The 144179-nt window shown below is 39.5% G+C and overlaps 3 protein-coding genes across 3 annotated transcripts; 2 read left to right on the top strand and 1 right to left on the bottom strand.

Annotated features, from left to right (window-relative positions):
- Positions 1-17590: 17590 nt before the first annotated feature.
- On the top strand, positions 17591-18236 carry LOC133051741 (nuclear transport factor 2-like). Its single transcript, XM_061136349.1, has one exon. The coding sequence runs from the start codon at positions 17647-17649 to the stop codon at positions 18028-18030; it is 384 nt and encodes a 127-aa protein (XP_060992332.1). The 5' UTR covers positions 17591-17646; the 3' UTR covers positions 18031-18236.
- A 24515-nt stretch (positions 18237-42751) lies between these two features.
- FRMD7 (FERM domain containing 7) lies at positions 42752-70224 on the top strand. The gene is made up of 12 exons (XM_061137537.1): positions 42752-42862; positions 43845-43949; positions 44756-44798; positions 47056-47134; positions 50169-50266; positions 59020-59134; positions 59693-59840; positions 63814-63909; positions 65253-65416; positions 66815-66883; positions 67002-67077; positions 68143-70224. The coding sequence occupies exons 1-12, from the start codon at positions 42752-42754 to the stop codon at positions 69235-69237; spliced, it is 2199 nt and encodes a 732-aa protein (XP_060993520.1). The 3' UTR covers positions 69238-70224.
- Positions 70225-71175: 951 nt separating this feature from the next.
- STK26 (serine/threonine kinase 26) lies at positions 71176-138046 on the bottom strand. The gene is made up of 12 exons (XM_061137772.1): positions 137911-138046; positions 137658-137808; positions 93391-93621; positions 83225-83281; positions 78433-78541; positions 78185-78342; positions 77145-77330; positions 75892-76040; positions 74713-74806; positions 74254-74316; positions 74035-74171; positions 71176-72963 (listed from the first exon to the last, which is right to left on the bottom strand). Exons 2-12 carry the CDS (start codon positions 137697-137699, stop codon positions 72939-72941), a joined length of 1251 nt encoding a protein of 416 aa, XP_060993755.1. The 5' UTR covers positions 137700-137808; positions 137911-138046; the 3' UTR covers positions 71176-72938.
- Positions 138047-144179: the final 6133 nt, after the last annotated feature.

The following is a 144179-nucleotide window of genomic DNA, read 5'->3' as shown; positions in this document are numbered from 1 at the left end:
AACAAATGAAAATAGAGACAAAAAAAAATAGAAAAGATCAACGAAACTAAGAGTTGTGCTTTTTAAAAGACAAGAAAAACTGACAAACCATAGCTAGACTTAATTTCAAAACAGAGAACTCAAAAAAAAACCCAAAACAGAAATGAAGAGGCGACATTACAACTGACATCATACAAATAAAGAAGATCATTAGAGATTACTATGTGCCCATCAACAGATGGTTATACAAATAATATATACAATGGGATATTGTATATTACAATGGGATATTGTGTGTGTGTGTGTGTATATATATATACAGGATATATATATAGGATGTATATATGGTATATATACAATGGGATATTACTGAGCCATAAAAAATAACGAAGTTCTGCCGTTTGCTGCAATGCTAATAATAGATGTTAAAAATATTACGCTTAGTGAAATAAATCAAAGACAAATACTGTATTATATCACTTATATGTGGAATCTAAAAAACAGAAACAGACTCAGAGGTATAGAGGACAAGTTTATGTTTACCAAAGGGGAGAGGAACAAATTAGGGGTAAGGGATTAACAAATACAAACTACTATGAATAAAATAGATACAAGGATATTTTGTAGAGCACAGGGAATTTTAGTCATTTGTCTTGTAACAACTTGTAATATAATCTGCAAAAACACTGAATTACTTTGCATGTAATTGTTCAATTTGAAGAAACTGAAGAGGACACAGAAGGAAATATATCTTCATGTATTAGAAGAATTAATATTGTCAAAATGTCCATACTACTGAAAGCCATCTATAGATTCAATGCAATTCCTATTCATATTCCAATGGCATTTTCCACTGAAATAGAGAAAAAAGTACTAAATTTGTATGGGACTACGAAAGACCCTGAATAACCCAAGAAATCCTGAGAAGAACAAAGTGGGAGGCATCAAACTTTTTTAATTCAAACTATGTTATTACAAAGCTATAGTAATCAAAATAGTATGGTACTGGCATAAAAATAGAGACAAAAAACAATGAAACAGAATCAAGAACCCAGAAACAACCCCTTGCCTATACAACCAATATTTGACAAGGGAGTCAAAAAAACTCAACAGGGAGAGGGTAGTCTCTCAATAACAGTATTGGGAAAATTGGATAATCACATTCAGAAGAATAAAATGGACCCTATCTCAAACCACTCACAAACGTTAACTTGAAATGGATTTAAAAAACTAAACTTAAGACCTAAAACTGTAAAACTTCTAGAAGAAAACATAGGGGGAAAGCCCCCTTGACAGTGGTCTTGACAATGATTTGGGGGGATATGACACCGAAATCACAAGCAACAAAAGCCAAAGTAAACTAGTGCATGGCAAAAGATACAATTAACAAAATGAAAAGGCAACTTATGGAATGGGAGAAAATATTTGCAAATCATATATCTGATAAGGAGTTAATATCCAAAGTTTATAAGGAACTCAGTAGCAAAAACAACACACAAAACATTTGATTAAAAAATGAGCAGAGGAACTGAGTAGACATATCTCCAAAAAAGATACAGAAATAGTCAACAGGTACATGAAAAGGTGCTCAGTATTGCTAGTCATCAGGGAAATACAAATCACAAGCACAATGAGATGTTACCTCATACCTGTTAGAATGGCTATTATAGAAAAGACAAGAGATAAATTTTTGCAAGGATATGGAGAAAGGGGAGCCCTGGTGCACTATTGGTGGAAATGTAAATTAGTGCAGCCACTATGGAAAACAGTGTGAAGGTTCCTCGAAAAATTAAAAATAGAGTTGCCATATGAGCCAGTAATCTCACTTCTGGGTACATATCCAAAAGAAATGAAATCAAGACTTCAAAGAGATACTGCACTCCTGTGTTAATTGCAGCATCATTCACAATAACCAAGATACAGTCAGCCTACTTACTGTCAGTCTACAGATGAATGGATAAAGAAGGTGAGGCGTGTATACACAAGGGAATATTACTGAGCCATGAGAAAGAAGGAAATCCTGCCATTTGCAACAACATGGATGGACCTTGAGGGCATTGTGCTACGTGAGATAAGTCAGAGAAAGACAAATACTGTATAATATCATTTATATGTAGCATCTATAAAAGCCAAACTCACAGAAACAAAGTAGAAAGGTGGTTGTAAGTGGCTGGGTGGGGAGGAGATGGAGGTGTTGGTCAAAGGTTGCAAACTTTCACTTATAAATAAGTCCTGGGGATCTACAGCATGGTGACTATAGTTAACAATACTGTATTATATGATTGAAAATTTCTAAGAGAGTAGATCTTAAATGCTTTCATCACAAAAAAGAAATGGTAATCATGTGAGGTAATGGAGGTGTTAACTAATCCTATTGAGGTAAACATTTCACAATGTATGTGTATCAAATCAAGTATACATTAGACTTACATAATGTTATATGTCAATTGTATCTCAATAAAGCTGGGAGAAAATAAGGAAATTTTGAAAAAGAACAGTCTTTAACCAACCCCAAAGAAATAAGATACTAATGCTAAAATGCCAGGAACTGGGGCCAGAATTTTGGTAAGAATTCTTAACTCTTATCCTTCAAGTTGTATCACAGATCACTCATAATCTTAGGAAGAAACAATGATGTGCTTTTTATTTTTGATTTAGGTCTCTTTTTAAATGGTGATGGTAAAAGCTACCTAGTATACTCTTTCCATCCTAGCTCACCAATCCTGGACTCCATCCCCCAATCTCTTTTTGCTCCTATTCTGGCTTCCCGCTCAGCTCTCCCTCTCCACCTCCCCATGAGTGGAGGGACTAAAGTGAAAACAGACTAGCCAGGATAATTTTTCCAAGGGTGAGCTCAACTTTGGATTTTTACTTTAAAGTAGAATATGAAAATTTCCTTTAGGACAGTTTCCTGTTTTGAATCGCAGTCAATTAGTAACATTCTGCCAGTAATAACTGAAGGAATAAAGTCTAGGTGGAAAAAGAGAGGAAAAGAGAAAGCTCATTCTTGATTTACCATTTTAAACTTCAACAAAAAGTGAATAATTTATATTTATGTCCTTAATATTAATTCAGCAAGCATTTATTCTGTGCCTACTATGTGGTAGGTGCTGAATTATATGATTTCACATATCTAGGTCTTTTCTTTCTCACAACAACTCTATGAATTAGAATTGTCACCTTACTTTATAAGTTAGGAAACTAAGGCACAGGGAGCTCAAGTGCCCTGGCTTAGGTCACATTGCTTGTAAGATTTTAAACAGATTCTTTGGCCACCAGTTCAGTTCAGTTCAATCACTCAGTCATTTCTGACTCTTTGCGACCCCGTGGACTGCAGCACGCCAGGCTTCCCTGTCCATCACCAACTCCTGGAGCTTGCTCAAACTCATGTCCATTGAGTCGGTGATGCCTTCCAACCATCTTATCCTCTGTTGACCCCTTCTCCTCCTGAGCTAGTGCTTTTCCCACCAGCTTCACAGCTGACTCTCCACTTGGACTTGTTGTGGAGACTGCTGTGAGCAATCAAAATATTATCAAAGCTATGCACTCTTGTCCATCAGATGACAGCATTTCATTGGTCTAATTTTACCAGCCTGTTTAGTGACATAGAATAAGTTGGTTCAGTATAGACAAAGGGTGGTGTTTGGGGATTTTTGCCCAATCAGGTTTAAACATACTTTAGAAAATATCTCCTTCAAAAGCCAGAGTTTTACTTAATGGGGAAACCCTGGCAGCATTCCCACTAATGTCAGGAGGAAAAAAAAGGATGCCCACTTTGGACACTATTATTTAATGTTTCATTGGATGTTTGGCCATCCAAGTAGACAAAAGAAAGAAATTAGTGTTATGTGAATTAAAAATGAAGAGAGAAGATGATTTCTAGTCACAAATAATATAATTGTCTTAAACCTGATAATCCAAGAATCAAATATACTACAAACATTTAAGAGAGTTCAGTATGTTAGCAAGATAAAAAGTTAATATATAAAAATACCTTCATATATACAAAAAGCATTAGAATATACAATGGAAGAGAAAATCTCCATTTTTAAAAATGCAACCAAGAAGTTTAAATACCTAAAAGTGAATATATAAGAAATACACAAAGCCTATATGAGAAATACTCACTTTGATGTTCATTACTTAAACCCATTAATCAATCTTAGTATCACTAGAAACAATCATCCTATGCCTCCTGATGTGATGTAATATAAGCATGCAGAACTGACTATGAAGAATTCTTAGCAAAAAAGTAGAATGTGGATCCTATCAAGCATTTATAGCTATGTTTCATTTATAAGAAATATGAGGAGTGCAATAACAAGCTAGGTGGCAGCCCGATGAAGCGAGCAGACAAATAGAGAACGTGGGACATTTCATAGGACAACTGACCAAGTTTCTTCAATGAATCTAAGGCATAAAAACAGAGGAAGGACATTGTTGTTGACTAAAAGAGAATTAATAGATATAACAACCAAATGCAATATGTGGAACTTGTTTGGATGCTGATTCAAACCAACTAACTATAAAAAAAACAAAAACTTTCTGAAACAATGGGGAAAATTGAGTATGGACTGGGTATTATGTGATAATAAGACTATGTTTGATAATTTTGTTAGTTGTGGTGATAGCCTTTGGGTTATATGAGAAATTTTCTATATTTTAAGTGATAAATACCAGACATTAAGGGAGTGGAATGATATGATATTTGCTTTAAAATAGTTTAAGAAAGAAAGAGGCAAGGGGGGAGAGAGAGAGAGTGCAAAATCTTAGTAGTATTTGTATCAATTTGCTGATAAATGTGTATCAATTTTGCCATAACAAAATACCATACTATGTGGTGTAAACAGAAATTTCTCACCATTCTGGAGGCTAAAAATCCAGGGTCAAGGCGTTGGCAGGTTTGGCTTCTTCTGAAGCCTCTGTCCTTGGCTTGCAGGTGGCTGCCCTCTCCCTATGTCCTCGCCTGATTTTTCCCGTGTGTGTATGTGTGTGTATCCCTGGTCTCTCTCCTGTGTATAAAAATTTTCTTTTCATATAAGACCAGTCAGATTGGATTAGAGCCCATCCTAAAGGCCTCATTTGAACTTTCTTCTTTAAAGGCCCTATCCCCAAATACAGCCTCATTCTGAGGTACTAAGGGTTAGGACTTCAATGTATGAGTTTGGGGGATGAAACAATTCTTCTCATAACAGTTATTAATCTGGATGATAAATGTATGGGAGTTTATTGTACTAAACTCTTTGGTTTTATGTATATTTTAAAATTTATATTAAATACAACATTCTAGAAAAGAAGGGCATAAAAGTAGACCTGAACAAATAGACATACACACCCCATGGATAAAAAGACTCACCATTAGAAAGATATAAGTTTTCCACAAATAAATAACTTTAACACATCTCTATAAATAAACCTGATTCTTTTCCTGAAACTGAACAAGCTTATATAGAAAAATAAGTAAGCAAGAATAGCAGGGAAAACTCTGTAAATATAGAGCAATAAGGTATAGAGCAGCCTTGTTGGATATTAAAACATAGTCTAGAACCTCAAAAATTAAAATGATGTGAAATTAGTACATGGAAATAAACAAAAATCCAGAAACAGACCCAAATGCATATAGCAAATTATTAATATATGATAAAGATATCTTCTCAAATCAAGGAGGGTAAAAATGAAATGTCTAATCAATAACATTAGGACAACTGAGTAGCTATTTGCAAAATGATTAAATATGATCCATACTTCATACATATATCAAGATAAAATCTAAATAGATCAAAGATTTAAGTTTAAAAAATGAAACTATTAAAATACTAACAGTAAACCTTGAGGTGAATCAGGCCTTTCTAATTATGACAAATCCAGAGGCCATTTAGAAACTGATTCACATATTTCACTTAACAAAAATTTTAAAAAATTTCTCATAGTAAACAATAGCACACGTGTACCCCATAGCAAAGATAAAGGATAAGTGGGGAAAATATTTGTAATTCATATCACAAAGGGCAAATTTGGATCCTAGAGATTGAGGAAAAGGGATGATAACCAATATTTTCTTCAAAAGGTGTGTGGAACTACGTGGAAAGTTAGTTTATATAAAATAAGAATACCAAATGACCCTGAAACCTCTGAAAAGTTGCTCAACTTTTCTCACAATACGAAAAATTCAAATTGAGAACTACAGTGAGATTCTTTTTCTCGCTTATCAACCTGGCATAAATAAAAAAGTCTGATACCACATTCTATTGGTGAGCCTGGGGAAGATAGAAACTCTCATATATTGTTGGTGGGACTACAAATTGATACAACCCTTGAATTAAGTTGGTAGTTCTGCCATAACAAAGGACCACTGGGTGGCTTATAAGAACAGAAATTTATTTGAATTAATTTTTCTCACAATTCTGGAGGCTACACATCTGAGATCAAAGTGCTAGAAGGGTTGGTTCCTTCTGAGACCTCTCTCCTAGTCTTGTAAGTGGCCATCTTCTCTTCCCTGTGTCTTCACGTGATCTTCCCTCTGTACGTATCTGTGTTCTTTTTTTTTTTCTTTTTTTTTCCCCTTTATTTATTTATTTATTTTTTCAGTGGGTTTTGTCATACATTGATATGAATCAGCCATAGATTTACACGTATTCCCCATCCCGATCCCCCCTCCCACCTCCCTCTCCACCCAATTCCTCTGGGTCTTCCCCGTATCTGTGTTCTAATGTCCTCTACTTACAAGGACACTAGTCATATTGGATTAGAGCCACTCTAATGCCCTCATTTCAACTTAATCACCTTTTTATAAACCCAATCTGCAAATACAGTCACATTCTGAGTAACTGGGGGTTAGGACTTAAACACTTGAATTTTGGGGGACACAAATCAAATCATAACAACCCTTATGGAAAGAAACAGAAGTAGCTATAAAGATTACCAATACATTACCTTTGTCCAGCAATTCCACTTCTGGAAATTTACCCTACAGATACAAATGACATAAAGTGGCATACATACGAGACTATTCATTCCAAACTTGTTTATTTATAATAGCAAAACGTTTGAAATGACCCATGTCATTAGGTGACTATTTGAGTAAACTATGTTTCACCTACTGTGCAAAATCATACAGCTGTAAAAAAAAAAATCAGGAAGCTCTCCAAGCACAGCTAAGGAGAAATCAACAATGATATATGAAGTAAGAAAAGGAAGGCACAAAACAATAGCATGCTACCTACGTATGAGAAATACATTTGTATTTACTTGTGCAGTATTTGCATAAAGAAACACTGAAGGCAAAATGAAAAGAAGAAAAACTAATAAAATTGGTCACTGATAGGAACATCATGGGTGCACAGAATAGAAGGGACAGAAGTGGAAGTGAGTTTTTCCATATATTCCTTTTCACATAGTTTCCATTTCTAAATCACATAAATTCAAAAGTTACAATTGTTACGTATAAAGTTTTCTAGTTCAGCCATGAAATTTCTAGTACAATGTGAGACAAACTCTAATTAATCTTTCCACTTTTAAGAATACCTACTTTCAGTTTATGGAAGCTACATCTAGAGTTTTCAAATCGTGCTCTTGTGAAATAAAGAAAATCTCCAGGGGTTGCAAAGGCTTTCTTTTTATTTTTCTTTGAAGAAAGGAAGCGAGTTTAAGAGGGCTAGAGAGAGTCCAGTTGGATTTGACGTTGAGCAAGGAGGAGATCGTCCAGATGCTATTGATCACCAGCACGCAGCAGCACACACGCCCTGTGGTGTGCATCACTTCAAGCAAACAGAAGTGTGCCCTGCTGAGAGTGGGGGTGCCTGGGTGGGGGTGGGGGGACCCGAGCGCACTGCCTCCAGCTGAGAGTGAAATTCCTTGAGAAAGCCCCCTTCCTGTCACAGCACCCACAGCACTCTGAGCCTGCTCGCAGCCCAACGGCCTCTCCGAGAATGCTACATTTAAAAGTGCAGTTTTTGGATGATTCCCAGAAGATTTTTGTGGTTGATGTAAGTGGAAATCACATTGCTATTATTCCTTTATTATTCATTCAATAATGGTCATTTGTGGACAGCCCATTAGCTGGCAATATTATGTCTTCTTTAGGACCGAAGGAAGGAGGACTGTGGTTTTTAGCTTAGGAAAAAAGAAATCTGTTTTTAATATCACAATGTAGCTCATGCTTTCCCATTAACCTTTCTTCTAGAACAGGTTCTCTTTTCTCAAGGGATAACAAAAGCAAGTCTTAAAGATATGTTAAATATTTGTAAAAAAATAAATAAATAAAGCAGTAATAACTTAGTTGTCCTACCCCAAAAGGTGTTATTGCTCATTGAAATAATTTGTCTGTGAGTCTCACCCCGTGAATATTTGTGGGGAGAAAGCTATGGTTCTGAGGGAAAGGAGAAGGGGAAAGCTATCCTCCTTTTCTGAAGAAAACCTGTGGGGTTTCAGGGGGTGGGGGGTGGTGGGTAGAATTATGCAGTTGTAATGAGAACTTCAGGAAGTAATGACAAGTATAAAAGAGAAAAATAGGATAAGAGACTATTTAGTTTGATTTAGTACTTATAGTTCAGGGTTCTTCATATAATTCCTAGCTACATGATGATTGCGTACAATTATACCTCATCTCTTCAAGAAAGAACAAATGTATTAAGCACATCATTTGGGGCTCATCTTCCAGTATCTTAAGAGATGTACATTTTGGTGTCAAAATTTATGTATGAGCATTTGGAAATGTTCTACAATTTTATTGGAATCAAAGCCGCTATTTGCTCTGATATTTACATTAGCTACTAACAAGGAACAAATAGTTCCCTTTCTTTGAAATTCCTACAAAATGTTGGCTGTTTTCTTTTATACATTACGTGACAATTGCTGTTGGGTGTGGGGGTAACCCATTTTTCAAATAAGTATTTCATTTTTATTTGAATCATGTGCTTTGTGGGTGATGGTTGCATGGTTTCAGCTGCTGTTTGGCTGTCTCTTCCTTTCACTTTTATTTGCAAAAGGCATTTCTAGGTCCATGGACCTGAATGATTTGTTTTTGTAGCAAATAGCTTCCATTAGAGGTATGAGGCATTTCCTATTCTTTCTTGGAACCATATTTAAGGGGTGGAAAATGTCTTTTGAGTAGTTTATCCATTTACAGGCTGGTGGTGTATGCTTGCAGTGCTCTGGTACCTGAATTAGGGAGCTGGGGATTCAAAAGACACTGCTTTAGGCTAAGTTTTTAATAGATACTTCAAGCAAGTCAAAGAGAAATCTTTGACAAAAAGTGACAGAAGGCCTTTCTGAATGTACAGTTCAAATACAGATCCAATTAAATGGGGGTGAGGGGTGGGAGGCACAGTACTATAGTGTCACAAAATTCACCTTCCGAGGAGCTGGTTCTAGCAACTTGAAGCCAGCATGATTTGGCTTGAAGTCAGACCGTCTCTTTCCAGCTGCAACACATTGTGTTCCTTGGGAAGATAATGGCAGAGATTTGATACCCGGCAATCCGGGTGTCACAACATCTGATCCCCTTCGCTCTGTGGCGGGCTCCTCTGTAAGGAGCAATCGCGGCGTTACCGAGAGTGGCAGGAGCACTAACGGCAGTCCCTCGGGCAGCTTTGTCTTGAGGGAAATGGAGCCTTCAGTCAGCTTCCAGCTATCCAACAGGATCTCTCTCCTTAAAAATAGTAGGCTGATAATGAAAATGATGGTGATGATGATGATGGTAGCAGCAGTAGTGGGTCCTCAATGGATACCACTTTAAAATGTAAAAAGCAATCTCACCTCCATTAGTTCATTTGATCCTCCATTCCACCCTGTGAGTGAAAGTAGGCAAAAGATGAATCTTTTCCAATTTTGCAAATTAAGAGAGAGGGCCTCAGGGAGCTTGAGTGTCTTGGGCAGGATTACATAGCACAGAAATGCAGAGCCGGGGCTCCAATCCAGGACTCTTCCTATGAGCCCATGTACAACTGGATCTGAAGACTCATCTGTCGGTAGCCCTCTGTGGTTGTTGTTTAGTCAGTCAGCCATGTCTGACTCTTTGCGACCCCCACGGACTGCATCCCACTAGGCTCCTCTGTCCATAGGATTTCCTGGGCAAGAATCCTGGAGCAGGTTGCCATTTCCTACTCCAGGGGATCTTTCTGACCCAGGGATCGAATCTGCATCTCCTGTGGGTTCTTTACCACTGAGCCACCTAGGAAGTCCCAGTTGTTCTCTAGTCCTGTAATATTGCCATTGCATGTTAGTTTCCATGGCCCTCAAAGGGCATAGAATTTGGCATACAATGAGCCTTTGATAATTGTTACCAACCAACTGGTAGATCCTTATTTCTTTGCCCATAGATGAGGAGCTACATGAGAAAACGATTCCTAGAGCTCAGGGAGACCATGGCATGAATCTTTTAATTGATTCAAAAGTTCACAAAGCAACCTAAACCTGTTATCTTTTATGAGTATCCTAGGATGAAAAAAATGCTTGGAACCATTAGCAGGTAAGGATAGCCACATGGAGGGGCTTTTGATACAAAAGTTGACTGAAGTCTCAAGAGGCATGGGTCAGTCCCAGGGACAATTGTTCTTCAAGATAAAATTTAAGAAAATAATTGGCTGAATGGTGGCGGGGGGGAGTGATGGCATCTTGGGCATTAGTGTTAATTTTACAGAAAGTACAGTAGTAGAAATATGAAAAGCACACATGATCAGATAGAATAAGGTCACCTGGATTAGACTAATTGACATCCAGAAGGCTATATTCCACTCTTAGTAGCATCATCTATATGAGTTTGCTGGTGTCTAGGATCTGGCCCTGAACTACAGCCTCAGGAGCCTGATTTGTCAGCACTCCACAAGATCTGAAGTCAGACAATGATATTTTAAAATCAGGAGGCCAGTGTTACCATTTACGGTAGGATTGGGAACACTAGGGTCCTCTCATCGATTACATAAGATGCTGAAGGACAGAAGAGTCAGATTTAAAGGAACTGGATTTATGATCTAGTTTGATGGCTTGATAATGAATCCATCTCCACAAAGGCCCTGTCATTGACACCTTTTAGTTACTTATTCATTTGTTTAGTCATTTCATTAACGAATTACTGTTGAGGTTCTAGTATGTTCCAGGCCCTGTTCTGGGCACAGTCGACTCTACAATACGAGCAAGGGAACACTCTCCTGGGCAGTGCTGGCTGGGAGCTGCCAACTTGAGCTTCACTGATTCCTCCTCCTTTCATTGCATGGTTGACAGACTCCTTTTGTGATTGACCTGTTTTTAATTTGCTAATGCCTTCAATTAGATTACTGGGAAGAGTGTCTGGTCCCTGAAATGTCCTGGTTTTTTGAAGTTTCTTTGCATATGTGTAATCTGAGATACTGGGTGTTGATATTTATAGATGAACACTGAGAGTATTAGTCAACCTTTTCCTTTCTGAATTTCCAAGAGTGTTTAGGGGATGCAGGATAGATATGGGATTCCAGAATTGCTGGAATTAAATTAAAGTTTAATCCAACGAAGAAAATGTATTTAGTAAAAACCTCATTTTACTTTTCTAGTCAATGTATTTGATAAAACTGATCATTGTTAAATAGCAACAGCATCTTTAGTCCAGAATGATGATGGGATTGGGTAAACAGGAGGATAAACAGAATAAGGTAGTGATTTTAGAAATAATTGAAGATTTTAGTATAAATTCAGTTTGCCTCTTCAACATGGGGACTATGACTTTTCTGGATAGAAAAAGGGAGGAGGAGACCAAAGCTAGGGCTTTTGAGCTCTCAGAAAGAATAGAAGGTCAGGTTTCTTGCTTGACTAGGAACCCTCCTAATACTCACACATACCAGTAGCAGTAATGAGTGTCCTCGGAGAGTGATCTCATTTTAAGCCTGAACTGTTTGCTTGTATGAGGTTTAGATAGAGAGTTTTCAAAACAATAATCCAGTCACCATAGTTGACACAGTTCTGTCTGATATGCCCCCTGCTTGCTGCAGTTCTCTCTTTGTAAAAGCATAGTGAAGGGGAAGAACAGCTGTTGTTTGTGAATTTCCAAAAGTACATTTTATTTTGATGGTTTCTGGAAGCTAAAGTCAAAATAAGACATTTGAAACATCTCAAGTCTTACATTTACCTGATTGCTGAGTGACTGTACTGGCCAGCACAGTGGGTACCTAGTGACTTCTCAGTGAGAGAATATAGTGAGTCAGTTTACTCCATTCCCCTGGGAGCCCATCATAAAGGCCACCAGGCCTTATTTTCTGAAAGACGCAGAGGGGAAGCGTTGCCAGGACTGAGCACTATGCAAGCTAAATAAGCAAGCCAAGAATCGCCTACTTATTGGTAGTGGTATTTATGCTTGGGATATTTGTCTAGGAGCTGTTTTTTCCAATTTGTAATGAGGAGGGATCTTTTGTAGTTTTGTCAATAACAAACTAGATACCCCTCCCCTTCATAAAGCAAAGCTCTTCTAACACGAATGGAATGGAATTGCTCTAGTGTAGTAAAATGTACCTGGGTTTGGGGTTACAGAAACTGCCCCACTTTAGGTGTGTGATCTTGGGACAGTCACTTAACCCCTTATCTCCCAGAGTTGTTGTGAGGAGTGATATAAATGATATGTATCTGGAGTCTGATATAGCAAGGCAAATTTTGACTCTGCTGCTTACAAGCTGTGTGAACTTGGGCAAGTCACTTAGCATCTCAGACTTAGTTCTGTCAACTCTAAAAACTTGGACTTGGGGTATCAGGAAAAACTTTCCAAAGAATATACCATTTAAGTTGCTGAGTAGGAACTAAGGAGGTGAAGAGTGGGAGCTAGGGTGAAGGGGGTTGTATGGTGGTTATACAAAAGAAAGATTGAAGACCAATGTGCAAGAGAGAACATGGTCCTTTCATAGAAAAAAAAAAGCTCACTGTGAGCAAAAAATGGAGTGTGGACAGAAAGATGGGGAGTAGCTTAAATTCAAGTTGAAGCAGAGGTAGTCAGCAGCTAGATCATTTGGGTCAAGTAATATATATATATATGAAGTTTGAGCTTTATCTTGAAGATGATAGAGAATCAATAAAGAGTTTAAGAAACTCAAAATGGGGCTATTAGCATCTGATAACTCACTAATTTGTGCATTCCCTTGCTCATCTAATATTTAATGAAATATGTTCTAAGTGTTGGAGATGCCAGGTAGAATTGTAGTAATAATTTCAAGTTCAGTGACTCCAATTTTAGATAGCAAACCTCTGTCCTAAAACATGTGCCCAAACATCAAAATTCCAGCCTGATAGGGAATCGTGGAGACAGGAAGGATGGATACAAAAGACATTAATGAAGTAGAATTACTAGAAGCATTTGATGTCAGCCTGGATACAGGAGATGAGGTGAGGAGTCTAGATGACATCCAAATTTCTGGCTCAGACAATGGTTTGAATGAGTGGCTCTCATTCACCAAGAAAGAGAACAGAATAAAAGGAGAAAGTTTAGGATGGGCAAGGAGTTTTGGATTTATTCATGGGAATATTCATGGGAATAGGGAAAGAGAAATATATCTGGAGTTGCACAGATCTGAGTTCTAGTCTTTGCTCTAACAATTGTAAAAAAAGATTTTATTGAAGTACAGCTGATTTATAATGTTGTATTAATTTCTGCTGTATAGCAAGTGATTCAGTTATATGGGTGTGTATATATATATATATGTATATATACACATATATATTCTTTTTCATTTCTTTTCCATTATGGCTTATTACAGAATATTGATTATAGCTCACTGTGCTATACAGTAGGACTTTGTTATTTATCCATCCTATATATAATAATTTGCATCTGCTATTCCCAAACTCTCAATCTATCCCTCCCCAACCTGCCCTCCCCCTAAGCAACCCCAAGTTTGTTTTCTAAGTCTGTCTGTTTCTATTTCATAGACAAGTTCATTTGTGTCATATTTTAGATTCCACATATAACTGACATCATATGCTATTTGTCTTTCTCAGTCTGACTTACTTTGCTTAGTATGACAATATCTAGGTCCATTCACATTGCTACAAATGGTATTATTTCATTCTTTTTTATGACTGAGTAGTATTCCATTGTGTATATATATCACATCTCCTTTATCCATTCATCTGTTGATGAACATTTAGGTTGTTTGCATGTCTTGCCAGCTCTAACAATTTTAAGATGTGGAACATCATGAGTCACTTCACCCCCCTAAGTCTGAGTACTTAGCACCAAAATTGTAATAATCATAGCATGTACTTCATAAATGCATTGTAAAAATGAATGAAATACCAGAAGTAAGGTTCCTGACACAATAATGTGCTCAGAGCATGTTAATTCCTCTCTCCCTTGCTTCCAGACCTCTTCATTTCTATACTTTGCAAACCAACAGAGAACAGTCTTTCATTCCCAACTTGAAGTTTCTTTTGCTAAAACTTGATGTTACAGCCAACCTCCAGGCAAAATAGAACTGTGTTTCCCGTGGTTTGCTCTTCCTCCATGGCTTCCTGAGGTTATTATCCTGCTTTTCTGAGCAGTTTTCCCTTTTCTTAGTCAGCATCCCCAGGAGATTTGTTCTTCCCCCTTGGAGTCATTAATCCTGCGAGGGTCCATGAAAACTGTCTAAAGTTACCTAAAATAATGGTGGGTTTCCTTTAAGGAAGCAGATGGAAACAGCTAAATCCTTTATCTTTAATGACATTTAAAAAACATTTTTTAATTTGATACTTTAAAAAAATTTTTTGAGGTCCATTTTTAAATTAAGGCATAGTTGAGTTACAGTATTAAAGTTTCACATGTACAGCAGTGATTCACAAATTTTATAGATTATACCCCATTTAGAGTTATTATTAAATATTGGCTATATTCCCTGTGCTTTACAATATATCCTTGTTGCTTATTTTATACACAGAAGTTTGTACCTCTTAATCCCCTACCCCATCTTGCCCCTCATCCTTTCCCTCTCCCCACTGGTAACCACTAGCTTGTTCTCTGTATCTGTGAGTCTGTATCTCTTGTGTTATATTCACTAGTTTGCTTTCATTTTTAGATTCCACATAAAAGTGATAGCATATAGTATTTGCTTTTCTCTGACTTCTTTCACTAAGAATAATACCTTCCAGGTCTATCCATGTTGCTGCAAATGGCAAAATTTCATTCTTTTTCTTATACCTGAGTGGTATTCTATTTGTGTGCGTGTGTGTACGTGTGTATGTGTATACACACCACATCTTCTTTATCCATTCATCTGTTGATGGACACTTAGGTTGCTTCCATTTCTTGGGTATTGTAAACAATGCTCCTATGAACACTGGAATGCACATGTCTTTTCAAATTAGTGTTATTGTTTTCTTTGGATGTATACCCAGGAATGGATTTGATGGATCATGTTCTATATTTAGTTATTTGAGAAACCTCAGTGTTTTTCATAGTGGTTTCACCAATTTACATTCCCACCAACAATGTTCAACTATTTCCTTTTCTCAGTATCCTTGCCAACATCTGCTATTTCTATTCTTTTTGATGACAGCCATTCTGACAGGTATGAGGTGATATATTCTTTGTTTTTCAGTTGCTAAGTCATGTCTGACTCTTTGCAACCCCATGAACTGCAGCATGTCAGGTGCCCCTGTCCTTCACTATCCCCTAGAGTTTGTTCAAATTCGTGTCCATTAAGTCAGTGATGCTATCTAACCATCTCATCCTCTGCTGCCCTCTTCTCCTTTTGCCTTCCATCTTTCCCAGGATCAAGGTCTTTTCCAATGAATTGGCTCTTCGCATTAGGTTGCCAAAGGATTGGAACTTCAGCTTCGGCATCAGTCCATCCAATGAACATTCAGGGTTGATTTCCTTTAGGATGGACTGGTTTGATCTCCTTGCAGTCCAGGGGACTCTCAAGAGTCTTCTCCAACACCATAGTTGGAAAGTACCAATTCTTTGGTGCTCAGCCTTCTTTCTGGTCCAACTCTCACATCCATACATGACTACTGGAAAAGCCATAGCCTTGACTAGATGGACCTTTGTTGGCAAAGTGATGTCTCTGCTTTTTAATACACTGTCTAGGTTTGTCATACTTTTCCTTCTAAGGAGCAAACATCTTTTAATTTCATGGCTGCAGTCACCATCTGTAGTGATTTTATTGGTTTTTTAAATGTTTTTTGATGAAGTTTAGTTAATTTACAGTGTTGTGTTACTTTCAGGTATATGACAAAGTGATTCAGTTATACACACACACACACACACACACACACACACACATATATATTCTTTTGGCTTCTTTTCCATTATAAATTATTATAAGATATTGAATATAGTTTTCTATAAGTAGGTCCTTGTAGTTTATCTATTTTGTATATTTTATATATATTAGTGTGTATATGTTAATCCCAAATTCCTAACTTTCTCTCAACCCCTGCTATTCACCGTTGGTAACCGTAAGTTTATTTTCTATGTCTGAGACTGCTTCTGTTTTGTAAATAAGTTCATTTGTATAATTTCTTTAGATTCCACATATAAGTGATATCATATGATATTTGTGTTTGTCAGTATATCTCATTGCTGTTTTTTTTAATTTTTATTTTTGCTTTTATTTCTTTTATCTTAGGAGACTGATCTAAGAAAATATTGAAATGATGTATGTCAGAGCATTTTTGCCTATATTTGCTTCCACAAGTTTTATAGTTTCATGTCTTATATTTCCAGTCATTGTGAGTTAATTTTTGTATGATCCAGCAATTCCACTCTTGGGCATATATCTAGAAAAAAAGAAAACTCTAATTTGAAAAGATGCATGCACCCCACCGTTCACAGCAGCACCATCCACAACAGACAATACATGGAAGCAACCCAAATGTCCATCAACAGATGAATGGAGAAAGATGTGGTATGTCTACACAGTGGAACATTACTCAGCCATAAAAAGACTGAAATAATGCCATTTGCAACAACATGGATGGACCTAGAGAATATCATACTAAGCCAAGTAAGTCAGCCAGAGAAAGACAAACATCATATAATACCACCCATATGTAGAAGCTTAAAAAGGATACAAACTAACTCATTTATAAAATAGAAACAGACTCACAGACATATAAAACATGATAACTTCCATGTTATCAAAGGAGAACAGGGGAAGGATAAATTAGGAGCTTGGGATTAACAGATACACACTGCTATATGCAAGATAGATAAACAACAAGGTCCTACTCTATAGCACAAGGAACTATATTCAATATTTTATAATAACCTAAATGGAAAAGAATGTGAAAAAATGTATATATACATATATATATATATATATATACACACGTATATTTATATACACACACATATCACTCTGGTGTACAGCAGAAATTAACACTGTAAATCAACTATGTGCATGCATGCTATGTCATTTCAGTCATGTCCAACTTTTTGCGACCCTCTGCACTGTAGTCCTCCAGGCTCCTCTGTCCATGGGACTCTCCAGGCAAGAATACTGGAGTGGGTTGTCATGTCTTCCTCCAGGGGATCTTCCCGACCCAGGGACTGAATACTTGGTTCTTAGGTCTCCCGCATTGGCAGGTGGATTCTTTACCACTAGTGCCACCTTAATGTGCACAGTTAATATATTCAGTAACACATGAGGGAGATTAGAAAACTTCAGTCCAGGCCGCCGCTGCCACCATCGTGCCAGCCCCTTGGGTCTCAACGAGGCCGGGTGACACTCCAGAATGGGAGACAAGCCAATTTGGGAGCAGATTGGATCCAGCTTCATTCAACATTACTACCAGTTATTTGATAATGACAGAACTCAACTAGGTGCAATTTATATTGATGTGTCATGCCTTACGTGGGAAGGACAGCAATTCCAGGGGAAAGCTGCCATTGTGGAGAAATTGTCTAGCCTTCCATTCCAGAAAATCCAGCACAGCATCACGGCGCAGGACCATCAGCCCACACCAGACAGCTGCATCATCAGCAAGGTTGTGGGCCAGCTCAAGGCCGATGAAGACCCCATCATCGGGTTCCACCAGATGTTCCTATTAAAGAACATCAACGATGCTTGGGTTTGCACCAATGACATGTTCAGGCTTGCCCTGCACAACTTTGGCTGACCTCCTCCCAGCCAGGCACTCATGCGGTTTCCTCCTCCCTCCTCTTCCCGATACTATTTACACTCCTCCAGATGCTCCAAACGTCATTCACAAACGAGCAGGAGCAGGGCCGCGGTGGGCGTGGGCGCAGTGCGCTGCTGCTACCGAGGTGTTGTGCATGATGTTTGGACGCTAGACTAGTTGCATCTGACAGGAGAAGTTTGTGTTGTACCGGCGCATGCGTTGGAAAGGTTTAAGTAATGCCAAAGGTTGTCTTTTTTTTTTTTTTTTTATCTACTGACAAGTTGCTCTGGTAACCCAAAGAAGTGAAGGAGAAAGCAGCTGCCTCACCGCCCAGATATTGATTTGTTCAGATGTTTCAATGCCTCATGATACAATAAAACCACAAAAATTTCTTTAAAAAAAAAAAAGAAAACTTCAGTACATTTGGAAAGGTACAAAATGAAAAATGCAAGTGTCTCCGCCAAAGGAGAGACTTTTTCTACATACTGTATTTAGGAATTCTTTTTACATCTACATTTAAATTTCCTTCATTGTGGAAAACAGTTGCACAGTATTAAGTGAACTTAACTAGAATTAGCTTTAACTGAACATATTTGTCCAGGCACAGATCTCAGTGTATATAAGTCAAGCTCAGACTTTCACAGATTCAGGATTACAAAACCCCTTCAAGCCCCTAAATTGTAACGCCCCATGCTCTCAGTTGTGATTTGAATTTCAATCCACTTTGCAAAGTGTCCTCATTGCTGTTTTGATTAGCATTTCCCTGATGATTAGCAATGTTGAGCATCTTTTACATGCCTGTTGGCCATCTTTACATCTTCTTTAGTAAAATGTCTATTCAGGTCTTCTGCCTATTTTAAAAATTGGGTTGTTTGATTGACTTATATTAAGCTGTATGAGTCATTTGTATTTTTTGAATATTAATCCCATATGGTCAAATCATTTACAAATATGATTTTGCATTTTCTTTCATTCAGTAGGCTGAATTTTCATTTTGTCCCTGGTTTCCTTTGCTGTGCAAAGAACTTTCAAATTTAACTGGTCCCACTTGCTTACTTATTGTTTTGTTTCCTTTTCCTGAGGAGACAGATCAAAAAAAATATTGCTACAATTTATGTCAATGAGTATTCTGTATGTTTTTGTCCAGCTAGGAATTTTATGGTTTCCTGTCTTACATTTAGATCTTTAATCCATTTTGAGATTATTTTTGTATATGGTCTTAGAGAATGTTCTAACTTTATCCTGTCATATAGCTGTCCAGTTTCCCCAGCACCCCTTATTGAAGAGACGATCTTTTCTCCCTGAAGTAGGAAATGGCAACCCACTCCAGCATTATTGCTTGGAAAATTTCCATGGACAGAGTAGCCTGACAAGCTACAGTCCATGGGGTCACAAAGAGTTGGACATGACTGAATGACTGAGCACACACACACCCATCTTTTCTCCAATGTATATTCTTGCCTCCTCTGTTATGGATTGATTGACCATAAGTGTGTGGGTTTATTTCTGGGCTCTCTATTCTGTTCCATTGATCTATGTGTCTGGTTTTTGTTTTTTGTTTGTTTGTTTGTTTGTTTTTTGCTAGTACCATATTGTTTTGATTATTGTGACTTTGTAGTATAGTCTGAAGCCAGGGGAGCATGATACCTCCAGCTCTGCTCTTCTGACTCAATCTCGTTTTGGCTATTTGGGGTCCTTTATGTTTCCATACAAATTTTTAAAATTATTCGTTCTAGTTCTGTAGAAAATGCCATTAGTATTTTGATAGAGGTTGCATTGCATCTGTATGTTGCCTTGGATAGTATGGTCATTTTAACAATATTATCTTTTCCAATCCAAGAACATGGTAAATCTTTCCATCCATTTTTGCAGTCAACAGTATTGTTCACCAGTGTCTTATAGTTTTCTAAGAATAGGTCTTTTACCTATAGGTAAGTTTGTTGTTTTGGTGCAGTCATAAATGGGATTGTTTCCTTACTTCTTCTTTCTAATATTTCGTTGTTAGTGTTAGAAATTCAACTTTATGGGTAAAGTTCACTGACAAGTTTTAATAGTTTTTTGGTGGCATCTTTAGGATTTTCTATGTATAGTACCCTGTCATCTGCACACAATGTGTCTTGATGTGTGCCTCTTTGAATTGATCATGTTCGGGGCTCTGTGTTTCCTTACGTCTGCTTCCTTTCCTATGTTAGGGAAGTTTTCAGCTATTATATCTTCAAATATGTTCTCTGCCTCTTTCTCTCTCTCTTTTCCTTCTGGAACCCTTATAATGTGAATGTTAGTATACTTGATGTTGTTTTAGAGGTCTCTGAAACTGTCCTCATTTCTTTTCATCTTTTTTCTTCTCAGCTTCAATGATTCTCACTACTCTTTCTTCCAGCTCACTGATCCATTCCTCTGCATCATTTAATCTACTATTATTTCCTCACAGTTTATTTTTTATTTCAGTTATTGTATTCTTCATCTCTATTTGGTTGTTCTTAATATTTTCTAACTCTGTTAAAAACTCCTAACTTCTTGATGTTCATCCATTTTTCTTCTGAGTTCTTTGATCATCTTTACAATTACCTTGAACTTTTTCTTGGGTAGATTGTCCATTACCACTCCAGTTAGTGCTTCTTCTGGAATTGTGTCTTGTTCCCTCATTTGAGACATGTTCCTCTGTTACCTCATTTTGCTAACTTGCTCTTTATTTCTATGTATCTGATAGGTTGGTTATGTTTCCTGATCTTGGAGAAGTGGCCTTTTATAGGAGACATCCTATTCATCCAAGCAGTGTGCTCCTCTCTAGTCACCAGAGCTATGTGCTCTAGGGGTGCCCCCATGTGGCTGCATGCATCCTGCTGTTGCGACGTTGACTATGATGGATGGTCTGGTAGGTGTGGCTAGGCCTCAGTCTGGTTCCTTGCCAGGCTTTGCCTTGTGTGGAGGCTACTGTTTGCTAGTTGGTGGGGCCAGATCATGAGATGGCTGGCTATGGAAGCCCTGGGGCCCCAAAGCTTGTGCTGGCTCACTGGAGTCAGGGTCCAGGAGATCCTAGGGCTGGTGCCTGCCCAGCCAGATCCTGGGGCTAGTGCTGGCCCACTGGTAGGCAGAGCTGAGTCCTGGGGTCTAGCTGCAGGGTCCAGGGCTCCCAGAGCTGGTGTTGGCCTACTGGTAATTGGGGCCTGGGCCCATTTGGTTGTAGCACTACTGCTGGTCTGTTGGTGGGTGAGCTGTGTTGACAGGCTGTGGGGCTACGGTTGTCTGTCTGCTCTTAGTGGGTGCTGCTGGTCCCAAGGCTAGAACTGGCTTGCTCAGGGCTGACGACCCTGAAGTTGGTGCCTGCCCACTGGTGGGTGTGGAGCTGGGTCCTGGGGTCTCTGGCTGCAGGGCTCAGACGGTCTCAGGCCTATGCACTGGTCTGTGAGGCTGAGTCCTGGGCTCTCTGGTTGATAGGGCCATATCCAGGGATGGCTGTGGTCTCAGCTTGCTTGTTGGTGAGTGGGGCTGTGTCCCCGCCCAGCTAGATGCTTGGCCTGAGGCATCCCAGTACTGGTGTCTACAGGTTGGTGGGAGTGGGCAGGGCTGGGTCCTGAGGTTAACAAGCCAGAGGGAGGATTTCTAAATGGCATTTGCCAGCACCAGTGTCATATAGTAGGAGGACTTCCCAAAACATGAGTGCTGGTAGTATCTATGTCCCCAGGGTGAGCTCCAGTTGCCTCCTCCCTCTCTGGGATGCTCTCCAAGATCAGCAGGTGGGTCTGACCCAGGCTCCTTTCACATTACTGCTTCTGCCCCAGGATTCAGAGCATGTGAGATTTTGTGTGCACCCTTTAAGAGTGGAGTCTATTTCCCACAGCCCTGTACTTAGTGAAGTGATGTTACTCAGTCGTGCCCGACTCTTTGTGACCCCACGGACTGCAGCCTACCAGGCTCCTCCGTCCATGGAATTTTCCAGGCAAGAGTACTGGAGTGGGTTGCCATTGCCTTCTCCAGGGGATCTTCCTGACCCAGGGATCAAACCCAGGTCTCCTGCATTACAGGCAGATGCTTTACCATCTGAGCCACCGGGGAAGACCTATGGCTCTCCTGAAAGTAAGTTCTGCTGGCCTTCAAAGCCAAATGTTCTGGGGGTTTGTATTTCCAGTCCAGAAGCCCAGGGCTGGAGACTCCAAAGTGGGACTCAGACCCTTGGCTTCTTGGGGAGAACCTCTTCAATTGTAATTATCCTTCTGTTGGCAGGTTGCCCATTTAAGGGTATTGGTCTTGACTATGTTGTGACTCTACCCCCTCCTATCTGTTTCACTATGGTTCCTTCTTTATATCTTTAGTTATAGAAGATCTTTTCTGGTAGGTTCCAGTCTTTTTCATCGATAGTTGTTCTATAAATAGTTGCAATTTTGGTGTGCTTATGAGAGGAGGTGAGCTCAAGGTCTTTCTACTCCACCATCTTGGCCTCTAGGCCAGTCTGTTTAACTACACTTTTAATTACTCTGTGGTAACTACTCATAACAACACTAACACAGTTAATAATAATGATAGCGATAATACTACTGACTAGTAATCATAGATAGTATTTATCAAGAGCATATGTTCTAGGTGAATTTTTCATGCACTATTTCATGTAATGTTCACACAAATCAACTGAGTGGGAAAAAAATCAAATGAGTATCACTATCTAGGGTAGTTCCATTATCTGTCTATGTCCTGGGCTTTCTCATCTATTAAATGGAAATAGTATTAGTATCCACTCTATAAGATTTTTAGAAAAGTTAAATGAATTAATATGTAAAACGCTTAGAACAGTGCTACTAAGCACTATAAAGATGTTTGCTATTCTGATGCTTTGTAGAATTTAGCTCCAAATTTAGGTGGTAAATACACGTTCCTGATGCTTATGTCCAAGCAGCAATATCCCAAGCTGATGAGGCTTAAAATATTGTTTTTATCTTTATTTTACAGGCATGTAAACCATGGTGCAGAGAGATTGAGTTATCCAAGGTTACATTACTGTTTCAATTAATGAGTGAGCTGGGGTTCAAGCCCTAGTCTGTCTAGTTTCAAAACCTAGCTGAACAGAAACAAATTCACAGACATAGAAAACAAGTTTATGGTTCAGTTCAGTCGCCCAGTTGCATCCAACTCTTTGCGACCCCATAGATTACAGCACACCAGACTTCCCTGTCCATCACCAACTCCAGGAGCTTGCTCAAACTCATATCCATTGAGTTGGTGATGCCATCCAACCATCTTATCCTCTGTCATCCCCTTCTCCTTCTGCCTTCAATCTTTCCCAGCATTAGGGTCTTTTCCAATGAGTCAGTTCTAATCAGGTGGCCAAAGTATTAGAGTTTCAGCTTCAGCATCAGTCCTTCCAATGAATATTCAGGACTGATTTCCTTTAGGATTGACTGGTTTGATCTCCTTGCATCAAAGGGGAAAGGAGAGGGGAGGGATAAATTAGGAGTTTGGGATTAACATATACACACTACTATATATAAAATAGATAACCAATGAGGACTTACTGTAAAGCACAGGGAGCTATATTCATATCTTGTAATAACCTATAATGAAAAAGAATCTGAAAAAGAATAAAACTGAATCACTTTGCTGTATACCTGAAACTAACATAACATTGTAAGTCAATGATACTTTGATTTGTTAAAAAATAAAAAAAGAATTGTTTGAAATTATGCTTTTAAAACTTTAGGTTTGTATTGTTAATTATAATATACATATAAAAACACACATTTATGGAATAAATTCACACTTTGCAAAAAAATTAAAAACCCTGACTGGTCACTGGTTTGGTAGTACGCTTGTGACTTGAGGGATTGCTATAATGTGTTGTGAAGCTTCCTAGTTTTCTAGGACATGATAACATATCCTCCAATTCCATGCTGTCTGCCCCACACTAGGTTGCTCAATCACTGTGGGATGACAGACTGACCAACAGACTGACCATACCAACTCATCCCCACCCCTCTGCCTGTACAAAGTACTCCAAGCAAAGGAGCTTCTGAACCACATCAGAAAAGAAACATCCTGGAATCATAATGTCCAAGGCTAGCCAATGTTGGCCATTTCTTTGCCAGGGATTTATTTGTCATTGCAGGGGGCCCCCCTGTCTGATGAATGCCTTTGTTTAAATTCCTGAGTCTGCTTTGCCCCTCACAGCCTAAGGTTTGTTGATTCAGAGAATAAATTGAACTGAGAAAGAAAGAAAGTGCTTGTTCTTTGTCTGGCCAGTGGCCAGATGGAGCAGTGGGCCAAATGTGGTTTAGGTGTCGCCTGTCATACCTTCTAGGGGCCTTATATCTTCATGGTCATCTGGCTGCCAGGCTGCCCTCCTGATGCTTGAGATCAGAGAAGAGGCCTGGACTCAAGCCTTCCTTCACTCCACCCCTTTCATTCCCTTTCTCTTCCCAGCCCCACAGCTGACAGGAAGAAGGGGTCTGAAGCCAAGAACATTCGAGGTGCTGGGGGAGGGGACTGGGAGACTGTCTTTGGAGCTGGGTGGGAGGCAGTTGGGTCTTAGTTCAAGTCTGCACTTGCGGGAATCTCTGTGAAGAGTTTCAGGTAGCTGGGGCCTTGCCACCCCTTCAGCTGAGGCTCCCTACCCTGGAGCTCGAGCTCTCTGCAGAGCTTCTCTTGGAGTGAAACTTGCTTGAGGGCAAGATTTTTCTGGATTGTATAGGAGTTTCTCTCTCTCTCTTTTTTTTTTAAATTTAAATTTTTTATTTGTATTGGGGTAGTTTCAGGTAAACAGTAAAAGGACTCAGCCACACATATACATGTATCCATTCTCCCTCAAACCCCCCTCCCATCCAGTCTGCCACATAACATGAGGCAGAGTTCCCTGTGCTAGACAGTAGGTTCTTGTTGGTTATCCATTTTAAATATAGCAGTGTGGATATGTCCATCCCCAAACGAGTTTCTCTCTTTTTATTAAATGTCATTTACTCTGTATTTGCATCCTTATTTGACCTGTCACAAATACAATATATTACAGTAATAAGAGATTGTGGTTTAAGACAGTGAAGTCCGATTGCAACTTAGAGACTAAGAAATTCTTTCAACTGGCTGAGCTAAGTCCAGTGTCTTGGGGTCAAAAGGGCTTGACTTGAGGGGCAGAACCACCCAGGAGGTGGCCGGACTGACCCAGCAATTTCCTAAAAGGACCCGGAGCATGTTATCCCAGCAGCAGAGAGCAAGGCTGGCCTTTGTGATTCTGGGTGCCACTAAGCAATTGTGTTCCAAACTGTCAGAAGTGGAAATACGTTTGGTTAGACCAGTTCTACTGCGGAGAGATCCACCCTGAACAGATCACTGGCACCACAGGAGGTAGGGAGGAATTGGCCAATGAGGTGCCAGGACAAGGCACCACAGGAAAGATCTGCTGACGGTTGCAGAGCTCAGGAAGGATGGAAAGTGACAGGCGTCCAAGGCAGTGCTCATCTGGGGGCTGTTGAACTCTGTTGTATAGCTTGTCTGTTCTAAACACAGCTGCTGTGCAAAAGCTACAATTATTACCCCCACATAATCTTGTTGCAGCCTTCTTTTCTTTATTCCCTGTCTTTCTCCTTACCCAATTCCTTCTTGACTTCTGGGTCCAAGGTGTGGGGCCAGAGAGGGGAGGTCTGTCTGGGCGAGCTGACCCCAGGCCCTGGAAGCACTTAGGCATGGCGCCTTACCACTAATCGCTGGGCTTAGCTGTCTTAAACAAGAGGTCCTTTGTCCTCTGAGATTCCTTCTATGATGACGAAATTCACCTTTCAACAGACTTAAGCAAAGACAAAAGTTCTCCAGAAATTCACACTCAGAATATTTTAAATGATTTCACAAGATGGGTCACAAAGTTACTGTCAATTTCCTTTATCACTATGAGATACCATTTTCTGACCTCCACTCCAGAATTTCCAGTTACATTATTTCATACAATCATTAGTTAATAAGTGTGTTAAATAGGTTTGACTACCCTGCTTCATTCATTCGTCACTCATTTAACAAGTTCCTATGAGCCCTCACTGCTTCCATACACTAGGTTGGCTAATGAGGATGCAAAGAAAAATAAGAAATAGTACCTGACCTCAAAGACCTCATAGTCTAGTGGAAGAATCAGAACATAAAATCATGTACACTATAGCGCAATGTAAACAAATAACAGAGGCAAAGAGTGTTTTAATGGCATAACAGGAGAGGGGCACCTAACCCAGACTGAAGTGTGTTGAGGGAATAGTTAGACAGCTTTTTTTGAGGGAGATGATGTCTAACCTGAGCCCTAGTGACAGGTACTAATTATTCAGATGTGTTAGGGGAATGGAAGGGAGCAAAGTTGAAGGTTGGTCCAGACAAAGTTAGAGTTATAGGGAAAGGTCTGTGGAGATGCTCGGTCTGATCAGATCTTAAAACTGAGGACAGAGAGTGCTATGAGTTGAGAGACTGAGCCATGAGATGGGAGAGATAAGCATGCGCCAAGACATAAAAGGAATTTTTCCTTATGAAGAAATTAAGGTTCAGCAAAGTTAATTATGAGTCCATGGTCATACAACTGCAAGCAAGTACTTGAGTCAGGAGAGCTCCAGCTCTTTCCCTTACAGCCTGCTGCCTCCAGGCTTCTGATATCCAGTAGGAAAAACCTTTCACTGCTTTCCCAAGCAAGGCCCATCATTGTCATGAATCTTTTCCACGATATTTGTCTGTATTTCAGTATTTAATTCTGATTTTACACAGAAATAAAACATCTTAGTATTTAATTAAAAGTCTCAAACAACTGGCAGTACAACCTAAATAAGCTAAGGGGTTCAATTTTGGGAAAAACTTATCCTAAGGAAATGATTAAGGTTGTGTACAAAAGATGGATGTACATCTTTGTGTACTAAGCTGTTTATCTTAGTGTTGTTTGCAGTAGCTCAAAGGAGAAAACAATTTGCATGTCCCATAAGGTAGTTTCCCATACACTAACAAATGATAATGTAAATAATATAATACTAAGTTTTTTTTAAATTGGTCACCCAAAATGTGGCTGTGCATTGAGAATTATCTCAATAATTCTTTACATCAATAAAGCTTTACCCTAAGGTTCTAATACTGTCTGTCTCTTGATGGATGGGATTATAAGCACTTTAGTTCTTCTTCTTGCTTTTCTGTCTCTTTTTTACCCTGATTTTTCAAAGAGCATACTTAACTTTCTGAATGAGGGTTAAAGCTCAGAAACAAAACAATGAAGGAAATTTCACTTAAAAATGGCTGCCATATAAGCAGTCAAAACAGAGGCTCCTCTCAAAATGGTGCCTGTTCTCAAATATCAACTCCATTGCCCACTATCCCACAATTACTACTCAATTCCATTCCAACCTAAACAGCAACGATAATAGCTAACATATATCAAAAGAATGTTTATCATTTACTAGGCACTAATATGGGGCTTCGCCCATGGCTCAGCAGTAAAGAATCTGTCTGCAGTTCAGGAGATGCTGGAGATGTGAGTTTGATCCTTGGGTTGGGAAAATCCCCTGGAGGAGTGCATGTCAACTCACTCCAGTATTCTTGCCTGGGAAATTCAATGGACAGAGGAGCCTGGTGGGTTATAGTCCATGGGGTCGCAAAGAGCTGGACATGACTGAGTGACTGAGCACACAGGTATTAATATAAATTTCACATGTACTAATTCACTGAAACCCTCAATGAAGTAGGTGCCATCACTATCCCCATTTGACAGGTTAGCAAACCGGGCAGAGAAATGAAGTAACTTGCCCAAAGTCACAGAGTAGTAAGTGGTAGAAACAGGATTTGAATGGGGCACTATGAGTTAAGAGCCCATGCGCTCGACCACTATAAGCTCTTTAAGGCTTGTTTTTCAAAAGCCACTGTTTTGGAGTCATCTCGGCATTTTACATTTTATCAGTTAGCTCTTGTGTGTGTTGGGAGTGGTAATGCAGACAACAGGATTGGCTGTTTCAGGGAAAAACTGACTGGGTGAAGAGGACTTGTGAGAGCTGTTGGGGAGCTTTCAGAGGACAAATGAACAATGGAAACAGTTCAGAGACATGGACGGGGTTAGAAAGATAAGGTATAGAGCATCTGCGAATTGCATGAGGCCAAAAAAGATAGGTCACTCTTTGGGGCTCAATGTGGAGTGGGAGATATACACCCAAAAGGACACAATAGGTTCTTCTAATTCAGTGATATCAGTGACAGTCTATGTGGTCTGTAGTATAGTTAACCTAATACATACTAGATGCTCAATAACTATCTGTTGAAGCAATGAAGAATGAATTCTCTTATTTACAGCACCAGGCAGCTAATCCTTGCTCCAATGAGTTAGCTACTAAAATATCAGTTAGCCAAAAAGACATTCTAGGAAGTAAAGTCTTAAGTCAAGGGGGATGTGGCACAAACAATGCATGTATTACTGTAACAAAGTTTCCCTGGACCAGCGCTGCACCCAAGTAAAACTGTGTGGTCACAGTAAGCCCTCACTGACTGAAATGGGGTTGCCAGAGATGAGAAATGTCCTGATCATGCTCTCCCAAGGTTCAACAAAGGAGAGGTTTACTCCACCCCTAATAGCCTACAAAGGCTCCCCAAGTCGGTCTGTGGGTGCCACCATAAACATGCTTGTTCATTTTTGTATTGGGAGGAATGTGGATTAGAGCCTCGTAACCTGGGACAAGCAAATATCAAATTCAACATTCAGAAAAGAGGAATATCTTTGGTTTTGATTTATAAATAGCAGTGAGTCAGTTTAACCAGATCCTTCTGCACAAATAAGTCCACCTAAGCAATTAAAGGAGAAAGGTATTGGAAAACTTGCCCTGGGAATGTGCAATTAATTTTAAGACACAAAGGTTAGTATCTCTTGGAACCAATTTCCCACTGAAGATGGCTAGTAAGTCACTATTCTGCCACTCCGCCCTTCTCCAGTGCCCACAATTCTCCAGGCCTTCTGTGTCTTTTTTCTACATTAGAATTTTTGATATGCAGTATTTAGTAAAACATATGAATTAAAATTTCTCTGGGCTTGGTTATCCTTGTCCCTCAGTACAGCTAAAGAATCGCAGACAACTGTTTTGAGTTACACACCCTAACCATAGATCAGCCATATTAAAGTAGCCTTGTGGAGGGCGGGAGGATGTCAGAGTTCTATAAACCTGGGATTGATCAGCCCCAGACTAAGCCAGGGTGAGAGATGTATGTGACTCTTAGGCTTTGGGTTATAGAGCCCAGGTTACCCTGGTGGTTACCCCGGTGGTTACCCACCGGAGTGAGTTAGCACTCAGGACTTGCATGACTGTATGCCAGGGTAGCTGGGAAGAAAGGGGTAAAAGGCTCCATGGACACCCAGGAAATAAGTTATATTGCTAAACCACAGTTCATGAAGCACCTATGGTGTGTACAACAGAGGTAGTGACCAGTTAAGGGGAGAACAGAGCTTAGTGCAGTCTAGCCTGTGGCCATTGTCGCTCCAAGTCAGCACCAAATAGTGGGAACCCAAGTAGAGACTCCGTGAACAAGGGTCAAGAACTCAGGCAGATGTCTGGGTAGGGAAAGAGGAATGAAATCACAGGTCCTAAGTGACTTCTGCGAGTGGAGCTTGGCAAGAAGCCAAATTGAGTGTCAGCCTCTTATAGACTTCTTGCTGTGGGGCAGAGCTGGTCCCCTAACCTAGTCCACAGGTGTTGACAAGCATGCACACCTGGCTAACCGTGGGGGTGTTGAAAGGGTGGGGGAATGAGACACTTCAGACAGGCAGATTAGCCTGAGTGATGGCTCACATGACCACTCATTTTGCTACTCAAAAGTCCTTTAGAGGTGCATTTTCCCCCCCAAAATTTGATGCTTCGGTTCTTTTTTAAAATTGAAGTGTAGTTGATTGACAATGTTGTAGTAATTACCACTGTACAGCAAGCAAAGTGATTCAGTTACACATATACTCTTTTTTAATATTCTTTTCCATTATGGTTTGTCATAAGATACTGATTACAGTTCCCTGTGCTATACAGTAGGACCTTGTTGTTTATCCGTTCTATATATAAAAGCTTACATCTGCTAACCCCAACCTCCCACTCCATGCCTCCCCCAACCCCCTTCCCCTTGGCAACCACGAGTCTGTTCTTGACATCCTAGAGTCTGTTTCTGTTGCATAGATAGGTTCATTTGTGTCATAGTTTAGATTCCGCAATAAGTGATATCATATGGTATTTGTCTTTCTCAAGTTTTTTTTTCCAATTTTCAAATCCAGCTTCCATTATATGATAGAACATAAATTCACTAGAATATTCTGGTAAGCAAAAAGAAGAAAATAAAATGCAAGGGTAATCTCATCATCCAGACTTTTAACATTTTGGTGTATATTTTCTACATTGAAGTCTTTCTTTCTTATGGCATCCTAAGCTCCACATATGTCTCTCAGTCCAATTTAACTTGGGATAGTTTCTGAAATATTTTTCTCAAAGATTTTCTGTCCAGTCAACACAATCACTACAGTAACCCTGATACACTGGGTTTCATGGCCTCCTATTAAGTAGCCCTTTTAAAAGGCATTATTCTTCTTTTTTTTTTATTAGTTGGAGGCTAATTACTTCACAACATTTCAGTGGGTTTTGTCATACATTGATATGAATCAGCCATAGATTTACACGTATTCCCCATCCCGATCCCCCCTCCCACCTCCCTCTCCACCCGATTCCTCTGGGTCTTCCCAGTGCACCAGGCCCGAGCACTTGTCTCATGCATCCCACCTGGGCTGGCGATCTGTTTCACCATAGATAGTATACATGCTGTTCTTTTGAAATATCCCACCCTCACATTCTCCCACAGAGTTCAAAAGTCTCTTCTGTATTTCTGTGTCTCTTTTTCTGTTTTGCATATAGGGTTATCGTTGCCATCTTTCTAAATTCCATATATATGTGTTAGTATGCTGTAATGTTCTTTATCTTTCTGGCTTACTTCACTCTGTATAAGGGGCTCCAGTTTCATCCATCTCATTAGGACTGATTCAAATGAATTCTTTTTAATGGCTGAGTAATATTCCATGGTGTATATGTACCACAGCTTCCTTATCCATTCGTCTGCTGATGGGCATCTAGGTTGCTTCCATGTCCTGGCTATTATAAACAGTGCCGCGATGAACATTGGGGTGCACGTGTCTCTTTCAGATCTGGTTTCCTCAGTGTGTATGCCCAGAAGTGGGATTGCTGGGTCATATGGCAGTTCTATTTCCAGTTTTTTAAGAAATCTCCACACTGTTTTCCATAGCGGTTGTACTAGTTTGCATTCCCACCAACCGTGTAAGAGGGTTCCTTAAAAGGCATTATTATTCTTTAATGGGTTCTTTATAGAGTTTCTGTGAAATTCACAACCTGTCCGAACAGAATGGCCTCCAATGTGCTCACAGTCTTGCTGGGCAACATAGTGAACACTTTATAAATGAAGCAAAACTGATTCTAGAAAGAAGAGGCAGGAATGTAGAACTCAAGGAAAGGGAAACTAAAGAGGGAAAAACATTGGAGTAATAAGCAGAAGGAGAGAGAAGTGAATTAGTGCTATAGTTAGAAGGTGAGAAAAGATGATAAAGAAAAAAACAGTAAACATGAAAGGAAAGAGGGACTCAAAGGAACAAGGTTAGGTGTTCATCTCTTTCTTGTCCTTCAGACACCTAGACATTAGTTTTCCCTTTATATTTAAGTAAAGATGTCTGCTGTAATGAAATGAGCCCGTTACTGGCGGCCAGAAGACCTGGGTTCCAATCCCAGATCTGCTATTAACCTGCTGGAAGACCTTCGGACAAGTCTCTTCCCTTGTCCGGATCTCAGTCTCCCCACTTGTTAAAAGGAAGAGCCTGGATTATGTGACATCAAATGATCTCTGTTGTGTCCCGAATGTCTCAGATTGTTAGATATGCACAGAATGTTTTATCAACCTGAAGTTTAAAAGAAAATTCAAACTACCATTTGGAATCCAGTGGTGCCTCAGGCACAGCACGTGGATTTAGTACTAAAGCATTACGTGGAAACAAACAATTATAATTGTTTTAATTATCCGAGTAGCTAGTAATTTCGACAGGACTTGGAAGCACTGTCTTGAGAATGCTATTATTACACTGTCACTTTTGAACAGCCTTTCCAATATAGGCACAGTAATTTCAATGTCCCAGGAGTTGGTGTAAGATTGCTATTAGGGAGGTAATCTTGGTTTCCCCCCCCCCTTTCCTTTGCATGAAGAGTAATCCTGAGCAATGAGAGTCTCTTAGACACCATCCAGCAAAGAGTATGAATCAGATGCAACATGTCCAGGTCACTGCCAGGCCAACCTAAGGCCTCATCATTCCCTTAGAGCTTGAAAAGGGTGTCTGCTAGGTAGTATCATCTATCAGGGCCTAGATGAGCTCTCTGAGTCCAGAGTTCCCCTCTGAACATAGGTTAGTCAGTAGCAACACGGCTGCAGATAAAGAGGGTGGTATACAGGTATAACTGAGTCACTTCACAGAACTGCAGAAATTAACACAACATTGTAAATCGGCTACACTTCAATAGAAAAAAAAAGAGAGTAGTGGTCAGGCAGCTGCTCAGGTTGATTCTTCTAGGACCCCCCTAGGATAGCCACGTGGGCCGGAAATCTTTCTGAGCAGTTAATCTCAAGCAACTTTAAACCTTCCATCGATCACACAGGCAGTACTTTGAACTACTTTATGTTTTCAGAAATAAAATAAAAACCAGTTGTAATTTGGTGTGAATTTCACACGTGCACACACAACTACAAGGCTTGTTCTCTCTGCTTACCACCATCAGGAAACCTTAAGTACCCATTTAAACTGTGCTTCCCTCCAGGGTTTATTGCTGAGTCCTCTGGGCTCTGGGGAAAGGGCCTCCGATGACTTCCTACTTATTCTTTGTTCTTTGATGTGTCTGACTGCACCTTGCTCTCCACCAGATGCTGAAAAACTAGACCGCCTGCAGAGAGGGCTCCATTTTAGAATGAACTGCAGCTACCTGGTAATTAGCCTCTCACCACTCTCAGCAGTTCTCTTTTTACCAGGAGTTCAACCCTCCAGGAAGGTTATAGCTTGGCCAATAATTTCTTCTGCCCTGCCCCGAAGGAGCTCTGTTTCCTAGTTTCCCCGGGTGGTTTACACAGTGTAAGTTTGGAAAATCTGTTCAACTTAATTTTTAGAAACTGGTTGCGTCTGACTGTATTGGTAGATGTATATGATATGGGTTTCATTTTTCTGTTGCTTGTTGCATTTTAAATGAAAAGTGAAACAGCCCTTTGAAAGGAGCAGTCCCAGAGTTTAACCCCTAAAGGCTTCTGAGGTTCCTGGATGTAGCCTGCAGATAATAGGGAAGGAGAAAGACCTACCTTCCTTGGGAAGGGTCCAAACTCTGTAAAGGAGGTGCGCGCCTATTGTTGCTTACAGAGAGCTGGATGGAGGTGAGGGAATGTAGACCAAGATGCAGAACACGATTTCTTTATATTGCTGAAATTAAATCAGGATCACTGAAAACAGATTTGCCTGGGAATTCACTAAATAGTCCCAAAATGCAGAAACATTGCCAGATTTACTATTCTGCTCAGCACAAGTCAGATCTTCTCACTGGACCACTCCACTTGATTCTGAGCTCCAAAATGCCATTCAGGATTCAGAGTGTGAAGAGCAAAAGGAGAGATGGAAATTAGCCATCAGGGTGGCTGGAAGGGACTAGTTCACTATTGTCTCCATAAAGATGCTGAGTGGCAATGTGCTTAGGCTTCTGGATGAACTGACTCTGGGCCAGCGCCAGGTGGGGGGGTGGGGTTGGTGATTGGGGTAAGTTGCCGATGGGATAATGCATGGCAAAGCTCTCAGCTGCACCATAAAAGACTGAAAGTAATTTCCAGGTAGGTGACTCTAAAAGGAATCCAGGAACACATCAGAGATGGGGTGTCAAAAAGATAATTCATATGTTTATGTCAGCAGAAAGCTCTTGATCTGACAAGCTGTGGTTTTCTTTCCAAAGGGTAGGAAGTGTCAAAGGAGAGGCTCAAGCTTGTCGTCATGGGTGAGGAATGTTCCCAGCATCCCCCCTCTCAAAGAGGTGGGTAAGGGAAGAATGCAGTAACAAGGGACGGTGGAAAGGGAGTGAGTGAAGCCCAGCTTATCATGTCACGTTGTAAAGTTATCATTTTGTAAGGATGCTTCTCACTGCCAGCGGAGCCTTCTCATGCTGTCCTTGTTGTACATGTGGTTGGTGAGCCAATTAGTAAACAAACAAATATGTGAACGCTGACTCCGCCTAAAGGCAAAAGAGGGGCCAGCAAAGAGAGCACCTGGATATGCAGGCCTCTTCCTCTATGTGACCTTTCAACTTCAACTGCTCTTATTACCCTGGACACATGTCTCCCATCTCGCCTCTTTCTCATCTCACAATCACTGCCCTGGTCCATGCGACCATCTTCTCCACCTGAACGGCTGCAGTAGTCCTGGTTTTGCCCCCTCCTCCATTCACTCCTTCCACTTTTGTTCCTCCAAGGATAGTCCTTAGACCTGCAGCACTGGTCTCCCCTGGGAGCTTGTGAGAAACATAGTTTCTCAGGCCCCACCCCACACTTACTGAATCTGAATCTGCGTTTTTAACAAGAGCTCCAGGTGATTCATATGCGCTTTCAGGTTTGGGATGCTCTGCCCTAACTACTGCCAGGATGGTGTTTCCAAAACAGAACTCTGACCCTATCAATCCCCTGCTGAAATTCATTCAGCTACTCCACCCCGAGCCCTGCCTTCAGGCATACAACTTCACTGGACCCAAGGAGCCCTTCTTGGTGAGGTTCCTGCTCACTTCCCCAGTCCTGTTCTCCCTTGCTCCTTTAGGAACGCCACACTGCTAACAGCCTCATTGTTCACAGCAGGTTTTCTAATTTCTTCTGCCTCTGACAGCCTTCTCTCACCCTCCTCCTCACCTGGCTAACTCCAACTCTTGCTTCCTGTTTTGGATGAAGTGTCCCCTCTGTGAAGAATCCATTGTGCTACCCCCTCACCCGCCGCTCTGGGTTAGCTACCTTCTAGGTGTGATGTCACATTGCCCCCTGCGTACCTCCTTGATGAGCCCCAATCACAGGGATCACCTGCCGATGTGCCTGCCTTGCCTGCCAGCCTATGTATTCCTCGGTGGTAATACCTGGGTCTTGTTCACCTCAGTTTCCCTGGAGTCCAGGAAAGTCCCTGGCACAGAAGAGGCACTCAATAAGGTGTGTTGAACTGAAAGAGTAGTAGGGAAGGGTCACGAAAGAGTAAAGGCATGTGGAGCAGGAAAAGGGCGAATGCATCAAAAGTAAGCCTGGAGTCTCGGCTGGGGGAAATTACAACAGGAAAACGAAAGGAGCAAAAACAGACAGTAAAGAATGGAGAAAAACAAGCTCAAGGGGAGGTGAGGGACTGACTTTTAAAGTGTTTAGCAGTGAAAAGGTTAAGACTGGAGAGGCAGTTCTCTCTGTCCCTGGCTTTTTGTGTGGTTGTTATGGTTGAGCTGTACCTATTAAAATGTGGAATCAGGGTAAAAATGACTGAAAGGCAACTCACTCACTTGCTACTGGAGGAATGATCATCAGACATGGGTGTCTTTGTGGGTAAACTAATAGTCATCTCTGTGATTCTTAATATTCCTGATTTTGAATATTCAAATAAATGCTGCCCTCGTCAAAACAGACCCAAAGCTGTCCAAATGCAAATAGCTAGGTGACCATCCCTCAGAATTTGCCCAGGACAGTGTTTGTCCAGTCCTGGTTTACAACTTTTGTGACAATATAATAATTACTAGCGCCCATCAACCCTCAAAAGTGTCCCAATTTGGATGATAAATTACATAGTCAACCTGTAAACAGTCAACATTTCTTGAGCTCTTCCTTTGGACCAGATATTGTATAAGGTATTTGAATGAATAGTTTCATCATTAATAGATGCTTGTTGTGATCCTTCTTTAACATAAAGATGCAATGCACAGGCCAGAAAATTTACCCTGTAAAATTCAGTGGTTTTTAATATATTCACTCTGTTGTACAACATCACAGCTATCTAATTCCAGGATATTATCATCCTTCCCAAAAGAAAACCCCAAACTAATTAGTAGTCACTCCCCGTTCCACTCTCCCATCTTTGGCAACCACCGATCTGTCTCTATGGATTTGCCTGTTCTAGACATTTCATATAAATAGAATCATATAATATGTGGCCCTTTTGTGTTTGATTTCTGGCAGTGCTGTTTTGCAACTGAGGAAGTGAAGGCTCAGAGAGATTAAATAGTCTGCCTAAGGTCACCCCTCTAACAGGAAGAGCATCAGACCTAGATCCAGGTGTGACTGGCTTCAGGGTCCACATTCTTGTGCTGTCCACCATGGCGTGCTGCCTCCTCCTATATGCAGGTATTCAGGACATTTTTAGAACTCCTTTTTGGCTTTCTTTCCAAAATGACTCACAGATCTTCATAAGTTGAGAGTGGATTTAATGTTTGGAAAAAGTACAAAGTCATAGAGAGCAAGTATGGTAATGAAAGTGGGTTATTAAGTTGGCTCATTGTTATGGACTGAAATATGTCCCCCCCACCAGATTCATATCAGTTCAGTTCAGTTCAGTTCAGTTCAGGGCGTCCCTGGTAGCTCAGATGGTAAAGAATCTGCCTGCAGTGTGGGAGACCCAGGTTTGATCCCTGGGTTGGGAAGATCTCCTGGAGAAGAAAATGTCAGCCTACTCTAGTATTCTTGCCTGGAGAATTTCATGGACTGACCATGGGATTGCAAAGAGTCAGACACGACTGAGCAACTAACACTTTTGCTTTCAGTTCAGTTCAGTCACTCAGTCGTGTCCAACTCTTTGCAACCCCATGGACTGCAGCATGCCAGGCTCTTGCTCAAACACATGTCCATCAAGTTGGTGATGCCATCCAACCATCTCATCCTCTGTTGTCCCCTTCACCTCCTGCCTTCCATTTTTCCCAGCATCGGGGTCTTTTCTAGTGAGTCAGTTCTTCACATCAGGTGGCCAAAGTATTGACACTTAAGCTTCAGCATCAGTTCTTCCAATGAACATTCAGGATTGATTTCCTTTAAGATTGACTGGTTTGATCTGCTTGCAGTCCAAGGAGTCTTCTAAACTCAAGAGTCTTCTCCAACACCACAGTTCAAAAGTATCAGTTCTTTGGTGCTCAGCTTTCTTTATGGTCCAACTCTCTCATCCATACATGACTACTGGAAAAACCATAGCTTGGACTAGATGGATCTTTGTCGGCAATGTCTCTGCTTTTTAGTATGCTGTCTAGGTTGGTCATAGCTTTTCTTCCAAGAAGCAAGCATCTTTTAATTTCATGCCTGCAGTCACCATCTGCAGTGATTTTAGAGCCCAAGAAAATAAAGTCTGGCACTGTTTCCATTGTTTCCCCATCTATTTACCATGAAGTGATAGGACCGGGTGCCATGATCTTTGTTTTTTGAATGTTGAATTTTAAGCCAGCTTTTTCATTCTCTGTTTTCACTTTCATCAAGAGGCTGTTTAGTTCCTCTTCACTTTCTGCAATAAGGGTGGTGTCATCTGCATATCTGAGGTTATTGATATTTCTCCTGGTAATCTTGATTCATATGTTGAACGGTTAACCCTGATCCCCACGTGACTAAGGTAACTGTATTTTGAGATGGGGCTTTTAGGAAGTAATTAAGGTTAAATGAAGTCATAAGGGTGGGGCCCTAATATAGGATTGATGGCTTTATAGAAAGAGGAAGAGACAGGTCTCTGTCTCTGTCTCTGTCAAGTGAGGATACAGAGAGAAGGCAACCATCTGCAAATCAGAAAAAGTGGTCTCACCACAACCTGACCATGCTGGCACCCTGATCTCAGACTTTCAGCCTCTAGAACTGTGAGAAATAAATCCCTGTTGTCTAAGCCCCCCAGACTGTGCTGTTTTGTTTTAGCTGCTTGAACTAGTATGGTCGTATTTTGGGATTAAAAAATGAGGCATAACCATAAAGTCAGAAGAGTGAGTGATTATTCTCTGTGACTTCAAGAACAATTTCCTGAGGGGAGCATGAGAAGTATTTTGAATGTGGGAATCAGCACTGGAAACAGGAGAAGCATCTATAAAACTCTTTGTATGGCATTGTGTATAATGTGTATTGTATTTCTCTGGAAAGTGTAACAAGTATAAGGAAAAATTAAAATGACCTATTATGCTACTGTTAATAATATGCTCTATTTTGTTCCAGTTTATCCTTCTCTGAAGCCTTAACTGTATAGCCTATATTCTTTTGAAGTAAACAATCAATATGTGGGTACATTAGATAGAATCTGTTATCTAATGTAGTCAAAGGTGGTTGTTGGTCAGTTAACTGATAAAATATGCCAAAGCAGGAATCACAATAAGTATGTATATTTGCATACAAACACCTTAAACTTTTTAGTTTGACATAAAACATATATATTTATATTCATATGCCAAGTTTTTGATGCAGGGTCAAGGGTTTTTGAGGAAGGGCTTCTGATTGGTGTTTCTATTTTTCTTCTCTGACACCCACTCATAATGTATCATCTATGATTGCCAATATTTGTTCATTTAACATAGAAAAATTTGAGTACAGAATCCTTCCAGATTTTTATCCCCCAATATTTTACTTCTGTCATACCCCAAACTAATTAGACAGCATATTGGGGGGTATTCCCCCCTTACTGATTTTTTAAAGTGATCAACTTAGTTTTCATAGAAACCCCTTTTGTCATTGTGATCCTAATTCTTGTGATATACATACAATTTAATTAAATTGTGTAATTACAATATAAGTAGAATTGTCAAAAATATATTCTACAAAATAATTATTAGTAAGCCTGAGACTCAGTCAATGGATATAGAAGTGCAAAGTCATATCAGAGTAGCCTACTAGCCATGATCTTTCATCATGACATAAGCATTTGTCAATGTTTTAAAGGGGGAATAGAAAGCATCTTCTGTGCATTGTTGAGTTAAAGTTGATTAAGATAGTTTCTTCAATTCTAAAGCATGACAGTGCCAAAGAATGTTCAAACTACCCAACATTTGTGCTCATTTCATGTGCTATTAAGGTTATGGTCAAAATCCTTCAAGCTAGGCTTCAATAGTATGTGAACTGAGAACTTCCAAATGTACAAGCTGGGTTTAGAAAAGGCAGAGGAACCAGAGATCAAATTGCCAACATTTGTTGGATCATAGAGAAAGGAAGGGAATTCCAGAAAAACAACCGCTTCATTAACTATGCTAAAGCCTTTGACTGTTTGGATCACAACAAGCTGTGGAAAATTCTTAAAGAGATGGAAATACCAGACCTCCTTACCTGTCTCCTGAGAAATCTGCATGCAGGTCAAGAACCAACAGCTAGAACCTCACATGGAACAAAGAACTGGTACAAAATTGGGAAAGGAGTACGGCAAGGCTGTATATTGTCACCCTGCTTATTTAACTTATATGCAGACTACATCATGCGAAATGCCAGACTGGATGAATCACCAGCTGGAATCAAGATTGCCGGGAAAAATATCAACAACCTCAGATATGCAGAGGTTGATACCACTCTAATAGCAGAAAATGAAGAGAAACTAAAGAGCCTCTTGAAGAAGGTGAGAGAGAGTGAAAAAGCTGGCTTAAAACTCAGCATTCAAAAAACTAAGATCATGGCATCCAGTGCCATCACTTCATGGCAAATAAAAGGGGAAAAAGTGGAAGCAGTGACAGATTTTATTTTTTTGGACTCCAAAATCACTGTGGACAGTGACTGCAGCCATGAAATTAAAAGACGTTTGCTCCTTACAAGGAAAGCTATGACCAACCTAGACAGCATATTGAAAAGAAAAGACATCACTTTGCTGACAAAAGTCCATATAGTCAAAGCTATGGTTTTCCCATTAGTCATATACGGATGTGAGAGTTGGACCATAAAGAAGGCTGAGCACCGAAGAATTAAGGCTTTCCAATTGTGGTACTGGAGAAGACTATTGAGAGTCCCTTGAACAGCAAGGAGATCAAACCTAAAGGAAATCAATCCTGAATATTCATTGGAAGGACTGATGCTGAAGCTGAAATTCCAATACTTTGGCCACCTGATGCAAAGAGCCAACTCATTGGAAAAGAACTTGATCCTGGGAAAGATGGAGGGCCGGAAGAGAAGGGACAACAGAAGTATTAAGATGGTTGGATGGCATCACTGACTCAATGGACATGAGTCTGAGCAAACTCCAGGAGATAGTGAAGGACAGGGAAGCCTGGTGTGCTACAGTCCAGGGGGTTGCAGAGTTGGACACGACTTAAAGACTGAGCAACAACAAGAGAGTTTCTACTGTCCCTACTTACTTAAGAAAACTCTAAATATGTACAAACTAAAAATTAAGTTCCCTTTAATCTAATCCCCTCTCCAGAAATAATGCTATTAACAGTTTGGTATGTATTCTTCCAGACTCTTCTATCTATCTATCTATCTATCTATCTATCTATCTATCTATCTATCTATGTACATTACTTACTGCTTGCTATGTGCCAGGCACTATACTAAGCCCTTGATGTGAATTATCTTGATTAATCCACACAACAATTCTGTAAAATAATACTATTATCTCCATTTTACAGATGAGTAAACCGAGGCTCAGGAAGGTTCAGTAATTTGCCCTAGGTCACATAGTGACTAATTTGTTCTTCCTCTTGGGAGGACTGTTGTGCTAATGCACACGTATCAGGTTAAATGTTTGGATCTATTCATCTATTTATTCAGGAAGCATTTATTTAATGTCCTCTCTTTGCCAGTCACTGTATAGAATGCCAGCTACTCAGACGCATGCCTTCTGTCTTCAGTTACCTGAATAAAGGAGATCAATCTGTGAGCTAAAAGATTTGCCCCAATTCAAAAACTTAGTCAATAGGTAGAGCAGGATTACAGTCCAGGCTTGTTTAACCACCTGTTCTTTGCCCTATGTGCAAAGAAGCTTTGGTAGACTGTTTTTTTGGAGAGAGACAACACTGCTTGAATAAGTATCATTTGCATGAGAAAATGAGTTTGGATCCCCAAGAAATCAGTGTTCAATGCTTAAGACCAAGTTTCTAGACTGGAGATTATAAATACACTTTCTGAAAAGTTTTAAATTATATTATATGTGTGTGTGTGTATGATTTTTCTTAAGGCAAATACTGCTCTGCTGTAATCCAAGGGAGATGAAAGTAAGGCAGCGTTCAAAATTGGAGTTTGTATTTCTTGAGTGGGAGGGCTGGTGATAAAGTATTTAGATCCTAAGGAGCTTGATTAGAATGTTGAAAAGTGTCAGCTTAAACAAGAGCAAGCAATGGAAAAGAGAATCAGAAGTCCAGAAAAAATAGGAAAGTTGTAAACAGATATTATGAGAAAATAACAACATAAAGATTGAAGAATTGGTTGAAAACAAGTAAAGGCTGCATGTTAAGACAGAACCAAGACCTTACCTATTGTGCAACACATTCCACTAGGCTGGCCAATTTCAATGTACACTATGGAGGGTTGAAGGGAAATGCCTCTCCCAGAGATGGGGGTGGAGAACTTGAGCCACGTGAGCCGCTGACCTCTGAGTGCACAAATGCCAAAGGATTTTAGAGCCAGTTGGCAAGATATACAGGGGTGGACAAATCAGGGGCTTATTCTTATAAACATGCTACAGAAGGGAGCAAAAAGGCAGCCTGGATTGGAAACCTTACAGGAACGGCTATATATTCTTTGTGACTGCAGAAATATTTAAATATACAAACACATGGAATGTGGCAGCATTGATGTGGAGGATTAAGCACCCCAATGGAAAAAGAAAAAAGAAAAAAAAAATGAGAAGGAAAAAGGAAAATCTTGAGTTTCTTAAATTGTTTGCAAAGAAACTGGAGTCTATGACGGAATTTAGTCCCCATGACTGAAATGTTTCTTTGGTGTTGGAAAAAGTCTTTCTGTCTCTCTCTCTTTAGAATTTTTTTTATTCATAATAAAAATCCTGTGGCAGCTCCTTGTCTGGAGGACTTTAAAAATAGGAGCGATTTCATCTGTCTGGAATGGTCTGTGTCAGCACTTGCCCTAGGCAAGGTTGCCACATAGGCAAAAACACCCCCTCCCTCCTCCCTCCCAGACACCCCTCCCCCACTGCCCCCCAATGCCTTTCAAGCCCCCAAACCACCTCTCCTCTGTGGGCTGGCCCCCTTTTCCCAGACCACAGCCCCAATGAGACCTCCCACATAAAATCAAACCCCCTTGTCTTCAGCTCTCTCTCCAGGTGCTAAGGAGGCAGAAACTTTCACCCTTTGCGGCCTACTTGCATTTAAAACCAGGACCCTGGTTAACCCTCATGAATCTCAAGTTGGTGGAGATTTGGACAATGTAACCAAGCGGAGAGAGGTCCAAGCAACAGGGGAGTGTTTTGAGTCCTTGGGGGAAGGGGGTGGGGGATGTTGCCTTCCTGGAAGCTATTAAATCCCAGATGTGAGTTCTGTTCAGTGTGAGACTGCCTTGAGGGAGAGTGTTGTGGGGGGGGAGGGTGTCTGGACTCTCTGACCTCTCAAGGTTGGCATTAATTCTATGGGTCGGTGATTTCCAACTATATTCCCTGAGCCCGGCTTCCTTTGCAGCACTAGAGGCACCTCGTGACTTGGCTTTAACTAGGGGTTTTCAACAGCGTGTCTTTGTGCCTATCAGCCAGGGCCCAATTTTCCCATCACTGTCCTCCCCACCACTGCAACCCTCAGCTTCAGCGATGGTGGCTGAAGATCAGCCCCAGCCCCGCTCCGCTCAGATTTTCAGCTCTACACAGCTCCCGTTCTCAGAGAACCCTGAGAAAGGGATTGTTTCGTGCTCACAGTGTGAGGTGACTCTATGAAGAAAGAAATAATACGTGTGGCCTTGTGTGAAACGGGTGTGCTAGACGCAGATTTGGTGGAAAAAGCTGCAAAATGAAATCTCCCGGCGGAGCTCAGAGGAGGAGGTTGGTCAGTTTCATGTTGGAATAACCCACATTCAAGAACCTCTAGTATGTGCCAGGCTCTGAGTTAGATCTGGTGACTAAGAAAATTAAAGCATGGCCCCTGGTATGGAGGAATTCAGTCTAACAAGGAAGATAGACATCCCATGTGAGAAATGTCATGTTTGCGGTAAGCAAGAGTGTCTGGGGAGATGGCATCTGAGCTGAGTGGGAGGAAGCCAAAGCCAAGAAAGGTGGGAAGGGCGTTCTGTGTAGAAGGAATGACAGGAGCAGGGGCATGGAGGCATGAAAATACTTGACACGTGTGGGGAGCCAGGAGCAGGCTGCGATTAGTAGGAAGTGGCGGGCAGGGGGAAGGGCAAGAGATGAAGCTGGACGGGCAGGCGGGGCCACCAGAGGGAGAGGAGGGCCCAGCCGCCCTGCTTGGGAGTACAGACTTTATCCTGAAGGGAGTCACAGAAGGATTTTACACAGGTCAGAATTGCATCTTGATTAAACTATCTGTCAATTGGGGGAAAATCCTTCAAATTACCTGTGGAATGAACTGATGAAAGAATTCCATTGAAAGGGTAGATTTGTAGATCCAGCCCAAGTAATTAAGGGTGAGGCTGTCTTTTCCAAGAGGGTTTCTCATTCATCTGAGGCTTTTTCAAAGGTACCTCTAAAACAATCTACAGATAGATGCCTGTATATGGATGTAAAATTCAACCTCATTTGGGAGGGTACCAGAAAACTGTGCTTAAAGGAAACTGTTTGAATGAGGTCTAGGTGCTTCTCCCCTTCCCCACCCAACCTGCCCCACCCCCGCACTGCAGTAACAGTATCAGCCTAGAATGGAAAACTGCTATGATCTCTTTGTTTTGTTTAGCAAAAGTCATCCGGGAAGGCGCTGTTTAACTTGAGCTGCAGCCATCTAAATCTTGCTGAAAAGGAGTATTTTGGATTAGAATTCTGTAGCCATTCTGGAAATAATGTAAGTTGCTTTCATTACAGGGTTCTTTGTGTCTAGAATTGCTTCTAAATGCAGCTTGCAGCTAGGTATGTAGGGCTCAAACCCCTGATTGCAAAATGAAAAACCATGTAAACCCTTGCAAAATGACAGGATTTAATCACTATTTCCCCTCCTTGGCTATTAAAAGTCACTTCAGTTTGCCAAACACAAACTCTTCCACCCGCTGCTCCTCTTTTGTGTCTTCACTGTGTGAAGAGCTGTCTGTGCTTGATTCTGATTTTCCAGGGGCTGGAACTCAGCCTCCAGAATGAAGACTCTTAACCTCACCAAGGAGTGTTCAGGGCACTCTCCCTGGCCCTCACTCATGTCCTACCACTCCCAATGTTCCCCCTGCTGTGTCCTGCCTTGGCGGATCTCGTATCTGGCCCCTTCCCAGAAAGGCTCATTATGACTACTAAGCTGGCATTTGGAGGCTGTGGGATTCAAGTATGGAGCCAAACGCCTTCATTAGTCTTTGCGGCCACTAATAAGCCTGGCATATGACACCTCCCTCACCCCTCTGTGGCAGGGGAGCAGTGATTCAAATGTCAACAGCCAAGAGTTTATAGATCAACAATCTGCACCGTCGTTGGGAAAATACAAGGGCGCAGACTGAGGTTGGGGCAGGCACGGCATCTCTTTGACGTTGCTGTTCCTTACTATCTTTAGAAGTCTCAAGAGTCTTGATATTTGTTTGCTTCATGTTGACTTTAATATGTTATAAAAAAAAAAAAAAGGGGTGCACTCAATGCCCTGTTCTACCAATTCTTTCATTAATGTTATTACAGGTCTGGTTGGAACTGCTGAAGCCCATTACAAAGCAGGTAAAAAGTAAGTATGGAAAATCACTTAAGGAATAGAATTCCTAGTTATAACTTGAAAATATTTCAACAATACCGCACTATTCCACACCTTAATATAAGCCGAGAAAAGGGCTTTGATGTGTTATTTTAATCCTTCCTCATCCAGTAAATTTACCAATTTTGAAAAATCATTTTAACTTTGCCTTAGATGAAGAAAATCAAGCTGCTAGGTTTTTGAGTAAATTTAGAGAACTCTGTGAATTGGCCCTAGGAATAATACATCTCTGACTATAGCCCTGTAAATCTTTGAGCATCCTTGATGTCAATCAGCCATGCCATTCATGGTGTTCCAGAAGGTGTTTCAGTTTCATTCTGTCACAGACATTGTCCATTCATTTCAGTTCACATTTGAGTGCCTACTATGTATGAAATAATCCCCCTACCCCATATGTTACAATCTAGTGTGGTGGTTCTCCAATTTCAGCATGTATTAGGGTCACTGTGAGGTGGTGCAGGCAGGGTCTTGTTAAAATGTAGATTCCTGGGCCTCACACCCACGTTGGGGGCCAGGAATCTGCATTTTTAACAACCTCCATAGGTGTTTCTTCTTGCAGGTTGATTTCAGTCCACACTTTGAGGAAAGCTGTCTTCGTGCATCTTCCCCCGCCTGCTCTCTGCATGTTGGTGCTCCCCACTGTATGATGTGGGTCTTCCCAGGTGGTGCTAGTAGTAAAGAACACACCTGCCAATGCGGGGGATGTAAGAGACGTGGGTTCGATCCCTGAGTCAGGAAGACCCCCTGGAGAAGGGAGTGGCAACCCACTCCATTATTTTTGCTTTGAGAATTCCATGAAGAGAGGAGCATGGTGGGCTATATAGTCCATGGGGCCACAAAGAATCAGACATGACTGAAGTGACTTAGCACGCACTATATGATGATAATCTGTCACATGATTCCAACAGCTTCCCAACTGACCCCCCCCACCTCACCCCCACAATCCATCTTGTGCACTACTCCCAAAGGAACTATTGCAAATAGAAACCTTACCACATCACTCTCCTGCTTAAAATGTTTCCACGACTCCCTGTGGCCCTTAGAATAAAGTCCAAACCCTTTTGCACGATCCACAAAGCACTGAATTCTGACTGGCTTTTTAGCCTTTACCTCTGCCTCTGACCACTTCGTACTCCTATCTCTCCTGACTTTAACAAAACTAGCCTCAGATGTAGGCTTCTCGGATAAAATAGAAGATGCCCAGCTAAATTAGAATTTCAGATCAATGAAGACTAATTTTCTTAGTGTAAGTATGTCCCATGCAATCATTTTTATCTGAAATTCAAATTTAACTGAGAATCCTGTTTTTTTATCTGCTAAATCTGGTGGCCCTACTGAGGTGTCAGCTCCTCCAGGAAGCCTTCCTTGACTTCCTCCAAACTCTTTTCTCCCTCTTGGGCTTATAACACTTTGTGGTGCTGTATTTGTCAGTCTAGAAGTCTGCCTCTTCTACCAGCCTTTGAATGCTTAATTGTATTTTTATTTCCAGGACCTGCTAGTACAATGCTTAGCATACAACAGACACTCAACAAATATTTACTGAATGAATGGTGTTAGTGCTGCATGTGTACACTTGCTTTTGATGCAAAAAGTTTCTTATTTTCAAATGTAAGTAGGAGTGAAGGCAAGTAGATACAGATTTTTAAAGTAATTAGTTTTGCAGTAGGTCCTTGGTGCTTATCTCTTTTACATATAGCAGCGTGTACATGTCAATCCCAATCTCCCAAGATGTTTTCTTAATGTAGATTTGATGACACACAGAGGTCTCAGTCCCTACTACTAGTTCCCTTTATGAATCTTTGAGCCGGCTGAAATTCACCTGCCTCTATAGTAGGGCCCTTCTCTCAGCCAGGAATGCAGAATCCCAAGTCGCAAGTGGTATATTTTTCTAAATGCAACACTTCTTAAGGGAGGTCACAGTAGGCCCCAAATGGGGCACATCTTTACAAAAAGAAACTCAGAGAGAGAGAGAGAGAGAGAGAGAGAGAGGGTAGGAAGAGGGTCACGAGGACTTTCCCGATTGCTGTCCACAGAGAAGCACAGTCCAGAATAGCAGCATCTCACAAATGTGGAAAATTGAAATTTCAATGAAAAGTCCATGGGAAGGAGTGATGGGGGGGGAGGGGAGAGGGGAGTGTGTGTATGTGCGTGTGGGTGTACATATGTGTGTGTGTGTTTCTGAAGACCTGTAACTGTTGAAATAAAACTTATGGAGATATTGTGTTTTAAGATCCTAAGGAAGTTGTTTTCAAATTTATGGTGAAATTTTTCCCAGTGGACCCTGGACATCTGCGAGAAGAGCTGACAAGGTATAGTACTTGTATGATGCATGATGTTATTTAATCATTATCCTTTTATCAGGGAACAGGCTTCTAGCCTTCTTTGGAAGGCTTGGATCACAGTGTCTTTCTGGGAGATGGTGAGGAGTTGGTGAGCAGGAAGGCCTGGCTGGTCCCTAAAGTGTTAATCTTTCGAAGGATAGGGACTTGGAGGAGAAGGAGGGGTGGTGTTCTAAAAGCGGTAACCAGCCTGGGTGCCCACTTGAGGGATATGCCATTAACTGCTAAACAGTAAGAGCGTTTGCCTTCATTGCGTCTGTGTTCCAATCAGAGGGCAGCTTGACAGCACAAGTGTGATGCCAGCTAAGTTCCCTGCATATTGAAAATGGTTGTGTGTGTGTGTGTGTGTGTGTATCCCATAGGTAGGAAGTGATAATGACTCATAAAACCTTTCTATAGTAGAAAAGTAAAAAATAGAAAAATAAATTGTAATAAATTATTTATTTTGCACAATTATAAATGATTGACATTTAAGTACAATATTAATAATTGCAATTATTAATTTTATATAAGTAAAATATTTGTATGCTTATACAAATTTAAAAGATATAAAGTATGAAATGTTAAAGAATTTTTATATTTGTAAAAATGCCCTTTAAAATGACAATGTAAACTTACTTCTTCGAAAACACCTTGTCAACATAGAAAAAAAATGAAAGTGTCACTTGCTAGGTTGTGTCCAGCTTTTTGCGACCGCATGGACTGTGGCCCTCCAGGCTCCTCTGTCCGTGGAATTCTCCAGGAAAAAAATACTGGAATGGGTTGCCCTGTCCTTCTCCAAAGGACCTTCCTGACCCAGGGATTGAACCTGGGTCTCCTGCATTGCAGGCAGATTCTTTACCATCTGAGCCACCAGGGAAACACTCTCCTAAACCTTACTCTGCTTTCTAGACTTTAGACTCTAGACTTTTACACATAAAAGGGATATAAGGAAACAGGTCCTGGGAACTAGAGTGACTTGACCAAGGTCATGGGATATTAGAGGGTATTTCACCTGAAATATTCCCCAACATGATTCATGGCCAGTTTTTCTTTACAATTTTTCTTGTAAGGGGCCTTCTTTTCTGAGAGGTCTTTGTAGAAGTCAGTCTTTTCACATAGCAGTCTCTCTCTCCAAATCCTCTCCAAATCTGTGAGTTTTAGGCCCCTTTGCCAGATAACTTGGTATCTCTATCAGTTTGCCTTTGCTTACTCATTTCAGTCGAGTCTCAAATTGTAACCAATTCTGATGGAGATAAACTTTTTCTCGGAAAAAGAAAAAGAATGAGAGAATCAATGTGATGATAAATGATTCATCAGCTGTTCGGAGAAAGGATTTGGTATTTGCAGCAGGCAGCGGCCTCCTAAACAGCAAGGAATGTGTCAAATGAGAAGTTTACTTTCTTTCTTGTTAGGAGTAAAATGAAATTCACCTCCCCTTTAGCGACTGAGGCTGATTATTCTCATTTACATCTATATTTGAAAGCAGGCAATGGCAAAATTTAGATTTCCTTTATTTTTTCCCCATTGGTCCATTTGAGAATACTTAACTGTAGTTGACTTTACAAGGAAGTGTCGTTTGAGGCCAATACGTGAGCTTCTCAGAGTGGCATTCAAATATAACTTTCTAATTAAATCATTTCTAATCCATTAGGGGAGCATCACTTTTCACTTTCATAATGAACCCTTTTGTAAAGTGAATAATCATCTACTAATTTGTCTGTTTTCTCCCAATCTGTATTTTCATCTATCACCTGCAGTTAATTTTGATTCACCACATTGCCTTCAAGTCTTAACTGGTTTTAAAAAATCTAGATAGAACGTTATTTAGAAAATTATCAATTACATCTTATATAGGGAAATGCTTACAGTAGATACTCAATAAATGTTTTAATGTCTAAAATAAAATATCAGAAACAGTTTTGGACCAAGAAGGGACACAGTCAGCAGTAGAATCTTAATTATACACATCTTTTTGAAAGTTGATTGCCTTTGATAAGGGCTTAAAAGTATGGAACAAATGCTCTCTTCAGCAAAGCTCTGGATGCCAACATGCACTTTATGGGTCCCTGATTATCGGTGGGGGGCTTCTCAGGTGGTACTAGTGGTAAAGAGTGCCAGTGCATGAGATGCAAGAGACACAGGTTCAATCCCCGGGTCAGGAAGATCCCCTGGAGGAGGGCATGGTAACCCACTCCAGTATTCTTGCCGGGAAATCCCATGGACAGAGGAGCTTGGTGGGCTACAGTCCATGGGGTCGCAAAGACTCAAACACAGCTGAAGAGACTTAGCACGAATGATTACAGCTGGGGAAAAGGGCAGTCTGACTTCATTCCATTCGGGACACAGTAATTTCATACCTGTTCTGTGCAAAGCACTGGGCTGGGCCCTGGTGATACAGAGATGGGGGTCCACGTGAAGGGGCAGAAGCATGTCCTCAAGTTCTTGATTTCTGAAACACTGTCTTTTGGGTAGAAGCCAGCCCAAACTGGATGGCAGACCTGAGATGTGGCCACAGTTTTACTCTGTCGGGGTGATAGGATTTTGCCAAGATCACCTAACCTCTGTCTTTCCATAACTGGAACATGGGGGGATGGTGCCAACTTTCTAAGTTGTTGCCATAGTGAGGACTTGAGAGCATTTCGTGAACAGAGCAGCCCTGGCCTCCTGCACAGGCTTATTCCTGCTGAATCTCCCTTTCTCCCTGGCGGGGTATGTGGCTTTGCTACGTGGCAGAAACCAACCGAGGATGGTTGGCCAACTCCCTTGAGTTGGCGGGAGGATTTGGCCAGGGTGATTCCTAACGGCTGTGGGGCCTGCCAAAGCGCTGGCTCAGCCGAGTCGTGGTCTAGCTGCTGGTTAGGGGCTGAAGCGAAGCCTATGCATTACTCACCACCCCCAACAGGCATCTCCCTGACTGGGGGCACCGTGTCTTTCTTGAAACATCTTGGGTCTGGGCGAAGGGAAATGCTTCTGTCTTGTTCCTGGTTTCTTTCTCAAGAGATTTCCCCCCACTTCTTTGCAGGTACCTTTTTACTCTTCAAATAAAGAAGGATTTGGCTCTGGGAAGACTGCCATGCAGTGACAATTGTACGGCGTTGATGGTATCCCACATCTTACAATGTAAGTAGCAAATGTCGGCTTTGGGGCCTAGCAATTAGCTAGAGGACCGAGCAAAGGAGCTGAGCACCCTCAACGTCCCCACCGTTGTGCTGGGACCTTTCTGTGGAGGAGAGACAGCAGGGATGAGATAGATGGAAATGACATGGTCTAGTAGAAAGGGGCTGGTCACTGGAATCATGGAGATTTGGATGCAAATCCTATCTCTGCATTCGAACTGTTGTAGCCTGGGGTGAAGTGCCCTCGTCTGTGTCTGCCTGAGTTCCCTCGTCTTTAAAATAGTGACAAGAATGCCTTCTCACAGAGCGCTTATGTAGATTAAAAGTAAATGCCGATTTCCTTCCATCTGCGTTTAACCTTGCCCTCCCACTGCCCCCAGCGTGCTCACCAGGAGCTGGGCTGGACTAACCCAGGCACGGACTTTGCTAGGCAGGCCACTGCTCCTTCTGCTCGCCCCAGGAAATATTTGTGGTACGTGCTTTCTGCCACACATTGTCACGTTTAATGTGATTTCCGTGTTGCTCTTTATCATGATTCCAGAGAACAAAGCACAGACTCCAGCAGGTGGAGAGAGGCTAAAACGGAAAAAGGCCCCAGGCGTCTATTAGAGTTCCCCAGATCCTAGCAGCCAAGCCGGTGGGTGAGGCTGAGCAAGGAAGGCAGGGAAAAGGAGACCCAGGGAACAGTGGGGCCTTGCCTGGGAGGGGGTGAAGCTGGGCAGGTCAGCCTGCTCCTCATCCCCAAGGGTAGGGTTGAGGCAGCTGGAAATAATCATTATGATTGTTTTAATTTCATGTGTATAATCTATAATATTTGTTCAAAGGAGAATAGGCTGTTCTTTACTATTCCTGCAGGATCATAACTTCATTGTTTTTGTTTCATCTTTTGACCTCTATCCATTGCCTCCCTGACAGTCCAGAAATGGTCGATTTCTGATTTCAGTGGGAACTCCAGGATGAAGGGCTTGGATAGAGACAGTATCTGAGTCATTGTTTACCAAGTGACTTGTAGCTGAGATGGAGTGACAGCCCAGGATCTCAGGAAGGCAGTGAGCAGTGAGAGCAATAGTTATCAGAGAAGGCGTATGGAGGAGGTGGCTTTTGTGCTGCGCTTTAAAGGGATACATAGGAATTGGATATGTAATGATAAGCAGAGAAAAAAGCAAAAAAAAAAAAAAAAGGTGGGGGGTGATGGTACAAGACGGAAGTATATACAGAGGATACAGCTTAAGTACAGCTCGATCATAGAGTCTGTTTAGGGGAGGTGGCCAAAAACTAAGCATCATTTTGAAGGGCCTTGAATGCCAAGGACACTAACTACATGTCCAGTATTGTGCTTGGGGTGGGGTCGGGAGATGGGGTATGGCAAATGGAGAAAACAGTATTGGAAGACTTATCCTTCTCTACTTTATCTGCCTGCTAAATCAGCAGTCAGAGGATTGGGGCTCCCCAGACAGCTTTTGATGGGGGAGCCCAATTCATTCTTAGTGGTTCAGCATTATGGATTTGAGCATTCCCTAGTGGCCATTTCAGGCATAGCACAGAACACTTCAGCTTTTCTAGAGGGTATTTTGTTTGCCAATAGAAGCTCTTTCCACAGAAAAAAGCTGACACAATCCATGCAGGTCAGATTATTTCACTGGATGCTAAGATGGTGTGCAGAACCCAACCAGGCTGCTGATTCATTTGCTCATTTATTTATTCATTTAATATTTATGTTCCAGGCATTCAAGGGCCTCCACATTCTGACCTTGTCATCTGCTTAAATCTCTCTTACACACCCCTCTGGCTCTAGCCAGACTTCCTCCCAAATACAATTTGTATATTCCAAACAAGCCTTCCATTTATGAATATCCTTAGTAACCCTTCTTTGTCATTCATTCAGCAAAAATTTATTGAGTACCTACCACATGCCAGGTACTACTATAGGCACTGGGAACATAGCGGTGAAATAAACGACAAAAATCCTTGCTCTCATGTAGCTCACATTTTGGCAGTGGAAGACAATCAGACCAAAATAAGGAAATATATAATGTATTAATATGTTTGTAGGTGATAAGTGCACCGGAGGCCATGAAGTATGGAAGGGAGAGAAGGAAATTCAGGGGGCAGGTACTGAATTTTTTAAAAAGGTGATCAGGGTAGGCTTCACTGTGAAGGTAACAGCTGAACAAAGACTTGGAGGAAGTAAAAGACCAAGCCATGCAGAAATTGGGTGGAAGAGAGTTTCAGTCAGAGAACATCCAGTGCAAAGGGCCTGAGATGGGAACATGCTGGGAATATACAAGAAATTTTAAGTAGGCTTTATGGCTGGCCGGAACTGAGGAAAACAGGGAGACAGTAATCATGGAGAGTCTTAAAAATGTATGAAAATCGACTTCCCTGGCAGTCCAGTGGCTAAGACACTGTGCTCCCAATGCAGGGGGCCCCGGTTCGATCCCTGGTTGGGAAACTAGATCCCACATGCTGCAACTAAAGATCCCACATGCTGCAACTGAGACCCAGTGTAGGCAAATAAATATATAAAAATAAAATATTTTAAAAAGCATATTCGAGACATAGGATATTACTCTAAATGTGATGGGAAGCCATTATAGCATTTGAAGCAGAGGAGTGAAATGACCTGAATTAGGTTTTAACTACATCATGCTGGCTGCAGTGGTGAAAACAGAAACTTGTAGCAAGTCATAAATAAGCCATAGTGATCTAATGTAAAGTATAATGAATATAGACTGTAATATTGTATTATAATTATGTAATGTGATGAATATCGCTACAACAGCAATCATATTGCCACCTATAAGTGTATCAAAGTAACACAATGTTATAGTCAAATTTATTCAATTGAAAAAAGAGAGGAAATAGACCTTATGAGGGATGGTGGAAGTGGGGAGACCAGGTAACAGGCGGTGGCAAGAGAGAGACAGGGTGGGAGTTTGGACCAGCATGCTCACAGTGAAGGTGCTGGTGCTCTTGTGCTGCCTTCTATCATTAATGATATTTACCTATTTGTACATCGTAGGTCTCTTCCTAGATTGTCAAGAGAAAAAAAAGCATGGTCTTATATGTTCCTATGTTTTCCTTAGAGTCAGCATAGGGCTTGTGCTTAATATACAGAAAGATTGGTGTGTGATGTGTGTATGTGTCTAATTTATTTTTTTAAAACAGCTCAATTGTGGTATAATTTGCATACTATAAAATTCACTCATTTTTAAGCCTGTAACTCAATGGTATTTTGTAAATTTACAGAGTTGTGCAACCTTTACCACAACCCAGTTTTCAAACATTTCCATCATGCCAAAAGAGATGTCTCATGACCATTTGCCCATGCTCAGCCCAGAAACCACTAATTTATTTTCTGTTTCTGTGGATTTGCCTTTTCTGGACATTTCATGGAACCACAATGACAAAATATGTGATCTTTGACATTGAGCTTTTTTTACCAAGCATAATGTTTTTGAAATTCATGCATGTTCTAACATGAATCACAGCAGTCTGTTCCTTTCTCCTGCTGAGTAGTATTCCATTTTATGGGTGTACCACATTTTGTTTATTTACCCGATCAGGGATGTCTGGACTGGTTCCAGTTTAGCTATTATGAATAATATTATGAATATTCATATACAAGTCTTTGTGTGGACATGTGTGTTCATTTCTCTTGGGCAGATTCCTAAGCATGTAATTGTCTCATCTTAAGGTAAATTTAGGGCTTCCCAGGTGGTGTTGCTGCTGCTGCTGCTGCTAAGTCACTTCAGTCGTGTCCGACTCTGTGCGACCCCATAGACGGCAGCCCACCAGGCTCCGCCGTCCCTGGGATTCTCCAGGCAAGAACACTGGAGTGGGTTGCCATTTCCTTCTCCAATGCATGAAAGGGAAAAGGGAAAGTGAAGTCGCTCAGTCGTGTCCGGCTCCTAGCGACCCCATGGACTGCAGCCCACCAGGCTCCTCTGTCCATGGGATTTTCCAGGCAAGAGTACTGGAGTGGGGTGCCATTGCCTTCTCCGCCAGGTGGCGCTAGTGGGAAAGAATCCACCTGCCAATGCAGGAGACATAAGAGACGTGAGTTTGATCCCTGGATAGGGAATCTCCTCCAGAGGAAGGCATGGCAACCCACTCCAGTACTCTTGCCTGAGAATCCCATGCATGGTCAGAGGAGCCTGGTGCGCTGCAGTCCCTGGAGTCGCAAAGAGGCAGACCTGACTTAGGATCTGAACATGCGTGCACAATGACTGTGAATATTGAGTGCCTTCTCATCTGTTTTGTTAACCATGCCTATGTTTTCTTTGGTAAAATACCTATTCAAATCTTTTGCCAATTTTAAAATATGTTGTCTTATTGGACTTTAAGAGGTTTTTATATATTCTTATAAAAATCCTTTATGAGCTATGTAATTTGTGAAATTTTCTTCCAATCTGTGGCTTGACTCTTCATTTTCTTTGTGTATGCCTGTGTGCGTTCTCTCTCTCTTTTTTTAAAATAATGAATGTGTTTTTATTTCTCTTACAATTTAAAAAATGTGAACATTTTGTGATTCAGTCACAGCCTTTACTTCCAGGTGACTTCTTCATTGGATTTCAATGTCTTTTTATATAACAGACTCCTGTTCTGGAAGGCAGGTTAGCTTTTCATCATTATTTTTGTCTAGATAACATCCAAAGGCAAATTCCATAGGGACAAGTATATGTACCCAGTGGTCGTGCACAACCTGAAGTAAATTTATTATCAATGCTGCAGCCTTGGAGCCAACAAAAACCCCATGACCAAGGGCAGCAGTGAGCCCAGCCACTGGCGCCAGCTTGTTCTCTTTTCTTAAATTGAAGTAGAGTTGATTTATAATGTTGTGTTACTTTCAGGTGCATAGCAAAGTGATTCAGATATACATTGTTGTTGTTGAGTTGCAAAGTCGTATCCAACTCTTTGCCACCCCATGGACTGCAGCATGCCAGGCCTCCCTGTCCCTTACTATCTCCTAGAGTTTGCCCAAATTCATGTCCATTGAGTTGGTGATGCCATCCAACCATCTCATCCTCTGCTGGCTTCTCCTTTTGCCTTCAACCTTTCCCAGCATCAGGGTCTTTTCCAATGAGTCAGCTGTTCACATATATACATGTATATGTACTATATACATATATACACATATAGATATACACTCATATATATACTTTTTCAGATTCTTTTCTAAGTTACTACAAGATATTGAATATAGTTCCCTGTGCTTTAAGTAGCTCCTTGTTGTTTATCTATTATATATATATATATATATATATATATATATATATATAAATGGTAGTATATACTTGTTAATCTCATACTTCCAAGCTATCCATCTCTCCTCCCAACTCCTAATTTCTTTAATTCTGTCTTTTGGAGTGTGAGAGTTTTTAATTTTGATGGGCTTTCACTTTCTTAAGATGTTTTAGGCCATCATGTTTTTTGGTGTTGTGTCTAAGAACTTTTTGCCTAACCTAAAATCAAAAGAACTTTTCTCTCAGTTTTCTTCTAGAACTGTTTTAGGGTTTATCCCTTGGGTTTAGGCCTATGATCCATTTTGAATTTTTTTGTATGTTTGCATGGCATATGATTGTGAGGTAGGAATTCAACTTCATTTTTTTCTTTTCTTTTTTTTTTTTTTTGCGTGAGGATGTCCATTTCTCTCATTTGTTGAAAACACAATTATTTCCCCATTGAATTGTCTTGTCATCTTTGTCAAAAAACCAACTGACCATAAATGTAAGGGCTTATTTCTAGACTGTCAACTATATTCCATTGACATGTGTGTGCTTATGCCATTACCACACTGTATCATTTACTGTAGCTTTGTATTCAGCTTTGAAATAGAGAAGTATATATTCTCCAGCTTTGTTCTTTTTCCAAATTGTTTCGGTTATTTTGCATCCTGTGCATTTCCATGTTCATTTTAAGATCACTTGTCAGTTTCTACCCCCAAATTTGGTGGGACTTACACTGAATTTATAGATCAGTTTTGACAGAATTACCATCTGATAAATATTGAGTCTTCTAATCCTTGAATCTGAAATGTTTCTCCATTTATATAGACCTTTGAAAAATTTCAGCAATATTTTATAATTTTCAGCCCACAAGTTTTACACATCTTTTGTTAAATTTATTGGTCTTTTCTTCTTTATGTGTTATTGTAAATGGAATTGTTTTTCTAGTTTTCTTTCTTCATTGTGCTTTGCCAGAACATGCAAATCCAAAAACTTTGTATATTGAGCTTCTATCTTGCTACCTTGCTGAACTCATCTATTACTTCTAGTAGCTTTTTGTAGATACCTTAGGATTTTTTACGCATAGGACCGTGTTGTTTACAAGGAAAGACAGTTTTATCTCTTCTTTTTCAGTGAAAATTCTTTATATTCTTCCTGTCTGATTGCACTGATGAGAATCACTGGTAGAATGTTGGACAGAAGTGGCAAGAGCAGATATTTTTGTCTTTTTCCTGGTTTTAGAGGGAAGCACTCAGTCTCTCACCATTTAGTATTAGCTGTAGGCTTTCCATAAATAACTTTGTCAGGTTGAAGCTGTTTTGTTCAGTTTTCTGTTTGTTGAATGTTTTTATCATGAATTGGTGTTGGATTTTGCCCAATGTTTTTGCTGTATCTATTGAGATGATAATGAGTTTTTTGGTCCTTTATTCTGTTAACATAACATATTACATTAATTAACCTTCACACGTTGAACTGATCTCTCACTCCTAGAATAAATCCCACTTACTCATGATGTATAATTCTTTTTATATGTTGCTGGATTCAGTTGACTAGTATCTTGTTGAAGATTTTTTCCCTCTGTATTCATGAGAGATATTAATCTGCAGTTTTCTTGTGATGTCTGTGTCTGATGTTGGTATCAGAGTAATACTGGCCCATGAATGAGTTGGTAAGTGTTCCTCACTCTATTTTCTGGAAGAATCTGTGAAAAATTGGTATTTGTATCTTATTTGAATATGTGATAGAATTAACTAGTGAAACCATATGGGTGGGCCTGATTAAATTTGAACGAGATTCGTACATTTTTCAATGTGGGCAAAACAGAAATAGGTAAAAGAGCCATTGATTTGGTCTTTTTAAAAAAGCTTGTTATATAGAGATTTTCATTCTAATGTGGTTTTTCAAATATACAAGCGTGCCTCATCTGTCTAAAAATGAGCATGCCATCTGTCTAAAACACAATAGAAAACCAAGACAAAAGAAAAATAATTTTCTAGTACTCAAAATTGATGCCCCATGTCCATGAATTTTACTCAACAGGAAAGCACCACATTATTCCATGGAGAGTCTATTTACTCTTATAGTTCATAAAATCCTAACAAGTTTGTATATCTGGATTAGCTTTTTTCCTTTTCATTTAAAATGTGAATTTTAATTGTAAAAACTGTTTTGGGTTCCCATTTTATGGTAGATTAGAAGTAATTATTTGGAACCAAGTAGAGACTTCTTCAGGGGAAGTCAATGACAAGAAAGTGATTCTTATGACTCTGACACAGAGTGAAAAGGCCTAAAAATTGTAAAGAACATGTAAGAATTAAAAAACCAAAACAGGAGACTTCTCTGGAGGTCCTGTGGTTAAGACTCTGGGCTTCCAATGCAGGGGGCATGGGTTCAATCCCTGATCAGGGAACTAAGATCCCACATGCTGCATGGTGCGGCCAATAAATAAATAAATAACAACGTCAAGCCATTTACTGTAGGGGCAGTAAATATCTACCTCAATTGCATTTGTAGGCACAGTGTTATAATAGACATTTATAACAATAAATTGGATACATTTAGAATAGAATGTTATGAGTAGGAATAAACTTCCAGTGATTTGGAAAAACAAGAATGATTTCCAGAATGATTCGCCTACTGGGGATTCCATATAGCGGGGTTTTACTAGATTCCCAATGTACAGAGTGATGAATGGCTGTGACTGGCTTACATTGTAGTTGGCATTTATAGTCTCCTTAATAATGTCGGAGCAATGCAGAGTGAGGTTAGGGGGCTGTTTTAGTTTGTCAGGGTTACCATAACAAACAATAACAGACTAGGCGACTTAAATGACAGAAATTTATTTTCTCACAGTTCTGGAGGCTAGACATCAAAGACTGAAGAGTCAGCAGTTTTAGTTTCTTCAGAGGCCTCCCACCTTGGCTTGCAGATGGCTGCCTTCCTGACGCATCCTTACGCAGTCTTTCCTCTTGTACCTGCATTCTTGGTGTCTGGCTGTGTGTCCAAATTTCCTCTTCTTAGGAGGACACCAGTCAAATTGGATTAGGGCCCACTCTGCTGTCCCATTTTAACATAATAATTCCTTTATATGCCCTGTCTTTCAACACAGTCATATTCTGAGGTAATGGGAGTTTAGGAATTCAACATATGAATTTGAGAGGGAGGACACAATTCAACTCACAACAGGGACTGATCAGGAATAGAAGAGATCATAAACAGAATGTGGGAGAAGAAAATAACATTCATCTATGATCCTGGAGCCTCTAAGACCTACACCGTGTCTGTGACTTCCTATGTTGAGACTTCATAAAAGCCCACTGCTTCTGATTTGAAGAAGAACCAGTTAGTTCTTCCCCCACTACTCATATCCTAAAACAAAACAAACATACATCTAGTGTGTGGTGGGAGGTGTAGGGCTGCACTGGCCGCCAAGAAAGGGCTGTTTGGGGGAGGTCAGAGGGTCTGTTGGGTGCTCCATTGCTTAACTCATCAATGGTAATGTGAAAAATGTCACTTTTCTGTCATGCAGCAGAATTGGGAGACTTTCATGAAGAAACAGATAGGAAACATTTGGCACAAACCCGGTACTTACCAAACCAAGATGATTTAGAGAGCAAGATCGTGCACTTCCATCAGAAGCACACGTAAGTTCTTTCACTGGCACCTGTTTCCACCTGTTCCCCTGGCAGGAAAGACTGAAGCCAGGGACAGACTCTTAAAAGCAAGCTTTTAAGTCAGGGAAGCTTGGTTTAGTTCAGTTCAGCTGCTCAGTCGTGCCCAATTCTGCCACCCCAAGGACTGCAGCACGCCAGGCCTCCCTGTCCATCACCAACTTCCAGAGCTTGCTCAAACTCATGTCCATTGAGTCAGTGATGCCATCCAACCACCTCATCCTCTGTCGTCCGCTTTTCCTCCTGCCTTCAATTTTTCCCAGCATCGGGGTCTTTTCCAATGAGTCAGTTCTTTGCATCAGGTGGCCAGAGTATTGGAGCTTCAGCTTCAGCATCAGTCCTTCCAGTGAATATTGAGGACTGATTTCCTTTAGGATGGACTGGTTGGATCTCCTTGCAGTCAAAGGGACTCTCAAGAGTCTTCTCTAACACCACAGGCTCAAGAAAACATTGAGTTCCTCTTGGAACTCTCGGGGTGGAGGTGTCATTCTTGCTGCATTTATTAGGCTCATAAATTCTTTCCCCTTGCAGTGGCAGGAGCCCAGCTGAATCTGACATTCTGCTACTGGACATAGCGAGGAAACTGGACATGTATGGCATCAGGCCACACCCCGCCAGCGATGGTGAAGGGATGCAGATCCAGCTGGCTGTTGCTCACATGGGTGTACTGGTGTTACGGGTAACAGCTCCTTTCCTTTCAAGTCCTCAGCTTTTGGGGTTATCTTGGCTCAAACTTGAGTGTCCATTCTCAAGGTGACCCCTCCCCTGAATTTTCCCACCAGCCAGAAAGGGAGACAGTGCTTGGAAGAGTTTGAGGTAAGCTCCCTCCCCTTGATGCACTCTGTTTTCCTTTTGCAACCTAGACCTGACTGTTTTCTCAGAAGCTCACATGTTAGATCAAGCCAGCATGGTGGAGAGATGAAGTCAAGAAGCTCTTCAGAACTTTTAGACCCTAACGAAGAATACAGATTTTGGCATCCTAAAAGCCCAGCTTGTGACATAAACTGCATTCAGCCTGTCCAAATCCGCCAGAAACAGCCCAAAGAGTTTCCCACTCAGTTACTAGTTAAGTTGGAGGTGCCCGGTGCTAACAAGTAGGGCATTGGCGCCCAACCCTGCAAGAAATCTTTAATGTTAACAGACTCATCCTTTCCCCCGGATTCTGTTTGTCAGGTTAGAAACCAACTCAGAGCTCTCTGGTCCTCCATCATCATTAATCCTCATGTCTAGGAATGGGGCCAGAGGCTATTTTCAACAGTTTTTCATTCTGTTTAGACTTCTATATCTGTGAATATTCAGTGAATTCAGATCCAAGTTAAAGTTTAAGAACCTTCAGAATGATAGGCACATGCCTGGACAGGTTTGGGAGTGAACCCCTTGTGAGAAAGCAAGGGATGGCTTCGGACCCACTGTCCTCCAGGACCGAATTATAGCACTGAAATAAGTTACAAAGCAGGTCAGGTACAGGCTTGGCTATGAAAATCTTCACTTTTTAATTTATTTGGTTGTAAACTTTACAGCATGACACTCACATTGATGGCCAGAAGACCCAATGGATCACAGGCATACCTGTTCACCCAGGAGGGAAGTTTTACCCAGTCCACTCTAACTCTGATTCATTTTTTTAAAAGATAAGCAACAAGGATATATTATACAGCTCAGGGAAATATAACCACTATCCTGTAATAACTATTTCAGCTTTTTATTTAATACTGAAGTGTAGTTGATCAATGGTGTTGTGTTAGTTTTAGGTATACAGCAAAGGGATTCAGTTTTACATATACATGGATCATTCTTGCTGATCCTGATTCTTGCTATTTCCTGTTGCATGCGAGAAGTGGGTGAGGGGAGGGGAGCAAGGTCATCATGTTGGTTGTAATCTCTTTCAGTGTGACTACTTCTGTGGACAGTTGGGAACAACACAGATGGTCTATTTTGTCCTACATGAAATCTAGTCAAAGAATAGTCATGTATTAAGTGCCTTCTATATGTATTATTGTATTATTTTCTTTAAAAACAGTTTCATTGAGCTGTAATTTGCATACCATGAAATTCATCTGTTTCAATGGTACAATTCAATAAGTTTGAGTATATTTATAGTTGGGAAGCAATCCATTCATCTTTCTATCACTATATTTATTGTACATTCACTCTGTGCCAGGCACTAGAGCTACAGAGGTAAATAGGAATGATCCTGACTTCATGGAACTTAAATTCTGGTAGGAGGAAGATAGTTAAGCAAGTAATTATAAAAAATGTGATATGCTTTGTGCTAGAAGAAACACAGGATGATATGGTAACACATATGAAAGGGACTTAACATTTAAGCAAGATCAAAGAGATAGGTTGGCAGATGAAGGAGGGTGTTCCAGGGAAAGGGCACATGGGCAAAGGCCCTGAAAAGGATAAAGCAAAGTCGCTCAGTCGTGTCTGACTCTTTGTGACCCCGTGGACTGTAGCCCACCAGGCTCCTCAATCCACGGAATTTTCCAGGCAAGAATATTGGAGTGGGTTGCCATTCCCTTCTCCAGGGGGTCTTTCCAACCCAGGGATCGAACCCGGGTCTCCTGCATTGCAGGCAGATGCTTTACCACCTGAGCCACCTGAACTGTGGTGGAAAGGATAAAGGATGACATAATTAAGAAGCTAACATTAAGTGTGACACATGGTTCCTGTCATTAAGATAGTCACAATTGATTTTTGAAAGACCAGAGAAATAATGGTCAATATCAGACAATAAATAATCAAAAGCTAGTCTATCCTATTTACTTTAGTTGCACAAGTAATATACACAACAGAATAATGTGGTTGCCTGTAGAGAGTGATTAGATGGGGACAGAGATAGGAGTGACACTGGTGGGAGTGAGACTTCTCAATGTATTTATTGTTGTGCCTCCTTTGATTTTGGACCATGTGAATAAAAACCACAAGAGTTAATCTGTTCGGGTAGTCCAGGAGAGCTAAAGGAATTCAGAGGAGTTGGAAATGTGTGTGGGTTGTGACAGTGATACAGAATATCCTAGATGAGGTGCTACCAGAGCTGGCAAGAAGGCTTGCCATGGGGAATGAGGAGACCTATGGGGGCAGTGGGAAAGGTACAGAGTTGGATGGAAAGGTGCTTTCTGGGAGTAATGGGATCAAAGTTATAGTCAATATAAGGGCAAGAAAATCCAGCCAAAAGAGTTTCGAGTTGATGCAGGCCATGAGTGAGGAGCTATTGAAGGTCTTAGAGTAAATGAGGTGGCAGGATAAATGGGATTTTTTAAAGCAGTTCAATCTGGAAATACAGGAAGGAGTGAGATTAGAGAAGCTATTTGGTTCAGTTCAGTCCACTCAGTCGTGTCCGATTCTTTGTGACCACATGGACTATAGCACGCCAGGCTTCCCTGTCCATCACCAACTCCTGGAGCTTGCTCAAACTCATGTCCATCGGGTCGGTGATGCCATCCAGCTATTTCATCCTCTGTCGTCCCCTTCTCCTCCTGCCTTCAATCTTTCCCAGCATCAGGGTCTTTTCCAATGAGAAGCTATTGAAATGCAGGTTTCCCCTGCTTCGAAAGTAGAGCATTCCTATGAAACCTTTCCTAGCTGACATGGTGTAAAGTGAAGAAGCATTAACCTGAGGACACACCTTCCTAATGGATGCACAAGATAAATCGAGATAAAGTACTGACTGGATGCTGAGCTGCTGAGTGGAGTGTAGTTCCTGGGGAAGGAGCATAGAGATGCCACTCTTACTTCTTGGAATGTGCACTACTTTATAACACCCTGATGCAAAACAAATGCTGATTTTTATTTTTGCCTTTTTTTTTTTTCTTTTGGTAAGAGCAAAATTCCTCTTTGGATTTCTTTCAGTCAGTGAAAAGAGGTAATAATGTGGGTTTTTCGTGTAATAAAAGCAAACCTTTTAAAAGTAGGGAACCCCTCAGTTCAGTTCAGTCCCTCCATCATGTCTGACTCTTTGTGACCTCATGGACTGCAGCACACCAGGCTTCCCTGTCCATCACCAACTCCCGGAGTTTACTCAAACTCATGTCCATTGAGTCGGTGATGCCATCCAACCATCTCATCCTCTGTCATCCCCTTCTCCTCCTGCCTTCAATTTTTCACAGCATCAGGGTCTTTTCCAATGAGTTAGCTCTTCGCATCAGGTGGCTGAAGTATTGGAGCTTCAGCTTCAGCATCAGTCCTTCCAATGAACACCCAGTACTGATCTCCTTTAGGATGGACTGGTTGGATCTCCTTGCAGTCCAAGGGACTCTCAAGAGACTTCTCCAACACCACAGTTCAAAAGCATCAATTCTTCAGCGCTCAGTTTCTTTATAGTCCAACTCTTACATCCATACATGACCACTGGAAAAACCATAGCTTTGACCAGACAGACCTTAGTTGCCAAAGTAGTTTTTTCTGTGACCTCCCTATTCTGGTTAGAAACCTTTCCCTTTTTACTTGCATTTCAGAGCAGGTTTGTGTCCCACCTAGAATGCCTTCTCTGGCCATAGCTTCTACCTAATACAACTGGATCAGTCTATACATGAGATAGATCAAGGATAGCCCTGTTCATGTGATATATTTTCCAACAGGTTCACACTGTCTTACAAACCAGCCTGTGCTGATATTCATCCTGAAATCTGCCATGTGTTTTGTTATAGGGAAATACAAAGATCAATACTTTCAACTGGGCTAAAATCCGAAAATTGAGTTTTAAGAGAAAGCATTTTCTCATCAAACTTCATGCCAACATCTTGGTAAGTAGCTTTTGAATAAATTCTTTTACTTTCTACTCACTTGAGATTTCTTGGTTGTTTCTGCAAATGGTTGGATTGTGAGTGGTGAAAGCTGGCTGGCCCCAACCGGTGATGTGCTTCCTCTTTGCCTCTATATAAATAAACCAGAGCTTTGGTCAGATTTTCACTAAAGGCAAAACACTAAGAAATCCTATTGGCAGTTCAGAATGAGTAAAGCGATAGGAAAATGGGGTTACTGGAATGAAAGACAAGTCTCCTTGACATCATTTTTCAGGGATTTGATAAGTCAAATGAGGGTGCCCAGATCTAAGACTGTGCCCATATTCATTCAAAGTTATTTGCTTGATTTTATAAAGTATTTTCATCTTTCCTAAAGCAAAAAAAAAAAAAAAAAAAAAAAGAACACCTACAATGTGCCAAATAACTGAACACCTACTCTTTCCCAAAGCAGGATGTGGGGATTGGGTATATATTAAGCCAAAGAAGCAATTATTGGGCAAGGCTGCATTGTACAGGGTGAGACAAAGGGGCTAGAAAGAATTTTTGTGACTCTAAAGGAAATGGAAGATGTGTATCAGCTACTTTTTTGACCTAAAGATAAGTCATGCTCCGGATCTTAGCCTTGGATAAAAATATTCATGTGAGCAGTTCAGAAGACTGAATCTAGCGTGAAGCTTGTGGAGAATCCCAGGGCTGTATCCAGAGACCTGGAGAGGAATGGGAGAAGGGGAGGAGCAAAGTGTATTGGGGATATATAGTAAGTCAGGGGATGGGGCAAACTTGTACTTTGGGTCTATAAGACCAAGCTCCTCTGCAGCAGATTAGGAGATGCTAAATGAGCATCACAGAGCATCATAGAACAAGGCAGCATAAAGAGGGAGAAATGTTTCTAGCTGGTATGTTACAAAGACTCGTGTATATGCAGTCATCCTATAAAGCCTACCATTTGTAAGAAAAATCTCCTCCCTCCCCCTTTCCTGTTGGTCATTTATAACTTCTTGTCACCTTGAAAGGGTGCCCTTTGATGTTCATTTTAACCTAATTTACAACTTCATAAAATGTTCCTGGCAGAGAAGAGGGGGTAAAAGGGGGTGTGAGGTGAGGAGGGTGTGCAGGGTAAGGCTTGCTTCATAGAGAAGGCTCTGTTTTTGAGCAGTGGCCCTGTCTGTTCCTCGGAAGGTTGCCAATCATTTGATTTCAGTAGGTGTGAAGCCTAAAGGGAGCCAAGTGGAAAATCAGAAGCTGGATGTGGACCCTGGACCAATAGTTCGGCAGGCGTTGGGATTTGAAAGTCTTTGATATTCTTGAAGGATGTTTTGCTTGATGGAAATTGGTTTATACAGGTGTTGTGCAAAGATACTTTGGAGTTCACCATGGCCAGCCGAGATGCCTGCAAGGCTTTCTGGAAAACCTGTGTGGAGTACCACGCTTTCTTCAGACTTTCTGAAGAGCCCAAATCAAAGCCAAAAACCCTGCTCTGCAGCAAAGGTTCCAGTTTCCGCTACAGGTAATTAAATATTGCACATAAGCAAACTAAACACACAACTTCTTTTCAATAACAGGGAAGGCAATAGGAACAGCTTGAATTCTAGAAGCAATAAAGAATCCATTTCAATCACATAAAGGATGATATCCTTAACTGATCATTCTCTGGGTAACTCATTAAGTCAATATTTTCTAACAGAGAGGCAGGGGGAGGACTGCACCCCATTTAAGGGGTTAGATTAGAATTTCTGCAAGGATAGAGGGGCATATACTGTGGAGAAAATGTAGTCAATGAACCGACTGTTTTCCTTATGTGCAACTTACATGCTAGCCATGGGAGGGCTAGTTCAACAACATCCTTTTGGTTATGGTTAGGCAAAAGCTAGGGTGAGAAAGCCCTGTAGGGCCTAAGGGATTAGAGAGGTTGAACAATATAGTAGTAGAGGCTCCATGCTACACGTTAACACCTTGGAGAAAAGGAAGCGAGATCGAAATAAGAACTTGTTTTTTCTTGAACCCAGCAGCCTAGGAATTCTTTGAAAGACACTTTCAAACTCTTAGCTAAGATAAGAATTCTAATTCAATGCTTCCCGTAAAGGATTTTTCAAGTAGTAGAAGCCTGCCTCAGTAAAAAGTGGGATTTTTACAATGTATATATTTTTATGGAATCATTCCAAAATGTATTCTACAAATCGCTGTCTTCTTAAACAGATGATACGAAGCATGTTTCGCCCTTTTCTTAATGACCTGAGTTATTATCAACAGTGCTTATTATCCTCTGCCAGCAGCTGCGGTACAGCAGCGACCTCAGGGCCGGGGTAGCATGTCGGAGCCTGCACCAGAGTGATAAATGGCCCTGACTTTCGGGGTTTTATTATGCTCATGATTTCTTTTTTGGTTCTTGTGTTTCTCCCAGCAGTCAGCTGGTTTTCTTTGCTAGTGTATGTCTGACTGGAGCAACTTTCTTCTACTGTTTAGTTAGGTGTTTTTCTCCTGTCATGGGTAGGGAAACCAGACACATAGCCTCAATAGAAACTACGTGTAAATTTGGAGGAAGGAGAAAGGCCTTTAAAGGAAAGTATATTAGTTTTCAAGGCCAGAGTTTGTACCTATTAAATAGGCCTGTTCAGACGCTTTAAAAAATTTTCTGGCTTCTGAGTAGTTGAGGTTGCTCTGCCCGATTCTTGGATAAATGAGTATTAATAACATGCTGGTCTGGCGTGCTACAGTCCATGGGGTCGCAAAGAGTCACACATGACTGGGCTGCTAGGCACAGCACAGCAACGTGGTCAGAGATTCATGACATATGTCACTCATCCAGACTCTTTTGGTTTCAACAATAAATGATGCTTTTGAATTTTCGTAGCCTACTGGCTTATGAAGAGCATTCATAAACTAGTTTATCTCATTTTTCTCACAGTGGAAGAACCCAAAGGCAACTTTTGGAATATGGAAAAAAAGGGAGGTTGAAGAGCTTGCCATTTGAAAGGTAACCTGGTTTTGTTTCTCTCTGTGATGGTAATTTTTTAAGTTGAATTTAGAGTGTTAGAGGGGTCCTGTATTCATGTGAAGACTATTTCAGTTCCTTCTCTGTTTGGGGATTTCAGGAAACATTACCCATCCCAGTACCATGAACGACAGTGCAGGTCCTCCCCAGACCTCCTCTCTGATGTGTCAAAACAAGTAAGGTTTTTGAAAATTTCTTCTTTACGTAAGTGTAATGCATCCACATTTCAAATGCTTCCAAGAATTGACTGTGTCAGAATCTCCCAGTATGTAAAAAGGTTACTGTGATCAAATAGGCTAACTTCCTGGGGTCTGTGAGCTAAATAATCTCCAGCCAATAGAAGACTGTTGGGTACTGTGTGTACTGTATGGACTGACAAGATCTGGTACAACTTCAAATTGCAACCTGTATTGCTAACATTTTGCAAAATGCAGATCCAAATGAATTTCTATGGCTTTGTATTTTTGAAACTAAAAGCTTTGCCTTTTTACCTATGAAAATCTTAAGGCTTAGAGGAAGCTATGAGATCTTGGGTTAAGATTTTAAAGTACTTTTGCTATGTAATTTTGTTAATTTAAGAACAAAGTGCTATTCTCTTGGAACTGTGAGATGATGGCTTCATCTGAGTTTTATAGTATGAACTATGTTCATTTTTCTTTTGCTCTCCCTAAAAAAAATCTAATTAGAGGTCTCATAAACTCTGTCTTCATTCAAGTCAGAGGCAGTTTTTATCTGAAAGGCATCACAGAGTTATAATGCTGGAAAGTACCATCAAATGTTTAACCGTCTCCTGCCATTCACAGCCCTCCTCCCCACTGTTTTACAGAAGGGAGGGAGGAGGCTGGAACAGGGAGGTTAGGAGACTTACTTGAGGTCACACAGCAAGTAAAGACAGAGCCAAGCCAAGACCAAAGGGCAGAACTCCTGGCTCGAGAATATAGCTACTCAGCCACACTGCTTGAAGTACAATGCTGGGGCTCAAGTAGATAGAGAATGTGGAGGCTGGGAGTGTGATGGTGTTGAGAAAGAGTAATGTTGCATCTATTTTTCAGCACATATATTGGGATGCGGTCCAAGTTAGAAGCTTTTATGTATGTATTTATCAACCCTGGCAGAGAACATGGGTTGAAATGACTTTGTGAAAAACTACCTTTGCGAAGTCAAAGGCTGATTTAGACCCCTGTCCCCGCCCCAACCAAATGGCTCTTTCCTTCTTTCACCCGCCTGTCCTTTCTCTCAAGGTGGAAGATCTGAGACTAGGCTACGGCAGTGGGTACTGCAGAGCTGTGAATGGAGTGCACGCCTCTGAGCCTGTGCTGGATAGCAGGAGGAGAAACTCCGCAGTGGAGGTGACGTTTGCAGCTGAGCTGGAGCATTCCAAACCAGAGGCAGATCCCATATCATTACATCAGTCCCAAAGCAGTTCCTCGTTCCCTTTTATTTATGCAGACCCAGTCTTTACCACTGACCCCGATCCTGACACTGATCCCAGAGACTACTTTGAGGAAAGGAGTCCTCTAAGCTCCTTCCAAACAAGCTCTAAGGTTGCTGACAATCCCATGAGCACATCTTCTGGCCTTACAAGCAAAGTGAGTCCAGCAAGGCAGCTTACTTACACAGATGTGCCCTATATTCCTTGTACTGGTCAGCAGGTTGATATTATGCCTCCCCAAGTCTTCTTTTATGTGGACAGACCACCCCAGGTGCCCAGGCGGTCTCCAATCATGGCAGAGGAAAGGGAAGGACCAGACAGCTGTCTACAGTCTACTGCAGTGAAGTCAGCCAAAAGAAGCCCAAGGAACATCAGAATGAAGAGCTTTCAGCAAGACTTTCAAGAACTCCAAGAAGCTATGGCCAGGACTACTGGTAGGAGCAATGTGAATGTAGATCTAGAAGAGCAAGATCCAACGACAGGAGATGCATTTGCATATAATATTCAAGAGCTAACCCCTAAACGTTCCCAGAGCCAATCAGACATGAAAACGATCCGATTTCCTTTTGGGTCAGAATTTAGACCCTTAGGGCCTTGTCCTGCTCTCAGTCGTAAAGCTGACCTGTTTACGTATATGTTTGCAGAGCAGGAGTTTCCAACAGTTTTAATGGATCAGGGAGCTACAGAAAGGTATGTGCCTAGTGAATCCAGTGATTCTGAGTCAGAGATTCTTAAACCAGACTACTACTCTTTATATGACAAAGGGATAAGGTCACCCATGGCCAGAATCCGCTTGTCTTCTGGTAGTCTACAGCTAGATGAAGAGGATGAAGATGTTTCTTTTGATACGTCAACTACTGAAGAGAGGACTTTGCAAAAACCATGTAATTACTTTTTAGCCTAAAATATGAACCCTATGAACATGTCCAGACCAGTTCCATGTTACTCACTTAGGTGAAACATAAGGCACTTTCTGCAAAAACCATTTTCTTTGTTACTATTCACTACTATTAAGGGAATCTTCTAAGCTTGGGCACCTAGCTTATGAAAGATCCAGCTACTGCCTCATTCCTCAAGCCTCTCTTCTATTCCCTCTGAATCATTCTGGTACATGCCCTTTTCTCACCAGCCCTGAGGCAGAGTGAGGTGGGTATTTGTCATCTCTATTATACATTTCCCCATAGAGACATTATAAATGAAGGTCAGGCTCCTCAACACCGAAGAACAATAAGAACAGTAACAATATGGACTGGCATACAAAATTGGCTTCTGATATCATTTAGTGATAACAGACTGACTGTGTTGATCATTCTGTTCTTAAACAACACTGCAACTAAAGGTTTCAGTCCTCATTATTTGTGTGGGGCCCAGTAAAAATGGTTCTGTTTTATGTTAAAAGATGTCAATTTTTATAACATATATTAGGGGGAGCATGGCCCTCTTGTACTTCAGGAACAGAAGGAACATAGATCCTTTCAACAGAATACAAATTTATAGTTAATCTAGGACTTGGCAGAATTCTAAACCTTGGAAATTCATGAACTGATCAGTTTCTAAAACCAGACATCTGTTGATGAGGACAATATGATGTTTGACTTATTCTCTATTCTTAACTAGCTATAATATGTAGTGAAAGATAAAAGTTAACATGTTGGTCTGTTAATCTAATTTCTTCTGCAAGAATTTATTTTTTTCCCATATCTTGTTGCATGCATGTAGGCAAGAAAATGAGATGAATAGCATTTTAATAAAGAGTGATGGAAACCCATTTACTTAAAAAACAAGTTGTAAGTATGAACTTCCTTTGTTTTAATCAATTTCAGAAGTGATTGGCTCTAGCCTATAATTAAGGGAAGGCACAGTTAGAGAACAAGGAAAAGGAGGGAAGCAGGTGAAAATGTATAGTCAGGGATGGAGAAGTGGCAGAAATGGGGTTTAAAAGAAAAAGGATAATACTCCACACTGAGTTAATGAATCAAAATTCTATTCTTGACCCATTCGGGATTTCTCTATTATTCCCCCTTGGAAGGTATAGCATTCTATTTGAGAACTTTATCTTCTTTTTTTTGTTTTAATGGTAAGTGCAACATATTTACAAGATAATGTTAGGTAATGACATCAAAGAAATTATGCAATTATATAAGCAAGTTATTTTTATATATGACTGAATGGATAAAAGGTAGATGGAATAGTTTTCTTACTCTCCTAGTCCTTACACCAGAAAAATCCCTTTTAATAAACCTCACTCTACTGTTTTTCAACATTCCAGCACTTTCCTTCCTGCTCCTGGAACCAAACCCAATAACTCACAAGTCTACAATAGCTATTTCATAATAAGAATATATGAAGCCCAATCACTTATGTATTAATCATATAGATACTCAAAGCTACATTAAGTTCATCTCTGACCTTTTCTATAGGAAAAACCCAAACTCCTTTACGATTATATGCTATTTCTCATCTCAATTTCCAGAAATCTTTGCACAATTTGTTTCCCCCAGAGAAATACAGGGTTCAAATCTGTATAAGATTTCCTAATAAAACTATATTAGGGTGACCATATAATTTACTGTCTAACCTAATAAGGACATAGAGGACTCTATTAATAATTTTGTCAGGACAGGAGGCAGAAATCATGACAGATATTCAAGCAGGACAGAAATCAGATATTCTGATTATAGTCCATTGGAGCTATAATCAATGCATAATAAAATTGTGAAGAATATCTTCTAGTTTCCAATGGAAACGCTGATGTTAAAGTTCCAACAATAAATGAAAGGAGAAAGAAGAAATAATTTGAAACAATTAAAATACTATACCCCTCAAAAAAACAAACATTAAGGACCATGAAATTTAAATATTTATTTTTAAATCCCTCTAAAACACTGAAGTATGCTTACCCACAAACAGTTTACAGGACTAATAACTAAAATGAATAAGCAATACGATTTTCTATTCATAATGCAGCTGTGCTGAAAGTTTCAAATAATCAATTTAAAAATTTGTTGATTTTACTTTTATAAAAATATTCATTTAATACATGATATGAGTTGCAAAATTATTACCAGGCCTCTACAAATTATAAACTGTGATTGAGTTTCAGTTAGTTAGCAGGTGAAAATTTTCACTGAACTATTACTTCAAAATACAATGTGTTAAAAGTAATTATTACAGTATAGGCACCAATGAAAACATTTTCTTGGCATATGACACAACAACAACTTATTCAAGTGTCTGTATTATTACAAAAGAGAAGGAGGTAATGGCCACTTTGACTAAAAACTTATTCTTCACCTGAAGAACATCTTCTAATATTTGGCAGTTATTGAGCTTTATTAAAATGACTTTTGTGCAAAACCCAAATTGTGCAGACTCAAACAATAAAACATAAACTATCAAAACTAATTAATATCAATAATTCTACAACTACTGAAATACAGCCCCACTTCAGAACTTAGGCAGGCATAATATATATACTGGGCTTATAAGAAAAGGGTATTACCCACGTAACAGTACCATAAATATAACTGAAAATTAACTGTACAATCTAAATTACCTTTGTACGGACAGAAATCATCCGGTACTATGATTATTTTCATATGAATTAGAAAATGCTTATTTAAATACCCTATCAAAAATGAACAAATGATGCATATGTATTGGATAGTTATGAAGAACAAAAATGTATAAATAGTTTATAGGACATTTTAAGACCATGACAAAAATATGCTGGTGTAAATTATATTCATACCTATTGACCAGGTATTTATAATCACATGATAATCAGCTTCTTTTAAGCTCCCCAAATTCACTCATATAATATGCGATTTGAGTTGATTTTTTAAATGAATCCTTATTCTTCCAGTATTACCAAAAATCCATCCTTGGCTAATTGGTATTGCTTTAACTTCCCAACCATGTTAAATAAGGATCAACCATTTCTTCTATAAGAGAAAGTAAATACTGCACACAAGAGGTACCTCTGTTGCTACATGTTGCCTCTAAACACTACAGACGCAGGGCTCTCAAATGTAATCATTATTGAGCTGCCTGGAATATCATACCCACTTCGTAGAAACATCAATACTTTTCCAGGTTTCATTTCTAAGAGCTTATCAAAAACTTCTGTTTTAAGAATGTGTGACTTGTTTCTGCTTCCCCACCAATAGTCATTTTTAGAATATGCTGTGTTTAAAAAAAAAAAAAGCTTCTTGAAGCTTGATGATTATAAAAGTTGAATATTTACGATGACTTTGAACAACCTGTATGTTTCATGAGTGTACAGTTAACTAAAGATCAAAACATGAAAAGTATTCATCCTAGTAACTTAATTAATAATGATACCTAAAAGCAAAACTGTCTCAACATTTACTAGAATACAGGTGAAACTATAGTATTAAAAGTTACTCCTTACAAAATAATCTCTTTAAAATAGAAAATGATAAACACCATCACAAAATAGTTGAATAGCTTCTTCCAAATCTTCAATGTTGCAAAGATCCAAAAGGCACATGGAGCTCATGAGTTAAGCACTGTTAAGCTTGAAGTAGCTTTGGTGGGTTTCTCTGGGTCCATATGAAATAGAAGCCAATAACGAGAAGTTTCTTAGGGGGATTCATCTGTTGAACACCTATAAAATTAGGAAAAACTTAAATGACGTATAAGTATGAATGTGTCTATCTTATATCTGTATGAACTCTCCAGTGAAGGAAGTGATTCAGCAGACAAAACTGTATTGGGTCTCATCATACAGATGCTAAAATATAAGGAAGTTAAAAAAAATCCCTTCTGTGTCTGATTTTACAACTTCCAATTGATTTGTTTGCAAATTGGAAAAGAGAAGGGAGGTTTTCATTAAAAATTAAGGGATTTTAATTAGCCTCCAATTAAAATAAATAAATTAATTTAAGAAAAACTAAGGGATTTTAAGAGGGGTTTTAGTTGATGAATATAAATACACTTTATCAGCTAAAAGGATCTAGGAGAGTATGTTTTATAGCTGTATAGTTTGTTCCAACTTGATCCCAGCAGCATCACAAATACAAAGTAAAGATACACTGAGAAGCCATATAATGGGATTAAGGCTAAGATTAGTATTGCTTTATAACTTGCTTGAGCTAAGAAGTTGTGTTTGTATATGCATTTTAAAAGGGAATTTAACAATTAAATGTAAGAACTTTACTGAGTGTGAACAAAGTTAAAGCAACAGTTCAAGAGACAGTATAGAAACTGAAATCAACCATAAGAACTTTTCAGAATCTTCATTTGACTTTCTCTACCTAAAATCCTTTCCTTAACTTTTCCTATGGGGGTTAAACTTAATGAACTATAGCACTGAAACTGTGAATAGCACTGTGATAAGAGCGGCAAGAATGAAAGCATTCCTAAATGGTATTTACAAGGGTCCAAATAAGAATATGCCCCCTCACCTTTTGTCTATACTCCTACTGAAAAAAAAAAAGGAGAAAAACAACCAGGACATTTCATTCAGTGGAAAACTACCTTGTAATGTGTGCAGATAATTTCAAAACCTAATATTTCAGATGGGCAGCAAACAAAACAGTTTTCAATTATATGACTATTAAGAATTGACTTTGTTAGGAATAACCAAAATAAGTAGGTAATCATATTATCACATCATAAATGAACATCCAACAGAAAATGTCAAAATAGTTTTTTAAAAATGACATTTCAAGCTTACTTTTGAAATTTTTCAATTAATTTCTTCACCATTTTATCTGTAATGCCAGGACAGGCAGCTTCGGCCACGGCAATACTTTTCTCCAGTTCTTCGATTGCCTGATTCCTGCTTGCATTATTCTCATCCTGCTGTTTAAGCTGAGAAAAATCAATAGCTATAACATTTAAAATTACTAAACTTCTTAAAATAGATAGCCAAAGCTGATGAATCTGTACTTACTTCAGCAAATGCAGGTGTGATTATCATAGACAAACAGCTCAGGGTTTGTACAAGATCTTGCTCCTTTGAACAAATATTATAGATTATATACATGAAATTAAAATAATCACTCATGAGCATTCATTGGAGTCCTCCCCAAAAAAGACCCAATACAAGGCAAGTCTCCATACTTTCTTCTCATCACTCATTCCCATCCATTGTCCAGAGGCCTCTAACTTCTAGGTTTACAATTGATATGCACAATTCTATTTTAAAACATACCAATGGTCACTTAAATGACTTCTATGACCTTTTCTTAATTAGTTTGAAACGAATGGCAAATGAAACATACTGTGGACCACAGTGAGGTAGGCAAGCATTTAGGGGTATTAAATTCTAACAATTTCTGGCCATCACACTGTCTCATTTTAAAGTTCAAAAAAGTCTACCAAAAGGAAGTGATCATCTCTGTATACATACGGCCCCATTCTGCAGTTTCTTAGGATCAGGCTTCTTTCGAACAGTGGTAAAGCTCCATTCAGGATGAGTATTATTTTCCCTGCTGGTGGACTCCCTAAAGAGATTGCCAAAGATATTTCTATAAGTTCCAAAATGATACAGCTTGGGAAAAATACCAAATCAGTGCAGACAGGTTCTGAATGGATAATTGTCCCAATGTATAAAAAAATCATTTGATCTCAGTTTCAAATACACACTGCTTTCTGCCAAAGAGTAGCAATGGTACCCAGCTCTAAGTGTATATCAGAATCACATGTGAAGGTCTCTTACTATATATAAAGCCCTGGCCCAATCCCTTCCCACTGACTAGATCAAAATCTCCTGTAGTGTGGCTTGTGTTTTTTTTTTCTTTTCCATCTTATTTTATATTGGAGTATAGTTAATTTACATTTTTAAAGGCTCCATGAGTGACTAATGGGCAGCAAAGGCCAACAACCATTAGAACAGAGCAAAGACAACTACCCTGGTACTTTCTAGACCTTTCAAAAGTTGGACAATTTCTCATAAATGCAGATATTATCTGAAGAGATTTGGTGTTGCCTTTGTGTCAATTCAACTAGCAGAGTAAATTCTGGTGTAGCCTACAGACTCTGTAGTCTAAATTAAGTTAAGGAGTTAGAAGCGCAAATGTTAGTATAAATGCTGCAGTTAAAAAATAATGCAACTTTTTAGGGGGTACAAATCAGATATAAATGAATATTTCAATGTACCAGTCTGATCACAGTTTGGTACATGGCCAGGAGGTGAGAAATGTTAGTTCTCCAGAGGGGTTTTGCAGGTTCCCAGGAAAGTATGAGAAGACATTGCTCCTTATCACTTTGGGCAAGCTAATAAAACACCTTAAATGCAATCTTGTTCCAAAATTTTGTAATATACTCAAGTATCCACTAGGGGTTAGACTGAGACCATTTAAAACTAAAGAAATTCACTTCTAAGGAGGAAAAGAAAAAACAAACAAAACATGTTTCCAAATTCATTGTACTTCACAGACCACGATTTTAAAAGATTTTCACAATTTCTAAAGTCACATTTTAGAATAAGGTTTATATTTTATGCGAGAGAAAGCATATCAGCTCACAGTAAAAGATATGAAATATTGAAATGGGCTATCTACATAAAAAGTAAACCATTGGTACTTACGAATCAGATCCGTCAGAATCAGATTCATCATCGCTGTGTCCTTCTGCCTTCCATCTCTTAAATCGATCTATCAGTTCAGTCAGATAAGAAGTCTTCTTTGAATTTTTTACAATGAATTTATGTTTCAGAAGTTCTTTAGCTGTAGGACGCTAAGGAACAAAAAAGGAAGGATGCACCAATATTTCTAGGCTTTTTATGATTGCAAAGAGTGATATGAAATCATTATCAATTATTAAACTGAAAGGTATAAAAGTTTGTCTATAGATATGAAGATAACTAAAATGCCATAGGACAATAGCTAATTCTATTTCCGAAGTGGCTCAAGGCAACCAAATTAAATTCACTACTTTGGTATCAATTTGCTAAAATCCAGTGGGCAAAAGGTGGCTTAGGTACCAGCAAACAGGCAGGCAGGGCTTTCTTCAAAGCAGAGAAACACATGTCAGGACTTGGATAATTAAGTAAAAATTTTAAAACAAAATCATGCTTTAAAATACTTTTATTATATTTACTGCAAATTGGAAAAAAAAAAGGATGAAAACTAGCAAGGCTATAACTTTCTTATTATCTGCACGCATCATATGACCCCCACATTAATTCCTTCTCCATCACACATTAATTCATATTGCATCTAAATAAAAATACCGTGTGTTGTGGGGGATATTTCCTCCCTAATAATTAATTAATATTCATTAGCAACCTACGATAGTTACATCCAATTGAGATAGTTCTTGTATATTTCTAGTTTCTCACAGTTATCAGGCAGCTTTATTTTAAAAACAAAAAAACAACTGTAATCAAATTTGCCAACTCAATGAACGGAGCTCACTAGACTTCAGGGAAAGTATACAACTTCATGTTGGAATTTCTGAACATTACATAAAAAATCGTGAAACACCAACAACTTTTCATGAAAAATGAAAACAGTTGAATAAAAATCATTGTACATAGTTATACTTTCTTAATGACATCCTAGAAAATGAACTTTATTTCCCCTTGAAATAGGAAACGATCAACAGAATGAGGAAGATGCTAGGGAACATAGCAAAAAGAGAAGATGCAGAGGAAGGAGAGAAGGAACTACGGATCTTGTCAACAACTGAAAAAAATTAACGACACCGACGGGACAGTCAGGTTCCTGGATGGTCTGTAGACAGTTTCCACAGGCATTGTATTCCTTACTGTTGAACAAACCACATTGGCTCTATGTATATCTGATCACAGAAAACAACGGTCATAGCACATATACTCACAAATGATGGATCTTTGTTCAGGCAAGCATCAATAAACTCCTTAAAGGATTTCGTAAAGTCTCCGACAAGAGTTGGAGGATTGTTTTTTGGAATAAGAAATAGAACTCTCATTGGGTGCATGTCGGAGTTAGGTGGCTCTCCCTTGGCTAGCTCAATAGCAGTAATTCCCAGTGACCAAATGTCAGCCTAAGGTAAGGAGGAAAGAACAATTACCTTGAAATTTCATTCTAACATTCTGCCACAAAATAACTTGTGGAGTCTAATGGTCATACAATGTTAAAATGTCTCAAGAAATGTGGTGTTAATAAATTTTTTACAGAATTCATTTTTTTAGAAAATTATCAAATTCCCTACTTTGTGCCAGGCACTGCGTTCCAAGCACTGAGAATTCGGATGGTGACTAAACCAGACAAAAATTCCTGCTCTCAAGAGGCTTATGTTCTAGTAGAAGAGAAAGATAAATGAATAAACAATAGGATGTCAGATGGTATTAAGTTCTGTGAAGAAAATACAAAATCAGGATAATGGAAAAATGAATGATAAGGTAAAAGGGCTGCAAATTTACATGGGATGGCGAGGGAAGACTATTCTGTGTCCCTAATGTTTAAGCAGAGACCTCATTGACAGGAAAGTTATTCCAGTTAGAGGGAGAGGCAAGTGCAAAGGTCCTGAGGCCAGAGGGGATTTGCTGTTTTTAATGGACCAGTAAAGAGGCCACTGTGGCTGAAATGGGTAGAAAATGGAGGAGAGTGGTCGGAGATGAGGCAGAGGTAGACAAGGGCCAGACAGTAGAGAGCCATGTATGTGATAGTAAGGACTCTGGATTGTATTCCAAGTAGGATGGAAGGTCATTGAAGGGAAGAAGATCCAAATATTCAGTATTACCAGCATCTAGGGAACTTATGATTTAGCAGCAAAATTTGACTTGACTCTAGTTTTAGAAATACTCTTAAGAGGAAGAAGAATTACAGCAATTAAATAGGATAGGATGCTATGTAAAACAATATTAAAAACAAAATAGTTTATAGGTAACACTTCACTTTTGAGTCATAAGCTGACTGCTGGATAACTTCAGGAGCCATCCAAAATGGTGTTCCCACAAAGGTATTTCTTTTTATTTGTGTATCCGTCAGCTGGCCAGCCACTCCAAAGTCAGCAAGTTTCACATCTCCTTGCTCTGAGAGCAAGACGTTGGCAGCTAGGAGGGAAAAGGAAACAAACAAAAAAACCCCTCAGCTTCCTCAGAATGCATCTATTTTTCTCAGGTTCATATTAGACTTCTGTATACCTTTTATGTCTCGGTGAATTTTCTTTTCAGAATGCAGGTAGTCCAGACCTTTCAAAATTTCCTTTAGCATGGTAGCGATCTGGAACTCATCAAATGGACCAGCTCGCAGCTTAGGGGGAAAACACACACACACATACACATGTAAAAGTTTGGAACAATGAAGTTCAAACTTAACATTATCTTTGAAATACAGATAACATTATCTTTGAAATATATATTGCTTATATATAATGAAGCAGTTCTATTTATTAAGCCAGTATTTAAACAATGAGAAAATTCTTAAGGGTCAAGAGAGTTAAGTCAAAGGGCTAAAAGGGTTTTCAATGATTAGATTTTAATGATTAGATTTAATTTTGAAAGATAATATAACTATATATTAGCCTCAAATCTTGAGGTTCTTAAATATTTACATTAAAGATCCTAAGGAACATGCTTAAGTAATGACAGATAGGAAAAATATATCAACTACTTAAATTTTGGCATTTGCTGTTTAAAACATTAAATATTTACTCTGAACTGATTTTTAGATCAGATGGTCCATAAGATTTCTGCAGCAACCCAATTTGATCATATGAGTCAGTTGTAGCACAGTTCTTAACATTTACATATTTCAAAAACACTGTAAAGCATAGAGCCTTTTTGGAGACTCAGATTTAAGTTTTAGCTAGGAATATAATAATTAAACTATTCAAACTTTCATTGTAAAAAGAAATTCAAATCATGGAGGGATACAGTTTTTCAAATAAACGGAACACATTTCCCTTTCTTCCCCCATCCCTGTACTAAAGCCAGTGGTTTCAACTGCAATACAAGGAAAGCAATGATTAAGTTTCAGGAGAATTTGTAATGGAATATCTGAAAATCTCTCTTTAAAATAAATGGTTATTTTAAAATTCTGGTACCTCATAAAGCACAAACAGTGGACTGTATAATATTATTACAGGAAAGGGTGGGAATCTAAAGTCAGAGCTGAGGTAGAGTTCTGTTTGCTGGAAGGAGGGAAGAGGTGGTGAAAATCAAATATTGCCCACTCTGCCTCACACTGGGAGGGATTCACAGCTCTTTGGCACCTTCTGTATTTCATCTTTCATGAATGCCATATTTATTCTGAATAAAGGGCACTTTCATGTTGAAATTTAACAGCTTAAAATAGAACCCATACTTCGGTCTCACTATTTAATATTAACTATGCTCTGGATATATAGTATACTTCAGGGATGTTTATAGTTCAGTAGGTGCCTTTCCTAGGTAACATTATCTATTTACTTTCAAATGTATCAACTTCCACCCCAAAGTATCTATTTAAACACCAGTGATTAAAGTCATCTAAAAGGTGAAAATGGCATATTATTTTATTGATTGCTGGTAATGAAATTCTGAGGTACTACCAAACAACTTAAAGATAAATGTCAAGTAATACTACCTAAGACTAGTACTTTAGTATCATTGATTATAATGTTGACAGGGCCAGAGGAGGTATATTCTCAGTCATTTAGAAAATTGGGCAAGGTCCATATAAAAGGTACTAGCTATCATTCTGAAGGATTTCTAAAAGTGGTCTGAATAATATAGAATTTTTAAAATATACTTAAGTAAAAACAAATGGGAAAGTGGTCCTACAGACACATTAGCTTATCTGGTATACTTAGGTCCAGTTTAAAATTAAATGCATTCTCACTTATCTGGGTACTGGAGGAGGATGGGAAGGGCATTTCCGTGGCAGGGAAATGGGAGTAGGGTGGTGGCAGAGTTGGGTTTTTCTTGTTCATGTCAGGCAGAAAACTATCCCAAACCTTGTGGTTATAATGTTTCCTTAGCCATGATGATAATGATCAGAAAAGGAGAAAAAAGGGAGCTGGAAAGAGAAGGAAAGTAACTAGATGGAATAGAGGTTGCTTTTTAAAAATTTTCAATGCAGCCTTGGGAGAGATGATGCCAAGATCTTGGTCCACTGTCCTTGGAGTGCACAATGGAGCTTCTCTCCAAAGACTGAAGACATTACCATGTCTCTAATAGCTAACATGTCTACCCCAGGGCGGGGTGCTGGCGTTGTATGATTTGCTTTGTTGTCAACTGAGGATATTCAAGAGAGGGACATTTGCAGGCTTGGGGGTGTTCTCCCACACTCCTTTGACTTCCAGCCAGTCCCTAATGCAGCATGTTTTGCTATGCTTTCTCTTACGGTTAGCATATTGTTTCCAACTTTTTCCCCTGGTGCTCATGTTTTATTCTCTTAACCTTATTATATATGTTTTTGTTGTAAGCCACTTGAATTTTTATTGGAAACAAGTGAGGTATAATCAATTCAATAAAATAACGTACAGTATGCTCAAAGTCTGTTCACACACAACTAGTTTTTTTTAAGAATGGGAGGGAATCTTGAGGTATATATTGTTGTTTTCAGTTGCTAAGGCGTGTCTTATTCTTTGCAACCCCATGGACTGCAGCCTGCCAGACTCCTCTGTCCATGGGATTCTCCAGGCAAGAATACTGGAGTAGGTTGCTGTTTCCTTCACCAGGGGATCTTCCTGACTCAGGGATTGAACCCGCATCTCTTGTATCTTCTATATTGGCAGGCTGGTTCTTTACCAGCTAAGCCTTTGGGGAAAGTCCATATACTATATAGTGTTGAACTTAATTACTGGTCATAATCATATTACACTAGTCAGGCACCAGTTTAATGGGATGAACACTTTTTGCCCAGTATTCCTTTTAATTTCTCTTGTCCCTGGTAGCAGTGCCCTCCTCTAATCCTGATCCTTTCTTATATTCCTCCAAACAATAGCACTCTCCTAAATGAAGAATAGTACATTCTCATCATTTGCTCTCCCTACAAAGTCGAGCCAATGAGGTTTATAATTAAATCACAATAGTATTAAGTGTTAAGGCTAGAAAAAGGAAACTAGAGAGATTACTCATCTAATTTCTTATTTGAACATTTGAGGCACAGGTTAAATAGTCTGCCCAATATTAGCCAGCTAGTCAATGGCAGAACTGGGAATAGGATCTAAGTCTCTTGATTTTTAGCCACTACATAGCTAAGAAAATCTTAAGTTCATTGAATTTATGCTAATTGTTATTTTTTGACTTAGGCAGAGCTTAGAATGAGATTAAGATCTCACAATCATTTCATTCAGAGGTTTCATAAAACTGCCCCAACTACTCTTGGGGGATACAGATTGTATTAGTTAGGGCTGGGCCACTGTCCAATGCTTCCCGTTGCTATCAGAGATCCTGATAAAAGCAGTGCACTTGTCTTGCCAGTGCCTACAAAACAGGGAAGTGACATGGTAAACATTTTGGGGGGCCAGTTAAGGTAACTGTGATAAATTTGGAAATGACTCTTAATATTTAAAAAGTAGGGGGAGGCTCCTAGAGCAATTGTGAGGCTTCTTGTGGAACTAATGAATAAACTATTGTTTAATCAAACTACATGACAAGACAAATAGAGCTGAGATCATTTAATAGCGAGAATGAGACCTGACTCCAGCCAAAGAAACACCAGTTATGTTCTCTCACTAGACAGGAGCGAGAAAGGAAAAAAAAATGAAATGGAGCTTTAGGATGTAAGAATTAGATTAGACACAAAGAAGGATGGCCTAACTCAGCAACTGATTAAGCTGAGATGAATTCCTAGAAGATAAGGCTCTCCATCAAGTTTAATTACCATTTCTTTTGAATGGTTTAAATATGGGTCTGTCTAAAGGAAAGAAAAATCGCTTATGGTCATAGGATTATTTGAAACTTTGGAGGTACTGGCAGTCAATATTAAAGTCTTTAAAAAATATTTGATCACTTTCAGTCAGAAAAATTCATCTCTACTTTAAAAAAAATAAGAATTAAAACATTACTCGGTGATCTTAATCATCAAAACACTTTATTTTTAGAAACAGCAGACTCCAATTTTAAAGGCAGAGCATATTATATAAAAGTCATATAATATTAAAGATGGAAGAAAACTTAGTGCAACTTCTTTGTTTTATAGGACGTCAAAGCCCAAGGAATTTATGTGTCTGGCTTACAGTCACAGACTTAGTTATAAACAGAGGCAGCCCTAGAAACTCAAACTCCCATAGGCCAGCCCAGCAGTCATTCTATTACACAAAGTTGTCTCTAGTCATTCACATTGCATTTTAAATACAATGTCATATTAATAAAAAATTTAAAGGGGGAGGGACAACACTGATAGAATCAAACCACATGGGGGAAAACAACCAGTGTTTCTCAATAACATTTTGTGCACAAACACATCTTCATTGATTAGAACTTCTCCCTCACACTGCAGGATTTTAGCAGCCTGGTCTGCTAAAATGGCTGTGGCATTTCCAAGTCATTGTGACAAAAATGCCATCACATTTCCAAGTCACCTAGAGAGAGGCAGAGAGAACTCTGCAGAGAGCTGGGTCTGTAGGGCTTCTTGGTCAAAACCCAAGAACCACATTTAGAAACAGTTATCTGGATGATATCTCTTCAAAAATCTAAGAACATTCAGTTTTCTCAGGGATAAGCATGTAAAGTAAAACATGAAACTGATGGCAGCTCTCACACACTCATTCCTCATTCGGGGGGAATTTTCTTAAGCTGTTTGCATTTCTTGTATACTTTAAGAATGCCAGCAATGCGCAGAACCTGCAATACAGCTGAATCAATGTTAAGAGTAGCAGTCCTGAAGATAGAGTGAACATATTAATGAAAACCACCACCTAGCTTGCCCAAAAGCCAATGCTCACTCCAATTAAAAGAAAAAAGTGAAAGTATGGATGTGTGTGTGTAATTGTTTAAAAATACTTACAAGATCCAGCGCTGAACCGCCACCCAGGTATTCCATTATTATCCATAATTTTGAACCCTGTGAAAACCATGAAATAGTTTTAATAATTATAAACTTGAGACAAATAACATACTAGCATAAATGTTCAATCTGACATACTAATGTACTAGTTCTAAAATATAGGTTTAAAATTAGTTGTTTGGAACTCAATATATTTTTCCATAGAATATTACAAATGATAGTCAAGTCCTAAGTCTTGACTCTCCCTGAAACCTATTGAATGTATGATAGCTAAATACTATAAATGACACATTATTGCTGCTTATTGTTGAACTATTAGCATCTTCAATAAAAGTTAGGGAAAAATCATAGCTTTAAATTATTATTTGAATGATGATACTGAAAGGAAATGAATGAGGAGGTAAATGGAGACTTGTAGAAATTTTGAATGGGGCTTCTGAGTGCTTCCCATGTGATTTGAGAGTTTGAGGACACTGGATACTGTACCTTATTTTGTTTTTTGTTTTAATCTACTTTACAACTTTTATCAGCCATGATTAATGGGCATTTTTTGTACAAATGTAGAAACTAGTAAGAACACTGTAGCCCCCTCTCCCCCGAGGTAAATGGGTAAGATAAAGGGAATGTGTAGCTTGAAAAGCATGATGATTAATCCAGGTAGAATTAACTTCACTGTAAGTAGTACAAAAAGAAATGGAGCTCATAGAGGGAACACACATATTTGAATTACAAAACAGGTGTGTAGACACACACTATTCAGCTGTATCAGACAAAATTTGGAAAACATTAAATTTTCTTTCAGCTACAGTTTGAAATACTGGAGACATCTGTCTCTCTCCATACATTTCATGAGTGGTATTCTCTGAATTTTTTTAGGACCACAGAATTGACTGGAAGCATAATGGTTGGTTTTATTATACTGGCAAATAGCCAAGCTGTGAATGGATTGTATTCTAAAAGTCCATTTTTTTAAGAAACATGTTTGGGATTTGGAAAGCAAGCATTTTGCCATAAAAATAATGCCTAGGTTCCTGGAGCTGCCGCTGCTGCTGCTAACTCACTTCAGTTGTGTCCGACTCTGTGTGACCCCACAGATGGCAGTCCACCAGACTCCCCCGTCCCTGGGATTCTCCAGTCAAGAACACTGGAGTGGGTTGCCATCTCCTTCTCCAATGCATGAAAGTGAAAAGGGAAATTGAAGTCACTCAGTCATGTCCGACTTGTAGTGACCCCATGGCCTTTAGCCCACCAGGCTCCTCCGTCCATGGGATTTTCTAGGCAAGAGTACTGGAGTGGCTTGCCATTGCCTTCTCCTGTTTCCTGCAGCAGTCCCCTCCAAAAGACAATTTAACACAAAGGTATCCAGAGTATACCTGAAAGAACACCAGAGAAACTACTGTTTATACCATAACAATGTTTCTAGGGGAAAAATGGATTCAGTGTCATGCTTCATGTTGGGATTCCGGGAACACATTTCTCACCTTTACAGTCCCAGCTGCAGGATAAAGATTCTCAAGCTATTGCTGGTAGTCCTGAAACTCTCAAATCCTTGGGAAGGAGGAGTTCCATTCAAAATTTCCAAGTGTCTCTGTGAGGCTGGGGCTTTATGATGGCAGAGAATGGACTCCAGTAAAATGATGATGGGTGTTTAGGGGACACTGTCGTGGGGGGAATAGGCTGTGGCCAAGAGTTAGGGACTGGGGAGGGAAGGTTCCATTAAATTAAGATGCTGACACTATGTAGGATGTCCGAGAGAGAGGAACAATGCCCTCTGCCCATCTTGACACCTGCTCCCTCCTGTCACAACAAGCTAGCTTGAGCTTAGGAGAGAGAGTGGCATCTATAGTAGGAACGAGAGAAAATAAATCCCCATAACAGTGAGAGGGCAGAAGAGTTCCAGTATAGAAATTAGACACTCAGAACATGAGAACTGTGAACTGTTCCTCACAATGCCATACAGCCTGAGAAGCTTGTCTTTTGCCACAGTTTGTTTCTAATAAGTACTATATTCTACCTCATGAATTCAGAATGCTTTCCATGCATGTGACATTTCAAAGAAAAGTTAAAAGATCTTACAAAACATGTTTATCTGTTTTGCAGTTCTGCATGAATGAGAACACCTGTTTTCCAAGTTAAAACCAATGTGTGGCTTTTTTTTTTTGGGGGGGGGTACCAAGTGAAAACAGAAACTTAGCAACTGACTGCTCGTCACTAAAAAGTATTCATAGAAAGCTTAAAAATGTCATTAACGTTATGACTAAGCAACTTCCAGGTCTGAAATGCTTCCTCTTTGCAAGTGAGCTATTTGGTGGAACTAGGAGTCTTCCGAAACAGGCAGGGAACCAGAGCTGTCTGATAGGTTTTCTGGGTGCTTCCTTCTGACCGTCACTTCTCCAGACAAGTGTCGCTGGAGGACGGTTATATGTCTGGACATTCAGACGACTGTGAGGCAGGCAGAGGAACTGAAGCAAAGTGTGAGGGGGCACAGGCAGGAATGGCACGCTGGTGGGGCTCCTGCCTACTCACAGATGCTTAATCCACACAGGCTCTTACTCGTTCCTTGTCCACAGTGGGTCTTAATGAAAACACCAATCACAAACCAAACCCGACCAAAAATCCCAGATCCTGTGTTTGTATTCTTTTGGGGAACTATAACTATTACCTTTGATTTCTGGTAAAAAACGTTTGCGTTTGAGAATGCAAATATTTGGTCTATTCTTAAATAATTTAAAAGCCTAAGATGATATCTACATAGTGGTTTACAAATCCAAAAGAGCCAAGTGGCTCTAAACCATAACCATATATCTGGTACATTTAAGCATAGGAAGACCCTGCAGGGAAAATGCCACTTTTCTAATTATAAAACGGCCCACACGTTTTAGCAATGGGTTGGAAGGAGTAATGTAAAGTCCTGCATCAACATGGGTGGTAAGTTAGGGGTCAGGAAATGGCTCTCTGTTTCAAAATGCAGAAAACCTAAAGAGTAAGTACTTCAGAGTTATACTGTTTACCAGGGAGAAGTTGGAGTCTACTTTTAACAAATCACTGGTATCTGGAGTATCAACTCCATCACCCCATGTGACCTTTGACCCCACTGTGTGCCACTAAAGCAGACATTTGGCGAAGGGGGCAGAAATGCTACTGTGGACCTTGGGATTCATTTGTTCACAGAAAAACAAAAATTTAAAAGAAAAGAACATGCAAAATACCCATGTTATGTATTTTCAAGATAACTGATCATAGATCAAGTTCATATACATGAACATAGATCAAGTATATTTTGAATTAAGCAGGTTGGTCTATGAAGCAAATAGCCAAATATAACACTGACCATATAAACCAGCATATGCAAGTAAGATAAACAAGTCACCACTGGGCAAATGTTGTATGAGCCCACTGATCTGAGGAGTCTAGGGTAGGGAAACCAAAGACAGAAATTAGAATGGTGGTTACAAAGGACTATGGTGAGGAGAGAATGGGGAGTTACAGATTAATGGGTACAGAGTTTCGGTTGAGGAAGGTGAAAGCATTCTGGAGATGAATGGTAGAGATGGCTGCACAGTCACTTGAGTTTATGAAATGCCACAGAACTGTACATTTAAAAGGGTTAAAATGATAGCTTTTGTGATGCATATTCTACTATAGTAAAAAAAGAGACAGAATGTAAAATTTTATAGAACTGCAAGGAATAGTAGAGATCACCGTGCCAGAACTTTACCACCTGAGAATAATTTTTTTCCAGTCAAGAATGCCTTGTCTATACCCTAGTCTCATATCAGTTCAGTTCAGTTCAGTTGCTCAGCCATGTCCGACTCTTTGCAACCCCATGGACTGCAGCACGCCAGGCTTCCCTGTCCATCACCAACTCCCAGAGCCCACTCAAACTCATGTCCTTTGAGTCTGTGATGCCATCCAACCATCTCATCCTCTGTCATTGCCTTCTCCTCCCGCCTTCAATCTTTCCTAGCATCAGGGTCTTTTCCAGTGAATCAGTTCTTTGCATCAGGTGGCCAAAGTACTGGAGTTTCAGCTTCAGCATCAGTCCTTCCAATGAATATTCAGGACTGATTCCCTTCAGGATGGACTGGTTGGATCTCCCTGCTGTCCAAGGGAATCTCAAGAGTCTTCTCCAACACCACAGTTCAAAAGCATCAATTCTCCTGCACTCAGCTTTCTTTATAGTCCACCTCTCACATTCATACGTGACTACTGGAAAAACCAAAGCTTTAACTAGATGGACCTTTGTTGGAAAAGTAATGTTTCTGCTTTCTAATATGCTGTCGAGGTTGGTCATAACTTTTCTTCCAAGCAGCAAGCATCTTTTAATTTCATGGCTGTAATCACCATCTGCAGTGATTTTGGAGCCCAAAGAAATAGTTTGTCACTGTTTCCATTGTTTCCTGATCTATCTGCCATGAAGTGATGGGACCAGATGCCATGCTCTTAATTTTCTGAATGTTGAGTTTTAAGCCAACTTTTTCACTCTCCTCTTTCACTTTCATCAAGAGGCTCTTTAGTCCTTTGCTTTCTGCCATTAAGTGTGCTGTCATCTGCATATCTGAGGTTATTGATATTTCTCCTGGCAATCTTGATTCCAGCTTGTGCTTCATCCAGCCCGGTATTTCTCATGATGTACTCTGCATATAAGTTAAATAAGCAGGGTGACAATATACAGTCTTGACATACTCCTTTCCCAGTTTGGAACCAGTCTATTGTTTCATGTCCAGTTCTAAGTGTTGCTTCTTGACCTGCATACAGATTTCTCAGGAAGCAGGTCAAGTGGTCTGGTATGCCCATCTCTTTAAGAATTTTCCAGTTTGTTGTGATCCACACAGTCAAAGGCTTTGGCATAGTTAATAAAGCAGAAGTAGATGTTTTTCTGGAACTCTCTCACTTCTTTGATGATCCAACAGATGTTGGCAATTTGATCTCTGGTTCCTCTGCCTTTTCTAAAACCAGCTTGAACATCTGGAAGTTCATGGTTCACATGAATTTTGAGCATTACTTTGCTAGCATGTGAGATGGGAATGGTAAATCACTTCAGTATTCTTGCCTTGAGAACCCCATGAACAGTATGAAATGGCAAAAACATAGGATACTGAAAGATGAACTCCCCAGGTCGGTAGATGCCCAATATGCTACTGGAGATCAGTGGAGAAATAACTCCAGAAAGAATGAAGAGACGGAGCCAAAGCAAATACAATGCCCAGTTCTGGATGTGACTGGTGATGGAAGTAAAGTCCGATTCTGTAAAGAACAATATTGCATAGGAACCTGGAACGTTAGGTCCATGAATCAAGGCAAGTTGGAAGTGGTCAAACAGGAGATGGCAAGAGTGAATGTCAACATTTTAGGAATCAGCGAACTAGAATGGACTGGAATGGGTGAATTTAATTCAGATGACCATTACATCTACTACTGTGGGCAAGAATCCCTTAGAAGAAATGGAGTAGCCATCATAGTCAACAAAAAGAGTCCAAAATGAAGTGCTTGGATGCAATCTCAAAAGCAACAGAATGATCTCTGTTCATTTCCAAGGCAAACCATTCAGTATCACAGTAATCCAAGTCTATGCCCCGACCAGTAATGCTGAAGAAGTTGGACGGTTCTCTGAAGACCTACAAAACCTTCTAGAACTAACACCCAAAAAAGATGTCCTTTTCATTAAAGGGGACTGGAATGCAAAAGTAGGAAGTCAAGAAATACCTGGAGTAACAGGCAAATTTGGCCTTGGAGTACAGAATGAAGCAGGGCAAAGGCTAATAGAGTTTTGCCAAGAGAATGCACTGGTCATAGCAAACACCCTCTTCCAATGACACAAGAGAAGACTCTACACATGGACATCACCAGATGGTCAATACCGAAATCAGATTGATTACATTTTCATATCCCTACCCCTATCAAAATCATATTCAAGACCCATTTTAAATGCTACTCCCCAGTTTGGGGGCTAGTGTACTTGATAAACCTACTCACAGATAAGTGGGAGATATGAGGGAAGTAAGATCCACCTATCTGGAGCTAGAGAGGCTGAAACCAGAGACAGGAATTTAAAAACTGTCAGAATAAAGTAGATGAGACGGACGAGGGTGAACATGCAGAGTGAAAGGAAGACACAGAGGAGGTACCCAATAAATAAATATCTGCTGCATTGAATCTAATATGAGGCTTCTTATAGGTGTATTATGGGAAATTTAAAGCAATTCTTATTTTGAGTGAAAAAAAAAAACACTGAAAAAGGAGGAAATATTTCCCTCTCAATTTCCTTCAAGTTGCACAAAAAAATTTAATTTAGAAAATTCCAGAAATATTCTAGAAACATTCACCATACATTGGAAATAAGCACACACAAAAGTCTCAGGAAAAATAATGAGAAAGCTGCACAGATCCTATTCTGGAATGTTTTACTTCAATCACTCAATTATTTTTTAAAAAATAAATATCAGGAGTTGTGGTATATGGAGGAGGGCATATATCCTCAACATAAACAGAAATCTAAAAGCAATTTTCGGCAGCACATAAAGGCATGATTCAAATTTTACTCAATGCCTGAGTGACCTTCATTCTAAGATTTACATCGAACTAGAAAAATATTTAAAGATTATAAAAGATTCTTCCAATATTATGAGATCAGAAGGGAAGGGTTTGCTTATTTTAGCACTCTTCATAAAGACTAACTTTGTCTGTCAAGAAAATCTGCACTGAACTAAAATTAAAGGAAAATACTGTGGTCATACTGATGTGTTTATCTGGTTTTTACTCTTGTTTTTAAAAACAAAGTTATACAGTGAGCTCAGTCAAAATGAATACCCAGTACATTTTTGCAAGTCTCAAGAAAAGCACTACAACTATATACAGTTTCAGAGAGCATATAATTTTCTCTCAAATGCAATAACTTTTCCTCCAGCTTACAGTGAGGTCCTGGTTATATCCTGTATTAAGACAACCTGAGAAGAGCTCAATATACTACTTTACTCAATTAGCTTGACTCACAAAATCCCCTATGTTATCTGAAATGCAAGGATGGGCCACAACAAGAACAGAAGTCAATTGATGATACAGTTCTCCGATGGTCCGTAGAGGACGTAGCCTTGAGTTACACTGATTGCACCAAGCCAAACCCTGTTATATTTGATGCGATTTTAGCTAAAAAAAGGAAGCCTGAAAAGTCACACTATGTTTTAATATAAATGGAAAATAAACAAGGGGTTGATTTAAGAAAGTAATTTAAATACACAGTATTAAAGAGTTATAAAATTATATTTCTTTTTCTCTCTGTGTATATATGTATGCCCATATTGAGACAGTACGCATGTATGTGTGTGTACAAATAATCCAGATACAAATAGTCAATATCAGCCATCTGAATTTCTACAATTTTATCATGAAGTAACATGTTCTTCAAAGTAGTCTTTCTCATAATGTACTTTAATGATCAGTTAAAGAGATAAAAATAATGCAGTTTAATTCTTTAAGAAGACATCTTGGATAAGAGTTCTGTATCCTCAACTGGCCTAAAAATATTCTGCAATCAAGATTTGGAGAAAACAAACTATCAATTATATTTGTTAAAAGATTAAGTATTTGGGGGATGACTGCTATGTGTATACCATGAGGGAAATTTTTTAAAATGTGAAATATTAGGAATAAATAATGCAAACAGAGTAACTCTGTTACAATTCATTTTCCATGGGAGTACTGAATACAAATAAAGGTTGTAAGCAACCAATAGGGCTTCCCTGGTAGCTCAGCTTGTAATAAATCCGCCTGCAATGCAGGAGACCCAGGTTCGATTTCTGGGTTGGAAAGATCCCCTGGAGAAGGGCATGGCAACTCACTCCAGTATTCTTGCCTGGAAAATCCCATGGACAGAGGAGTCTGGTGGGCTATAATCCATGGGGAAACAAACTGTCAGACACAATCGAGTGAGTAAGCACAGCAAAAGTAATCAGTAAAAGTCAATACCATGTCAGTACACATTTTAAATATGGCTTACTTAATATTTTGAGTCAGTGACCAAAAGTAGTTTATCTGGTACAGATGCCTAAAAATAGCAAGTGTTCAGATTTGCTCCAGAGTGGATCTGGAATTATAAGGATTCAATCCAGCAAGAGTAAACCAGAATGAGCGTGCATGTGCACACACACATACACCACCACCACCACCACCACCAAATTTCCTGGGCTGCCTACAACCACGGGAATTAGAAGGGGGACCTAAAACTACTGAGACTGAAGGCTACCCATAGGATACTGAAAAGAGCAATCTGACCTGCTAAATAAGCTTTTTAGGAGAGAATATGAAAGCAAAGTACACCACAAAGAATCAAGTAATTATGTATACAGTAAAACAGAGTAATGGCTAACACTCCAAAGTATATTGGATATGAGTTACTAGCAGTATTACTTCCTCCTGTGAGTCTTTCCCTCATACCATAATGGGAAAAAAATGATAGAACTGACCATTTGCTTATTTATGCAAATAGTACCTTGTACCTTGTATGCATTCAATCACAAAATCTACACCACTGTAGTGCAAAATGGGATTGTAAGCTCTTGAAGGCAGGAGCTGTTCACTTTTACATCTCCATAACCTAGTACAGTGTGACACACAGTGACTTGCTATTTAATGATTCATTCTACTATGTGTTAATTCCACAGTCACCTAATTTACATCCTCTTAGACTAAATTAGCCTCTGTTGGGAATTCCCTGGCAGTTCAGTGGTTAGGACTCTGCAATTCTACTGACAGGGGCTGGGGTACAATCCTGCAAGCTACACACCTTGGCCAAAAACAAAAAAAATTAGGCTCTATAAAAAGCCAGGGAAATTGATAATGAATATCTATACGAGTATTAACTAATACAGTTTATCCCAGGGTATATTTGATCAGCAGAACGTAAAAGGATAAAAAAACAGCATTAACTTTTTTTTTAGCATTAACTTTTGTGCAGGCCAACAGTCTAATGGGTTATAAACACACGCTTCTGAGAGAATGGCATTGAAACATGTTTATTATCAACTGTGAAACAGATCGCCAGTTCACGTTGGATGCATGAGACAAGTGCTCGGGGCTGGTGCACTGGGATGACCCAGAGGGATGGGATGGGGAAGAGGTGGGAGGGGGGATCGGGATGGGGAACACATGTAAATCCATGGCTGATTCATGTCAATGTATGGCAAAAACCACTACAATATTGTAAAGTAATTAGCCTCAACTAATAAAAATAAATGAAAAAATAAAATAAACACACCCTTCTGGCCTTGAGATAGACAAGCAAATAAACAAACAAAAAAAAAACCCTTCCCTCTTGTAAGCCCTGAAAATCAAAGATTTAACTAATACTGCCTTCCTTTGAAAAATATCAATGTGGGGATACATTTTTAAATTTTAAAATAATTTAAACTCTAATCTAAGCTAGATTTTTCTAATTATTTATTGTTTATATTTCAATAGACACAAATCTTGACTCTAATTCTGGAACCCAAGAACTCTTAGGTTATAGCCACCAAAGAGTTTTCTGTGATGCAGGAATACCTCCATCTGCTGGATCTTTAGGTGTCTGTTAATTGTATAATCCTGGAAACTAAAAATCCAACTTTTTTTGGTGGTGGGGTTAGATATTCTTCTATTTAATTACATTTCAACAAATATTTATCATGTGCTTAAGATGCGCCATGCCCTGTGCTATGTGATGTGAAAACCATGACAGGCTGAACTAAACTCCCTGACATCAAGAAGCTCACAATCTAGAGGCAGGGAGAGATGTGTAAATAACCACCATAACTCAAGGGAACAAGTGACATACTCACAATACATATGCCATCATTTCTGAGGTTGAGACAGACTGGGCCATTGAGAATAATGTGTGAAAGTCCAGGAAGAAAGCTCTTTCCTGACAAAGGTTATGTGTCAAGGCTCAGCTGCCTTTCTGCTCCTCCATCAACCCAAAAGTTCAGGTGTGGAAAAATGGTGCAGCTGAGTATTGGACACATTCAGGATACAGCTGCTAAATCTAAATCTATTTTGGCCCTACAAATGGAGCTGGATTTTGCCTGAAGGCTGCCAAATTCTAATTTAAGACATTGCCTTTCAAAAAACAGAATAAAAAAAAATACTCATAATGAAAGTACTGTATGACCTAAATGATCCAGTGCACACATTACCTTTAAATATGATCCATAGTATTTCGTTACATATGAGCTGTCACACTGACTCAAAACCGTTATTTCTTGCTGAATGTCTTCAATTTCATCTTCAGCTTCCTCGAGGTCTATGATTTTAATAGCAACCACTTGCTGGGTACGGTTATCAATTCCTTTGAAAACTTCTCCAAAGGAGCCTTTTCCAATGCGTTCTAATTTCGTGAAGAGCTCTTCTGGATCGGCTATATTATTCTGAGGGGGCAGGGAGAGAAGAAAGGGAAGAACACAAACATTTTGTATCAAGGTTTTAAATGAAGGAAAATAAATCACGTAAGGCAATACCACATTTCTCTAAAAGAAAGCATACAAATTCCCTTGACTCTCCACATGTGCTTTGTTAGAACAACTGTAAGCCAAACGGTCAGCTAGTCCATATTCTATTGGATCACCCACATTAAATGGGCTTAGCTGATCCTGCTATCAGAAACAATCTCATACAGCAAATGTTGTCTCTGGTGCATGCCAAAGGGCCAGACTCTTTTTAGAATAAAGCAGCTGACCATACACAATTTGCACATTAGTGCAATGATAGTGACAGGGAGAGAATACCTAACCTACTGTAGGTAGGTGCGTCATTAAAATTCTTACATTCCACCAGCAAAATATTACCTTTAAACTCTCCGACTTGGACAACCCAATCACAGCACCTGTATTTGAAAACCACCCTGTAAACAGCACAGAACACAAAAGACCCAAGAATCTACAAGTCTTTCTTCTTCTTCTTCTTCTTTATTTGGGATCCTATCTGTATGTGTGGCTCAGATGGTAAAGAATCTGCCTGCAACGCAGAAGGTCTGGGTTTAATTCCTGGGTCGGGAAGATCCCCTGGAGAAGGGAATGGCTACCTACTTCAGTATTCTTGCCTGGAACATCCCATGGACAGAGAAGCCTGGTGGGCTATAGTCCATGGGGTTGTATAGAGTAGGATATATGACTGAGCAACTAACACTTTCAACTTTCATCTGTATGTAATGCTCTCATCAATGGCTGAAAGTAAAATTCCAGAATAAGTCAATATTTTGCTACAGCAAAATCTGAATCAAGCATAACTTTTTCAGTTAACAAATGTATTGGCGAGACTTAGATTTTATAACTTCACTGTCCTTCCTTGACTCAGAAATATGCTTTATCTAATAGTGCACAATTTTTATTTCAAATTTTACTCCCACAGGATAACCCTTAACCTTCCTTAAATTCATATGGCTGAATATATACTGCTGATCAAGTAGAAAAAAGGATTTCCAAACCTTATTTCCAAACCAAAGGGCATGTTACTAAGTAATTATACTTTTTCATGGAAGGGCATTTTCTTTTAAATATAATATAATATAATAGCAGTGTGCACATGTCAATCTAATTTATACTTAACTGCCTTATTAGTCTACATCTAAAACTTTGAGTTCCTTCAAAATATAGAAGAATGTAATATAGTTCTAACTTGTCTATTTAATTTGTTAATTGCAACTAGATTATCTGTTCATTTATTACAATTTAACCTGGTCATCAATTTCAGGAGGCAAATTATAGGGTTATTAGCATATTCCCCTAATATCTTTTTTATTAGACAAATAGATCATTAACATTATTTTTCTCTCAAGTTCATTGTACCATCATCATCAAATAGACCCAGTAAACTGCCTGCTTTTGAGTAACTTAAAAACTTATGACTGATTTTATTTATTTTTTCATTTATTTTTATTAGTTGGAGGCTAATTACTTTACAATATTGTAGTGGTTTTTGCCATACATTGACATGAATCAGTCATGGATTTACATATGACTGATTTTAAAGACTTTCACCAATTTTTCTCTTTTCAACCTGCCTAAAAGACAGTTTACACATGACCTGCTTAATTTATAAGCTTCCCCATTCTCCTTGGTTGGACTTTTTCCATTTTTAAAAGACAACTTTCCATGTATGCCACAGTCTCTTTGGTATGGCAAGCTACTTGTTATTTCCACCCACCTCCAGTACTCACATGGGATAAATACACCTTCAGCTGCCCATATGGGCTTTAAAAAATAGTTTAGACTTCTGTAAAGTGAAAATGTTTCTTTAATGCCAACATTTTGTTATAATACCTTCTACAAAACTTGAGTACCATCATTATTGATTAACTTGGTGCTTAATTTCTTACCAAGACAATGTGATTACTATCACATAATAGCTAACCCACAAGTTACTTCTTCCTACTTTTGGTAATGTTTCTTTTCTTTCCAGTAGCTTGTGGCAAAAATACTCACCAAATAGCTCAGTGATAGGTTCATCACCTTACAGTTTCCTAAATTCAGTGAATTTGGAAAAATAAAAAGAGCAAATCTTTCATGTTTTCTGATGTAACTACAAAATACTCTAAAAGTTATAAATATACCATTGGTTACAAAGTAGACAATATGTACTTTCTGATAACACATTCTGGACTACAAGGTATATTAACTGCATAATGAGATTTTTTTTTGTTCTTGGAAGAAACAAAGATTAAATCCTAATCTTCCTAATTCATGTTTTAAAAGGATTTGACTGAAACAACCACCCCGAGGGAGAACACAGCTGTTCTTGCTTTCTATAATAAATGGGTTCCTGAAAGTATGTAAATCAAAGATTTAAAAATCAAGTCACATTTTGAATTTTAAACATGCTCTGAAGTGAATCCTAATTCATCAGTGTAATTTAAGATTTTAAATCAAGGAGTACAAAGTTGGAAAAAGAGAAAGATCTATCATTTATACATTTGCATTTCCCAATCTTTCACTGGGGGACTAAAATATTGTTTGGGGGTTTTCTCATACAAAACCCCAACTCTCAGAGTGAAGGAAATCTTGAAAACAAATTTTCACTAGTCATAACCTCACCTCCCTGACTTCCTAAATCTGGAATAGACAATACCTAAGTTCTAATTCCCCATTCACCACGTCACCAGCTTCTTAAACCAAAGTATCCTAAGTCTTTATTAAGACATATTTCTTTCCGGCTTTTCATGCAAGGGCAAAAGTCAAGTAAATAAACGGTAAACACTCCAAGCAATGCAATTTTAAAACCACCTTATAAAGACATTGGTTTGCCCAATCATTCACATTCACTCTTCTTTAGAGCCTCTGAGAAAATCAAGTCAGCTCCCTCTCAACCCAAATCAAATATTCTTTTAAGAATATTAAAATGTTTAAATCTATCTCTACTGCAAATGAATTTATTGCAATATCTGTGTTTGCATTGCCTTCTCAAAGCCATAGTCCAGGAAGGAGCTCTAAGTTCTGCAACAGTAAAAAGGATGAATGGCTAAATTCATGTCACATTTACTCACAACTAATGGTAGGTGATTTATACATGCTGCACAAAAATGGGTCTGTGAAAATGAAAACCTCAGAGATCCACCTCAGGACATTCTCGTTATTCCCTGACCTTCATCACCTGTCCTTTGCTTGGATTTGAACTCTTCAGCTATAGGTACATGGTTGCAAATTGAAGTCTTAGACAGAGGGTATGATCACCACTAAAACAACAATGACAACAACCTTTTACTATGGAAATATTCTTAGAAAGTCCAAAAGGAAAAAAATGGAGGATGATCATCTTGTCTCTCATGGAAAGTCAGGGGCAGATGGGTGGGAGATCAAGACGGCAGAGTATGAGGATGCTGAGTTCACCTTCTTCCACGAACACACTGAAAGACATCTACACGTGAAACAACTCTTGTTGAAAACAATCTGGAACCTTTATGGCTCTTCTACAACCAAGGTTACAAACAAAGAATGCACAGAGTTGGGTAGGGAAGGGAGGAAATGCAATCTGGCCAGGACAAGTGCCTATAGTAAGGGACACACAAGAGGAGGGGGATTTCACAGTCTCAGGGATCCTCCCTGGGGAATGATGGGTTAAAGATACATGTTGGGCATGACTCTGGGAAGACAGCCCCCTTAGCTGGTTTGAAAATCACTGGGACTTACCAGAGGGCTGCAAGAAACCAACACTCTGCTCGTGAAGCACATGCACACGCTTGCTTACTCTCACGGAACAAGGCAGAGCAAACAGACTGAAAACTACCTGGGCTTCTGGCTGCTTTCCCACAACTGCCACAGCCTGTTCCCCAGCCTGGCCGGGTGCCCGCTCCAGTGCAGCGCACTGCTGCAAAGGCTGCCGCCGCCAAGAAGAGTGTTCACTCTCAGAGAGAAGGAAGCTGCCTTGGGCACATCCCTGCCTCTGAACAGGGAGAAGGAAGCCATTACCAGCATGCACGCCAGGAAACAGCCTGAAAATCGCCTGGGGCTCTGACGGACTTGCGAGGACGATCTTGGCACTTACCCTGGCCTGTCCCGCAGGCCTCTGCTAGTCCCTGTTGTTCCGCTGCTGCTCCCCACTAGGGCAGAGGTGCCACTGCCAGGGGGGATGCGCACACTTGAAACGGAATCAGCTAGGACCGCATCCTCAGGGCTTCTGCTCCAGTACCTGGAGCACCAACTCTGCCCCCAGTGGGGAGGTGATGGCCATTGAGCGCAGGAGAAACCCTGGCTCTAGCCAATCCATCTCTAGCCCCACCTTCTACCACGGTGATAGCTGCCAGCACACCCAGGGTGCGACTCCTGCTCATGTCAGACTCAGCTCTCCCACCAAAGCCACGGGGTACATGGACTGCACAGGGATGCTCCCACACAAGCAACTTTATAGAGACAGAGATGTTAGGGGAAGAGGATTCAAAAATGTAGATATTTTAGAATGCAGTTGACCTTATATGACTACCAGTTTAAAACAAGTAGATATAGTAATAGGTCAACATATAGGAACCTGATGGTGACCACCTATCAAAAATCTACCACAGATTAAAAAAAAAATAAAACTAAAAAGAAAGGACCATACCACTAAAGAAAATCATCAGTCAACAAGGGAAGAAACAGAAGAAATGAACAGATAACTACCAAAACAACTGGAAAAGAAGTAATAAAACAGCAATAACGACATACCTATAAATAATTACTTTAAATGCCAATGGAATAAATGCTCCAATCAAATAGGGTGCCTACTGTATAGCACAGGGAACTCTTCTCAATGCTCTGTAATGACCTATATGGGAAAAAATCTAGAGCAGGTATTTATTTAACATAACTAATTCACTTTGCCGTACAGCAGAAACTAACGCAACATTGTAATTCAACTAGACTCCAGTAAAAAGAAAAAAAAGATAAAGAGTAGCTGATTGGATAAGATAACGAGACCCATATATATGCTATACAAGAGACTCACCTCAGAGCTAAAGACACACACAGATTGGAAGTGAGAGGGTAGAAAAAGATATTTCTTGCAAACGGAAATGACAAGAAAGGAAGGATATCACTACACATATGAGACAAATAGACTTTAAAACAAAGCCTATAACAAAAGACAAAGAAGGGCATTATATAATGATAAATAGATCAATACAAGAAGATATTATATTCGTTTAGATATATGTACCCAATACAGGAGAACCTAAATAATATAAAGCAAATATTAACAGACTTAAAAGGAGAAGCTGATAGTAATACAACAATAGTAGGGAACTTTTGACACTGCACTTACATCAATGAACATATCATCCAGACAAAAAAAATCAATAAGGCAACAACAGCCTTAAATGACACAATAGACAAGTTGGATTTAATAGGTATTAACTTATAGGACATTCCATCCCCAGACAGCAGAAAACACATACTTTTCAAGTGTACAGGAAACATTCTCCAGGATAGATCACAAGGCCACAAAAGTCTCTCAACAAATTTAAGAGAACAGAAATTACATTAAGCATTTTTTTCCAATTACAATGGTATAAAACTAGGAATGAATTACAAAAGAAAAACGGGAAAAGCACAAAGAGGTGGAGACTAAACAATACACTATTAAAAGACCAATGGATCAATGAAGAAATCAAAAAGGATATCAGAAAATACTTCAAGACAAATGAAAATGGAAACGCAACTTTCAAAAATCTATGGGAAGCAGCAAATGCAGGTCTAAGAGGGAAGTTTACAGTAGTGATACAGGCCTCCCTCAATAAAAAAAAATATCAAACAGACAAACCTACTGTCTAAAGAAACAGAAAAAGAACAAAGCTGAGAGTCACCAGAAGGAAGGAAATAATAAAGATCAGAGAAGAAATAAATAGAGACTAAAGAACAATAGAAAAAAATCAATGAAACCAGGACTTGTTTTTTGAAAGCATAAACAAAACTGAAAACCCCTAAATAGGCTCACCAAGAAGAAAGAGGACCCAAAAGAACAAATAAGAAATGAAAGAGGAGAGATTACAAGCAATATCACAAAGATACAAAAAATCTTAAAGAGAGTACTAAAAACAATTATATGCCAATAAATTGGATACCTAGAAGAAATGGACAAATTTTTAGAGACATGCAACCTGCAAAGACTGAATTAAAAAGAAATAGATAATTAACAGCCTGATCACCACTAATGAAACTGAATTTGTAATAATAATAAAAACTCCCAGCAAAAAAAAAAAAAAAATCCAGGACTGGATGGCTTCACAGGGGAATTCAACCAAACATATAAAGAAGAGCTAATGCCTGTCCTCAAACTATTCCAAAAAACTGAACAGAATGGAACACTCCTAAATTCATTCTGTAGGTCACCACTACTGTGATACCAAAACCAGACAAATATACTGCAAGAAAAGAAAATTTCAGGCCAATATCTTTGATGAATATAGATTAAAAAATCCTCAACAAAATACTAGCAAACTTCATATACCACAACCAAGTAGGATTTATTCCAGGGATGCAAAATTGGTTCAATAGTCACAAATCAATCACTTAATATACCACATTAACAGTAGGAATGATAAAAATCACAAGATCATCTCAACAGATGCAGAGAAAGCATCTGTTGACAAAGTTCAACTTTTGACAAAGTTCAACATCCATTTACAATAAAAACTCTCATCAAAGGTGGTACGAGGGAACACATATCATCATAATAAGGGTTATTTATGACAAGCTCATGGCTAAAATCATACTCAATGATAAAAGGTTCAAAATTTTTCCTCCAAAATCAGGAATCAATTTAGTTCAGTCGCTCAGTCGTGTCCGACTCTTTGCAACCCCATAGACTGCAGCACGCCAGGCTTCCCTGTCCATCACCAACTCTTGGACCTTGCTCAAACTCACGTCCATCAAGTCGGTGGTGCCATACAACTATCTAGGATAATCACTCTCACCACTTCTATCTAACATTATATTGGAAGTCTTAGTCACAGCAATCAAATGAGAAAAAGAAATAAAAGACATCTAAACTTGAAGGAAAGAAGTAAAACTGTTACTATTTGCAAATGACATGATACTTTATATAGAAAACCCTAAAGTCTCCACCAAAAACAGAGAATAAATAACATAGTAAAGTTACAGGATATAAGATTATATACAGAAATCTGTTGTTTTCACTTTTTGACTAATTTTATTTTTTAATTGGTGGAAAATTGCTTTACAATATTGTCTTGGTTTCTGCTGTACAACAATGTAAATCTGCCATAATTACATTACACTACTAATGAACTATCAAAAAAGAAATTTTAAAATACCATTTAAAATTGCAGCAAAAAGAATAAAATATTCCAGAAAAAATTTAACCAAGGAGGTGAAACGTCTATACTCTGAAAACTATAAAACACTGACAAAGGAAACTGAAGATGATACAAATAAATGGAAACTTATCTTTAGTGTTCATGGGTTGGAAGAACTGATATTATTAAAAATGTCTATATTACCAAAAGTAATCTACAGATTTACTACAATCCCTATAAAAATATCCATGACTTTTTTTTATAGAACTAGAATAAATAATTGTACACTTTATGTGGAACCACAAAAGACCCTGAATAGCCAAGGCAATCTTGAGAAAAAATAAGAAAGCTGGAGCTATGCTACCTGACTTCAAACTACTACAAGTCTATAGTAATCAAACCAGTTTGGTACTGGCACAAAAACAGACACACAGATCAATGGAACAGAATAGAGGGTTCAGAAATAGGCTTCCACATTTATGGTCAATTAGTCTATGCCAAATTAGTCTATGCCAGTTTTCATTCCAATCCCAAAGAAAGGGAATCCCAAAGAATGCTCAAACTACTACACAATAGCACTCATCTCACATGCTAGTAAAGTAATGCTCAAAATTCTCCAAGCCAGGCTTCAGCAATATGTGAACCGTGAACTTCCAGATGTTCAAGCTGGTTTTAGAAAAGGCAGAGGAACCAGTGATCAAATTGCCAGCATCTGCTGGATCATCAAAAAAGCAAGAGAGTTCCAGAAAAACATCCATTTCTGTTTTATTGACTATGCCAAAGCCTTTGACTGTGTGGATCACAATAAACTGTGGAAAATTCTGAAAGAGATGGGAATACCAGACCACCTGACCTGCCTCTTGAGAAACCTGTATGCAGCAGGTCAGGAAGCAACAGTTCGAACTGGACATGGAACAACAGACTTGTTCCAAATTGGAAAAGGAGTACATCAAGGCTGTATATTGTCACCCTGCTTATTTAACTTATATGCAGAGTACATCACGAGAAATGCTGGGCTGGAAGAAGCACAAGCTGGAATCAAGATTGCCAGGAGAAATATCAATAACCTCAGATATGCAGATGACAGCACACTTATGGCAGAAAGTGAAGAGGAACTAAAAAACCTCTTGATGAAAGTGAAAGAGGAGAGTGAAAAAGTTGGCTTAAAGCTCAACATTCAGAAAACTAAGATCATGGCATCTGGTTCCATCATTTCATGGGAAATATGTGGGGAAACAGTGGAAACAGTGGCTGACTTTATTTTTTTTTTGGGCTCCAAAATCACTGCAGATGGTGACTGCAGCCATGAAATTAAAAGACGCTTACTCCTTGGAAGGAAAGTTATGACAACCTAGACAGCATATTAAAAAGCAGAGACATTACTTTGCCAACAAAGGTCCGTCTAGTCAAGGCTATGGTTTTTCCAGTGGTCATGTATGGATGCAAGAGTTGGACTGTGAAGAAAGCTGAGCGTTGAAGAATTGATGCTTTTGAACTGTGGTGTTGGAGAAGACTTTTGAGATTCCCTTGGACTGCAAGGAGATCCAACCAGTCCATCCTGAAGGAGATCAGCCCTGGGTGTTCATTGGAAGGACTAATGCTGAACCTGAAACTCCAATACTTTGGCCACCTGATGTGAAGAACTGACTCATTGGAAAAGACCCTGATGCTGGGAGGGATTGGGGGCAGGAGGAGAAGGGGACAACAGAGGATGAGATGGCTGGATTGCATCACCGACCTGATGGACATGAGTTTGAGTAAACTCCGGGAGTTGGTGATAGACAGGGAGGCCTGGCAAGCTGCGATTCGTGGGGTCGCAAAGAGTTGGACATGACGGAGCAACTGAACTGACTGACTGAATCTATGCCAAAAGAGGCAAAAATACACAATGCAGAAAAGACAGTCCCTTCAATAAGTGGTGCTGGGACAATTGGACAGTTACATGTAAAACAATGAAATGAGGAGAACAAGATGGCAGAGAAATAGGTGGAGGTGGAGTACATCTCTCTCCACAGATACATCAGGAATACACCTTCAGACACCAAAGTGCATGCAGAACAGCAGCTGAGAGCAGACAGGAGTGCCTGACCAGTGGAAAAGAATATATAGAACCACCCAAAACTCGGTAGGATGAAGGAACTAGGGGGAAAAACAGTGGTGTTAGTAAGACTGGACCTACCCTTGGTGGGTGTGGGAACTGAAGCAGGAGTCCAATCCGCACACTGGGGCAATTGTCTGAGTCAGAGGAGAAACACTTAAGGCTGAGAGTGAAACGGCTGATCTGTGGCCACCTAAATGGAATGAGAATCAAACAGTCCTTGCTACAGCCATACACACCCTGGACAGGGACGCAGGTCCCCTAGAAGGCGCAGTGGCTGGGAGCTGGAGCTTAGAGACTGTGGAGCAATCCCCAGGTGAGGGCTTCTTTTGACTATGGAGAGACGGACCGAGGGGACATGAGGGAGCAGACTGTGGTGGGAAATGCCTATGGAGGAAAGCCAGGCAGCCATGGAAGCAAGGCAGTAGTGCTGAGTCACATGGAGCGGGTAGGGCCATCACCACAGCCTCTCTCTCCCCACACGCCAGCATCCGCAGCTGAACAATAGAGCGGCTGGCCCATCAAGTATCCGATACACAGAACTACAGAGCAGGACCCCACCCAGGGTGCCCCTTTAAGTGACTGATGCACTGATCTACAAGTAGGGCCCCAGCCAGGGGGCCCCTCTATGTGCCTGACGTGCCAAACAACAGAGAAGGACCCCAGGCAAGGGAGCCCTCTAAGTGCCTAAAGCGGCAGAGCTACGGAGAAAGAGTAGCCAAAGAGGCCTTCCGAACGCCAGCTACCAGAAGCCCAAAAAAAGGATCCGATAGGGCCATGACTCCTGCAGCCGAGGCGGTCTGCGTCCTGCACACGTGGGGCCACCAGGGTCCCGAGAAGCCAAGCAGCTGAGCCACCTTCACACTCAACCCTCACTGGGGCAGAGCTGCCACAGGGAAAAAAAGTCTTGCATCTATGCACGCAGGGTCACTTTGGTCATGTCCAACTTTTTGTGACCCTGTGGACTGTGGTCTACCAGCCTTCTCTGTCAGGGGGGTTCTTCAGACAAGAATACTAGAGTGTATAGGCCAATACTGGCTTCCATACTCTTCTAGAGCACTAGATTTCCTGCTGCCCTAGCTGCCAACTCCCCTGAGTACCCAGTGCTGCCAGAACCCCTGCGACCCAAGCAGCTGCACCACCTCCGCACCTGGCCCTCACTGGGGCAAACCCAAGTCCTCCAGGGCAGACTCAGGAGCAAACCCCAGTGGACGACCCACATGCAGAGGTGGAAATAAAACCACAGTTGAAACCCAGGGGCAGGGTGGCAAAGGAAGAAGACCCAAAACCTTCCCACCAGCTGTACAAGCTACAGATTAAATCCACACAATCAGCTAGGCAGACTCTGTGTCTATGGAATATATAAAAGGACACTGAGAGCTCCCACAAAAGAAAACACACTAGTTCCGATTGCTGTGGACACTGGAAGCCAGAATACACAGGAGTAGGACCAGATTAGAATCTGAGCTGCCCCCACAACAGGTCCAGAGACCAGTACAGTGTTGGAGGGCATCCTAGGAAGGTGAGGTGGATTGTGACTCCCAACAAAGGAAAGGACCCTGACAGCAGTGACTCAAGAAAAATAATTCCTATTCTTATGTTTTTACCTGTTTGCTAGTTTCTTTTGGATATTTTTTCTCCCCTCCCCCCACTGTTGTAGTTGTTGATTTTATTGGCACTATGAAATCTAATTAAGCTTTTGAGTTTTTTTTTAAATCACACTTTCTATTGTTATTACAAACCTCTGCCTCTTTTCTCTTTTTCTAATTTTAATTTTTAACTTTTTAAAACCTATTATTTTTTTACATTTATTCCTTTGTTTGCTTTTCCTATTGTTCTTTTCCCCTTCCAGTTAATCTTTAGTGCATATAAATCTTCTTTATCTACCTCTATTTAACTTTTGAATGTCTATTCTTCCTTTCTTTCCTTTCCTCTCAACCTATTTGTTAGTTTTGTTTTCATTGCTTTATTCTCTACTTGGCACCTTGCTTTAGTTTTGTTTTCCAGTTTGTGCTTTAGTTAGTTTTGTTCTTAACTGGTAGATATAATTTTTGGTTTCCTTTGTTCACCGGGTCAATCTATTTTACTTTACATTTGTTGAACTGTTTTGAGTTTGCTTATTGGTATATATGTGTATACTCTGTTATTTTAATTATTATTTGCCTGATTTTGTAACTGCCATGTGTTTGGGGTTTGTCTTTAGTTGCTCATTTTTGGGTATTGGTTTTAATCTTACTTAATTCCATAACAAACCACTTGTGGAATCTTTGTTCCTGACCAGAGATCAAGCCCTGAGCCTCTGGAGTGGGAGCACTGACTCCAAGACCCTATACTACCATAAAACTAACCCTAGGGAGTATCAAATAGTAAGAACTCACACAAAGGAAACCACTTGAATACAAGACCTGGCATCACCTAACCACCAGCAGCACCCTACAGTAGCACCACCAGTAGCACCAGTAGCAGGATGCCTCGTCCAAACAACAAAGAAAACAAAAATACAAACCCAATCATCAGAAGACAGGATTACCACTTCACTCAGGCTTGCCCATCAGAGGAAAGAACAAAAGAAAACTCAGCACAAATCTCACCCTATATGAAGCTTACACAAACCACTGCACCAATCTTAGGAGGGCAGAAACCAAAATGAAAGAATTCAACCTTGAAGCCTGGGAAAAGGAGACCTCAAACACAATAAGTTGAAAAATCAATAATGAAAAGGCAGAGAAATACTGCACAAATGAAGGAAAAAACTAGAAACACAGAAGGCCAAATAACTGAGGAGGAAATAGGCAAACTACCTGAAAAAGACTTCAGAATAATGATAGTAAAGATCATCAAAAACCTTGAAAACAGAAAGGAGAAAATGCAAGAATCAATTAACAAAGACCTAGAAGAATTAAAGAATAAACATACAGAGACAAACAACACAAATACTGAAATTGAAAATACCCTAGAAGGAATCAATAGCAGAATATCTGAAGCAGGAGAACAAATCAGTGAGCTGGAAGATAAAATGGTGGAAATAACTTCTGAAGAGCAGAATAAAGTAAAAAGAATGAAAAGAACTGAGGATAGTCTCAGAGACCTCTGGGAGCATATGAAACACACCAACATTCGAATTATAGGGGTCCCAGGAGAAGAAGAGAAAAAGAAAGGGTATGAGAAAATCTTAAGAGATTATAGTTGAAAATTTCCCCATATGGAAAAGAAAATAGTCAATCAAGTCCAAGAGACACAAAGAGTCCCATACAGGATAAACCAAAGGAGAAACACGCCAAGACACATACTATTCAAACTAACAAAGATTAAACACAAAGGAAAAAAAAATATTAAAAGCAGCAAGGGAAAAGCAACAAGTAACATACAAGGGAAAGCCCATACGTTTAATAGCTGATCTTTCAGCAGAAACTCTACAGGCCAGAAGGGAATAGCAGGATATATTTAAAGTAATGAAAGGGAAAAATCTACAACCAAGATTACTGTACCCAGCAAGGATCTCATTCAAAATTGATGGAGAAATCAAAAGCTTTTCAGACAAGCCAAAGTTAAGAGAATTCAGTACCACCAAACCAGGTTTACAACAAATGTTATCAAGACTTATATAGTCAAGAAACACAAGAGAAGAAAAAGATCTACAAAATCAAACCCCAAACAATTAAGAAAATGGCAATAGGAACATATATACCAATAATTACTTTAAATGTAAATGGATTAAATGAGCCAAAAGACACAGACTGGCTGAATGGATACAAAAACAAGACCCATATATATGCCGTCTACAAGAAACCCACTTCAGACCTCAAGACACATATAGACTGAAAGTGAGAGCATGGAAAAATACATTCCATGCAAATGGGAAGCAAAAAAAATCTGGAGTATCAATCTTCATATCATACAAAATAGACCTTAAAATAAAGAAAATTACAATAGATAAGGAAGGATACTTGATTGATCAAGGGATCAATCCAAGAGGAAGACATAACAATTGTAAATATACATGCACCCAACATAGGAGCACCTCAATACATAAGACAAACACTATCAGACATAAAAGGAGAAATTGACAGTAATAAAATAATAGTATGAGACTTTAACTCCCCACTCACACCAATGGACAGATCATCAAAACAGAAAATTAATAAGGAAACACAAGTCTTAAATGATACATTAGATGAGAAGGATCTCATTGATATCTTCAGGACATTCCATCCAAATGCAGAAGAATACACTTTCTTCTCAAGTGCACATGGAACATTCTCCAGGATAGACCACATCTTGGGTCACAAATTAAACCTCAGTAAATTTAAGAAAACTGAAATCATATCAAGCATCTTCTCTGACCATAGCACTATGAGACTAAATATCAATTACAAGAAAAAAAACTGTAAGAAACAAAAGCACATGTAAATTAAACAATACATTTCTAAATAACCAACAGGTTACTGAAGAAATCAAAAGGGAAATCAAAAAATTTCAAGAAACAAATGACAATGAAAACATTACAACCCAAAACCTATGGGATGCAGTAAAAGCAGTTGTAAGAGGAAAGTTTATAGCAATACAATCCTACTTCAAGAAACAAGAAAAACATCAAATAACCTAACTTTACACCTAAAACAACTGGAAAAAGAACAAAAAATCCCAAAATCAGTAGATGGAAACAAATCATAAAGATCCGAGCAGAAATAAATGAAAAAGAAATGAAAGAAACAATAGTAAAGATTAATAAAACTAAAAGCTGGTTCTTTGAGACAACAAACAAAATCGACAAACCTTTAGCCAGACTCATTAATAAAAAAAGAGAAAAGAATCAAAGCAAGAAAATTAGAAATGAAAAATGAGAGGTTACAACAGACAATGCAGAAACACAAAGGATTATATAAGACTATTATGAACAACTATATGGCCATAAAATGGATAACCTGGAAGAAATGGACAGATTCTTAGTTCAATCTTCCAAGACTGAACCAGGAAGAAATAGAAATTATGAACGACCCAATTACAAGCACTGAAATTGAAGCTGTAATAAAAAATCTCCCGAAAAACAAAACCCAGGACCAAATGACTTCACAGGAGAATTCTATCAAACATTTAGAGAAGAGCTAATGCCTATCTTTATAAAACTCTTTCCAAAAATTGCAGAGAAAGGAACACTTCCAAACTCATTCTACGAGGCCACCATGACCCTGATACCAAAACCAGACAAAGACAACACAAAAAAAGAGAACTACAAGCCAATATCACTGATAAACGTAGATGCAAAAATCCTCAACAAAATTTTAGCAAACAGAATTCAACAACACATTAAAAAGCTCATACACCATGATACAAGTTGGGTTTATCCCAGGAATGCAAGGATTCTTTAATATACGGAAATCAATGTGATACACTATATTAACAAATTGAAAGATAAAAACCATATGATAATCTCAATAGATGTAAGAAAAAAAGTCTTTGACAAAATTCAGCACCCATTTATGATTAAAACTCTTCAGAAAATGGGCATAGAAGGAACCTACCTCAACATAGTAAAAGCCATATATGATAAGCCTACAGCAAACATTATTCTCAATGGCGAAAAACAGAAAGCATTCCTCCTAAGATCAGGAACAAGACAAGGGTGTCCACTGTCACTACTATTACTCAACATAGTTTTGGAAGTCCTAGCTACAGCAATAAGAGAAGAAAAATAAAGAAAAGGAATCCAGTTTGGAAAAGAAGTAAAGCTCTCACTGTTTGCAGATGACATGATACTGTACATTGAAAACCCTAAAGATAACTGTCAGAAAATTACTAGAGCTAATCAGTGAATTTAGCAAAGTTGCAGGACACAAAATCAACACACAGAAATCACTTGCATTTCTATACACTAACAATGAAAAATCAGAAAGAGAAATTAAGGAATCAATCCCATTCACCACTGCAACAAAAAGAATTAAATATCTAGGAATAAACTTACCTAAGGAAACAAAATAACTGTACACAGAAAATTATAAGACACTGATAAAAGAAATCAAAGATGACATAAACAGATGGAGAGATATTCCATGTTCCTGGGTAGGAAGAATCAATACTGTGAAAATGACTATACTACCAAATGAAATCTTTTGGCACTTTTCACAGAACTAGAAGAAAAAATTTCACAATTCATAATGGAAACACAAAAGACCCTGAAGAATGGAGCTGGAGGAATCAGCCTTCCTGACTTCAGATTATACTACAAAGCTACAGTCATCAAGACAGTATGGTACTGACACAAAACAGAAATACAGACCAATGGAACAAGATAGAAAGCCCAGAAATAAATCCATGCACCTATAGGTACCTTATTTTTGACAAAGGAGGCAAGAATATACAATGGGCAAAGACAGCCTCTTCAATAAATGGTGCTGGGAAAACTGAATGGCTACATGTAAAAGAATGAAATTACAACACTTCCTAATACCATACACAAAGATAAACTCAAAATGGATTAAATACCTAAATGTAAGACCAGAAATTACAAAACTCTTATTAGAGGAAAACATAGGCTGAGCACTTGATGACACAAATCAAATCCTCTATGACCCATTTCCTAGTGTTATGGAAATAAAAACAAAAGTAAACAAGTGGGACCAGACTAAACTTGAAAGCTTTTGCACAGCAAAGAAAACTATAAGTGAGGTGAAAAGAAAACCCTCAGAATGGGAGAAAATAATAGCAAATGAAACAACTTACAAAGGATTAATTTCCAAAATATACAAGCAGCTCATACAACTCAATACCAGAAAAACAAACCACCCAATCAAAAAGTGGGATAAAGACCTAAATAGACATTTCTCCAAGGAAGACATACAGACGGCTAACAAACATATGAAAAGATGCTCACATCGCTCATTATTAGAGAAATGCAAATCAAAACTACAGTGAGATATCATCTCACACGGGTTAGAATGGCCATCATTAAAAAGTCTACAAACAATAAATGCTAGAGAGGGTGTGGAGAAAAGGGAACGCTCTTGCACTGTTGGTGGGAATGTAAATTGATACAGCCACTATGGAAGATACAGCCACTGTGGAAGATGGTATGGAGACTCCTTAAAAAACTAGGAGGAAAACCACCATATGACCCAGCAATCCCACTCCTAGGCATATACCCTGAGAAAACCAAAATTGAAAAAGATACATGTATCCTATTGTTCATTGCAGCACTATTTACAACAGCTAGAACATGGAAGCAACCTAGATGCCCATCGACAGATGAATGGATAAAGAAGTTGTGGTACATATACACAAAGGAATATTACTCAGCCATAAAACGGGATGCATTTAAGTCAGTTCTAATGAGGTGGATGAACCTAGAGCCTATTACACAGAATGAAGTAAGTCAGAAAGAGAAAGATAAATATCATATACCAATGCATATATATGGAATCTAGAAAAACAGTGAAAGTGGAAGTCACTCAGTATGTCTGACTCTTTACGACTCCATGGACTTTACAGTCCATGGAATTCCCCAGGCCAGAATACTGGAGTGGGTAGCTTTTCCCTTCTCCAGGGATCTTCCTAACCCACGGATCGAATCCAGGTATCCCGTATTGCAGGTGGATTCTTTACCAGCTGAGCCACAAGGGAAGCCCAAGAATACTAGAGTGGGTAGCCTATCCCTTCTCCAGTGGATCTTCCCAACCCAGGAATTGAGCCAGGGTCTCCTGCATTGCAGGTGGATTCTTGACCAACTGAGCTATTAGGGAAGCCCAGAAAAATGGTACTGAAGAATTTATTTGCAGGGCAGCAATGTAGAAACAGACATAGAAAATAGACTTTACGGACATGGGGAGAGGGGAGGAGAGGGTGAGATGCATGGAGAGAGTAACATGGAAATTGTATTACCATATGTAAAATAGATAGTCAACGGGAATTGGCTGTATGTCTCAAGAAACTCAAATAGGGGTTCTGTATTAACCTAGAGGGGTGAGGTAGGGAGGGAGATGGGAAGGAGGTTCAAAAGGCAAGAAATATATGTATACCTATGGCTGATTGATGTTGAGGTTTGACAGAAAACAACAAAATTCTGTAAAGCAAGTATCCTTCTCTTAAAAAATAAATAAATTTTAAAAAAGAATGAAATTAGAACATTTTTCTCACACCACATACAAAAAGAAACTCAAAATGTATTAAATACCTAAATATAAGACTGGAAACTATAAAACTCACAGAAGAAAATATAGGAGATAACTCTTTGACACAAATGCAGCAATAGTTTTTTTAGATCTGTCTCCTCGGGCAAAGACAATAAAAGCAAAAAATAAACACGACATAATTAAATTTAAAAACGTTAGCCCAGCAAAGGAAACCACTGACAAAATGAAAAGGTGATCTACTAAGTGGGAGAAAATATCTGTAAATGATATACCTGATAAGTGGTTGGTATCCAAAATATATCAACAGCTCATCAACTCAATATAAAAAAAGCAAAGAATTTAATTTAAAAATGGGGAGAGGACCTGATTATACATTTTTCCAAAGAAGACATACAGATGGCCAACAGGTACATGAAAAGATGCTCAACATCACTAATCATTTGAGAAATGCAAATCAAAACAACAATGAGATATTACCTCACACCTGTCAGAATGGCTACCATCAAAAAACCCACAAATAACAAATGTTGGGCAGGATGTTGAGAAAATGGAACCCTTGTACAATGTTGATGGGACTGTAAACTGGTGCAGCTACTATGTAAATAGTATGGAGGTTCTTCAAAAAACTAAAAATAGAACTACAATATGATCCAGCAATCCCACTCTTGAGTATATATCCAAAGATAATGAAGATATCAATTGAAAAAAGGTATGTGTACTCCATAGTTCACAGCAGCTTTATTTAAAATAGCCAAAATATGGAAACAACCCCAGTATCCATCAATAGATAAATGGATAAAGAAGAAGTGGTATATGTATACTATGGAATATTACTCGGCCACCAAAAAGAGTGAAGATTTTCCATTTGCAACAACATGGACGAACCAAGAAGGTATAATGCTTAGTGAAATAAGTCAGAGAAAGATAAATAGTGTATTAAAGTTATCACTTATATGTGAAATTAAAATACAAAACAAATCAATATATATAACAAAACAGAAACAGACTCAAAGATATAGAGAACAAACAGTGAGGAGATGGGCTTGGGACAGGCAAGATAAGGGTAGGAGATTAATAAGTACAAACTACTAGGTATAAGCAACAAGGATATACAGTATAGTGCAGGGAATTATAGCCATTATTTTGTATTAACTTTAAATGTAGTACAGTCTATAAAAATATTGGGTCACCATGTTGTATATCTGAAACTAACATACTATTGTAATTAACTATAATTTAAGTAAAGAAAAACAGGCAAGTCAGGGGCAAATGAAAGGCTTCTTACATACTTAAGTCACAGAGTTAAGAGGGCTGGAAGAACTCTCTTAAAGTCTTTCTAAGTGATCTCCAGTCCTCGCTACACATTAGAATCACGAGTACAACTTTTAAAATGCAGATACACAGGCCTCATCCCAAAATTACTGATTCAGAATCTCTGAGACTGGGGCCCAGGAATCAGTATTTTTTTTAAAAAGCCACTCCAAACTATTACCTATGTGGTTATTTTGCCACCAATCTTAAAATGAGCATCCGGGAACCACTGGGCAAACAGATCTGAAAATGGTATCCTTCATTATAGGGAACTCATTTCCCCTATTTTTCACAGGCAAGCATAAAGCGCTCTTCTAACTCTGCACACTAAATGTGGACAACTTGGAGCTTAAAATAAAACCAAGAGATCTTTGGTATTTATAATATACATACCTATATTTTAAAAATTGAGTCTGTTACACTTCTTCTAAGGAAGGACACTTCAAATAAGACTATAAATGTAATGTTCAGCAAAACACATGCAACATATCCCATATTCCTTATGTATGTATTCTTGAACAATTTGTACCCAGTACAGTCTATGTAATAGTAGGATACACAATAAGTTAAGATTTAATTGATGACTGTTTTGAACCAACAGTCAACACTGACAAAGAGTAAAAGTTTAGTTCTAGGTAGCTTATAGAAAATGGGTACAAAGAGTGCAGCGGGGTGCAGGGGCAAAAAAAAAAAAAAAATTTCTCTCAGTCCTGTTAGGGTCTCTGGCTAGCTTTAAAAATTAAACTAAGACAGATGAACAGAAGAAATGAATGTAATTTTATAAGTTTTAACCTCCATGAGGAAACTAAGATTGAAAGAAATGGCTAGACCTGTGTGGTTTTACGCTAAGTTTGATGAAGAGTGGAGAGTGGAACATCATGGAAAGAGTGATTGGGCAAAGCGTATGTGTTCAACACAACAAAGTGTGGGAGACTTAGCAACACCTGTTTGTTCCGATGCTTTTTGGCACCCCATTGTCTTTGGAGATAAAGATGCCCCTTCCATCTGGGTATGGGGAGAGGACCTCTCAAATGAAGGTTTGAGAGGTCCTCTCCCCATCTTTAAGGCAGCAGGGGAGGGGGAGTCTTTCTGCAACTCCTTCATGTTAAAATATTCAACATGTCAAGGTGCTATATTTTGGGGTTACTGTGCCCTGAACACCATCAGGGGACGTTAGGTGATTAGAAGAAACAAGAAAATTGCAGGCAGAATTAAAATTTGTCCTGGAGTTCTAGCAGTATGAAGATCTGGAAAGCCAAAGGTGGGTAAGAACCAAAGCTGAAGAATCTAGTTTCTTTAAATCTGATGTAGCTGCGTGAGCCCTCTAGTCTGGAACTGAAAGTGAAAACATAATAGATTTAGGAAAATGAAGATACATTTCTCTGAAGTTTTGACCAGGAAGGGTTGAGTTCAGGTGAACGAACCTTCAGAAACTAAGCAGTAAGCAAGGCTGACCTCAAACTACGTTTTGCACTTGCCTCCCAACCTTAGTAAAATCCATACTATGAGTATTCTTGGCTATAAGATACTTCTCGCACTTTACAAAGAAAGATCTGTGTGTAGGCTTACCGGTGACTCGCTATTGAGGAGGGGTACACAGGAAATTATGCAAAGAATGTGCTAATGCTATCCAGGCTTAGAAAGGAGTATCTCTTACTCTCTTCAACTTCTCAAGTGGTAACAACCAGAAGGAATGGGCAGAGAGTAACTAAAAACATTAACAATGTACTAAAAACTGGAGATACACTCTTTAAATTGCTCAGATTAGTTCTCCTAAGCTAAAGAGGAAATATTTTTCAAGATTACTTTCACGTCTATACTATTACATGTCGTTTAACAATACAGAATGCACAGAAATGTAAGTCTTTCTCTAGGGATTCCAAAAGCCTCAAATTCAATTGGTTTTATTATTATTATGTTAAGATTTTTCAATTGCCCTATGAACACTGCTTCAAAAGTTTGTTGTATGCTTCCTAACCAAGAATTTGTTTATTTTGACCACATTTAAAAATTGTCACTATTACATTTAAAATAGATAAACAATAAATTCCTAATGTATAGCACAGGGAACTATTCAATACATTCAATATTTTGTGATAAATTATAACAGAAAAGAATACAAATAAAGAATGTATGTATATGTATGACAGGGTTACTTCGCTGTACAGCAGAAATTGGCACAAAATTGTTAATCAATGATACTTCTAAAAAATTTTTTTAAATAAAAAAGATATTGCCAGAAGAAAAAAAAGGACATCATTTGTTTTAAGTGCTATAATGACCTAAGCACAATAGACTTCTCTTTGGATAGAACTATAACAGTCACAGGCTTTCAGAGCTGGAAGGAAATGGTCATTTAATGCAACTCCTTATCACCACTATCAGCAACAAGCATTTATTGTATGCCTTCTGTGTCCTAGGTTAATACCACCAAACAGAAGATACGAAATTTAAGGCCATTTATGTCAAAATGATGGTAGACATGCACTGTGTTAAGTCGCTTTCAGTCTGTCTGACTCTTTGCAACCCCACGGACTGTAGTCCACCAGGCTCTGTCTGTCCATAGGATTTTCCAGCCAAGAATATTGGAGTGGGTTGCATTTCCTTCTCCAGGGGATCTTCCCAACACAGGGGTTGAACCTGCGTCTCTTATGTCTCCTGCATTGGCAGATGGGTTCTTTATCACTAGCACCACCTGGGAAGTCACAATGGTAGACATAGGGAGAGGTTAAAAAAGGAAACAAATCCTGGAATTAAAAGAATTATAGAGTCTCTGGGATGAACAGGAATTTGGCAAGGAAAGAATTTAGCAAGATAAAAGGAATTTAGAGTGATCCAAAACGTATTTTTACAGGGAGAAAAATCTGTAGTCTAGCGAGGTTATATATTGTTCAGTGATATACGGCAATTAACTAGTGGCAAAGCTCAAACTTGAAGTCAAGTCCCCTGATTCTTAAGTATAAGGTGCTTTCACTACAGCTTGGATTAATTTGTAACCTAAACTCTACTCTTTGGCTATAAAACCAAATTTTTTTTTCCATCATGCACAGATCACACAACTATCCAATATCTGCGTAGTAATTTCCCTACATTCAAAGAATTTGAAAAAAACATTTTAATCTTAAAAGAATTTGAAAATCTTAAAATAGAACTTTCCTATTCTTTGAGACAAGACTTCTTAAAAGGTCTGAACCACTGTGCAACTGATTGATCTCTGTATATATGCACAATTACCAAACAGTTCATATTACAATCTTACAGAGATGTGTCTCATATGTAATCTTGACTTTCTGGCCCATTTTTTTCCCAAGTCAGTAACTAGCCTTTAAAGTGTGGGAGGCAAGGTAGCGATGGCATGCCATACCATGATTCCCAGAGGACCCAATGTCTGGAAGCCAACAACTCCAATTCCAGCTTTATCAGTGATTTATTGTAGACTTCAGTAACCATTAGCATTATGGTTTTCAGCTCTGTTCAGTGTGTGAGACCCTCAAATTGATGAAATTATCTAAGAATAAAGACAATACTTTTGTGCTAGGTTTTATACAGGCATAGAATTGTTCAAATGACCATGTGAGTACTCAGATTATTTTAACAATGAGAAGGATAAAACAAGCTCCTCATAAATTTTTCTTAATTTCTGAAGAATGTGATGTTAGCAGAGTACTTCTCTATCTTATCTCAGGTTCATATTACAAGTACCTGATAAAATTTTATGGAATTCTTGAGACCTCTGTGATTTATATTTCTGAGGTAAAATATTTAGCTTCACTACATTTTGTATGTAACAGAATCAGAACTAAGATAAAAAATTAAGTATGTCTGTATGTGTTTCAAATTGAACATGAAGAATTGGGCTTGAAGTCAAATCTCTTGAGGTGGTCAGTCATTTGAGTTTGTATTTCCATATTTGTGAGAGCTCAAAATACATAAGTGCATAAGGGAGAATGTTTTTAGTTAACCTACTTTTATGGAATATTCACGTCTTTCAAAGGTAATTATAACCTGCTTTTGCAACATAAACTAGAAGTAAAATTGTTCAATTTTATGTATATATAATGACAGTTGAAATGTAGTCAGAGATATAGTTAAAACTGGGCTTCCTTGTGGTCATCAGACCACATTTTATATACTCACAGTTGAGTTCCTGTCTTTAGTCACCCACTTAAAAGGCAGTTTTGAGATGGATGAGGTAGCAACAAGGCAGTCCTGGTCTTAATAGCAAAGCACAAAGTCAAAAGTCTCACACAGGATTATTTTGTACTCTTAAGGCAACAATTTAAACTTTCAGCCATACTGTGCACAGCAACAAGAAAAATATGTTCATAAGGCAGAAATAAAGTTAAATTTATAAGTACTTTTTCATCTTCCCTTTATTTTATTGTTCTTACTTTTAAGTGTACCTCATTAGTGAAAATACTTGGAATGCAAATATTTTAGTAAAGGATAACTTTGTTAAAATTATTACAAAAGATTTTGACACAACTGTATGAATAACATAGCAGTTTGAGGAGTTTCTTCTGATTAATAATTTTGAGTCTACTTCATCTTTAAGAACAAAAGCATAATTGATAATATTCCTTCATCTTAATTCCTCCTACTCAAGAGAGGATAAGAGAAGAGCTTCCTCTGCCTCCTAACTTGCATTCTTCTTTTCACCCAAGCTCAGATCAGAGGAAAAGAACAATGAAGTAAGCGGGACACATTTTGGGATTTGAAGAATGCAGTTCTTTACATCTGTTTGTAAGACAGTTCAATTTATATTGAGTAAAGAAGAATGAAACATTTCTTTGATTCTATTGTCACTTTACCACATGCCACATTTTTCTTAAGAAAACTGAACTACAGAAAGAATAAGAAGAAATTTAATTATAACTTCCCCCATCCTATAAATCCTCAAGTAAGAAACAAAGGCATAACAAGCAGCACATTTATTAGCTCCATTTCCCAGACCTTTAAATTCTTATTATTTTAATTGAGAGTGGAAATGTCAGATTATTTTGTTCAGCCAGGTAAATCATCTTTAGATCTAAGACCTCTTAAATTAAAGGAAATAACTAATCTTGTCTTTTTTTACTAGCTCTGTGGGAGTGGAAGTTCCCTAAATCTTTAACTACATCCATAGGTAAAGGGAAGGAAACATCCTGCAAACAATCACATTCTTCTTTCAATAACCAAAAGTCAAGGCTGTCATCATAATAAATGCTGGATGCAGATTCCACTGCATCATTTAGCTCATTTCTCTCTGATGTTACAGCCATTCTAAGGGAAAAAAGATCTGGTTTCTTAGAAGTATTACAGAGGTAAAGAGCAGAGAGGTCAGGCAAAATTGGCATAATTGTGCTTACCCCAGAAATTACAAGAAATCGGCAATTAAATGTCAGCTTCACCATCTGTATAATGAGAGAGAGGTGGGCCCAGTGATCGGTAAGTCCCTACTGTTCTGACACTAAATTAGTGACGTTCTAGAAGCCAAATCCCTTTGTTCCCCTCTTCTATCACTTACAGATCCCAACTCTAATTTTTTTAAAAATAAATTTTAATTTTATTTATTTACTATTTATTTATTCTCTGCTGTGCTGGGCCTTCGTTGCTGTGTGAAGGCTTTCTCTAGTTGCAGAGAGCAGAGGCTACTCTCTAGTTGTGGTGCTTGGGCTCCTCACTGCAGTATCTTCTCTTGTTATGGAGCATGGGCTCTAGGCACGTGGGCTTCAGTAGTTGCGGCATATGGGCTCTAGAGCGCGAGCTCTGTAGGTGTGGCATACAGGCTTAGTTGCCCCCTGGCATGTGGAATTTTAGTTCCCCGACCAGGGATCGAACCCATGTCCCCTGTATTAGCAGACAGATTCTTTACCACTGAAACACCAGGAAAGTCTCCCAACTCTACTTTTGAAGCAATCATTAAAGTAAGGGATGAACTAGCATTGGCCACATGGCCAATTCTACAGTAATATACTCAACTGAAAGTATAAACTGTCCCATTGTGGCAGTAGGAAATTCAGAATTACTAGTAGGCTGCATTCAAATTCCAACGCTCTGATACTATAATGAAGCAGGCTCAGAAGCCAAGGATGGATGGACAAAGAGTAGCAGAGTGAACTACTCTCCAGACTGACCTCCCGCCCCCTCACACTAGCTGTGCCCCGTTATACATGAGTGACTGCTCCGAGCAAGCCAAGGGGAAGCAGGATTTCAGCTCATACAGGACCTAAGGTTATATTAGTCTTCCTCTCTTTTCATTGTAAGTTTATTCACAAAGTAAAGAAGCATACAGAAACTAATGAAATTATTTATATCTGCCCATACACAGAATTAGAACATCCAACAAAAGTAAATGCCCAAAGGGGAACAATTCTATTAATACTTTCTAACATTTGAGCCTTTGAGCCATGCCATTTTCACAGTCAACAATACCCTAACCTCTCCTCTGGATATCTGAATCTCTAATTATAACAAACAAACAAACAGCAAACTACATTCCAAACTCCCCAGGGGAATCTGATCACCCAAACCGAATCAACTGTCTCACTGTCCGCCCTCCCACAGCCCTTTGCTTCAGCCGCCAACAGCAGCATTTCATTATCTTTGCATTCTCTTTCGTTGCCATGACCTTTCTATTTTCTAATGAGTAAGCACATGAAGGATGGGGCTCTGTCTCACTAAGCACCAGGTGCCCTCACAGCACCCAGAAGAGTATTTTGTATACTGAAGCTCTTGGATGTTTTCAGGGTGCTTACCTGGGGGCCCTCCTATGACGAAATCTTTGGCAGGAAGTTATCCTCCCATTTGTATTTGATTTCTGACTTTTAGCACAAGAAGATTACATTTACTCAACTGAAGGATATTAAAGCAGGTACAAGACTGTAAGTCAATTCCTATTCCCACATGTGACTGACATGACAAAAACTTTGCAAAGTTACAACTTTTGAGTTTTTTCCTTTCTACTGGGGAGCTCTTTGGGTAGCAAAAAAAAAAAAAAAGCAATTCTTAAAATAACATGGAACTGTACTCAAAGAAAAGTTGTCAGGAACCATACACAAAAGGATGCATACCAGTGGCATATGCAAATCTGATTCTGGAAGCACATCTGTAATCATTATCAAACGGAGTCACAGGACTACTGTCTGTCCTGGAGAGTCTCACATGATATCATACACTAATGTAAAGATTAGAGGCCTCAAAGAGCCACAGTCTGTGTCTCATTCTGCTGAACACTGCTTTTAATTTAGTTGGGCTGAACACATATAGACAGAAATGCACAATTCAATCAAGGATCAGGTTTAACCATAATCATTAAGATTAAAACTAAAGAGATTATTACTGAATAGACAGTATGTTATATAAATATGCTCTGGGATTGATAACAAGCTCTAACTATAAAATATTCATTTGGAAAGGGGGTCCAGGCCATACAGTGAAAAGAAGAAAAAGATTCTGCTAATACATAAATGATAAAACAGGGCATTATTTAATCAAATCCACACAGGGCACTTTAACATGATGAACACTGAGAGCCTCATTTTATGCTATCCATACTGGAGGCAAAATTAAAGGATGTCATTCTAGCACTTTCAGAAATAAACACTTTGGGATAGAATCTAAGGTAGAGGCCCCTTAGAGCAAATATCGAACTATCATGGATAATGTTATGGTGAATCTTCAACACACTTATTAAAATGCATTGGATTAAAATAAAATTGATTTGCTCACTGTCTATCTTCCTTCTTGATGCAGAACTCCAATTAAAATCAATAGGTTTGAAGCTTGTAAGCACAGCACTAAATTATTAATACCATGAGTTCTTTTAGAAAATTAACACTGATTGAAAAAGTGTAATTTTACATAGACTTACCTTTTCATTCTTAATGAGAAAGTGGCTGCAGTATAATTTCCCTCCAACATTTCTCTCTTTAATCAAACCTGTATTTTGAACGAATTTAATCAAATAGTATTTGCAAGGAGTTACCCAGCGGAATCTTAGGGCTAAGGAAATTTATCTCTTGGGTCCTACTGGCTTTAACATTCTTTGATCCCAAGAAAATGATACCAATGGCATGCTGGTGTCAATAGCAAACAATTTTAATCTTGTCAAACCCTATAAATGGACCAGAGAGGAGATTATAGAATACTCTAAAAGAACGGTCTCCAGTTTTTCAACAATTCATTTCCCACTTTCCATTTCCCCAAAGTGAAAAATATCATGGTGTGTGTTTGTGTGTGTGTGTGGGGGGGGGGGTGGTGGTGGGTGCATGGCTAAAAGAAACATGTTTATTGTTTTTTATGTCCCATCTACTTCTTTAAAATAATTGTAGCAGTGTATTAATAAATAGGAATACACTCAAAACTAAGTAAATTTGGATGTATGGGTGTAACAGTTATACCTGAAAACCTAAGCTAAGAAAAAAGTGACATTCACTCAGTCATGTCTGACTCTTTGCAGTTCATGGACTGTTAGCCTGCCAAGCCCTTCTGTCCATGGAAATTCTCCACGCAAGAAAACTGGAGTATGTAGCCATTCCCTTCTCCAGGGGATCGTCCCAATCCAGGGACTGAACCCGGGGATCCTGCATTGCTCCCTGGGGGCTCAGAGGGTAAAGAATTTGCGTGCAATGCAGGAGATACAGGTTCAATCCCTGGGTCAGGAAGATCCCCTGGTGGAACGCATGGCAACCCACTCCAGTGTTCTTGCCTGGAGAATTCCAGGGACAGAAGAGCCTGGCGGGCTATACAGTACATGGGATTACAAAGAGTCGGACATGACTGAGTGACTAACACTTTCACTTTCTCCTGCATTGCAGATTCTTTACTGTCTGAGCCACCAGAGAAGGCCAAACTACCATAAATGAGCATAAAAGTGAGCCCTGTGCCTCGCACCATGATACACTCAACATATATAAGAAACCACCTTGCATCACCAAATTTGTTACATTAACAAAACAGGGGCTAGATTTCAACATCCTCACTGATGATGATTTTATTATCATTATTCCCCTTCCTCTGTATAGGAAGTACCAGCTTATTTGGAAAAAACAAAAAAATAAAGCCTTACATGTTGCCATATTTCCATTTTCCCAAAGAATTTCAGCTTAGAGAACTCGTCTTCTTTTTGTTATAAATTAGTATCTTCTCAAAGTTAATCAGCTTTCCCTGAACTAAAGTTTCTCAACCCAACCTCTATCCTGCCCCACTGTCAACAGCATTTGTGAATGTTCTAATCCCTACCCCTAAAGGTACAGATTCACCAGTCAGTTTTTAATCCCCATTGATCTGTGTTGACGTTACTGAAATCTATTCAGATTACCAAAGCACAACATTAGAAAAAATAATTTTCAAGTAAAGGGGTAAATGCTACTGAAATCAAGAGATATCTACTAATATGAGTTGAATTTTTTAATTTTTAAGAAATACTACTATAAATATAAGGCTGTTTACATATTCTCCATACCACTATGGCAAGGATAATATATTTTATTAGTTGAAACATATGGTCCTGTTCATTTTGCAATCAACAAAACTGTAATTCTCCAACAAAGATAATCAGCATCCAGTATGAAATCTGAATACATGTATGAAATCTGCATGCATGTACAAAAATTAGATTTTTTTTCCTCCAAAAAAAAATACACTATGTGATCTTTTTAGGAACTTTAGAGGATCACAGGATTTTAGAACTGAAAGTGATCTTTATAAAATACCTGTCTTTATTATTTTATAATGAGAGTTTTTTAGCTGGGGATGGGGTGGGGAGGGCAATGACAAACAAGAAACATCAGGATGGAGACAAATGGCAACATTCCTTAATTAGTTTTTGAATTGCCATAGCCAAAATAAGCTTGATGAGCAATTCAAAGTAATTAAAATGCTTTGAACAGTAGGCTACCCAAAAAGATCTGTGATCTACAACTTGAGCTGACTTGTACCCTATCATTTTACAGCCCTAACCAGAGATAAAGTACCATTCACCAAACAAATCTTCACCGCCCACCCCAAAAGGACCCATAAAAGATTTTGAAAAACACAGCCTTAGAAGTTCCTTTGTCTTTTCTTGTCTTGTCTAATTTCATTTCCTTCCTTTCTTTCCCTTCTTGCCATCCAGTCTTAAAGCAAGCTCAGCCACCCAGTGAAGCCGTTCCTGATCATCTCAGCAGCCTCATTTGACTCATCCATCCTGGGAATTTCTGAGCAGGTTAGCAGTGAGCTACGGAACGCATTCAGCAGATAAGTAAAAACATAAAGTCTGTGTTTCAGGTAGTTCCATTAGGTCTGCACACTGCCTCAAGTGTACTTAGTGACAAGAGGCCAGGATGGCTTGATAAAAGAAGGGATGATGTCTGACATTTTCCAAAAAAAAAAAAAAAACACTGCTTAGAACTTCACGATTAACTGAATACAGGGATAAAGGAAATCAGCAACAAATTACAAAGAATGCCTGCTGGTCTTTTTCTCCCTTGGTAATTTTGTGATTTACCAATATATGTTTTATGGCTGATGGCACCTCCCCCACTAAATCAAGTAGTTAAGTGGCACTTGGTGCAGCCTGATTATTTCATATGCTATGATCTAATAATTTGAATGCATTTTTGATTAAGTACTATTCTTCTTACTACTGACAAGGTACCTGAGATGTTAATTGTAGGGTGAAGACACTTATTCAGTACAAGGAGGAAACAAATGTGATTATATCTGACACTTAACACTCTCTATTCACTTTCCTTCTCTAATAGATATAGCCCCTTAATTTAAATTAGTGATAAAAGCAATCAATGCCTTCCCTTATAGTCCTTTAAAATTCACTTGTATTTCTTGTAGAAACTAAGAAAAACACTAAAATATATTTGTATATACACATACATAATTTATTATTAATTATTGTTTCCAACACAACTTTCCAGATCATTCAACTATTAAATATAATTTTTGTCTAGAAAACAAGAACACATCTCCCTATTTACTATGATCTGGAGTCCTTCCTTGAATTAAGCATTATAGTAATGGGACCAATATACAAGTCAGTTACCTCAACAAAGAGAAACTTTCCTAATATCTTACTGTATCCCTAATCCCAGAGAAAGTACTATAAATTGCTTCCTTCCAGCAATTCTCAATGAGGTTCCATGCCCTAAGACAGGGTTTGGCAAACTTTTTCTATAAAGGACCATGTTGTAAATATCTTAAGGTTTTGTGGGCTAGGTACAGTCTGTGATCTCTGTCACATATTCTTTTTAAAGAACTCTTTAAAAATGCAAAAAAAGAATATTTTTTAGCCTTCAGCCTACACACAAACAGACTGCACTCAGGATTTGGCCCTTGGCTATAGTTTACAACTGTTGCTCTACCAAACCTACTGTGTGTAATAAATAAACTCCTCTCTAGTGCATGTAGGATGGTTCGAGTTGTGTCCTTCTTGGCAGAATTGAGAAAACATTCGCTCATATCATTGTCTCTGTTTTATGGTTCAGAATGACAGTCCCAGTGCAGAAAGGCTGCATTAGATTAACAAAACTCTGAAAACACTACTGGAAGAAGGTGATCATTATTATTGCTTAAAAAATACAGGCATTCAAAAATATTTACAAGGGAGAGTGAAAAATCCACAATTTCAAGGAAACTTCGTTTTGTACAAAACAGAAGTCAAACATTATAGCCCCGCTCGCTACCTCTTACAAATTTAATTACACATAGTACAAAAGTAACTACACATTAGTTGCCTCAGTAGAAAATTAATTACATCCAATTCAGAATTTTCTTGGATTGAATACATGATCTCATATCTTTTATAAATAATAACCTAGTCCAGACTCCTGAGCAGAATCCACAAGGCTCACAGTTTTACATTTGAAGAGATGCATGCAGGCATTATTTCATGCTATAAAGGAACAGAACATACCATACTCTTCATTCTAGTAGTTAGAAAACAATTTCGTGTCCTACTAGAAAAAAAGGAATTAAATTCTCAAGCTCTGATATCACGTGGCCATATTAAGTAAGAATATCCTTTTACAATATATGGATCATCTTTTGAGCTAAAGGGCTTTAAAAAAAATCATCTACAACTATGCTTGCTCTTTCAATCAGGATCATACCTACACTCTGACGGTATGATGCACTATTAAAAAATAACACCCAGAAGTAATCATATCAAAATGCTTCTATTCATACAGATGGAATCTCCCAAAACACCCAGGCACGTGGATGGACAACAAGAGAAAGCTGTCTCCAACCTGAACGTGGGGAGGGGCCTGCAATCTCTGGGCAGAATAGAATGTTTTTGTTTTGTTTTTTAAGTATGAAGACATTTATACTTTTTAAGTTACTGGAGAGTTAAAAGGCAACAATAACGCAGTATTTGGTACCCATAAGTCTTCTCAGAAAAAAGTAATGGACTACATGCTTCTCTAGAAATCTCTCAGCCAAGACATAAATCAACTGGTGCTAAAAAGTCATTAGGCAAACTTATTTTAAAGTAAATCTGAGATGCTACACAGCCTTGAAATGCTCCCCCCAAAACTATTTTAATCATTCCCTAAGGGAGAATTTTAAGGTCAGAACCCACTGGAGAAGTAACAATAATATCAATTCCAGTCATTGGAAAGAAAGGTTTCTTCTCTTCAGCCTCCCCTCCCCCATCCCCAAATAACAGCCCAAATTAGTCAAACAGAATCCACTGATAATCTAGCACTTTTCCTTGTTAATGAAAAGTATTCATTTTGCCTTCAGAGGTGGGAAAAGGCCACCCAAAATTACTCCAAAGTGTCTAGAAACAATTTATTGGCCCAGTACGCACGTCACCAAAATTGCACATCTTAAACAGAAAAGCAGCTGAAACCACCATCCCTATGATGTCAGCTCTTTCCCCTGGTCTTTCACAAGCTTTCTCCCAACCAAAAGACTCTACATTTCTTGCCATAACAAATCAATTATGTAAATGTAACTTTTTATCACAGAACTCATAAGCAACAAGAAAGAAATGAATTACTATTACCTCCCCAATTTCCTTTTCTGATAGCTTTTTCTCCTCTCTGCAGAAAGTAGAGAAATTTCCCATTCTAAAAAAATATAGAGAGAATTCTCAATCTTTAAAGCAAAAGACTACTTTTTCCCTTCCTAGGAAATACTGTTTCTCTTCTTCCAGAGTCCAACACCTTTTCCCTCACCTACATTTTCTGTTTGCTCATGAGGCAGCAGTAATCCTCTGGTATTATGAAATTCTACCTTCCCTAAGCAGGGTTTACACTGCAGCTTCCAAAACGATGCCTGAACCTCAGCAGATAGAAGATCCATAGCAACAGCGGTAATAGTTTTTTTCACTTGCTATTACCAGAAATCACAGTCCAAAAAGACGACGACGGAGGTGTCACCTATGCTAAAACCTCAAAATTGATTCATTATTTAACTAGTCAAATCCCACGTTTTCATTTTATGTGCCCTTTGGAAAGCCTGTGACAGAGAACCAAAAAAAAAAGATCTTTCAGTGACAGTCACCATTTTCATGAAGAGATAAATAGTTTTCTTTTTTTAAAGCAGCTCTCCTATACAAGATTTTGTCACTGAAACAGAATTCAATGCCCTATCCCCTCCATTCCCTATCATCCTAAAATCTAGTGTAAAGTACCATAACAATTATAACTTCAAAATAAGAGCTTAGACAATGATCACAAGTTCCTGTTAACCAGAAGTTATTTGTATACTACTCACATGCCTCTGATTTTACTAACAGGCAAACAGATTTATACTTATCAAAAGCAGTTCCTTTGATGCAATGATTCTTTGCAAGCCTATTCTATGGGGAAATTAAGCAGAGAATTGAGAATCTTGATAATACCATCCTATGTAATGTTCAATTCAATTCTAATTCACTAAAACAGATTAACATTGGTACTAAATTTCATTAAAAGTTGTTTACCATGATCTGTTTCCTGTACGGAACAGACCGCTGTGAGTCCATTTTCTTTAAGAACATTAATAGTTTAAATATTAAATACAGCAAAAAGAACTAGTCATGATAAAACTGCAACATGTGTAAAATCCTGGTAACCCTGTTGTGTGTGTAGACATAGGTACATATAGACATATGTATTATTTTTATAAATCTTTTTAAAGGTGATAAAGAATTCTATATATTTTCTATATAATAAAAATACTTAGCAACTCCATGGATACTGTAATTTCTACTGAGTACATACATTTTACATCAATTTTACTGAATTTCTTTTATATGCAGACCATCTTACATGACATTGCCAAATCATAATTTTCTGCTTCTTGAACTTAGTGACCATCCTTTTACTCATTTTTATTTTGATAATGCACTTTTCTACTTAAATAGTTATGTCTAAAATTGGTACAGATGACTAAATACTGGCCAAAGTTGAACCTTATTTTCTTGAACAGACTTTGAAGATTTTTCAAACACAAAATATACTCCACGTGTGATATACAATGCATGTACATATACACATGGCCCCCACAGATTTTTCCCAATAAAAACATAATTTACCATCCAGAGTAATGAAAAATGGATCACAAAAGTAATTAAGTATCCTGGAAGAGAAACAGCTACCCCATAAGAGATGTGAGGAATAAGGTACACCTAGAATTTTAAACTCAAACAAATTATATTCCTTAAAGGGGGAGACAGCCCTTAAGGAACTTATTTTAATGGTAACTAAACATCATCTAAAATGTGTTTGTTTAAAGGCTCATTTCTACATGTTTTTGAACATCCTCATTGGTGTCAAATCTTTGATTCTCAAGGATAATTTTGGTTTGGTTGGTTGTATGTTCATTTTAGATATTGAAAACTGACTTAGGTCCAAAGCTGGTGAATGAAGTGGGGGATCAAGCTTGCTCACATTGTTTGGTGTTGGCAAACTCATTAAATAGGCTCATTTGCTTCTCTTATTTTCAGTTCTAATCCTTTGTTTGTAGCTCAGTCAGTAAAGAATCTGCCTGCAGTGCAGGAGACCTGGGTTCGATCCCTGGGTTGGGAAGATCCCCTGGAGAAGGAAACGACAACCCACTCTAGTATCCTTGCCTGGAAAATCTCATGGACAGAGGAACCTGGTGGGCTGCAGTCCATAGGGTCGCAAAGAGTCAGGCACAACTGAGTAACTAATACTTACTTACTTACTTAATCCTTTGTTTAAACTGAGCTCTAGGCTTTCCTGCAGGATACCTGTTGGCAGATGGTAATAGATTAATCTGACAGGTATAGAGAATATTTTAGAGGGTAGAAGATGGAGTCAGAAAGGCCATTTAGGAAGTGGTTTGATATTTCCTTAATGATTCTGAAGTAACTTCCTCTCCCCTCCAAGAATTTCCATATGTAAACACAAGTTGGCTTTGGAATGTGATGACTGAATGGGTATTTTTGACATAATAGCAGCTCAGAGTTAATATTTCCAGGTTTTTTTTTTTTTTTTTGGGAGGTGGGGTGGGGGGTGGATAATACAGAGTGAGGGAAAGGAGTTCTGTACAAAAAAAAATGATGAGGTGTATAAAAATTGGAAAAAGTTTTTTAAATGTCTATCTTTGGGGTAAATAGTGCCACTTACTGGCATTTAGGAAAGTGGCATTTTATTTCTCTTTAGCCAATTTGCATTTTCACAAGTATAAGCATAAATAGATTTCATGTACTTAAGATAAGTGCTTACATTTGAAGGTAAGAGCATTTACTGAACTGTCAAACCTACCTGGATCAAGGGACACAGAAGTGATGGGTGACAGTGAGATTTTGGAAGCTATAAAAATTAATACAAAATTGAGTTCAGTTTCTTGGAAAGATGACTGAAAATCATGTTATTTTGATTTCTCACAATTTCATCTACTCTCTCTCTCTCCAGGTAGCACTTTGCATCATCCTCTTCATTCCTGAACTAACCTGTTACTACTTGCTTCTGCTTGGTTGTGTGGCCAGTGCTACAAATTCAACAGTTTTAAAAATAAACCCATTTTCTCCCAAACTCAGCCATGTCTTTGAGTCTTTACTGTCATGTTTTCCCCCTTGCCATGTCCAATCAATCACCAAGGTCTGGCAGTCTTCCTTGAGTGGTACTCAGAGTGGTCTCCAGACCAGCAGAGCAGCTGGGATCTCATTAGAAATGCAAACTCGTGGCCACTGCAGACCTACTTGAATCAGGAACACTGGAGCTGGGGCCTGGCAATCTGTGTTTTAAAAAGCCTCCAGGTAGTTCTGCTACATGCTCAAGCTTGACCATCACTGCCCTAGATCACACCCTGAACAACTAAAGCCTGTGCTATTACAATATCCACTTATTATATCTAGCCTTTCTCCAACCCAGCCTGTTAGGTTACAAGCCTAATCTTCCAAAACCAAACAATAAACCACTGCCTTGTTCAATTCACTTTCTTGATTAAAAAAAAAAAAAAGAACACCTTGTTGAAGATTGAGTTAAAAATAACTGGCTCAGTCAGGCATTCAAAGAAAGTGAAAGTTGCTCAGTCATGTCCAATTCTTTGCGACCCCATGGAATTCTCCAGGCCAGAACACTGGAGTGGGTAGCCCTTCCCTTTTCCAGGGGATCTTCCCATCCCAGGGATCGAACTAAGGTCTCCCACACTGCAGGTGGATTCTTTACCAGTTGAACCAGGGAAGCCCTCTGGCATTCAAAGCCTTTCATAATTTGGTCTTGACATAGTTCATGGCAAACTCTGTTATAGAAGGAACTTTGTATGTGCCCCTTTATGCCTGTTCTCCTGCCAGTCTCCCACTCTGCTTTAAGGGTCTGTTCAGGGCTGCTTTGCCTAGAAGCAATGTAGTGCAGTGGCAAAAACACATGTGCCTAGCATAAAGGCGCTGTAGAAATGATAGTTCCCTTCCTTAATTTGATATTCCTTGGAGCGCTACTATGTCCATTTCTATCTCATTTGGGATTCATAACTACTGCCTGGAGAATTCCAAGGACAGAGGATCCCGGCAGGCTATAATCCATGGGGTCACAAAGAGTGGGACATGACCGAGCAACTAACACTATGACTATATGACTGACTATCGCTCTTCATTGTTAGATCTTTAAATGTGCAGATGTCCAATCTTTTAAGTTACGGGATAAACTTCTTGACTTCTTTACACTTTGTGTGTCTCAGAGATAGGTATCAAGCACTATGTCCTACATCACATAGGCCTTCCAAACTTTGCGGCTAATAATTTTCCAGCTTAAATCACCCCTTGGTGTTTCATGAAGACTAAGCGTGTAAAAACATTAAACCTGGATCACCAGTATCCAACTTGGGAAGTCTACTATATTACCATGAACTGACAGAGGAGCACATCGGAAGGCTCAGAGCAAAGTTCAGACAGAGGATCTGAGATAAGGCTACAGAAACAAAACAGGACCCTAAATAATGAATTTGCTAACTGTTCTTCTCATGGGGTCAGAAGCACTTAAAAAGTACACAATTGAAGTACGCTTCTTTCCCCGAGGCCGCTAGACTCACTGACTATAACCCCCTTAACCACAAGAGGTCAAAGTTCTATTTTCTATCCCTACACTTTGTAGTGCGTGTGCACGTTTTGCTGATTGGTTTCTTTTATGCTTCTACTTAAAGTTAAGACAGGCAGCAGGAAATTGTGACCGGGGGTCCAGAAACTTTTCCAGCTCTAGGGGGCAACAATAATGATGAACTAGGTTCTGGGAAGAAATTATGACCTCATGGTTTCTACTGGCTCAGCTGCCCCAACTTTTCTTGCATTAAAACCAACTTATGCCCCACCTGATTATCTATGTTGCCCATCCCTTCTCCACCACCCACTGCTGTGTTATTTATACTATAGTGCAGCAAGCAGTTAAATCCTAGCTTAATATAACATACTGTAAAGTGATATGTCCCAAAGCCAATGGTTTAATGGAAAGTTGGGGGAGGGGGGTAAAAAGGCACTCACAGAGCTACGCAAAAATGCATTTTCAAAGAAAAATCTGGATGCATCTAGATGTCCTTGAAGTCTTTCCTCCACCTGCCAAAAATTCACTCCTTGGATTGTGTTACCAGACTCTACTGAAATCTGGTAGAGTAATTCACTAGTGTGCTTAGAAATTCCCTAACATATCTACTGTGGTATGGATTTCAAATCCAGTAGGCAATGTCTATGATTCAAAGCAACTGTTATTCTTCAGCTAGACACACCATTGTTCTGTAATAAACAAATTTTTCAGTCCTTCGCATTTTAAGTTGATAAGGTTTTACAGATTTTTCCTCACTTAAAAAAAAAGTGAAAGGGGGAGAGGGGGAAAATACCACTAAGAACACTATCTCTTGTTACAAGGATCTTACGAAACATTGAAAAGGTTTTTTTCTGTAAATGTTTTCCATGAGAAAAAGATAAAAACACAGTGCCTTGGATTTCCTCAGCAGTGCATTCATGAAATTACTTGATCACAAAGGAAAAAGGGGACGTTTAAAAAAAGATAATTAGAATATTTTTAACTTGTAGACCTAAGCTGTCTACAATTTTGTTTACTCTAGTCCCCAGGAAGGGGGAACCACGGTTTTGTTCATATTTTGCTAGAATATCCAAAGCTGTTGTACCAATGGCTAATCTGGTATTTTAGGATGTGGGTCATTCTACTCCACGACCATATGATAAATGAAGGGAAAAGAAAGCTCAGTGGGTCGCTGTCAGATATGCTGGAATGAGTCCAGAAGAGGCTGACAGGGAGTACAGCTCTATTCTTGGGGAGAGGTGATGGTGAGAGACAAGCAGGAACAGAGGAGAAGGATGAGATCTGCTTGGCCCTAGGTCTCCTGGCTTCTCTGAATGTGCATTTCAGAAGATCTGCTTGAATTATATGGGATTTGCGGGAGGGACAACATCCATGGGAGAGGTCACACAGTGAGCCATTAATCAAAGACACCTCACTATCAGTGAAATGTATCAGATTCTTTCTAATATGACAGCTGGGACAGAGAAGTAAAGAGGTTTTATTTATTTGTTTGTATTTTTTTTGGGGGGGGGCACAGGCAAGGGACAAAAGGTTATTTTTCTCAAAGACATAAATTTGTCTGAAATCAGCCCTAGTTACTAGGAGAGCAATGAGGGCTGCTCTTTCTCTCAAAGGTCTTGGAAGATGAGAATAAGAGTTTCAGTGTGTGGACAGCTGATTAGTTACCAGTATATTTTGTTAGACCGATCATGCATAATGCATTTTAGTAAGTAGAAAATGTCTTCAGTGTGCACACATAAATTAGCCTTCCCGATCTACAAGAATTCAAGCATCACACAATATATTTACAAAAACAGAATGGAAAAAGTCAGCAACTTCTAGTCTATATGTACTGTACTCACTAACCAACACTTTTACACATAATTCATACCTAATGTAAAAGAGAAGTAAAATAGATGGTCCCTGCCTTTAAGAAATTTACAACCTAGTTTGAGAGACAAGTATAACTTATCTAATTAGGAAAAACCTAAGGCAGTATATCAACCAAGGACTGGACTGTCTGCTACTGACAAGGGATATAATAGGTGCTGGAAAATGGGAGTGATTATTGTAGTCTGGAATGTTCAGAGAAAGTTCATGGAGAAAGTAAGATGGAGACCTTGAAAATCAGGTAGGGTCTGATTATGGAATTATAACTGGCATGGTAGAACAAAACAGATTTCTTGTTGGGGAGTAGAAATAACTAAGTATAGATCTGTAGAGAGGAGCCAGATAACAGGAAGTCTGCAAAGCTGAGCAGAAGACTTCAGGTCTGGTGGTTGTAGTATTTGTGTGGGTGTTTTGGGGTGGGGGTGGGAGACTGGATTTCAGTAGGAAAACACAGGTTTCCAAGCAGGAGTGAGGAGAGATAATGACAGTGTTTTCATGTGATTAGTCTAGCATTGTTTTGCAGAATGAACTGCCCATATACATCATAACACCTTTGATGAAGGAGTTCAAAATATACTCCACAGATGATAGTTAATTCATCCTAATAACATCTCATTGAGGCAAAGGAAACACAGCTTTCATTATTCCCCATTTTGTAGATGATGTGCTCAAGGTCACTGAATAAATGAAAGGCAGAATAAAAAAAAAACACAGTATGACAATATTCAATGGTTTCTAGGTACCAGCTAAATTATATTCTCTTATTTGCTATGACTCAGGCAACGGAGGTACATGATGGACCTTTGTCCTCTTGTGCCATTTTTAGACTCTCCTAGTGTTCGAGGCACATGTCCTACCATGAGCAATTCCTGTTTACTCACTGTTCAGCCCCTAGCCTGCTTACCCCATACCTTGCAACTACCTCCAACTCTCCCAGCTAAGAACTGTCTTTGATCATTCTGATTCAGCTGGTCTTCTCCCAGCATCAGCAACATATTCAACATCTCGTATCAATCACCTACCAACCAGGACAAAGTTTTGGCTTTACGTATTAGTGCAAGCACTGCTTTCTACCTCTTTCTATCTCAAATTACAAAGCTGATTAGTCCCTTCAGAAGGTGGAAGGAAGGTAAGAATCTCCATACTAGATTCTGACACCAAGCTGAATTCCTTCTCCAATTTAGGTTTCATGAGGAGAGTTAAATAAAGAATTCCTCCCCCATCCCCAGTTAACTCCTTCCTGATCCTGACGCATTTTCTCATCCCTGCATGCATCTTAAGTCACCATTCCTTTTCTTACAAGCCAATCCTCCACCTTAGCTTCCTGCCTCATGAGGGCCCTCACTCCAACATGCTGACATTATGTCCTCTCCCTCCTACCTGGCTCCCATCCTTCAGTTTCAAGTAAAGAAATCGGCCAAAAGTAACTGCTCAGTAAATGCCTTATGAATGACTAAAGCTCCAGATCTATCTCTTCAAGTATTCGCTGGACATTTTTAAAACTGGCTGACATACAAAAAATTGTACATACTTAATGTATACAATTTGATGTGTTTGCACATATACATACACCTTTGAAACCATCACCACAGTCAAGGTAACAGACATACAGCTCTACATTTTGGTCATCCCGCTGTCACCTCAAACTTCTCAAGCCTACAACAGAAATCATTAATATTCTACCAGATCTGGCTCTTCTCCCTGACTTTCCAGCTTTTTTTGGATGTACCATAATTGTCCTAGTTCCCCATACTCAACATCACAATGGCTTCGATGCTTTCTTCTGTAACTGGCTAATTTTAAGTCTAGTGATTATATTTTCTACCTCATAGTACAAGGCATATGGAAGGCAATCAGTCAATGCAAGGTCCATTGCATCTGTACAGATATGACTGCCTCATTGAAGTAGCCTCAGTTGATCAAACTACCTGAAGGCTCTCAATCCTCCACTTCATCCATTCATCCAATCTTAAGATTTCTCATCCTATATATAACTTTGTTCATTAAGCCTTCCTTACTTAGCAATAGTGGCTAGTCGGAAGGCCAAACCCTTCCCCAGCATTCAAGAACTGCCACAATCTGGACCCAATCAAGTCTTCTAATCTCACCCCCTACTATTTCTCTACTGCAATTCCTCATCATAATCCAAGTGATTTTATCCCATGAACCAAGATTGTGTGCATACACACACTTGCTCAGGGTATTTCCCTGCTTGAAAATACCCTTCAAATATGGACCCTAACAATCTTTTGGGGGCAAGACTTCGACTCTTCCAGTCAAAAACCTCTATTACAGAGTAATTATCATAGATTTTGCATTATTTCATGTTTCATGTACTAGATTTAATTCCCCAACAACATTTTAAGATCTTTAAGGGCAGACATTATGTAGTGTACTTCTGTATTCTTCCCAGAACCCAGTAACTAGGTTTACCAATGCCAGGAAAAGTCTTCCACCTCTTGGATAAACGTCTTCAATAACGTGTTCATTAAGCCTTACCCTTCATTTCCATCTCAGATCTCAAAGAACAACTATTTAAAAACTGTACCACCTTGATCATATTTAAAGATACATGAAGGCTAATGTTTAAATTCTTTAGCAGGAAGTTTAAAAAAATTCTTTCACAAGAGGCATAACATAATAACACTTAGTACTCTAATTCAATATTTCACTTCATTCTCTCACCCACACTTTATGAAAGATTTAACACCCAATTTAGAACACTTGTCTTCATAAATACTCATGCAGTTTCTAAGGGGAAATATCTTAAACTTAAGTATGATTTACAACTGTGAACTTCAAAGAAAAAACATGTTTTAAATCATTAAAGAGTAAATATTTGAGTGGAAAGAAACAGGTTTATTGGTTTATTTTGTTTAAGTTGTGCTTTAAATATTTTTTCAAGAGTTCAGCTCCTGGTATGGAAAATTCCTTTAGTGATATACTACAAAAGTAAGCACAAATTAAGCATCAAAAAATTCATATCCTTCACATTTGGTGTAATATGGTAAAAATTTCATTACCACAATATTAAGAAATATCAACAATATGAGTCTGAATAACTAATTCATAAGTAAGGGTTTTAACTGAACCAAATCCTGGGTTTTCTTTCGTCACTCCAAGTTTCTTTTCTATTTTAAACTAGAGGCAACAGAAATTTCTTTGTTTTCAGGAATGCTGGAAATCTTAAGTGATAGAACAGGTAGCTCGACTTCACGTCTCTCCTCAGGGGGAGAAAAACACTGCGGATAAAGTAATTTTGTTTTTATTTCTGGAAAAATCATTTTTCCATCAATCTTCATAATTCCCTAAAATAAACTGTTAAAAAGTTACTGGCCGGTCGACCACTTCACCCTGATTTGTGGAAATACTATACATTAATTTCAGGAACACATGGCTAACTCAAGTTTTCTCACTACTGTGAAGATCTAAAAGTTGCTCCTAAGTCTTGCAGAAAACTCGAGGAAAAGTTTACAAGCTCGTGATATATTCCTGCATCTCATCTTCACCACTTTTAAACAAAAGAATAGTCACAGTAGTCTAGGCACAAGAGTCATGCGGCAAATCATCAAATTTGTTTTTAGGATACCCCACAATTTTAACTGTGGAAAACTTTTTTGTTGACCCAAATGCTTAAGAACCACATCTACAGAGAGCATGGAAATAAGAAGGTAAGAATTTACCATTTCATTCAGACAGAGACAGTGACAACTATTCCTCTCTTCTTTGCTAATTATGAGATGACTGCCCTTCCCCAAGTCATCACAACTTCGGGTAGGCATAAAGTGAAAGGCAGAATTTATCATTTAAAATATGAGACTCACATTCTAACCCACCTTAATGAAGATTTTAAAAAATTTAAAAATTCAAAAGATAGGGAACTCAGATAATGAAACAAAGCAAGGAGCCAGAAGAAATACTGAACAGGCAGGAGTTCCTAAAGCATGTAAATCAAATAAAGACAAATCAAACAAGGACCAGAAACCATATAAATCAAATAAAGTCAAGACAAATGAAATAAGGACCAGAAACCATTTTCTCCTCAGCACGCAGGGTTGCCCAAAATCAAACTTGATCGGGAGCTGCTCACTCTGCACACGCACGCACGCACGCAGCGCGTGCACACAAAGGAACGAGGAGTACTGAGCCACTCCGAGAGGAACTTCACACGCGGACTGCTCTACTCCCCGACGGAAAGGAGAGCACGGTGGGAAAGTCTTCCCACTTTCTTCCACATCAGACAGAGCAACACTGTAGTTGATAAGGCAAACTACTAATTCTCTGGATATAATCAAAGGCAGAACTGAATGAATGGGGTGAGGGGCAGTGGCTGGGGGGAAGGAGGGGGTGGCGTGAGAAGAAGGAAGTTTGAGGCATTTTGTAAAGCTTGAATGGATTAACCTTTTAAAAGGCCCTAATGTCTCGCATTTCCCTTTTGCTTCCTTTTCTTTCTTTCTTTTTTTTTTTTTTTATTAACTACACATCGATTTCCTGGGACTCAACCCAGACTTGTCCTATATTTAGCTGAAAGGCCTGGTGCTTAGGACACACAGGAGTCCTAGGTTAGATATATGTCCGATACAAACAGTCCTTGGGGAGGGGGGAAGCATTTTAAAAATCACTTTTTTCGTGTGATCATGCATCAAATATGACCAACTGTTTTTTTTTAAAGATGAATTCCATGCATTATTTAGTAAATTGAGGCCCCAATCCATGGCGCTTTGATTTCTACTAGCAACATAAGCTATTTACTAAACATTTTTTCTGAACTTAGAAAACGTTTGCTTTCACATTTTTAGAAGATAATTGCTTTCACATTTTTAGAAGATAATGAGGCTTAAGTGTTTCTAGTCTTTTACCTGTTCATAAGTGGGGGTGTTTAGGCTGTCTAGCAAAGGAATAAAAAAAAATAAAACGTGAATGTTTAAAAGCTACTCAACTTGGATAACAGTAGATAGCTTGAAATGCACCGATTTAAAAACTTAACAATGTAGAAAGTTTGTGGACATAGCTTGTTTCTTCTTTAATAAAATGAAAATGTAAGGGGGGAGAGCTGGTCAGATGTAAAAGGTAAAAAGTTAGGTCCCAGACTGTAATATCTTGTCGTCCAGGACAAAAAGCTTTGCAACAACCACACTGCCACAGCCCTCCGGTGGGAAAGGCAGGGGGCGGGGGCGGGAGCGTCATCACCTCCGCTGCTCTAACTTAGGACCCTGCGTTTCTCACACCCCACTGCGGGCTGGGCCCGGTGGGGGGAGCGAGACACAACTTGGCCCCGAAGCAGCAGCCCCAAAAGGGGAAAAAAGTCACCTCGCTCTTTGCTCTATGCACACAGGAAGAGCCCAATTCAAAGCCGCCACCACCGACACCCCGTTGTCTTGCTCCGCCCCAACTTGTGTCGTGTGTGAGTGTGAGTGTGTGTGTGTGTAAGCACCACTTGCGTTTTACCCCACCAATTCCGAAACACCTCCATCTCTCCCAAGTGAAGTGCTTCCATTCCCACCCCCAAGCGCACCAGCTCAGCCGGCGCAGGTGTCCCGCCCCCGCCTGTTTCAGCGCCCCCCCCCGCCCCAGCCCCCGGCATCCCCACCAAGCCGCGCGCCCCAGTGCCTCCGCGCCCGGCCGGCGCCCTGCACCGCCTAGCTTACACGCCGGGAAACACCGAGAGCTCTCCGCCCGGGCCACCTGGCCGGAGCACCCGGCCCGGCTTCGCTCGGGGGAGCCCCGGGCCGCCTCTGGTCGCCGGCGCCCAGCGCGGAGCGCGCCCGGGGCTCCCGGGCAGTCACGTGGCCGGCGGGGGCGGCCCGGGCGTCCTCACCTGCATCCCTGGCACTTGGACCGCCACCGGTGAGTGGGCCATGAAGGCGAAAGCGGCTCCGCGCGGCGGCTGCGGCGGCGGCGCCTCGGGCTCCGACTGGCTCCTCCTCCGGGGGTAGGTCGGCGGCCCGCTCAGGCTCTTCGACCGGGGCCTGGAAGGACACACACGAGTGGGCTGACGGGGCGGGGGGCGCGCGCGGCCCGGGGCCGGGAGGGGGGCGGTCCGCCGCGAGGCTCCCCGGGACTCAGTCTACCTTTCCGGCGCCCGCCCGCCGCTCTGGCCGCCGCCTCCGCTGCCGCTGCTGTTGCTCCTGAGCGCCGGGCGCCGTGTGTGGCAGTGGCCGGGACCTGGGCTCCAGTGATGCCGCTCGTCTGCGCCTCGCCGCTTTAGGAAGAGGAGGTGGAGGCGCCCCAGCCACCCGCCCGCTCGCCGGGCCGGGGAGGCGGTTGGGGGCGGTTCCGCCGCTGGCCCTGCCCCCGCCCCGCCGCCGGGCGGTGTCAGGGGAGCTAGGGCTCCGCGCTGCGAAGGGGCTCGGCTGGGGCTCCGGGAGCCCGGGAAGGCGGAGGCTCTCCTGGCCCACGGAGAGGAGAACTCGGGGACTGGGGGGCGTGCAGCACGGCCCGGCCTGGAGAGAGAAGGGAAGAGTCCTGTGACCCGCGGGGTCCGAGGGCGTCCCGGACGCGGCCACGTTGCAGGCAGGCGCGCGAGGGCACGGGCGGCGCAGCCTCGGAGAAGGGTTGAGTTGAAACTTGGCGGGTGTCGGAATTCCTTCTCGAGTCCTCGACGTGGTCGAGGGCGGGGGCGCAGAGAGCCGAGTCGGCGGACCCCCGCTCTCTCCCGCGGTTCGGTGTCCCCGCTGGGCGGGGGCCGTGGCCGCTCTCCTCTTTCCGGGTTCCCCGCCCCCCGACAGGCTTCAGGTGCCTTAGAACTGGGGTTACCCCTACCTCTTGGGCTACCAGTTGGGGGGTTGTGGGGGAGGGCGACCAGACTGGGGCTTCTCCTCATCACAAGCACGTGTAAGAGAGACGGGAGCTGGAAAACAGATGGCACCTCGGCAGAAAAATGAATGAGGAAATAGAGGCCTGGGAAATGAGATTGGGTCATTCGCAGGACGCATTATTGAACTCAGCATACACGGCAGTGGTTTCGGCAAGTCCCTGCCTCCAGCCCATTTGAAGTTCCACTCCAGCAGGGAGGCAGGCTCTTCGGAGAGTAACCTAACAGTAACGAGGTTAAAAATAATAATAGCAGTTGCAGTCATCTCATTAGGAAGGCACCTTTGGGAAACCACAAGTGCCAGTTTAAAATGAGGATGGAGTTCCCGAACTTGCAGGTTATTGTAGGACTGTACCCACCATGGTGTTGGGGCTCTGGCAGACGAGAAATGTTTGTCTTGTTGCTTTTGAATCTGCTCAAAAGATAGCATATCACTGTTATCAATATATTTAGCTATCGTTAATGAGTTCCATTTTCTTTCTGTCAGGGACCTCTAAGTGATATATATGTATATATGTTACCTTACTGAATCTTTACAAGGGCCCTCTGAGGTCATATTACTTTTCTTCCATTTTACTGAAATGCAAAAAAAGGCTCAGTGAGCTTGACTAATTTGACCCAAATGTCACATAATTAAGAAGTGGGAGGGCTGGGAATTCAAACTCAGGTCCTTCTGACTTTTAAGATCTGCTCTCTTAGCAACTGTCAAGTATACAAAACAGTATTGTTAACTATAAGTCACCATGCCATACAACACATCCCCAGAATGTAACAAATTTCTAACTGGAAATTTGAGCCCTTTGACTACCTTCACCTGTTTCCCCCATCACCCTCCCCTGGCAACCACCAAGCTACTGTCTGTTTCTGTAAGTTTGGTATTTTTTTTAGATTCCCCATATAAGTGAGATCATACAGTATTTGTCTTTCTCTGTCTGACATTTCACTTAGCATAACGCCCTCAAAGTCCATCCACATTGTCACAAATGGCAGGATTTCCTTCTTCTTATAGCTAGATAATATTCCTTTGCATGTATATACAGCACATTTTCTTTATCCATTCAGATGATAAAGGATATCCTCAATTCCAGGCCCTCAGTACTTCCAACCTGACGATAGGCCTCAATCCAGTCTGTATTTCCCACCAGCCCAGTTCACACTTAATGCCAGCCTGACCAGAAACCTACAGTGCCATGTAAACTTCAGTGTCCATAGCAGTTCCCTGGGATTCTTTTTAAAGTGCAGATTTTGATTTAGCAAGCTTGGAGTGGGTCCAAGATTCTGCATTGCTAACAGGTCCCTGGGTGCTACGATAGTGCTGATTCTTAGACCATACCTTGAGTAGCAAGGGTCTGAATCAAACCCCATCATTTGAGGCTCATCTCATGTCCCACCCCCACTGATTCTTTCGCATTGCTTCAAGCCTTCCTTCAGACTTCCTATTGCATGTTGGTGGGAGCAGCACTCACATTGTAGTTCTTCTCTCTTATATCATGCATTTCATTTGCTTCTCTTACATAAGAATTACTTGGATAGAATGTCAGCTTTTTGAGGGCAAGATTTTTGTTGGTTATGTTCATTGCTGTATCCTCAGAGCCTAGAACAATGTATGGCACACAGGAAACCCTCAGTAGATATTCATTGAATGAATGAATGGATGGATTTCTTTTCAGTTCTTCACTGAGTTTGGTACAGTGTTAGTTGGTATAGTGTTTTATTGATAGCCTGGTTCAACTCTTTCATTTTTCTGTCTCCTAAATTCTTTTCTGTTGCTTTAATTTCACAACTACTTAAAAGGGCAAGTTGTATAATTTTAATAAATAAGGTAAACATATCTAAGAAGTGACTTTTCCTGACATGATTTTGTGCTAGAGTTATGTAACCATGTGGAAGACTGAATGCTACATTTTGAGACCTGAACTATCGAGAAATGTCCTTAAAAACACTGCAGTTTGAGATCTTGCTGAACTTTCTTTCTCTAGCTTTTGTGCTATTAAATAAACTATTTGTTATTATTATTGATAGAGATCTCTTGGGTTTTTACATGGAGTTACTTGTAATTTGCTTATGCTTTTTCTTGTGTCTATTTCTTAATTTAAACAAAATGACAAGAAATTCAAGGATGCTTTTGTTATCCCCCACACAAAAGGGCACTTCAATATTTTTACTCCAAAATGTCAGCCTAGAATCTAATAATATATTACAGTGTGTTCCCACAGCTTCAAGGGAGATACCATATCTTACGTTCTGAGTAGCCCTAGAGGGTGTGACATAGTGTCTGAGATCAGATTTGGTACACGCTTGATTGATGTGATCTGAGTGGCTATGAATACTTAATAGCCATATAAATAAAGTAAAATTATATACTAATTATATGCTTAATTATATATTAAGCAAAGTCAGTGAATTCCAAGTTAGACTGTGTCCTTGAGCCCAACAGAAGTTAATAATTAAAATTAACAACCTGTGGCCTCAGTTTCTTGACATTTGTCATGCCCCCAATATTAAATATTTGACTTTTCCTATGTTTATAAATATTTACTGAGTGGACTGGGCCCATAGCTAAAGTGCAGATAGACAAAAGTGGCCAAACTTTAATGTAGGCAATAATGGGGTCATGCATTAGGACCATGGTTGTCAACCAGGGGAAAATTTGCTTCCTGGAGATGTTTTTGGTTGTCAGAAATTAGGGGGTGGGAAAGGTGCTACTGGTAGTGGGTAGAGGTCAGAGACGCTGCTAACCATAGTCTGATGCACAGGACTGCCCTTATAACTCAGGATGAGCCAGCGCTAAATGTCAATGGTGCCTGCGTTTGAAACACCATGCTCTATACTCTTTGTATTAGGGGTTACTAACCAGATAACAGACCTAAGAATCCCTATTCCCTGAATATTTCAGTTCAGTGTGGTGGGTGGGTTAAAGCAAACAAACAATCCCACACAATACTGGGCCACATCAAGGGAGTACTGGAAACAAAGCAGTATTTTTAAACTACCTTTGTATAAACTATAGATCATCTGCCACAAATGAGTGACTACTACTTAATGAAAACTACTATTGAACAGAAAGTAACTTTAGGAAAAATTTAATGATTTGTGTTTTAAAAATTTTATCATGGGTCATGTTATAATGTACAAGGCATTACCTGGAAGCCTTCAAATATATTACCTCATTGAGATAAATTTGACCTCTTACGCCACTTTATCAAATTTAAAGGCAGGGTTTCACATTGTGGACTATCACATTTTGAGACTAATGACTACATTAAAATGGATAAAGTTCATATGTGTCTGAAGTGTAAGAGAAGTTGATACAAGTATCTGAATTTCTTTCAATTATCTGAGTATTTGAAACTACAGGAAATTATCTGGGTAATTCTAGAACCTCACCATCCAGTGATGGGAATATTTTGATGTAAGCTACTAGACTCTGTTAATATTTGGAAATATGCCATTCACTGGTTCTTTTTCTTTTTTTTTTTTGTAAAAGTGTACGTGATACCGTAACCCTCTTTACTCTCTGTGGGTATCAAATTGGAAACCGCAAAATAATAATAGTTCTTGCAGATGTTGTAACCTCGCTATTGTTCCAGCAAAGCATCCCAATGAAAAACATACTGAATCAATTCTTGGTCAAGGGGAATTAAACCTGTGTAATTGCTTAATTCTCTTGAATAACCTTGCACCTTTGGGGGCTCACACAGTACTCTGCCATAGTAACAGCACAGCTGACTTTTCTTGCTAGCTTTACTTCCTGATGCTACTGAGGGGAGTAGAGCAACAGAGGAGGTGGGTGGAAGCAGATGCTTTTAAGCGGTTTCCTGCTTAGAACATTTCTTTACATATACGCTTCGAAATATTTGCATTTAGATATGAAAAGAATTGAGCTCATTATTTCTTGCCTTTACCAATTGGTTCCAAAACAGAGGTAGACGTGGCCCGAACAATTTTATTCACATGTAGAGATAGAAGTCGAAAGATAGAAGGATAAGAAATAACTTCCTGGTTCCAGTTTTGCTGCCTGCCTAAACTCAACACAGTCTCACTGTTGATAATCAGAGGCCTTGGACCAAGGTGAAAGGCCTCAGAAGTTTGCCACCCTTCACTTACGGTCTCCTCAATGATGCCAGACCACTGCTTGCTGTACCATTCATCCTATAATTGTATTTTGTATTGCTATAGGGTACATGAGGAGACTGGGGAGTTTCTTACAAGAGATTCTTTGGGAGACTAGGCTCTTTGTAATGAAGTCAGGTAACTTCTTTGTACTCTCCAGAGTGCATATTTTAGTCACAGGAGAACCATTCATGGGTTACCATGAAACGATGCTAGACAACCAATTTGGGTGATACTTTCCCCCTTGGAATTAACTTTTTTTGAAATGTATTGAATTGACCACTTGTTCTTTAATTTGTAGGCTTCTTGAGAAAACAGTTCTAGTCAAAGGTGGCAGTTAAAAACAGAAAAAAAAAGCTGGCAGTTGAGACCGAATAGGAAGTGACTATGCCATCAGCTCACTCTGAGGAAAAGGAAGTTGTCACCAGGACCTCTAAGAAAGGCAGCTGTGTAAAAATTACCCTTCAACTTGCTCACTGAGGTTCTGTCAACCTGTGGTAGAAGCTGCCATGGTTTTATTGCTTCTGTACTCAGAGAACATGAACAGAACTGGAGAATAGCAGGCAGTCTTTACAGGACCGTTATCAGGGACTACCAGTAATTTCTGGGGCAGAAACTCAACATTGTAGACAAGCAAAGCTCCCACTCTACTCATTTGTTTTTCTGTACCAAATAGATATTTTAAGATTAGTTAGAATTTAGTATGTTCCACCATGAGGTGCATTACAAGAGTCCAACTATAGACTGCAACAGGGGATTTTCGCTGAGAAATGGAAGATGGAAATTTTTTTTTATATACTTTCACTTGGGCCCCAGAGCCAGTCTAGGCTACACCATCTTTCCCTTTTTCCTTTCTCTTCTCTTCCCTTCTTTGCTTTCTCACATACTTCTTGAGCACAATGCCAGTAACTGTGCTAAGTGCTTGGAGTAGAAAGAAGTGCAGAGTTTGCTTTCTTTCAAGAAATACCACACACGCACACACAAAAAACAAGGAACACTCAGTAACCTTTAAAAAGTGTGTAAAATACTTAAATGTAAAAAAATACCAAGGAGCACTCAAAGTGATGCAGAATGATAGTAGCAATTAATTTAAAAAAGGTTACAGCAACAGGCACCAGAGAGCAATTCATTTAATTTGTGTAGATCCTGGAAGGCTTCTCAAAAAAGGTGATATTTGCACTATGCCTTGAAAAATGGATAGGAGGTAGCTATGTAGAGAAATAGGGAAAGGGAGTGGAGAAGAAAGAGCATTCCAGATAGAAAGAACAGCATGAGCAAATGCCTGAGTGAGGCATGTGTATTCCCATCACCTGGTGACCTAGTTACATTACAGATACTGGGCTCTGTTTGTACAGATTTTGATTTTGTAGGTTTGGGATGAAGAAAGGGTATTTGTATTTTATTTAAAAAAAA

This window comes from Dama dama, chromosome X, assembly GCF_033118175.1.
Source record: "Dama dama isolate Ldn47 chromosome X, ASM3311817v1, whole genome shotgun sequence".
In the NCBI taxonomy this organism is placed as follows: Eukaryota; Metazoa; Chordata; class Mammalia; order Artiodactyla; family Cervidae; genus Dama; species Dama dama.
Note: the sequence above shows the minus strand (reverse complement) of the source record. Positions and strands in the feature narration are given on the sequence as shown.

Bases quoted from the DNA above. Each gene is read 5' to 3' on its own strand.
- LOC133051741 (XM_061136349.1), top strand. From the start codon at position 17,647: ATGGGAGACAAGCCAATTTGGGAGCAGATTGGATCCAGCTTCATTCAA.
- STK26 (XM_061137772.1), bottom strand. From the start codon at position 137,699: ATGGCCCACTCACCGGTGGCGGTCCAAGTGCCAGGGATGCAG. The intron at 93,622-137,657 runs GTGAGGACGCCC...CTGCCCCCTCAG, and splicing joins TCCAAGTGCCAGGGATGCAG to AATAATATAGCCGATCCAGA. The intron at 74,172-74,253 runs GTAAGTACAGAT...GATTTTTCTCAG, and splicing joins TCACACCTGCATTTGCTGAA to CTTAAACAGCAGGATGAGAA.
- FRMD7 (XM_061137537.1), top strand. From the start codon at position 42,752: ATGGTGGCTGAAGATCAGCCCCAGCCCCGCTCCGCTCAGATTTTCAGC. The intron at 59,841-63,813 runs GTAACAGCTCCT...GTTTTGTTATAG, and splicing joins TGGGTGTACTGGTGTTACGG to GGAAATACAAAGATCAATAC. The intron at 63,910-65,252 runs GTAAGTAGCTTT...TGGTTTATACAG, and splicing joins AACTTCATGCCAACATCTTG to GTGTTGTGCAAAGATACTTT.